Here is a 144,179-nt window from a genome sequence, read left to right as displayed (position 1 = left end):
GTTTGTATAATCTAGAGTTGTTTACCTTCATACGCACACTAAACAGTCTTCTTGGTTTCATGCTTGAGAAGTACTCTTACTCTTTTCAAGTCTATACAATTTTAATGTTTAATTTTATGGGATAGCTGACTCTACATTCAGTCACATCATATTCTTTTTCATATTTCTTTACTTGAAAATTACAGATCCCTTGAAAGTCTGACTTGGAGAGCTCTTAAAAATAACCTTCAAGAGCCTAACTCACTGCCATTGAGTCAATGCCAACTCATAGTGACCATAAGGGACCGAGTAGAACACTTCCTATGAGTTTTTCCAAGACTGTAACTCTTTATAGCAGTTGAAGGCCACATCTTTCTCCCACAGAGCAGCTGGTGGTTTTGAACTGCTGACCTTGTGGATTGTATCCTAATGCATAACCACTATGCCACCAGGTCTCCTTAGTCCACCAACTTTTATTTTAAAGGTAAATTGGGCTTGAAGGGTAAAAAACAAACCCGCCTACTCGATACACAGCTAATTCTGCAAAAGCATTACTAACAGCTGCTGTTTAATGGCGTTTGGTCTGTGCCATGAAACTCTTCTGCCCCGCTGCTACTCTCATTCTTCTGCCTTCTCTTTTATTCCCAAAGGACCTTCTAATAACCACCACCACCCAATTCTGCTAAATCTACTGCATCTTGCCCTAGGAAAGCCCAGTTCCCTCTTCACAGAGGAAGCCTCATCAGAAAGGCCTCCGACATCATTAAAGAAGCAGCGAAACCTCTTGGTGATGCTGTGAACGTCCCCACCTCAAATGGTTTTAAACTCAAATTGTTATATCCGACCTGAATTTTATTTTATTCCCACTCTCAAATAAACTGCCAACATTCCGTCCTTCTCACACTGGTCTAGCATTGGGTTGTCTTACCTGCTTGCTTTTCTCCAGATTCTTGGTCTCACTCCCCCAGTCATATGCCCGGAGTTCCCCAGAATTCACAGCCTAAAAGGGGCAGGAAAATTTCCAAGACATTCACATGTACCACTGGATTAGGGTGGCGTGGTGGTGGGAAAGCGCTGCTAAATCTGCACCCATGGGAGAAACAGAAACCCAATGGCAAAACTGCTAGTTCTGTTTACTGTTGGGGTAAACTTCTGGGCTGAAGTAACTCCAAGAAATTCATGTGGCTCTTCTACATAACCTCATAGATTAGAATGGGAACACACTCCTGGAATTGTGCATGGTCCTGGGAAAGTGTGGATCAAACCCAATCCAGTTCAGAATAGTTTCGTTTTTGGTGTTGAAATATCACACAGATGCATAAACACATCCAAAAATATAATAATAGAATAGGATTAGATTTAAACTGGGTCCGCATTTATGATTTCTAGATGTAATAGCCAGTATCCTTTAACTATTCTGTTTGAATTAAGATTCTCTCTCCCTCTTTCTCTCTCCCTCTCTTCTTCTTCTTCTTCTTCTTCTTTTTTTAACAAACTGGACATTAACCTACGAGTAGTTATGCTCCAGTTCTTCGCCCTCGGATCCACTCTTCTGTCGAGACCCCGTTAGGGAGAGTCTTTGAGATCATCTATAATGAGCATATCTAGGCTCAGTGCTTCTTCATATGCAATAGAGTTCGTGGCTTCCATGAGTGATAATCCATTTCTCTTGAAAGCATTTTGAATCCCTAACCTTAAATGAACTGCACATACTTCCAGTCAATTCATTTGGTTGGTAATCAGGTATTTCCTCATGCGATTCCAGGTGAAATTTGCAGCACAAAGGGCTCCTGTGAGAACCTCTTTGGGCAATTGTTGTAATTAATTTAAGTGCCACCTTAGCATTTTCAGTTACTACTTGACCTAGCTGCACAAAGGAGACTGTGGGCAAAAGTTCTTCTCAAGTTTCCGCTTTTTGTGGCTAGACACAGAAAAAAATGTCTTTCTCAGATCACCTGAATTCACACTTTTAAGATCCCAGTAAACTTGCTATTGGATAAAACACTTCCTTTCATCTCCTCAAAGTTTTCAGGGCTTGCGGTCAAATTTATAGTAGAAACAGCTTCTGTAGACTTGAATTTCCAATCAGAATAAATGTGGAAACTCCTGGCTGTCACAAGGGCATCTTTTTTGGAGTATTCCCTCTAAACCTGGACCAGGCCATGAACAAAATGTGTCTCCACATTTAACTCTTACCTGGCTCCAATGGAGGATATTCTGCACCGATGTTCCCGCAGGTGTATGGCCCACGTACACATTTGCTCGGCTCTGTAAGGAAGCATGGATAACTAGTGGGACTTAGATGGTCTCACAAGTTTTGCATCTAGTAGTCAAGACCCCAATTCACAGGGTGTCAGACAAGGAAATGGGGATGCCCATTTCATTAAGTGATCGGCAGTTACCTATGTGGTGTCTTCAATATTCCTTGACAACACTGTAATTTGAAAGCATCCATTCTTCCTCAGTTTTCCTTATTTTTTATCCATCCTTTACTTGCATAGGAGGTGAATGAAAATACCATGGCTTGAATAGGCTGCTCAAAGTGACATATTTGCTTTTTAACATGTCACAGAGGTCTTTTTCAGTAGATTTACCCAATGCCTTCATATTCTGATTTCTTGACGGTTGCTTCCGTGGACCTAGCACTAACTAAATATCCTAGACATGCCATCAAAATGTTTACATCATATACCAGAAGAGCCCAAGTAGAGGGAACCAGGGGGTCATAGAGGGCATTCCATTGACTCAAAGGCAAATAAAACAAACACCTGGTGTTGAGTGAACTCTGGTGCACCATGGCCCTATAGGACAACACAGAAGAACTCCACAGACCATTCAAGGCTGTGCATCTGGATGGACGTTGACACCTCATCTTCCTCCCCAGAATGACAGGGGAGTTTGAACTATAAACCTTAGGTTAACAGCCCCGCCCCATCTCCCCCTACTGCTACCAGGGATCTACCTCCCTTGACTCCCAAACTCCAAACTCACACCCACTTACCATGTTCATATTGTTGGAATTAAATCCACCCAAGAGTAGCATGAGATTGCTACAGATCTGGTCAATTATCACCTGGCCACAAAGGTAGATCACAAACTGTCTGAGAATCCTGTTCTGGTGTAGGAACTCTTTTTTGCCAAACAACCCCTGTAAAATATGACACGAAGCAATAGTCATTACATTATGGGCAAGAAAGAAGGGACTTGAACTCAAGAGTGTATGTTTTAGCAAAGTGGCCTGGAAGGCTCTTCATCACAGACAAGGTATCCAAGGAGTTGCATACCTTGATCATCATATCGGGCAGCAACAAAAATTTGGTTCCAGGGCTTTTGGCGTATTTGACAGTGGCTATTGGAGCTAGAGCAAAATACAATTTAATTTTCCGAGCCAGGTCTGGCATGGTGGAAAACGCAATGAAGCCTGCAAGAAGAGATGCACGTCAGCACGCACACGGCATGTCCTAGGGCGCTGAACATATTCTTTCCACTGTTGCGAAGGTGACACTATGTGTGGGTCATTGACAGGCATGAGGATTTCTCACGTTTTGGTGAAGGTTTCAGAGCACTTTAGACCCCATATGATGATTTCGACACAAATGATTCAGTGCCATCGTGTATATATGTTCTTTACCCTTTGTGAATATTCTCAATGTTTCTGATATTTACTTTTTTCCCCTTCCTCTAGGTTCCCTGTCCCCTTGCCTTTGCAACGTTATTTTTAAATAACTCTGGGTCAATCGGTTTCCTACTGCTGAGTTTTCTAAAGGCCCAGAGGACTCGTGGGTGATATTCTACATTTTGAGAGCAAATGTGTCCTGAGCTAACGGAGGCGAGTCATATGTGACTCTATCTTATGTCTTCTATGGAATTATAAACTCTGGAAGGGAGAAAAACAAGCAAATGATTCTGCATTCCTGAGGACACTTAGCATATTTGTTTCAAGCCATAGATTTTCCATAGATGGTCAATCCCTGAGCTGTTCCATTGAGGCACCACTTGCCTGTCCGTTTGTGGTGGTGATTTGTGTGTCCCTATGATGCTGGAAGCTATGTCATTGGTATTTCAAATACCTGTAAGGGTTTTCAAAGTGAACACCTTTCATAGGGTAACACACATTGTACAGGGTATATCTGCTGCTCTTTAAAGTTTTGAAAAGCGAGGTTACTTTGAGGACTAAGGACACCTGACCCATGCCATGGTGTTTTCAACTGCTTTATATGGACAGCGAAACACTAGCATACCATGACTTCTTTCTAGTTTCCCAGACGTTGGTGTCTCTGAAAGGAGACTGGTTCTTTCTCCGCTTTTTCCTCCAACGGTTTAAGTTGCCAGGCACAGGCAAAGGTCGGTGCAAAATGAACTGAACTGGTATGACTCTGCTCTCCAGCTGTGCCACCAGTAGCATGAGGTTGAAACTACTTTAAATGAAATGTTGGCACAATTCTAACCAGGCAAGAACTCAGTAGAGATGGTGAGGCCTGAGAACTTTAGGTAATGTCTCCCAGTAATAACTCTCTGTATGTGAAGAAGCACGTGCAGGTTCTCCATGAGTCACTACTGAACGAATCCTTGGCGTTTGCTCTCCTCCTTCCTCTCAAACTAGCAGTTAGCCTCGTCATTCACATTCTATGTCACAAAAAAGTGTGGAGTGTAGAGAAAGAAAGACAACAACAACTTCAGAGACCTCTGGATATTAGAGTAGGAGCATACATGACACTTAGCTTTCTTTCTAAGAAGGGCCTAGAATAAGTGAACAATACTGAAAAATAAGGAGTGGAAAGCATAAGAGTCAAACGCTTTCATTCGCCAGAGAACACCAAGAAAAACTGAGCCTATTGAGCGTATGTCCTGAGTCCTGGCCATGCTAGAGTTGATTCAGACTCAAAGAAAGCCTGTGTAGCTTTTCCAAGATTGCCAATCTGCACAAGAGCAGACAGCCTCATCTTTCTCCTACAGAGCAGCTAGTGACTTTGAACCACTGACCTTGCATTAGTAATCCGATGCTTATTCCCCAGCACCACTTGGGTTTCTAGCACAGCACAAGCCTCCCCCAACATAGTCTGTATTCTTATGACCCAAAGAGTCTTAAGAGGATAGGAACAGATCTGAGAGAAGCATGAGATTAGATGCACTAATCCCAGCAAGAACCATGAGTGATATATTCACATTTCTTCTGCGTATACAAACCTGCTTTCTTCTGAACCTACCCATGGTGGTGCCCTGTGAATAGCCAACATAAAAGATCTTTTCCTGGCCCGTTTTCTGCAAAATAAAGTTTATCACTGCAGGCAGGTCAAACCTAGCCATCTCATCATAACTACAAAGGGAAAAGACAAAGTTATACAAAACAATTATAACCAGAAACAAAACAATTATAATCAGAAACAGACAAAAGCAGAACAAGTGTTCATAAGCAAGTATTCAGTCCCAACAGCCAGGCTCTGTGTTCCTCAGCCTCTCAGGCTTGACTTGTTTTAAACCTGTGATGCTGGATGATGCCTCTACTATTACAGGCTGTCAGAAACTGGTGTTCTTTCCAGATATTCGAGAGGGATGGTCATGTTTAATTAACATTTACTAATGAAGGTGGCTTGATATGCTCTTCGAACAGCACAGTACAGTGCCGTTTATGTAGACGTGTTTGTATGAAAAATATTAAAGAATCTGCAGGGCCTCTTCTCTGTTGAAACGCGTAGATTGTTGTCAAGAGTTTATTTAAATAGAAATGAAAATCTTTCTGTAATAGCATGAGAGATGCTTTCGTCAACTCGATTAGCCCTAGGTTTGATAGTTTCCCTGTTTTCTTTAATGCCGTCCTGGTCTTATCTCCTTTCAGGACACTAGCCCTTGTCACCCGTCTGGTTTAAAGAATAATCCCACATAGCAGTCCCATGACGCCCACCGACAAGGCTACCGAGCTCCACACCCTTCTCTTCTTTCAGCCTTTGACCACGTCAGGGTGAAACGATCACTAATTACCCATCTCATCCTATTGGACAGACCCGACCTTCCCATGGGAAGCCAATCTTTCTCACAGCTTGTCCACTAGAAACACGAGCTAGTTACAACCACTGAAGTGTTTTCTTCGGTGTTGGATTAACCAGCTCATCTGTTGTGAAATATATATGACTCTGCCTCTCTTGCTTATTGAATAATCCACCCCTGTGTGCAACCCATGTGAAATTGTTCACTGTAGTGATGAGTCAATAAGCACATATAAGTCATGCTTACCTGTGGGTAATTTACCCCTAGGTTACATGCTAGGTTATTGAAGATCCAACCAAAGTAATTTATCCCAACACTAGAAACCACAATTCTGTACCCAATTCTACCAGAGACATCCATGTCCACCTCTACTCTCAGTATTTCCAGATACCTGAAAGCCCAGAACTCATCTTGGTCTATGGAGAGGGTCTTGTGTTTCCGAGACCAGGTGTTTCCCCGACTGTTCCCCATCCACACATCGTAACCAGCATCTGCCAGGATGAAGCCCAGGCTGTTGTTGGGTAGGTTGGAAATCCAGTTGCTCGCGTCTCCAAGCAGGCCATGCTGCAGTAACACCACAGGTCTGGAACCTGCGAAAGGAAGAATGTCAGCCAACTGTACTGGTCTCTATCTGACTCACTATCTGCTAATATGCGAGGACACTGGTGCCAGATAATGAACACTTGGTTCAACTCCTTGCTACTGATGTCCAGTTATGATCAAATAAATGGGTGCGATGGAGGAGGTAGTGCAATGCCTGGCATACAGAAAGAATGGATAAAGGTCATGTGCATTGCTGTTCATGAGTCTTGTCTAGATTTCTGTGAGGATGGATGGTCTTGAAAGCGCTCCAGGAGTAGGAAGGCAGGTGGCTAGACAGATGGATAGGTACAGATGAAGATGTAAGGTCAGAGAGTGGCTTCACAGGTACAGGTTTTGGAATAAATTGAGTCTGTGTTATGAGATGTCTTCTGCCTTCTAGAAGTGACTGATTTCGCAGGAGGGCTGTGAAAGCACAAGGTTAGCCTGGTAAGAAAGTAAAACTCCAGAAATGAAACTCTTCTGTCAGTAAGCTGATCCCAAATCACAGCAACCCTCTGGGACCGAGGACTAGAACTGCCCCTGTTGTTGCTGAGACCCAATCTTTAAGGGAGTAGAAAGCCTCATTGGTCTTGAGTGGAATGCCTGGCTGTTCGAACGGCTGACCTTGACATTGGCAGCCCAAGCACAGCTCACTATGCCACCAGGGCTCCTGGTAACAAGTAAGGAAGTCTTCAATTACTAAAGCCTGAAATAAAGCGGAACTCTATGAACTATTGTTGCGATTAGTGCTAACAGTGACATTCTGCGTTTTGGTCTCCGCATCAGAAAAGTAGGGTACAATTCCCGCTTGACAGGATTGGGATGCCCGGGCCTGAACGCGATATTGCTTCACCTGACCCATTGCACACTCTTTCCTGAGTGGCAGTTCTTGTTATTATTTTTATAAAGGTGTAGATCAACTCCTGAAACAAGCATGTATTTATTCCATGCCCTTATGGAGCACAGAGCTTTCTACAACAAACTCACCGAGATGTGGGCACTCTTTCTTTGCCGTGTCATCCCCGTCTGGGGAGAGAAACGTGTAGAACCCAGAGAGACATGGCTGAGCACAGGACTAGGAGAAAGGAAGGTGATCTTTGAGGTAAACCTGTTCGCCCTTAGGGAAGTGGTTCCATTGTGTCCTTGGGGACACAAGTCGGGTCTCTCCTCCTGTGGCATCCATGGAACTTTCCCGTGGCTGAGGTCAACCAGGCCTCGCTTCGCTGTATTTGTGCATTTGGTACACCGAGTGACAGAACGGGCAGTTTGCCTACATTTGAAAAAATCTCCCAGAGTATAGCTCACATTGAGGTTTTAGCCAACTGGTGCGCATTTAAGTGCTGCTCTTTAAAAAGTGATCCTTTCAGAGGATGGCCCAGATACTTTTTTTTTCTTGATGTGAAATAATGATTATTTAATACGGTAAGACAAAAACACTGTTATCAAACACTTATCGATAGTTTTCAGTGTTCTTGACTCGTTTCAGTACAAACTCGATCAGCCCTATGAATGGAGGGTAAACAAATCTCCCCGCCCCATTCATTGCAGGGCCACTTAACTCCCACTTGGAGAGTGCTGCGCGGGGGCTGCAGGAACAACGTCAGCCACTAGAGGGAGGTCGGCCCGCTCGGAGAAGGCTGGTTTTCTTGGACTTCAAACTCCAATGTCCCTTGTGAGAGTTCCTTTAAAGGATGCCAAGAATAGGCTCTGCCCACCAAGAGGGCTGCAAGTGAAGCCACGTTAGGAACTGCTCCAGACATTCGACGCTTGCACAGGGTTGCGCCTGGCCTGGAGAGGACGTGGCGCTGATGCCTTGTCTACCCCCCTGGGCCTCGTGGGGCTTAGTGACAAGGTCCCTGTGCTTCCATGCAAGGAATTTGTTTACGTAAAATCCACTGGTTCGTTCCACGTATTTTATTCGCTCCCACAATGTGCTAGAAGTCCATGCTCAGCTGCTAACCCAAAGATTGGAGCTTTGAGCCCGTCTGAGTCATCTTTGAAGAAAGGCCCAACAGTCTACTTGGAAACATCTCACGACAGAAAACCCCAGGGCCCACAGCTCGGATCTGACCCACAGGAGCTCAGCCTGAGTCAGACTCGGCTCTGCTGCACTGAAACGGAGTCCTAGGCGCTCGTAGGCACGGGGAGAGCAATACATGCCAAGTCCACTCGGTTTACATTCTAGTCTGAGAGAGTCAGACAAGAAACAAACACAGGGGTTGGCTTATGTCTGAGCCGTTAGCAAATATATGTGTATCATATCGGATGATGACAGATACTAGGAAGAGGAGTAAGCAGAGGAATACGTTAGAGCCCATAAGTAAGATATGAGACGGGTTGCTATTTTGAATAGGAATGTCAGGGAAGGATTCTCTTTAAAAGTAGGTTTGTGAGTCCCTAATAAAACGTTAAAAAAAAAGAGAGAGAGAGAAGAAGAAAATTTTAAGTAAATAATAGAAAGGTAGGTTCCAAAGAAGGGTTTGACCTGATGTGTTGCAAGATCAGTCTAAAGCAGATGTGGTAAATTCAACGAGGCCAAGGTGGAGATATGCCCAGACATGCACAGCTGGTGTAAACACAAGTATTGTTTTCCTAAAGCTGCACACATCGAGACGAAAGATACCTGAAGTTTCTTTTTCACCAAATCTCAATAGCATACATCTGCTTGTCACTTTCCTGTTGAGGACACGGGCTCGCGTGGCCGACAGAGCTGGACTGGGGTGCAGGCTTTGCCACATACTAGCACACACTTCCTGGGCAAGCTACTCTGTGAATGGCAATTGCTTCCTAGAGATAGAGTGGGTCTACAGATAAAGCATCCAGAACAACACCTGGTGTAGAGGACGGTCAGAATACACGTATTATATTGCATGTATGCATGACAGGTCATGTACTTGTATTTGCTGCTACAGCATTCAAGGAGTAGGGCATCAAAGTAGGAATGGAGGAGGAGGAGGGTCTTTTTTTGAACCTGCAATATATTAAAGTCAGCTGAAAATTTTATGACACAAAAATTGGGTCATGTGGATTAGGGAAGCATGTAGCAAAGATAAACAGCAACACGAAGCAAAACTTGAAGCGCCTCTTAACATTTTCTTAGTTAAAAGCTTACTCATTTCTGCCTTATTGCAAACCCTCAAGGTGCTCATTGGTCAGGGGTGGGCGCCAGAGGCCACCTTAGAATTTGCATCCTTCAAGCTAAGGGGCCGATACAGGCTGTTTAAGGGACCCAACCACTGGGCACCCTAGACTATCCATTTAGGAGGGATTTACACTAAGTGCTAGAAAGCGGAGGGCAAGGAATGGCTGTTTCCTAAAGGCCGTTTTGAGAAGCAAACACTTCCCAAATTGTTTATTTGAGATCATCTCTGGTGAGGTATGGGTGGCGGTAATGGGAATTATGGTGAAACTGTAGGCATTCCTTGGGCACATTATACTCAGAGCATCTACCTGCTCAAATCACAAAGAAATCACTGCGGTTAGGAAGACTGCCTGTTGGCACAATCTGCGGCGAACCGTACCTGCTTGCTTGAGGTGCATTAGACCTTGTGGAATTCTGTTGAGAGAAAGGATGTACCCGTCCTCCGTGGCCACTTCATACTCCTCACAGGGATAGCCTTGATGCTGGATGATTTCACTCTATGAGATAAACAGCACAATTTTCCCCAAGTTCACGTAGATGTGTAATTAGGTCCTCAATAATCCGAAAGTTAAAAAAAAAAAGAGCAGATTTCCTGATTCTATCGGAGACAAGAAATTCTTGCTTTCCCCTAATAAGTCATGTTATCTTAGAAAAATCACCCAGCTACTTCCATGCCTCAATTTCTTCCTCTTTATTATTGAACTTGGGCTCAGAAAGTGGGGCTCAGAGAGTAGGACATAGACCAACAGCATCAGTATCACTTGAGAACTTTTGAACAGTATCAGGCTCCAATCCAGAGCCATTGAATCAGGACTTCCAATAATGGGCCCAACAATCTGTGATCCAATAAGCTCTTTGGGGGGAATTCTGATGCACTCTCTGCAAATCCACTTGTCACAACACTGGCTCTAAAACCCGAGTGTGCACCTTTGATGGCGAAAAAACATACAGATTCCTAGCCCCATGTCAGGTGAGGGATCCGGTGGTTCTAACAGGCACTAGTAGGCATGATTTCAGCTAGTTTGACACCTGCCCCAGGTTATCTTGTCAGACGCTGTGGGCCATGCGTCCCTTGACTGTCCTTCTCGCCTGTGCCACAGGCACAAACACAATGTTTCTTCATAAACTGGGGTTCAGAGTTCCTTAGGGGATTTGAGAAGAATTATTAAAAAGGTCAATCATTTGGACATACACATATTTTCTTGCACAATTTAAGGGATTCTGATTCTTAGTGTCCACTTAGGAACCCACGATTTAAAAAAACCAAAAACAATTTATACAGCTGTAGCATGTAGAAACTTTTTTTTCTTCCAGAAATCATGAAGCTATAAAGATCTAGGTATTCTTACTGTTTCTGCTCACTGGCATCTGCCTCCCAGAGTAGGGAGCATCTATTTCTGTTGAGAACTGATGATGTAAAACGAATGATAGAGTGGAGAAGGTGGCATGTATATCTGCTTATTTTGCTATAGAATGCTCACTGCTATGGGATCATTTCTGACTCATAGTAACCCCATAGGACACAGCAACGTTGTCTCTTTGGGCTTCTGAGACTCTAAATCTTTAGGGACACAAACAGCCTCATCTTTCTTCTCTGGAACAACTGATGGGTTTGAATCACTGACCTTGTGGCTTGCAGCAGCAGCAGCAGCAGCTCACTGCATAGCCCATTAGGCCACGAGGGCTCCTTCATGGTAGAATGAAAGGCAACATATCATAGTAATTAAGAAAAAGTCATTGGAGTCTCACTGCTTGAGCTTTACTCCTGGCTGTAACATTATTATTTGAGCGAGCTGCATAAACTTGGGAACTTTAGTTAACCTAGCCTGGGGTTTCATGTAACCCTCTGTAAATTAGGAGTACTCATGGTTCGTAGGATCACTGCAAGGAATGTCAAAAGAGAACCCGTTTATACCGCTGTCTTTCCTGGTAACATCCCAGATCCAAACAACTGCTGCAGCCCCGGAGACAATTCTGACTCAAAGTCACCTTTTGGGTCTGAGTAGAACTGCTCCGCAGGGTTGGCAGCTGTTTTACCCACGGTGGTACCAAGGTGCCTTTCCCCCCTGCTAACTAGTAGGCACTAAATTAGTGTCCAATTAAATTATAATTAAAATCAGTTTACTAGGTCGTAAGAAGCATAATGTGTGTGTAAAACCACCGCACACATATTCTGGAGAGATTTGGGGACCTGTGCTTTCCCACTCTGAGGAGCCTCAGAATTACTTGGAGGATTTGTTCAAATGCAAAGTGCTTGGCCTCCATGTCTGCATTTCTGACTCAGTAGGTCTGGAGTCAGCCCCAGAATTTGCATTTCTATTACTTAGGTGATGCAGCTGTTGTCGGGGGCATCCTTTGAGAACCACTAGTACAGATTACTTAGAGAGATAATTGTGCAAACTATGAGGATAAAGGCCATCTGGCAAGCGTGTGCTAAGATGACGTAAAATTTTTCAGGTGAGGGATGACAGATGTGAGTGAATGAACAGCCAAGGAATTGAGACCAGGAGTGGGCCAGGAGCAAGGTTATCAAGGAAGGCATCTCAGTGGGAGAGTACGAGATGAACCTGGAGTGTTCAGTCAAACACAAACACACACACACACACACACACACACACACACACACACCTGTCACAGTCCAGTGATCCTTGGTTAAAAAAATACCTTTGTTGTCAAGTTATTCCAATTCCAAGCAAATGTATAGGATATAGTAGAACCTCCCATTGGTTCCCAAGGCTATTTAGCTACTGCCTTGAGTTTTAAGAAAAACAAACAAACAAAACATCAAGGACTCAAACCCACTTGCACGGAATTGATTCTGACTCATAGTGAACCTGGGCAGAATTTCTGAGGCTCTAATCTTAAAAAATTTTTTTTCAATAAATCATTTTATTGGGGACTCTTACAGCTCTTATAACAATCCATACATCAATTGTATCAAGCACAGTTGTACATATGTTGCCATCAACATTTCCAAAACATTTTCTTTCTACTTGAGCCCTGGGTATCAGCTCCTCCTTTTTCCCCCCTTCCTTCCCCCCCTCCCACCTCATGAACCCTTGATAATTTAAAATTTATTTTTATTTTCATATTTTACACCATCTGATGTCTCCCTTTCCCTCACATTTCTGATGTGAAACCTGGGGGGGGGCGGGTTGTCTGTTGATCATTGAGATTGGTCCCCCCTTTCCTACCTTCTCCCCCCATCTTCCTCTTATCCTCATGGTATTGCTACTCCCACTGCTGATTCTGAGGGGTTTATCCTGGATTATGTGTGTCAAGAGCTCTTCTCTGTACCAGTATACATGCCCTGGTCTAACCAGATTTGTAAGATAGAACTGGGGTCATGATAGTGGGGGGTGGGGTGGGGAGAAGCACTAAAGAACAAGAGGAATGTTGTGTGTTTTGTTGGTGCTATACTGCACCCTGACTGGCTTATCCCTTCCTGTGTCCCTTCTGTGGGGATGTGCAATTGTCTACAGATGGGCTGTGGGTCTCTTTTCTGACCCCCCTTATTCTCATCAAAATGGTTGTTTGTTTGTGTGCTTCTTCCATGTGGGTTTTTTTTGCTTCCCTGATAGATGGATGCTTGCTTATCTTCAAGCCTTCAAGACCCCAGATCATAGCCTCATCTTTATCCCTTGTAAATCTGGTGGGTTTGAACCACTGACTTTGTATTTAGCAGTTCAAGGTTTACCTGACAGGATGAAAAGCAAACAAACAAGAAATCCTCAGAGATGTAGGATGGGAACAAGAGCAACTTAGAAGGCACTGTGAGCATCGTGTCCACATGGCAGGTGGTTGGCCAGCTGAATGCTACACTGGACAAGATGGTTATAAAGGATGATAACCATCCCGAGCCTCTTGGTGTCAAGTCTATTCAATTTATAGAGGCCCGTAGGGTTTCTAAAGCTGCGGATCTTCCTGGAGCAGACTGCCACACCTTTCTCCACTAGAACAGCTGGTGGGTTGGAACAACTGACCTTTCAGTGAGCACCCGAGCACTTAACCACTGCACCACCTGGGCTCCCTATAACAGTAGGACATAAATTTATGGACATAAAAATATAAGCCATAAAGTATTCTGAACGGTATTGCTGGAGGTCTGAAAATTTATATAACCATTAAAAATAACTATTTTTAGGACAACTTATAACAATATGTTTTTAGAAAGTATTTAAATTTCAATACTATAATCCACCACTGGTTCATTGGTTAGTTGTCGGGTGGTGTTTACATGTTGCTGGAATTCTGAAAGCTATGACACTGGTATTTCAGGATCACTCATAGTGAACAGATTTCAGGGAAGTTCCCAGACTAAGACAGATTAGGAAGGAGGACCTGGTTATCTACTTTTGAAAAGATTTGGCTAGTATATGCCTTATGAGCACTGTCTGATATAGCACCAGAAGATTAACTCCTCAGGGTGGAAGGCCCTCAAAATACAAATGGGGAGCTCTGGCTCCTCAAATAGAGTTGACCTCAGCAACATGGAGGGAGGTCAGCGCTCAGCACCTACGGCTGCTGTTATGGCGTGACTCACGATGAGAAGGAACAGCTGCACACTTCTATTAATCATGTCAACGTGGAGCATGAATCTTAGTGTGAATCTAGGAAAATGGGAAGTAGTCAAAAATAAAGTGGAATACCTAAAGGTGAGTGAGTGGAAATGGACCAGTATGGTTCATTTTGAATAGGACAAATATGTGTGGTTCTCCATGTTGGAAATAACAGCTTGAAGAGGAATGGCCTTATATTTACCCTCAAGGAAAACATTTCAAAACCTATGCCAAAAAAACAAAGCTGTCAGTGAGAGGATAATATCCATACTCCTACCAGGAAGATTGTTACTAAGATAGTCATTCAAATTTACAAAACATCAATACCAAAGATGAAGAGGTGGACAAATTTTGCCAACTTCTGAAGTCTGAAATTGATCAAGTATGTAATGAAGATTGGAATTTAAACATTAGAAACAACAACAAAAAGGAGTAACTTGGAACTGGAAGTTATGGACTCTATTATAGTGACAACAAAAAATGCCAGTGATAACGTGGTAGACTTTTGCAAGACCAACAACCTATTCATTGGAAACATCTTTTTAAACAACCTAAATAGTGATATAAGGTGGTAAACAACACATATGTGGACCTTACTGTATAGAATACACACGAATCAAAACAGCTAAATGAGGATGCCTAGTGGGGTTTAATCAAGGACAACATAGCAGTGAGGAATTACTAAACCTGAATGAAGGCCAAACATGATGGTGGCACCAGAGGAAAGTAAAAGGAAATTAAGGTATGTACCAGGAAGCAAAGGATATTTATAGAGGTCTAAATATAGGCATGCACATATGTAAATATATTTATATATAACGAGAAGGGAATAGATCTATGTACTTATATCTATATGTTAAGAATTAAGGTTGCAGATGGATATTGGGCCTTGAATCAAGTGCTCCCTCAACACAAGAACATTTATTTCTAATAGTCCAGCATTCCCTGATGTTCACTTTCCTGACAATTGCTGAAGACAAAATGGGTACATAAGCAGATGTGGTGAAGAAAGCTGTTGGTGCTTGGCTATCAAAAGATATAGCATCAAGGGTCTTAAAAGGTTGAAGATAAACAAGTGGCCATGTAGCCCAGATGCAACAAAGCCCACATGGAAGAAGCACACCACCAGCCTGTGTGATCTTGAGGTGTCCACGAGATCAGGTATCAGGCATCTAAGACCTAGAACAAAATCATAGCCAATGTGAATGGGGGTGGGGGTGGGGTGGTCCACGGGGTAGAGACCCAAACCCCACTTGTAGACAATTGGACATCCATCACAGAAGGGTCACAAGGAAGAGATAAGCCAGTCAGGGGTTGGAATATTACTGATGAAACATACAACTTTCCTCTAGTTCTCTAATGCTTCCTTCCCTGCATTATCATGACCTCAATTCTACCTTACAAATCAGATTAGACCAGATCATGCACACTGCTACAGGTAAGAGGTCAAGACACAGCAAATCCAGGAGAGATAAGCCCCTCAGGGCCAACCATGGGAATAGAGATAAAAGGAGGATAAGGGGAAGGTGGGGGGATACAGGGGGAATCAACCACAAGGATCAACATATAACCCCCTCCCAGGGGAACAAACAACAGAAAGGCGGGTGAAGGGTGACAGAGGACAATGTAAGATATGAAAATAATAATCTATAACTTATCAAGGATTCAAAGGGAGGGGAGGTGGAGGAGGGAGGGGTAAAATGAGGAGCTGATATCAAGGGCTCGAGTAGAAAGAAACTGCTTTGAAAATGATGACGGCAGCATATGTACAAATGTCCTATGTATGGATTGTGATGGGAGATGTAAGAGTCTCCAATCAAAGTATTTAATAAACAAAATAAAACAAACCAGCTATATGTGTGGAAAGAGATGATGAAGAACTCAAAATTTTCCATGAGAACAAGACCAGGAACTGATGGCAGGATCGATCATCATTTGCTCAAATTAAAGCTGAAGAACAAAATTTTATGATAGCCAAAATATGACTTTGGTGTATTTCACTTAAATTTAGACACCATCTCAAGAATAGGTTTGAGGCATTGAACACTAGGGACTGATAACCAACCAGTTGTGATATGACATTCAGGATATCATAAATGAAAAGAGCAAATGGTAATTTAAAATGCAGGAAAGTTTCTCTACTTGCAAGTTTCAGAGCCGCTTCTGAGAATCATCTTGGCCTTTTATTTCTTGTCTTTTGAAATTTATTGCAGTATTATGTATGCAACATTTCCATCTATTTATCACTTTACCCTTACATTTTAACTCTTCCCAGTGTCCACCTGCTTCCATCATTTTTTGTCAAATTTTGTTGAATTTAATATTGCCTTCTTCTTTATTCACTCAGGTTCATACACGTTCATGCTCTAGCAATAAATTTTAACACCCATTTAAAAAGACAAGGAATCAAAGGCCAAAATGAATCTCAGAAGAGACTCTGCAACTTGCAAGTAGAGAAGGTAAAGCCATTGGAAGAAATGATGAAGTAAAACAGCTCAGGGTCGTTCCACGGATGGCTTGAGAAGACCAAAGACAGCATCATAATGTGCAAGGACTTGGAGCTAGAAAACCAAGAGGGAAGAATTCACTTGGCTCCTCTTACATTTCAAGAGCTTATTAAAACATTCAAATCTCAAGTTGCAATACTGAAGGATTCTCCAGGTAAGCTAGTCCATGACACAAGAAACATCAAAAGAAGATGGAAAGAATACATAGAGTTATTATACCAAAATGAATTGATTGATGTTCAGTCAATTCAGAATCTAACACATGGCCAAGGACCAATGGTTACGAAGGAAGAAGCTCAAGCTTCATTGAAGGCATTGGCAAAAATCAAAGCTCCAGATATCTATGGCTGCCCAAGATTTTTCAACTAAGAGATGCCAGACTGGGATGTTCGCTTGTCTAATCCAAGAAATTTGGAGAACAGTTACCTGGCTAACTGAATGGAAAGGGTCCACAGGAAAGGTGGTCCAACCGGCTGTGGAACTATTGAACGATATCCCTGATCTCACACAGATGTAAAATTTTGCTAAAAATTAAAAAAAATGTTCACCAGTATATGGACAGAGAACTCCCAGAAATGCAAGCTAACTTTCTAAGGGATTGTAGAAGGAGTTATGATATTATTATTGATGTCAGATAGATCTTGTCTGAAAGCAGAGAAGACCAAAACGATGTTTACTTGTGTTTTATGGCTTAAGCAACGCCTTTTGAATGAGTGGATCATAACAAGCTATGGATGGCATTTGGAAGAATGGGAATTCCAGAACTCTTAAATGTGTGTGGTGGAGAATGCAATCAAGAGACAGTCATTTGAAAGAGAGAAAGGGAACATTATGTGGTTTAAAATCAGGAAAAATATGTGTACCTTTTTACCATGCTCATTTGATCTGTATGCTGAGCAAATAATCCGAGAAGTGGGACTCTATAGAAACCTTGCTTGCTCAAGGACAAAAGGACTAATGTAAAGAAAACAAAATTATTCACAATTGGACCAATAGGTGACATCATGATAAATGGAGAAAACATCGAAGTTGTCAAGGATTTCTTTTTACTTGGATCCCCAATCAATGCTCATTTCATTACGAAATGAAAGAACATATTGCATTGGGAAATCAGTTGCAAAGGTTCTCTTTAAAGTAATAAAAAACAAAGATGTTATCTGTAGACGAGAGTGTACTTGGTCCAAGCCATGGCAAATCATCTCTTACAAGATGGGAAAGCTTGACAATGCATCAGGTAGATCCTTATGGTGTTGGCGAAGGGTACTGAATATCAAATGGACTGCCAGAGAAGCAAACACATTCTGACTGTAATAGGTACAGTGAGATGTCTTCTCACTTCCTTGGGGAATGCTATCAGGAGGAACACATCCTCGCTGGAGGACAGCATACTCGGTAAGGTGTGGGACCAGGGACGAAGGAACGTGGAACAAAATAGACGGACACAGTCTGAGAAGTGGATTCAAAGATAGCGGTGGTTGTCAGGGTGGTGCAGGATTGAGCAGTGTGCCATTGTGTCACCTTGGGTCACTCTGAGTCTGAACCTGTTCAATGTCTCCTAAAAGAGCAATAACCATTATATGTCCCAATCTTGTAACCTAATGAAGGCAAGGAATCAGAGATAGGCATAAAATCATCCTATCAGGATGGTTGGATTTGCATTATTTGCAACCGTACAAATTATTTTGGGGACTGGGTCAGTAAATCTTGGGGTGGATACTCTGATGCGCTACCTACATCCTCTTTCAATAAAGGACCAGTTGCATCTACTGTGAATGCTGTCCACAGAGTCCTGGGATGTTGTCTTGTTCTGGAATGGCTCCTTGACCCAGTGTGCCATAGGTAGTAACTGATCTGTGTGGTTTGAAAATCCTGGTCATGTAAACCCAGCTTGTGTCCAAGCCTAAGTTGTCCAACTCAGAAGGGCCATTGTAACTTGGAGCTCCTTGTGAGGGTACCAAGGCTGTTTTTGAGGGTGCGCTGTAACTTGGCTTCTCCCTTTGCCCACTGCAATGTATTTCCCCTGCTTTCCAACAGTTCTCCTTAATAGATGTTGCGCACATGAACTCTACCTCTGAATCTGCTTCTCAGAGAATTCAACCTGGGGCAATGTACGTACCCTGTGCCCACTTCCAAAGCAAGCAAAACAAACAAAGCAAACGCAAACACAAGCAAACACGATACGGGTTGTTCAAATGATATTATAGAAGATGATTTAATATCATGAGAAAATTTCATGATCTATATAATAAGTTGAAAAAATGCTAGGAATATTAAGACATTCTCCTTTTTGAAAAAGAAAATGAAAATAAGGATTTATTGGTTGATAAGAAGAAAGATATGAGGAACATCTGACAAGGTTATCAGCATTTCTGGGTGAAGCCTTGCCTGGTACAAGCAACTCAGCACTCAGGTGCTAACTGAAAGGTCGAAGACTTGAGTCCACTCAGCGGTGCCTTGGAATAATGACCTGGTGATCTACTTTCAAAGCAACCATGGGAAACCGTACAGAGAACAGTTCCACACTGGCACAGATGCGGTCACTATGCACGAGGCACCGCTGATAGCCTGGAGTTCTAGGTGCTGGATATATTGGTGATGGTTGACCTCTCGTTTTATAGCCATCTGCCTTTCCCCCCAGATTTTCCACAATGAACTTACATTACTTTTGTAATATAAGGTAAATGTCAATATTTAAAATCCACTAAACATGGCCTACTCTTGGCTCCTTAAAAATGGCATGTTTTCAGCTGCTCCAGAGTTATCTGCTGGTCTCTGCTTAGAAGACTCTTATTGAACCTTACAGTCTCACATCCATGTAATCCGTGCCCACCCAAATAAATAACTCTTATTCATGTTTGAGACTTTAGCTTTAACAAAGCCTTTCACCAGAAACAAATGCTTCCAAGATCTCTGTGTTAGATATTCCCATTTTATCTTCTTTTTTTTCTAACTTGTGTGAATAGTAATTAAGTGTCTATCTTTCTTATTGGAGGTTAAGTTCTATGAAGTCTGGGTCTAAGTATTCAGTTCTTACAGTAATGTCAGCATTTTGTAGCACATTAGGAATCTAGTAAGGTGCTCAAAGAATCTGGTTGCATGTGTTTAAGTAATTGGGTACTTACCTAAGTGCCCACATAACTCAGACCCACTAGGTGCACTGATGTAAAATGATATGGCAAAGCAAATGTGGTGAAGAAAGCGGATGGTGCCAAGCCATCAAAAGCTATAACGTCTGGAGTCTTAAAGTCTTGAAGACAAACAAGCGGCAACAAGACCATATGGAAGAAATGCACCCGCCTGTGAAATCATGTGGCTTTGTTGAGACTGGGTAACAGGCATCAGAAGACTCACAACAAATAAGCAAACAAGTTATATTGTTGAGAACGAGAGGGGTCAGAGCATAGACCCAAAGCCCATCTGCAGACAATGGGACATCCCCTCACAGAGGGGTCACAGGGAAGGAATGAGTCAATCAGGTGGAGTAAAGCACCAATGAAACACACAATATTCTTTGAGGCTTCCTCACCCCCCACTATCATGACCCCAGTACTGACTTTCACTGCAGGTTAGACTAGAGCATGTGCACAGGTACGATAAGACCTAAGGGCTCTGGAAACACGAAATCCAGGGACAGGAATGGGAATAGTGATACCAGAAGGGTAGGGAGAAGTGGGAAGAGGAGGGAAAGAAGGGGGAAACGATCCTAATAATTGACATGTAATCTCCACCACTCCCCTCCAGGGGGATGGATAACAGAAACCATGGGGTAAGGGAGACAGTGGTCAGTGTAAGATATGAAAATATTAATAATTTATCAAGAGGTTGTGGGGGGCAAGGGAGAAAAAACAGGAGTTGATACTAAGGGTTCAATAGAAAGTAAATGTCTAGAAAAGAATGATATGTACAAATATGCCTGATACTGTTGATGTATGGATTGTTATAAGAGTTGTAAGAGCCTCAATAAAATGATCTTTTATTAAAAAAACCCAACCAAATGAACAACAACAACAAAATGATATGGCAGTCTGCTTCTGTAAAGATTACAGCCATGGAAATCCACTGGGGCAGTTCTACTCTGTCCTTTATACGTTGCAGTAGGTGTTCATTAAAATTTGCTGGAAAAATACAGGCAAGACTATGGTTGACTCAGTATACAGAGTCAAGTCAATGCAGACTTTGAATTTTATTCTGTGTTGCTGACTCTACCCTAATAATTGTATAATGCCCCAGTTTACTTTTTCCCAGTCAGTATAGCTACTCAGTGGCAGAGCCCTATTCAGTTGTTTCAGCCTTAGGAATTCTGAAACTCCAGCAGAGTGGGGGTGCTGGGTACACCCAGTAGATGTGGCTCAGGAGATAGACTAGTTCTGCCTAGTCTATAGTATTCACTTCACTCATGAATCTAGGAGAATTTGTGTGGGATTTTCTCAGGGCCAGAGGGTGGATCTGATCTGTCCCAACCTGGTAATTATCTAAAACAAGCCATCAAAGACAATGATTAAAGTGGCTGAAAGAAGCTTCATATAGGTCAGAATATGTATCTGGAATATTCATATGGCTCACCAGAGTCATAAAACTCTTACAAGGAAGCTTCTGTAAAAAGGGCCCGTATAATGTCGGTTAAACTTTTCCCTTTCTGTGAGGTCTATGGAGCATGAATAAAACACACAACCATCTTACTCATCTTGAGGAAGAATTACCTCCTATTTACTGGGAAGGGTTTACAGGGTAATGGCTACAATTATGGACTTTGCATTCAGGCAGGTCTGTATTTAAATTGTAGCTCTACCTACACCAGCAGCATGGCCTAGTTTAAGTTGCTTAACTTCTTTAATTCTCAATCTCTTGGTTTGAAAAATGAAGATGATCATATTTACTGGATAAGGCAGTGTGCATGAAATCCCACGTACCAATCTATGGAATTCATCATTATAGTCTAGAATCTGAAAGTAAGTTCCTTTTCCCTAAATCTCTGAGAGACCTCAAGAGATGGCATAGTAATCATGCAATCACGAGCATCTCTCATCTAGGTCCCTTTATTGGTACTCCAAAGAGAGCTACCAGTCCAGGGGAGGGTGAAATGAGTCAATTGTCATGACTTCGGATGAAAGCAAACTGTAAGAAGTGATGACTGCCATCTCAGCCATAATGGAGAAAAAGGATAAAAACACAAACATAATACACACAATCATCAGGTTCTGGCCTTGACCCAACAGATCTCAATGGGTTCTCTGTTGATAGGAGGAAATGAAGAATTTATGGAAAAGTTAGGTTATGTTTGAGATGCAAAGGAATTAAGTTATATCTATTGAATTTGTGTCTACAGACCCCAGTTTAGCATCCTTTCCAGTATAATACACTATTTTTTTTTCACGAAACTAACATAAATCACCACAGTTTATAAACACAATATATAATGCAGATAACACAGAAAAGCACATATTAGCAAGTGAAGGCATTTACTTTCCCCAAAACATTGTGGAAAATCTCAACTTACGATGTTCATGAATGCTTCCGGGTCCGCAGCTTTAGTTGGCCTGTGTCCCGAGTTCACATTTCTTTGTAGCAAATGAGCCGCCAGAATCAGAAGCCACATCTCCATTCTGTGTGAAATAATCCATCCTCTTGAAAATATTTCTGGCATGGTTCAACATCTGCACCTAGTCCCTCCCTGGCAATATGGCCACGAACTGCAGTGAGAAGAAGTATCAAAAGAACCTTTCGTGCATTTTCCACCTGCAAGTCTTTTTGAACTTGGGAAGCAAATTGAGCAGTCGTAGTTGACAGGAGCAGGAGAACACCGAGCAGTCTGGAAGCATTGCACAGAGTGTCCCAATACATCTGGCTCCTCCTGCTCCTTCTGCATAACAGGAAGTCACCAGCCCTTCAGCTTCTAGGTGTGGAGACGTTTTCCTTGATGAGATCCAGAGCTGCAGTCATGTAATACAGTCCATGACTGTTTATTCCGCAGCTCCAAATGGTTGGAGCTATAGGTTGAAGCCTTTAGCTGTTATATTGTTGCCTTTTGATAGGTACCAAGATAAGGAATGTATAGAAAAGATGACACGTTTCTGTTGTCACATGCTGAGGCCTCAGAGATAACTGCCCTTACAGAGAAGGTCAATATTGTGGCAAGTACTTTTTATTTGAATAAACCCTGGCAGCCTAGTGGGTTATGTGTTGGGTTGCTAACTATAAGGTCAGTAGTTCAAGCCCAGGAGCTGCACAGTAGGAGAAAGATGGAGTTGCTCATTCCAGTAAACACTTACGCTCTCAGAAATCCCATTTAGGATCACGAGGAGTTGGAATCAACTTGATGGCCATGGATGGCTTCTATGTTTTTGTGATGCGTGAGATAATTAATCTTCTATGACTAAGATTATTTCTCTCTGGCTCAACAGTTCAACTAAACAAATTGAGCAAAAGTATTTTTTGCTCTTTTTTTAAAGTTTATTTTTTATTTTAATCCTGCTTGACAGTATTTTCTTGTGTTGTGCATGTTATTGCTATGAATTGGAACTGCCTGGGCAGCATCTAAAAGCCACCACCACCACCACCAGATCATTGTTGAGAAATTGATTTGATGACTCTCTGAGAATGGAATTGTCTTTAGCGCTAAGACAACAAGTTATTACCAAGTGATTTTCACAAACTGATCATTACAATTCAATTGACTTTGTGGAGATGTGAGAAATTTCTTGGACATAAAGCCAGTGGAGGCAGGGTAAACTTATGGTCATGATAAAGTAAGAATGTGTTAGAATTTATATAGAAAAACTATATAAAAGTTACATAGAAAAACTATAATTTAAAATACAATATGTCTCTATTCTTTATGTTAACTTTTCAAAGCTAATCTAAAAACAGCCATGCCCATTTCTAGGCTTGGATTGCGTTCTTAAAATAAGCAAAGCTGAAACTGGAATGGTAAGCCTTGTGAGAAAGTACCTGCCCACAGACTCAGCCTCACCCTCCCTGGGCTGGCTGAACTGGTGGGATGAGGCAACCCTGAGATTCTTATCAATGTTCCCAGCATTGTAGTTTGAGGCATGCCTAAGAAGACTGATTCTGACCTCATTAGAAACACCAGACAGAAACCTCTGCCTTCATTTTCCACAGAGCTCACTCTGCAGTTAGGCATAGAGAATAAAGGGGGAAAATCTATCTATATAAACATATACTGTGGGTTCCACTGTTAGCTGATATTTGAGCATTTTTAAGTGTTAGAGCCAAAGTCAAATGCATTTCATTCAGCACTTTAATTTTTGTAAGTGTGAAGTTGTGTTGAAGGACTTGTTCAGCATTACCTAACTAGGTGGTGACAAAGCTAGAACTAAAATTTAGATATTCATTTACTTCTTGATATTATCATTACATGGTTCAACAAATGAACATTCCAATGTACTCATTCCCATTCATGGATGAAACTACTATCAGAAAACAGGGATGTTAGTTTCTGTGAATTATTTTTAAAAAATACTCTCCTGGATTTCAGGGTGACATGGGATAGGGGGAGGTTGGGGAAAGGAAGTGGTGTTAACAAACCCAGAGACAAGAGAACAATAAGTGATCCAAAATCAGTGGTGAGGAGGGTGTAAGAGGCCTGGTATGGCTTGATCATGGGCGATGTAACCAAAAGGAACTGCTGAAACCCAAATGAAGGCTGAGCATGAAAGTGGGACAAGAGGAAAGTAAAAGGAAATAGAGAAAAAAAAACTAGGAGGTAAAGGGCATTTATAGAGGTCTAAATTCAGGCATGTACACATGTAAATATATTTATATATGATGATGGGGAAATGCTTTTTTTACATTTTATTAGGGGCTCATACAACTCTTATCACAATCCACACATATACATACATCAATTTTATAAAGCACATCCGTACATTCCCTGCCATAATCACTCTCAAAGCATCTGCTCTCCACTTAAGCCCTCTGCATCAGGTCCTCTTTTTTTCCCCTCCCTCCCTGCTCCCCCCTCCCCCATGTGCCCTTGATAATCCACAGATTGTTATTTTGTCATATCTTGCCCTATCCGGAGTCTCCCTTCCCCCCCTTCTCTGCCGTCCATCTCCCAGGGAGGAGGTCACATGTGGATCCTTTTAATCAGCTCCCCCTTTCCAACCCACTCACCCTCCACTCTCCCAGCCTTGCCCCTCACACCCCTGGTCCTGAAGGTATTGTCCACCCTGGATTCCCTGTGCCTCCAGCTCCCATATGCACCAGTGTACAACCTCTGCCCTATCCAGTCCTGCAAGGTAGAATTCGGATCATGGGGAAATGCATTTATGTGCATATATTTTAGATTTAGTATTAAGGTCACAGATGGACATTGGGCCTCTACTCAAGTACTCCCTCAATGCAGGAACACTTTGTTCTTTTAAACTGGCATTCTATGATGCTCACCTTCCCAACATGATCACTGAAGACAAAGCGTGTGCATAAGCAAATGTGGTGAAGAAAGCTGATGGTGTGCGGCTATCTAAAGATACAGTGTCTGGGGTCTTAAAGGCTTGAAGGTAAACAAGCAGCCATCTAGCTCAGAAGCAACAAAGCCCACATGGAAGAGGCACATCACTCTATGTGATCACAAGGTGCCAAAGGGATCAGGTATCAGGCATCAAAGAACAAAACAATCATATCATTGAAAATGAGGGGCAATGTGGAGTGGGGACCCAAAGCCCATGTGTAGACAACTGGACATCCCAGTAAAGAAGGGTTGCGGGGAGGAGACGAGCCAGTCAGGGTGTAGTGTAGCAATTATGAAACATACAACTTTCCTCTACTTCTTAAATGCTCTCCCCCACCCCCCTGCTGTCACTATCATAATCCCAATTCTGCCTTACAAATCCGACTAGACCAGATGATGTACACTGATACAGACAGGAACTGGAAACACAGGGACTCCAGGACAGATGAACCCTTCAGGATCAGTGGTGAGAGTGGCGATACTGGTTGGATAGAGGGACGTTGGGGTATAAAGGGGAAACCGATTACAAGGATCTACATATAACCTCCTCCCTGGAGGACAGACAACAGGCAAGTGGGTGAAGGGAGACATCAGTTGGTGTAAGACATTAAAAAATAATTATAAATTATCAAGGGTTCATGAGGGAGGGGAGAGTGGAGAGGGAGGGGAAAAATGAGGAGCTTTTCTCTAGTTCCTAAATGCTTTCTTCCCCCACCACTATCATGATCCCAATTCTACCTTACAAATCTGGCTAGACCAGAGGATGTACACTGGTACAGATAGGAACTGGAAACACAGGGAATGCAGGGCAGATGATCCCTTAAGGACCAGTGGTGAGAGGGGCGATACTGGGGGGGAGAAGGAAGGGTGGAGTGGAAAGGGGGAACCAGTTACAAGGATCTACATGTGACCTCCTCCCTAGGGGGATGGGCAACAGAAAAGTGGGTGAAGGGAGACTTTGGACAGTGCAAGATATGACAAAATAATAAATTTTAAATTATCAAGGGCTCATGAGGGAGGGGGCAACAGGAAGGGAGGGGGAAAATGAGGAACTGATGCCATGGGCTTAAGTGGAGAGCTAATGTTTTGAGAATGATGAGGGCAACGAATGTACAAATGTGCTTTACACAATGGACGGATGCTAATTCATGGTAAATTGTTTTCTATTTTTTCACCACCCCCAAGATTCTGCTTCTAGGCATAGTTGGCATCTGTTTCTCCTCCAATCCCACAGCCCTCTCAACAGAATCAAAGCCTCTTTATAAATTTACTATCCTTGATAAAGATGGGAAGATCGGTGGGGTGCTAAACTGCTAAATGGAGGGTCATGGCTTTGAAACCACCGTTTCTCAACAGGAGAAAGATCAAGCCACTTGCTTCCATGAAGATTTAAAGGCTTCTGGGATATTAAAAGCTTGCTTTAAAATAAGCAGCCCTGCGAGAGGTGTCAGATAAGACCACATGGAAGAAACACACCAACCTGTGTGTTCCAAGGAATGGAAACAATAAAATCCAAGACTAGAAGAGAGAATTATATAAGAACTTAAATTCTGCGCACCCAGTTCAAAGAAAGCTAGAGATAATAGAGGAAACCCGAAATCCATTTGGAGAGTCCTGTGCATAAAGTCTTCACTAAACTCCCTCCAACGTTTGCTTACACAAGTGAATAGGTTTCTTTAGACTGAGCGCATTGCAAAATAGATTGCTGCAGCTGTAGTTAGCTTTAAATTTGACCATTTACCCCTTCTTTTTTCTTTTGACTCGTTTTAAACTTGCTCTGGTTTTTATGAGGTAAGTCTATAGACTGTAAGTAGTTTACAGATCCTTAGGCTTACAACAGGCGAAGTTGGGGCAAAATGGGGAGCTAATGACAACGGGTACAAGAAGAAATAAAATTATTCAAAATTAATGTGGTAGTGATCATCCAAATCTATTTAGTATATTTAAAGCATTGAATTATATTGTGTAAGAAGCATATGCCAGTAAAATAGTTAATACAAAGATTTACAGGTTTGGACACCCCATTTAGGAGTTTGCTCTGTCCAGTAGGGTCATTATGAGTTGTGATCATTTGATGGCAATTTTTTTTTATTTACCATGAAGGAATATCCAGCAAGCAAGATAAACAGGGCTTATGCTTACTAATCTGTAGTGAACAGTTTCACATGTTTTTCAATTAACAAGTAAACATAACATGCTTATTGGATAATTCACTCTGGTGATTTTGGTAGTAGGATGACTCACTTATCTTCCTCAGCCTTTAGTGTCTGTGGCCTCCTTGGGTAAGAAGCGTTGTGCAGAGAAGACAGCATCCAATAGGGCTCTCGGATTCTTGAGTAAATTTATGAGTTCACAGCTGGCATTTTGGAAGCAGGTAATGTGACATCCTAAGCCCAGCTTAAAGAGCCACATTTTGAACCAATGTTAAATAGATAAAGTTCTTTCTATAGCAGATTGTTAACACCTTAGCAACTCTCAGCCCATGGAAATAGCACATGTATTATCAAGAGAGCTAGGAGACCTGAATGTCTCAAGGTGACCTTCATCATGGACTTACTTACCTTGAGAGGTTTCTGCTGAAACTTTTTAAAACTGTGTTTTAGCATCTCAAGTCATTGAAGAGAATTCAAAGTCTTCTGGTACTTTGAGAGAACGAAATGGGTCTCCCATAATGTTCATTATCTATAAATCATTTAAATATCAAATTATAGCTAGGCAACAGGCCAACTAGGAGTAAAGTTAAGGAAATATTTTTGAAGAAAAATAAATAGAAAAACCATGTGACTGTATCAAGTTATACAGTGTGGACAAACTCAAAATGGAAACTTCTGAAAAACAAAGATAAAGAAAGCAGAACAAAATAAATACGATAGAGGAAGAGGAAAGAAGAAACTTCTGTGAAAAATAACAAACAATATGTAACCTACAGGAAGGAAGGAGGGGAGAAACACCAAGGTCGACTTCAAAAGCATCCATCCTTTGTGCAGTGGGCCAAGTTAAGTCCCCCACAATGTTGTTTAGTGAATTCCTTTTACTTTTTGTTTAAATGATGACATGATGGGGAAATATAAATTTGACCTTGAAAATAGCAAACACATTAGGATTAACTATTTGGGCTTAAAAAACTTAACTAGTGGAACAATGGAAAGAAATTCTCCTTGTGGTATGCATGTATTGAAAGTATACCTATTTTCTTCCCATCTGGTTTTCGTCTCAGAACACACAGATGTTTATGCAGTTGTTCCCTAAGTTGGGTAATCTTTTGAGAAGCTAATGAAAACTCTGTTTTCTTTGAAAAATATGCATATGCACATCCACACAAAATTCACACTTCTGGGGAGCTGAGATAGTTAAAGTTTATTGCGCCAACCTGACTGATAAACACATGTGGGGTTAATTGAAGAGCAGTGAGATAAATGGCTTGGTGAGCCTCGCCTTTCTAGTTCTCAGGTCTCTTGCTTTGTGATGGTTGGACTTGGATGGAGCTGCCTTAGCTAGTTCCCTGCTTTAGCTGGCAAGGCTCACTTCCTGCAAGACATCCCTGAGAGAAGCCACATGGACCTACCCCGATGCAGCCCTCGGTGCTGGGGCAGCCGTGTGGAGACCCCTGCTAGTACTGAGATGCTTACATATTCACTGATTCAGCTTTCCTCCTGCCGTCAGCATCATTGAGTGTGTTTTGTGAGATGCAGGAGGACTTTGTGGATTGTTATTGGACATATGAGTTAATGTTGGACTTGTGGGTTTGAGCAGCATGGGGTTGGGATGTTTTCTTGAGGTGCACTTAACGTTTATATAAAATTCTCTCTTGTACATGAATTTCTATGGATTTGTTTCTCTAAAGTATCCAGACTAACACAAGGGCCCATCCATAGAACCCTTGGGCTCCAGGGACCTGACCAACCACGCAGTGAGAGATGCTGCTATACCAAGTTAAAGCTAAAATGAAAAGATGAATAAATCTTTTAATTTCATGCACATCATTTGACTTCTGCTACCAGCCCACAGATTGGTCATACTCAACTGGGGTGGGATCTATAACTTTAATATTCTTGGTGTGGTCTCATCACAAATATGCGGAGGCTTCCAAGAGTTTGTGGGAAAATATTCTATTCACTTAAAATTCTATTTTTTTAAATAATATTTTGCAGCCTCCTGGTTCTGTAAGTCAGAAACAACGTGATGAAAGAGAGGAAAAAGGTAGTTTTTCATGGTACGGCATGAGCATGATGGTTTCTCCATGCCTTCCTTTGCCCTTATATTTAACAGACTTTAAAGTTTTCCAGTCTGATGGATCAAATGACATCTGTTGTAGTTTTAATCTTGTTTTTTTCTGATTAATAAGTTATTATAGTGACATTTAAAATTTGCTTTTTCATTTTATTTATTTTTTATAGTACATCACCTTATAAAAGTATTAGGAAAAAAATAAAAAAGAATTGGGTAGCGTGGAAGCCAGGCACTAACCAACCCAAGGGGAAGGTATTGTTTATATCTCCACAGGGAAAGAGGGACCAGACTTCAACCCGGTTCTCCCACATGTGAATTCCACATACTGGCATGGAGTAGGGAATCAGTGGAGAGGTCTGAGGGGCTGGCTCCAATCCCAACTATGTGGACACCTGCCCCTCCCCCAGAAGAATTTCAGAAGACAGCACTGAATCTTCAGCTCAGGGAGAGGGACATGTCTGATCAGAGCACAGGGGAGCAAATGAAGGGGGAGGAAGAGAGAGTGGAGCATAGCCTGGCCTACCAAGCCTTCAGGACAATATTCCCACTCAGAGCAGCCAATCCACAGAGAAGGCCATATGGCCGGCCCCACTATGAGACATGACATCCCTCACTGACCCATAGCCCTACAGGGGACAACACACACTGTGGGAATTGTGCCCAATCTGATCCCACCACACCAAGACAAAACACTAAGGGCTTACAACAGAAAATTTAAACTACTAGAAAGTTGAGTTCCTTGATATTTTTACTTTTAGTTTCTGGGGTTTTTCATTTTTGGTAGTTCTTCCTTACCTCAAAATCATATAAAATACATCCAATAAAAGCAATTTAAAATATTTTAACAATTTCTCTGAAATTTCAACCCCTAGACCATTTGAAATTTCGGTTAAAGTATGGGTGACATTGAAGCTAAATTACTATTTTTTCTAAGTAGACATTGAATATGATCAGAATCACTTTCTTCACCTTTTTGGAGTCTATAGCTATTCATGTCATCCTACATTGTAAGAAAAACATGTAAGCCCCTCCAAAGAGGTCACATGATTTTTCCCCCCCAGCAATGGTTCTCAATTAGGTGTAGCATTTGCCTCCCAAAGCACTGTGGATAACATCAGGATAAATGTTTAATGGTGAGCTAGTCTGGATACTTTAGAGAAACAATTCCACAGAAACTCATGTATAAGAGAGAGTTTTATATAAAGGGTTAGTGCACCTCAAGAAGACATCCCAACCTAGTGCTGCCCAAGCCCACAAGTCCAACACTAACCCATATGTCCGACACCAATCCACAAAGTTCTCCTCCATCTTACGAAACACACGCAATGAAGCCGACTGCAGGAGGAAAGCTGAGTCAGTGAATGTGTAAGCACCCAGGGCTGCATCGGGTAGGTCCATTTGGCTTCTCCTCAGGGATGTCTTACAGGAAGTTAGCCTTGCCAGCTGAAGCAGGCAACCGGCTAAGGCAGATGCACCCTGTTCTGACCATTAGAAAGGAAGAGAGCGGAGAACTAGAAAGGCAGGTTCACCAAGCCATTCATCTCTCTGCCCTTCAATTAACCCCACAAGTGTTTATCGACCAGGTTGGCTCAATAAACTAACTACCTCAGATGGTGACTCCTGGAGGGATGCTCCTGGCATCTAATAATAAAGATCAGGGAGACTGATGAACATTTCACAATACAGAGTCACCTCCCACCCAAAGAATGAATGATCTGTCCCAAATGTCAAGAGTACTGAGGTGGAGCAATCTCTGCCTAGAGCTTTATAGTATGTGAATACAGACCCAAGGGAAACACACCAATTCATCAATATTAGCTCCTTGGGGTCGCCTTAACAGAATACCACAAATTGGGTAGCTTTAAAGTACAGAAATTTACCGTCTCACAGGTCTGGTGACTAGTAATCTGAATGGAGTATGTCAGCGTGACTTTGATCTCTCCAGAGGTGGTAGAAGAGCCTTTCATATGTCAACTTTTTTCATTGTCTGTCTCTGAACTAATGTGAACTCATTTCTATTCTCTACGACACTGAAGAATTATCTTCTCACAAACTCTAGAATAGATGGTTTAACCTCTTGGACAAATGAATCATCAAACTCATTTGGTGGATGGTAATAATTAAGATCACTTCCTAAACCTATGGAAACAGGCAGTCTATAGCTTAGAGGTCTAGGAATATGTATTTTTATCACACGAACCCCAATGGCTCTGCCTTTGAGAGCACACACATCCTGGCTGTAGAGACAGCTGCTCTAATATGCGGCAAATTGTGCCAACTTCACCCTTTCCCCTTTGGTTATGGATAGATTAAAAATGTGGCATTTACAGTGAAGCATATTCCTGGTTATTCATCAGCTTCAAAAGTGTGGTGAGATGGCGATTCATAATAACCAAGGCTTCTTTGTGGCTTTACAAATATAGGGATTTATGTGGATTGGATTGTGTCCTTCAGAAATATGTGATGTAAATTCTAACCTATGGTTATAATCCCTTTCGGGAATGGGCTGTTCTGTTAAAGAAGCAGGGCTAGTGCATGCGTATCTTGAGTAAGTCTCTTTTGGGGTATGACAGCGATGCAACACACAGCCAACACACAGAGATGTAACACACAGCCAAGGAGAGATGGGGGGAAGATAGACACCAGGACACATGGAGACCTCCAAGAAACCAGAAACATGCTGAAGAGACAAGGTCCTTTCTCCAGAGACGGCAGAGAGAGAAAACTTTTCCTTACAGCCTGTTCTCTGAAATCGGACGTTTAGCCTCCTCAACTCTGAGGATGGATTAAAGCCATCCATGTGTGGCATTTATGTTACAACAGTACTGGGTAACTAAAACAGGGAGAAACCATAGGGGTTGAAGCAAAGAATAGGCAAATTACTCATGTCTATGGCGGCTAATGATAGTTTATGTTGGTTCAGTTGTCCTTCATCTTAATGAGGATTTAAACAATAATTAAGCATCATAAAAGCAGCTTGCGTTTAAGCAACAAATGTAGCAAAACACAGAGAAGTAGAATGACATGGATTTCAGCTGCATGAGGCCAGGTAGAGAGTTCAGTGAATGCCACTTAGGAAAGGAGATATTTTGCGAATGCCTTGATGATAAACAAAATTTTCATTGGCTTATTGAGATGCTTAGTATCCAGGGTCACTCAACCCTAAAGGTAAAAGATATGAAGGGCCATGATGAGCCTGAGCTTCCAAAAGTCCACAGTAGCATAATAAAATTCTTAAGTATCTAGGGAAAGAACAGGTTGATGCCTTAAAGTCTTTATATCTTGGCACTTTCAATTTTTCTATGTTTCATAGATTCATTCTTAACATTGTGAAAATGTTTTCAAGAGTATAACAAGGAAGAAAAAATAGAAACGAGTTGACAAAATTGAATATGTGGTTGTAAACCCCAAAGGGAGATATTTGTAATGGAGAAACCTTATATATCAGATATATGTATTATATATGTGTATTATATATTAGATACATATTTATTCCCTGGTTGAGTATGTGTTGGTGAAAAGAGGATAAGGACAGAAATAAGTGTGTCTCTGCGGTCTCTTCTGGCCTTAGAGAGTTCATGATATCTATGTCCAACCAATGTGACTTTGAGCCAAAAGGAAAGATCAAGCTTCTTGTGTGCATTCCCCAAAAGAGAGTAGTAGGACATCAACATCCCTTGTGTCTCCAGTTTCCCCTGGTCCGAGGATCTACTCAGAACTTCTAAATGCTAGCCCAAGAGTTCAAGCTTCCAGGAGCAGAGGATGTGGACTTTTGATTGTGGGATATTAGGCTTACAACATTCTGAAAAGAGGAGGGTCTGAGGACCTTTACATCTGTTATAAATCAGCAGGCAAGGAAGTTTGAATGTGGAATTTAACACTGCTGGCAATTTATAAGTATATTTATGCAGATAAATAAACCCAAGCACACTCACATGTACATAGACTTGTTGCTATTCTGACTCACAGCTACCTTATGCACACTGGAAGGAAACCTGGCATGATCCTGTGTCACCTGGCCATCATTCTGTTTGATCCTGTTCTCACAGGCACTGTGTCAATCCTTCTCTTTGAGGGCCTTCCTCTTTTCTGATTCCCTTCTACTTTTCCAAGCATGATGTCCTTCTCCAGGGACTGATCTCTCCTGATATCATGTCCAAAGTACGTGAGACAAAGCCTTGTCCTCCTTGCATTCTGGATGTATTTCTTCCAAGAGAGACTTGTTTGATTCTTTGGGTCTTTGTGATAGCTAGGGTTTTGTGCCGACATCGCTCCCATAGGAACATGTGGGCGGAGTTTGGCCTGCCAATCAGGTCACAGCTTGATTGGAGGGCGATCGAATTAAATGGCTTTTTTTGAGGCTAGCCTCTTCTTTCTCCCTGGGGGTGGGCCACACGCTCTCTCCCCGCCTTCACCTTCCTGTTGAGGAGTCATGTTGAGGCTTGCGGCAGCCCTGGAGATGCATCTGATGCCACTGGATTCACAAGACTTTGCACCCACTGGCCTGTGAGCTTCATGCAGTTTGGATTATTGCTTGTGGCTGCATGAGTCTGAAGAGGAATTATGGACTAGTATCAGATTTATGGACTTGATTTGGACTTATATGGGATGTTTACTTTATATCCAAGTATTCCTGAAAAAAAAATCGCTTTCTTATACATATTAGGAGTGTTTCTAGATTTGTTTCTCTTGCCAACTCAACCTAACACAGCCATCCATGGTAATTTCAATATTCTTTAGCAGCATCATAATTCAAATGGATCACTTCTTCTTCAGTCGTCCTTATTCAGTGTTCAATGCCACATGCATATGAGCTGTGTCAGGAGAATCTTAATCCTCAAGGTAATATCCTTGCTTTTCAACACTTTAAAGAGGTCTTGTGCAGTAGATTGACCCAAGGCAATGCACCCTCTTCCATGAACTGCTTCCATGAGCATTGATTGTGGATCCAAGGAAGATGCAATTTTTGACAACTTCAATCTTTTCTCTATTTATCATGATGTTACTAATTGGTTCAGTTGTGAGGATTTCAATCTTCATTACAATAAGTTGTAGTCCACAAAGAAAGCTACAATCTTTGATTTTCATCAGGAAATGCGTAAGTCCTCCTTACTTTCAGGAAGCAAGGTTGTGTTATCTGCATATCACAGGCCAATTAGTAAGCCTTCCCCCAATCCTGTGCCATTCTTTTTCATATAATCCAGTTTCTCTGATTATTTTCTCAGCATACAGATTGAATAAGTATGATGAGAGGCTTGATTTTAAACCATGCAATATTTCCTTGATCTGTGCACAAAAATGCCTCGTGTTTCAAGTGTGGATCCTGGATGAGCAAAAATGAAATGCTGTGGGTTTTCCATTCTTCTCAAGCCTATCCAGAGCTTGTTATGATCCACAGCTGAATGCTCTGCTGGTCAGTTTGTCGTACGGTGGTGCTTTTTGTGTTGCTGTGAGGCTGGAATCTAAGTCACTGGTATTTCAAATGCCAGCAGGCTCATGTAGGAGTGGTTAATTTAAAAAGCCCAAAGAAACAAAAAACACAATAACTCACTGATATCAAGGCAATTCAGACTTCTAGTGACGCTATAGAAACACTTTGGGTTTCTGAGGCTGTAAATCTTGATGGGAGCAGAAAGCCTTAGCTTTCTCCTGCAGAGTAGCTGGTGGGTTTGGACTGCTGACCCTATATTTAGCGGTCCAATGTGTGTTGTACTATGGCCCCAGGACTCTTTGAGATTAGAAAATCAGGAATGGAAGAATAGTAGAATGGAAGAAGCACACCAGCCTGTGTGATCATGAGGTGCTGAAGGGATCAGTTATCAGGCATCAAAGAACAAAAAAAATCATATCATTATGTGCTCACTTTCCCAATAGGATTGCTGAAGACAAATGGGTACATAAGCAAATGTGGCGAAGAAAGGTGATGGTGCCTAGCTATCAAAAGATAGAGCGTCTGGGGTCTTAAAGGCTTGAAGGTAAACAAGCGGTCATCTAGCTCAGAAACAACAAAGCCCACATGGATGAAGCACACCAGCCTGTGTGATCACAAGGTGTCAAAGGGATCAGGTATTGAGCATCAAAGAACAAAAAATAATATCATTGTGAATGATGGGGAGTGCAAGCTGGGGACCCAAGATCCATCTGTAGGCAACTGGACATTCCCTTACAAAAGGGTCATGGGGAGGAGATGAACCAGTCAGTGTGGAGTGTAGCAACGATGAAACATACAACTTTCCTCTAGTTCCTAAATGCTTCCTACCCCTCTCCCCACCATCATGATCCCAATTCTACCTTACAAATATGGCTAGACCAGAGGATGGACATTGGTACATATAGGAACTGGAAACACAGGGAATCCAGGACAGATGAGCCCTTCAGGACCAGTGGTGAGAGTGGTGATACCAGGAGGCTGGAGGGAGGGTGGGGTAGAAAGGGGCAAGTAATTACAAGGGTCTACTTATAACCTCCTCCCTGGAGGTGGACAACAGAAAAGTGGATGAAGGGAGACATTGGACAGTGTAAGCTATGACAACATAATAATAATTTATAAATTATCAAGGACTCATGAGAGAAGGGAGAATGAGGGGGAGGGGGAAATATGAGGAGCTGATACCAAGGGCTCAAGCAGAAAGCAAATGTTTTGAGAATGATGAGGGCAATGATTGTACAAATGCGCTCGACATAATGGATGTATGTATGAATTGTAATAAGAGTTGTACGAGCCCCAAATAAAATGTTTTAAAAAGAAAAGATAATTAGGCAGATTAATAATTTAGAGGTTACCCCAAACCATTTCTTTGTTCTCAAACCTCTCTCTTCCTTTCATTGGGAGAAATATCTTCACTTGCTCATAAGGCCAAATGCTCTACTGATAACAAATGAACATATTTAACTCATTAGTGTGGGGATAGCACTGGCTTGGTTCTTCTGTGGTAAATCATATGCCCTTTCTAGGTTGTCATAAAATTCAGTTGTAACCAGATCAATCATTTTCAAACCAACACTCTTGAAGCCTCATTTCTGTAGAAGTCTGTTAATGAATCTGCAAACCTGAATCAAACTGTTTTTAGTTATCACGACTAATTACATTAACCTATGCAGTCACATTAACTAACATAATAGAAACAAATGAAAATTTATTATATCTTAACTCTAATTTAAGTATGTTTAAATAGATAATGTTGCTAAATGTGAAATTTTAGATATACACGTATCGAATTCGAAAAAATTAGCAACCTTATATTCATTACCTTGCGCTGGACCCTCAGACGAAAACTTGCTTTGCTTCTAGTATACTTGATGAGTCCTGAGGTTATAGTGGAATTTTAAAAAGAACAATTAAGATTTCAACTAGATCTGCATAGATTTTATGGTATCATATAGCCAAAAAAAATCAAGCAGCAAAGTGTACTGTACGGCCAACATAAGATGACTATCCCGCTGCTGCTTGTAACCCCATTTCTAATTTTGGGGAAGCTTCACCTGCATCACTTTACTTCAGACTGCGTGAGGGCTATACATGTGAATGCGATGACTCTGTGCTAGGCACATACTACTTACTGACTTTATAAGTATTGGGACCTTATGTAAGCTTTTTGTCTGAGAATATTTTTGCTGCTGAAATGAGTTAAAATCACTGGGCACGAGGGTGTGATGAGCGCTGAGTTGCTAACCTTAATGTCAGCAGTTTCAACCCACCAGCTGGTCCTCGGGAGACAGACGAGGTTGTCTTCACCTGTAAAGATTTACAGTCTCAGAAAGGGCATAGAGCAGTGGTTCTCAACCTGTGGGTCACGACCCCTGGTGGGTCTAATGACCCCTCCACAGGGGTCGCCCGATTCCTAAGAGTACCAAAATGGCAGCTTTGAAGTAGCAATGAAAATAATTTTATGGTTGGGGGGAGGGGGCCACCACAGTATGAGGAACTGTGTGAAAGGGTCGCGGCATTAGGGAGGTTGAGAACCACTGGTCTAGGAGGTCTCTATGTCTCAGAATCAACTTAGTAGCAGTGAGTTGCATTGGGACAAAATGGTTTCCATACTATACTCTGACATCCAGTTCCAAACCACTTTAAACACATAGAGAATATTCACTTCTATGGTCACCCTTGGGAATTTCGGAAAGTTTAATGTGGGCACAGAGAAATGGCAGGAAATTCATTTTAGTGCTTACAGCACTGGCAGGAGGTTAGATGTTGGTGACTAAGAACTTAGGGTTTGGGCAAGCCAGGCTATAAGAAGCACCACAAACCCTTGTGAGAGGAGAGGGGAATTGAATGATGGGCGAGGTTCCCGAAGACCCTAAAGTACTTAAAGCGTGTACTTTCATTTCCTCGATGGGGAGTGGACATGAGCATGGTGGCTTCCCTTGCTTTCATACTGCCCCGATGGCTCACGTGACCACATTTCTAGGAGGAAAGCATGCTGAGGCTAGGGAAGAATTGGCTCATGGGCTGCTTTATCGTTCTCATTTTACAGATGAGGCTGGTTAAGTCCAGCAAAGAGAGATGACTTGCTTAGATGTGGAAGATCAGCTTCAGCAGCACAGCGGCCATGGCAAGCAAGGAGTCAGAGAGAGTGGAAAGCAAATGAGTAGAGAGCATATGGGACTAGGTGTAGAGAGAGTTTTCTAATGCCTCACTAGTATTTTGGGGAAATCCTCAGTCACTCTTTCTCTTTAAGAGAAGCAAACAGTAACTCTGTATCCCGCTTCTTCCTATGAGTCCTGCATTTGGGACAAGGCCCTGACGTTCTCCTCTCCATTTCCAGGACCTACCAGTCACTAGTCTCACCCTGCCGCTCACGTCCACATAAATAATTGGTAGAGGCCTCTCAGAGTTTATTGGATTTTCTGGGATATGCTCAGCCCAGCTTTCCAAAAGGCCACATGTAGCTTATCTTCAACCACAGAAAACACACCAAACAAAGGAAGGTCAAAACAAGCACCCAGAATTCAAGAAGCAATCATGTCTAAAAGATCTTCCCTAAAGATAGAGAAGAGAAGGTTTTTTTTTTTGGGGGGGGTGTTGGTTTTTGTTTTAATCTCCTGTTTTTTCAAACCTGTGCTATGCCAAATGAAGTATGGAGCAAGCAGAGTTCAGAAAGGATGTAGCAGTCATTTTAAAATGATCACTTTAGAGGGGCAAACACAGGCATATGTAGGCTTGCTTTTGAGATCTGGAAATAATTGATCTAAAGCCACAGGCGACAACCTAGAAGGACAATGGAGAATGGTGGAGCCCCACTAATCTGGGCTTTATCTTCTAGCTCCACCTCTTACCAGCTGTGGACTCTTGGACAATATTTTGATTTTTTCAGTCTGTTTATCTTTAACTTGCTTATAATAATTGAACCTTCCTTGCAGCATCATTACAAAGCCTACATAAAATGTAGGTGTAAAGTACATACATAATTCTTGGTACATGAAAACACTCACTGTCATTGACTCAAGCCTGATCCCTTTAGAGGGTTCCCAAGATTGTAAATCTTTAGAAGATCAGGCAGCTTCATCTTTCTTCCACGGAGTGGCTGGTGGGTTTGAATAGAAGTCCTTGCTGTTAGCTGCCCAGCCACCAACCCACAGTGTCACCAGTCTGCCTTCATATCAGGAACATATTCTTTAATAAGCTGCCACTATAAATAGGTCTCTGCTGGACACACACAATTTGTACTTTATTACTAACATAAAGATTAGAATTTCAAACCTACCCAATGGTCTCTTGGAAAGAAGAGCCAGCCATCTCTTTCCATAAATACTAAACCAAGAAAAAACTAAGAGCTAGTGATATTCTGTAACACATTGTGTTGCCATGAATCATAATCAACTCAATGAGAAGAGCTTTCGGTTTGGTTATTGATTATTTATATTATTATTGGGATTGTTATCTATCGGTAGACTTGAGGTAGATATTTGAAATAAAGTTAGTTACTTGAAAGCCTACCTCATTTTTTCAGTTATATTTCTAAGGAGCCTGAAATGGGTACCATTTCTTTGGTAAACCAAGCTGTTTAGTAGCTACTGTGTGCTGGGCAATGCCAGCTCTCAGTATTCAGGCAAAACTGCCCTGTCTTTAGTGTGTGCTGCCCTATGGTCCGTTATATTTGCTAGCATACGTAGCAAAATAATCATTTGGAAGTTGACCTACGAATCTTTGTAGGCAGCCAAGAAGAATTGGCACTAAGGCTATATAGATTGATTGTCTATATTGATTAAATCCTAAAATCTATTCTTGGCTCTATGTATCAGCAACTTCGCTAATATTGGGAACGACTTTGAACAGACCTATGCTTTGCTGTAACGAGAATTGTCTAGTCTTTACACCCTTCCACAACAGGAAAACAATGAGAATAGAATGGTTTTAAAGTTACAGCTTTATGATTCTGGATATTAATTTATTTGTTCCTTTTATGAAATTCCTCCATCTTTTATGTCATCCTCGTGTACCTTAGAGACAGCCAAGCCAAGGCAAGGGTAGGCTCATTGTTTTGTTATCACAAGAAATGTAAGATAAAATGAAAGAGACTATTTTTATCTTTCTAAAAAGGGTACCATTTATTCGCCTCTATTTTATTTACTCAACTTTATAATGAACTGTTTTTTAAGAAAGATTTCTTTGTTAGGTGTAAATTATTACAACTCTGATAGGCAATTTGACAATGTGTATCAAGGCATTTAAATATTTTAAACTTAGAAGTAGGTTTTAGAAGCCATCAATGGTAGACAAAAAATATCTGTGTATAAAGAAAAAAAGAAAACTTGTGAACAAATTAAATACCTATATACATGAATGGTTACATGACCCAGAGTTCATCTTTATGACCAAATTCTTGCTCAGTTATCATAAGAATGTTACTGGTACATATTTTTGGTAATGAAAAGGTATTAATAATATATATTAAAGTGGTAAATGAAGGCTGAACATAGTAGTAAATAATTTTAAACTTATAAGCATGAACAGAAATGAAACCAAAGAAATATCTGTCAAAATATTAACTAAGTGTTTTTTAACAATTTATTAGGGGCTCATACAACTCTTATCACAGTTCATACATATACATACATCAATTGTATAAAGCACATCTGTACAGTCTTTGCCCTAATCATTTTTTTCTCCTCTTTTCTTTTTTTACATTATTTTAGGGACCCATACAACTCTTATCACAATCCATACATATACATACATCAATTGTATAAAGCACATCCATACATTCCCTGCCCCAATCATTCTCAAAGCATTTGCTCTCCACTTAAGCCCTTTGCATCAGGTCCTCTTTTTTTCCCCCTCCCTCCCCTTGTCCCCCTCCCCAAGTGTTTTTTTTCTGGATGTGAGAATATTGGTTGTCTATTATATCTTCTTTTGGCCCTTTTCCTATTTTCCAAAATGTTTCTATTTTGGAAACTAAATATTTTTGTAACTAAATAAAACACAATATATCTTTGAAAAATATCCCCAAGTCTATTTTAACCTCAGAGAAATGGATTGCAATTTAAAGGCAGCAGAACCATAGGCATGACTTACCTTAACAGAGAGTCCATTTGCTGTAGGAGGGTTGATTCAGGAAGTGTCTCCTTTGCTAGGATGCTGCAGTATAAAGAAAGGCCCAGGTAGTAAGGAAGCAGGGGACTGCCTACTCAGAGCTTCCCCTATAATCAGCCATCACCTTAGTAACCAGCTTCACTGCCTCAGGCCTAAATTCTTCTGAGGTTACTAATCTGTGGGCACCATTGTGCCTGCCAGCCCAATGGAGCTTTTCTGTAGGCTTTCTCCATGTGCAGAGTGCCACAGGGGTCGTCAAAGGTCTTAGGTGGTACGTGGACCTAGTATTGCATAATATTGAGTCACATAGTGTGAAAGCTACTCTCTGTGTCAGTTTCCTATTGCTGCTGTAACAAACTGCCACATATTTAGTGCCTCAAAGTCACTTAGATTTATTAACTTAGAATTCTGGAGATCAGAAGTCTAAAATCAAGGTTCATTTCTTCTGGAGAGCGGAGGGGAGAATCCTCTACTCTGTCTCCCTCGCTTCTAGAGGCCACGCGCAAGTGTTGGCTAGTCGCACATCTCTTCATCCTCTGGCTTCATGGTCACCTCTACTTTCTCTGACCCTAATCTAGGGTAAAACCTCTCTCAGGGGACTTCATTACATCTGTAAAGTTCCTTCTCCCATGTAAGATAACCAATTCATATGTTTCTGGGATACGGACATGAATATCTTTGCCCTGTGAGTCCGTTATTTAGCCTACCACAACCTCCTTATCGACTATTTTCAGCTTTCAGAATTCATCAGGGAGAAAGTCTAGCTTTGGTTGTAGTTTTTCTTTCTAGAACTTTCACATCTCTCTTTTAAAGTCAGAGTCCAATGAATAAAAAGAAAGTGATTCTAACATTCAAGTACACGGGCTACTCGTGGAGTCTATGATCAATATATGGTTTTTATTACTTCTTTTTTCATAGTTACCTTCAAGTCTTGAAACATGATATTTCCCCTACTGCTTACAGTGTCTTTTAAGAGGTGTCCTTGCTCCCATAGAGAGACTGTGATTTCGAACTCTTGACCTTGCAGTTAGCAGCCTAACACATCACCCACTGTACCACCAGGGCTAAGGGCTTCAAATATACTATAGCAAGGAGTACTCATAGTACTCAAGCAACAAGTTCTGAGTTTGTTATCTCTCTGTTACAAAGGTGTCAATGGTGTCAGAGGAGCCAAGATATTTGGCTAAGATCATATGACTTGTAAATAGCAGAGATTTGAGTCAAGTGCTTTTGGGTTATAATACTGGTAAAAATTCCCTGCTAGCACGTTGATCTGCCACCCAAGAAATCTTTTAAAGTGCTGAAGAGGAAGGATGCCACTTTGAGGACTAAGATGAGCCTGGCCAACTCATGTTGTTTTCAATCTCTTCTTAGGAAAGTGAAAGTTGGACAATGAATAAGGAAATACTGTAGAAGAATTGATACCCTTAAATTATGGTGTTGGTGAAGACTATTGAAAGCACCATGGACTGCCAGAAGAACAAATAAATACATCATGGAAGATGTGCAACCAGTATACTTCTGTTTTAGACAGGGATCTCTAGAGAAACAAAACCACAATGCTAATAATTTCATATATATATTTATACAGACAGATATATAACATACCAAATAAACAGTTAATCTAATTATAGAGCAGTACAAATAGCTCAGTCCAACTCACTCCTGTGAGAGAGTTGTGAGACACTGGCAGTCCTTCAAGTCTTGAGGACTGCCGGGTTGTCCTCTGTAGAGCAATTCAGGCTATCTGGCCACAGGCAGCAAACAGAAAGGCAGGTCATCAACAGTCTGCCAGATGACAGGGTCTAACAGTCCCCAGCTCAAGAGATGTAAATTCCAATGGTGTGGCAAAGCAAGTTTTGAAGGAACATCAAATTACAGTGACACAGTCCATGGGTTAGGTGTCCCATGGGTAGTGTAACTTGCAAATTGAGCCAAAGAACAAACAAGGCAGCCACACACTGGTCCAATGATCAAAGAGCAAGAGACAAAAAAGGCAAGGCTCACTGAGCTATTTATCTTTCCGCCCTTTAATTAATTCCACATGTGTTTGTTGGCCAATAAACTGACTACCTCAACCTCTTAGAAGGGAGTATGGTGAGACTTTATCTCACATGCTTTGGACATGTTATCAGGAGGGGCTGGGCCCTGGAAAAGGACATCAGACTTGGTAAATAAAGCAGGAGAGCAATGGAAATGAGAAAGACAGTCAATGAAATGGGTTTACCCTGAGGCTGTGACAATGGGCTCAAACACTGCAACAGTGGGAAGGATGGAGCAGGCAATGTTTTGTTCAGTTGTGCAAAAGGTCACTGTGAGTTGGATCCCACTTGATGGCACCTAACACCACCACACAGTGCACCTGGCTTGCCCACATGTGCTGCTTCTTACAGCCTGGAATGAGCTGAGCCCTGTTTAAGTGAGTCTTGCATTGTCCAGGTTCACTCTTGCATGTTCCATAGCTAGCTCCTTTCTAGTATGCATACAGTGTTGTCCAATAGATCTCTCTGTAATATTTTAAATAGTCTGTATGTGTGCTGCCCAATATAGTAGCCCCTAGCTATGAGTGACTACTGAGAAATTGACATGTGAATAGGCTGAGGGATTGAACTTTTCATTTTATGTTATCTCATATTATATAGTCATTTCATATTATATATTTGTCCATATATAATGAATGATGACTGTATCTTCCAGAGTATTATATAGAAAAGACTCATAAATATTTAGAACACACAAAGATTACTCAATGAAACTTGCTTATTATGTAGATGAGAAAACTGAAGTCTAGAAAGAGAAAATGATATGTTCAATGTAAAGCAAAACAAAAGAATCTTCCCACATAAACAACATAACTACCAAGCCTTGGTTTTAGACATCATGTGAGCTGATTCCCAATCCCACGTTTTTCCTACCTGGAAAATGTGGGAAGGATATGAACTAAGTTGAGGAATATAATTACAAGTCCATGATGGGAATGTAGTTGGTTTCCAAAAGTCACTCAGAAGGGACATGATTTCAACCTAGACTGAGCACATCTGAGTCATGCTTGAGCTGATAAAAATATTTATATCTTGTAGAGGAGCCTTTATGCTTTTAGATTAGCTAATGCCATGATTTTCTTTTTCATTTTATTCAGATGTATCTGGAAGAAATTATCAGAAAATAAGAGTATACTGATATTAATAATAATATTAAACTATTGTATTATATAATACTTAAAATACATATGTGTCTGTATATAGCTATGTTCATATACATATCTGTATCTATATCTGTATCTATATCTATATCTATATCTATATATCAATCCATCTCTATCTCTCACTATATATATGTATATCCACCCATGTACACTTATAGCTGATATGCATATAAATGTATGGGTAGGTAGATAGGAAGTTAGATAAATTCTGATATATATATACACACATACCACAATTGATGAAAAGAGAGATGTTAATTCCTTCATGTTTCATTTTGGAAACTGGATAGAATGAACAGGTGTGTATTGTATTCTTTTCTATATGGTTTTATAGATCTGAAATTTCTCATTACAAAAGGACAGCAGCATGGTAAAGGAAGATGGGTGATCTAAGGAAATTTTAAAACTGAAAACTAACCTTAAGTGGCTAAAAGTACTTGAGGCTATAAAGCACAGAATTGGATGGAATGACACTAGTGGTCCCCAGAACAAACTCAAGCAGGAGGCACATAAGTCAGAGGAAAAGGCAGAGAGGGAGCAACACGAGGAGAAGCTGAAAAACACCGAGGAAACAGCACATGGATGGATGAGTTTCCCAGACTCGATAAATTGAAGGACAAGAGCAAAGGAATAGACATAGCAATGTTCAAAGGCATGATGGAAGACAACATTTTGAATTGACCAAAAAACTGTAACTGCAGATTGAAAGGACTCACTGCAGCCAATATTACAGGAAAGGCCTTGGCATAGCTATGCTTGCTAAACTCACTGGCTTATAGAGATGAAACCAATCCACAGGGAAGCCATAATGTAAAAATGCAACAGGCTACCTACAACTGAACAAAAATGAAGTGGGATTAGACCTCTCCGTTATAGTGCTAAATTCTAGAAGTCAATGTAGAAACATCTCCAGAGGTTTTCACTAGGAAAGTATGTTGACCCAAGATGTTTTATTCTGTGTTAAGGTGGCAAAATTACATTATCAGATGCACAAAGGTTCAGACAATATTCAACATACTTTCTTTCCTCAAGGGGAAAAATTTAACCATATTAAATTAATTGTTTTAACAATGCAAAAAGTTGTTAAAAGAAAATAAATATAAATAACTCTGAAAGTATAGATATGCATTTCGCCAATTCCCCACCCCACCTCCCAAACCAGAAGAAACCATTTACTCTTGGCAACAGTTTTATAGTATTTGAAGTTTTAAAAATTTCTACCATACACATGCATTATTTTTATAAAATGAAAAAAGAACCAGTCAATACAAAATTCTCAGGTTCCATGTACACATATGATGAGTCTTAAGGAGGACATGGTGAGTAATTTTTCCTTTTCTCCGCCACCAAGCTAATTTGCTGGATTTTGTTTTGAATAATCAGGGTTTCTCCACCCAATGCAGTTGATGACGCATGCTATGACAAAGTCAAGGACGAGGTTCTCATTACTGATCTACTGTACAGAACCGGGGACTCTTCTTTTTCTGAAAATGACAGGGTCCGGAAGGTGAAACATGAAAGTGCGTATTTTGATGAAGCTGATCAAGGGCCCACAGTATTATGGATAAGTCATCTTTTTCACTCCAGTAACCAATTCATATACAAATTAAAATAGCACGAAATGGGCAGGACACACAGAAACAAGGAAGGTTTCGTTTTCTTCAAGAGTTCTCCCACAGGAGAGGGTTGGGACAATCGGGTTGGAAATGGAATGGAGGAAATAAAGAACCTTTCTGGAACCAGCTTTTATGCAAAGCTGATTATCCAAGATCCAGTTGTTTTTAAGTAGACTTATAAAATAGAAAATATTTATTGGTGTTTTCATTTAGACTATCAGATTTTTAAGGGTTACGCACTCTGGTATTCGGATGTTTCCATTTGGGTTGGCTTTGTGATGATAGAAGATGCCCATGATGATAGAATCTAATGATGAAGCTATATCCCTGCCACACCTTGGTACTGGGAAAGTATCTCATCATCTACCAAGGTTCAAATACCAGCATGCTGCTGCTTCTGCCTTACCCCATCACATCTTTAACTCGTAATAGAACTCTAAAATGTAACAAGATCAGAGAAGGCGTCAGCCCAGAGGATTCAGCTTTGAGTACACTAGTAATGAAGTTAGTGAATCTGAATGAAATGTTTTCGATTTTCAAGCCACCTTGATAAGCCCCCAAAAGTAAAAGGTGAAATCAAAACTGAGAAAAACCGCATATGCTGTTCCCTGGTTGGGTGGTTAAATGAACTGTGGTCTCTCCATATCATATATGATGAAGAAAAGGGACCAACTTGACAGGTAATCACGTGGATGAATCTCAAAGACATTTTCCTGAATTAACCAAACTAAACAAATTCATAACAGCGTAAAGCCACGTGCTCGTTTTACTGTACTTCCCGGCACCTTTGACATTTTGTGTTAACCCTGTGATGAGCCCATTTATCAGCGCCATTTTCCAACAGCCTGTGCTCACTTTGTGTTTGTGATACATTCGGGTCATTTCCACAGGGTGTCCAACTTTTTCATCATTGCACACTTAATTGACGGCAGGCTAGGGCAAACACCTTTTATATGTGCTGCAAAAGCAAAAAATGTGTGCGCCTGGTTTTTTGGAGATATTTAATTTATGCCGTGTCTGGGAGTGAACCTGCAATACCTCCAAGGTCTGCCCGTGTAGACAATATTGTTGTTGTTCGTTGTTATTGAGTTAAATCCAATTCCTAAACTATAATGAAAAAGAACACCAGAGAAGAGATGGGCTGTTTCCAGACATTAGGATCAAGAAGGGTTTGGGTGGATGGGAGGGTGTGCCATGGCTTTCACACATGGAAGATTTTAATGCCATTGGACAGTAGTCTGTCTTGTTTTATAAAGAAAGAGGAGGACATAGGTTGACATAGTAATCTGCCTACTGAAAACTGGCTCCTATAGGACTTATTTTACCTAGCTATTGCCCCCAAACTTATATATGCCCACAATGCTTATTATAACAGTTACATTTTAATTAGCCTTGTATCGTTTGATAGATATGATTTTAAATGATTGCTTGTGTAAAGCTATGTTGTATTCTTTGGAAAGGTTCAATGAAAGTCATTTTAAATGAGTCACTTGGTAAATAAAAATAATTGCTTCTCAAGTACTTTTAAATCTGTGAAAGCCACTAAAAAGTTAAAATGACGAATTAATCAGGAAAGAGCAATTATGTGGTATACAACCAGTCGATGTCTTTTTTAAGACTATGGTCCTATATACAAATATTAGTAACTAACCTTTAGCAGTTTTAAATGAAAGTAAGTGGTTGAAGGTCTATATGTATTTCCTTTTGTCGCTAATTACATCTTCATAGAAAGTAAAGGCCTCTTCTGGGTTCACACCATTCAGAAATGGATGGACTGACAGGTAAACTCTAGTCTCTTTTGAAGCAGCTAGTGTTTCACTCCACTATTTGACCTTTGTTCCAAAGTCTAGACTCAATTTCCTGCATGTTTTAGGGATGTAAAATTGTGCAAAAGATCAAAATATCCCAATGCCTCCTTGTTGGTTTTAAGTTAGACTTTCTGGAAACTGTGTTAAATATTGTCTGGCTACAAATATGGTAGTACACTTCTACTTCTGACTTTGTCTGATCAGTTCCATGAGCAGTGATTCCAAGGTTCAATTAGTAAGAGAAAAACAAGAGATTATTTTCAAGTTAATATGAATTTAACGGCTCAAGGATGAATTATTTACAATAGTAATTCAACTTACTGTAGTTGTTTTTAGTTTGATACCTTTATAGCTTGTAACCAAAAGACAAACCCCTGGACCACTTAAATTTTATGAGCTTTCCACTGCCCTCTTTTCTTCTGGGGCTTTGTTCACAGCTCGACGGCTAAATCACGGCTATTACTCTAGTCCTCCTTGCAGGGAAGCTACAGTCTGCAGTCACTCAAAATCTATTTCTAAAAGGCTGTCTCTAACCTAGTGTTCTGATGCTTACGTTGAATCTTTTGACAAATGGAATAAGAATAAGATATTACTTCCATGAAGCCACTGTTGGACGTTTGTCAGGATAGTACTTGAAACAGGAACGAAAAACGTCTTTAAACTATTCCTCAAATTTTATATTTATCAAAGAAAGCGGACTTATTTTGGATAAAAAACATGATTTCTCCTCATGGGTGGGGATTAGGTTCTGTGATTTCTGATCTGGACATTTCTTAGATAAAAAGGAGCACGCTTTTATAGTTCCTACTTCACATGCCACGATAATGGCCCCAATGTGCAGGGCAAGGAGAATGGAGGGCCACATCACTGCCAATTATTATTGTTCATAAAGTCTCTTCTCATAACTGAAAAGCATATATATTGCATTCAGGAATATTCCTTCATTAAGGCTATGATTTTACTGTACACCCGTTGACTGGCGTCAAGGCCCCAAATAAAATCGCAGTGGTTCCAATCTGGCAACAGCTTGAAGTAAATGAGGTTTCTGATTTGAGGGAGAATCCTGGACACATCCTTGGGTGTTACCAGCACATCTTGCCCACCGGCCCAAATAGCGGTCGGTACTTTCATGGCAGTTAAATCGTACAGCGGGGGACGGCTCTATGGAAGAGGAAAGAAAAGGCATACGTGAGCGGAAACACAACCACAGCAACAACCACAGTGAAACAAATAGAGAGGTTGCACAATGACCATCCTACTGACTGTGCCTCTCTTAGTCATTGTGGGAGATTGGAAGAAAAAATTGCAATAGTCCTTATCTCAAGAATCAAAATAGGAACAATGGGATGAATTAAAAGAAAAAACTACTGTTGGTGGGTAAACAGGGAGGAGCAACCTCCCATCAAGAAAAAAAACAAACCACCTAACAATACTTATCTAGGACCCAAGGGAAGAATGTGTTTGCTACTGTGTTCCTAACTGGACACTTTAGACCAAGGAGTTATCCAGCCCTGGATGACCGAGGCCATGTGATACAAAACGAATGGGACTGTGGACCTGATTCTTTTGCGATTCCCATCATCTGCCATAGGCCACAGGAGATGGTGGTAATGTGGAAACCCCTCTAAGTTAACTGGACTTTACCTGAAGCTCATCTATGGACCTTGGTCTTAAGGCTAAAACTCCTCAGTGTTTTAGAATCAGGTGACTGCAATCCCAAGATTATAGAACTGGTGATTATTGGACTCACACTTTTGCCTTGAGGGTACCCAGTGATTGGTGGCTGGAGATTATCATATACTTATTCTTTTAGCGCTCTCCTTGCTTTAATTAGGACATTTATTAATCTAGTAGGTATGGTTCTGGCATTGAGAATGAGTTTTGTTTATCATCAACCCCCATTGTTCATGTAAATAGTATCGAGTCACTTAAGAGTTTAATTTGAACAAGTCAAAAATTCGTGTATTGAGGACCATAGCCAGTCTGTAATATCTTTTCCTCACAGTGTTTTAAATTCTACACCATTGGTTAAATTAACAACATCATCAACAGAACTATCATATGCTCCAGGAGGGTGATTCCTGATGCTCTAACATAAAATAATAAGGATGTCTCTAAAGTGAACCAGGCATGTATCTAAATGGTAGAAATATGAGTGGATTTTGGTCTCACACATAATTTTAGCCCCAATATGACAACAATCAGCTCTTATTACATGGCCCTGATTGATGCTTGCCCTCATGAGATCGCCAAAGATATGAGTGCTCTGGTAAATTGTGGTGAAGAAACCAGATGGTGCCTGGTTCTTAGAAAGAATAACATCTAGGGTCTTAAAGGCTTGTCATTGAATAAGCAGGTATCTGAGTGAGGTGTCAGTTGGGTGGGCCCACATGGAAGAAATACATCAGACTGTGTGATATAAGGGTTGTGAATGATAGAATCCAAATTCAATGGACGGAATGGTATCAGAGTTCAGGTTTTCAGAAGGCTGTGGAAGACCATGGGAGCCCGAGATCCATTTGCAGGGCCCACACATGGATCAAGTCTTTAGTGAACGCTCTCTGACCACAGAGCAGGGATGTGAACAGCCTTGGTACCATGCACATTCGAGTATTTTGTTCTTGTTCAGAATTTATGTTTTTCTGTCCATGAAATCCGTGATGGGAAAAGCAATGGAGACGATGATTGCATTGATGGTTTCTTGAAGGGTCTGGTGGGGAAGGTCGGGGGAAGTCGGGCGCTGATGCGGATGGCTATAAGAGGGACGTCTATATTCTACAGTTGATTGTGGAGATCATTGTACAGTTCTTATTGATATGATATGTGAAATATAGCCCAATAAAATTGTTCAAATTTTTTAAAAGTACAGATCTAAATATGTCTACAAATTTTGGTGCATAAAGTTATAAGGGAAAAATACACTAAGGCTCAACTCTTTAAATGCTTTTGATTTCACGCAGAATTCAGATTTTCTCTGTTAGTATCAAGAACCTATTACAAGGATCTACATAAAACCTCCTCCCTTGGGGATGGACAACAGAAAAGTGGGTGAAGGGAGATGTCTGGCAGTGTAATGTATGATAATATAATAATTTATAAATTATCAAGAGTTCATAAGGGAGGGGGGAGCAGGGAAGGAGGGGAAAAAGAAAAATGAGGAGCTGATTCCAGGAGCCCAAGCGGAAAGTTAGTGTTTTGAGAATGATGAGGGCAACAAATGTATAAGTTTGCTTTACACGATTAATGTATGTATGGATTGTGATAAGAATTGTATGAGCCCCAATAAAATGATTAAAAATAAAAAAATAAATGAAAAGAGAAAAAAAAGAGTTATAATCTCAGAACCCCTAAAAATGAAGTGAATATAACTTTATTCTGTGCCAAGATTCTTATAAAACAATTTTTTTGTGTAGAGATTAAATTTGTGTAGAGATTAAAATTGTGTCAAAATTTGGGTAGAGATTAAAATTATGTTAAAATCCTCATTAACCTACGTTATCTTTTGAAAAGGATGTAAGCTCCAAAGCAAGCTAAAAACTTAAGTAAAAACAACATAATACTAAGAATATGGGAAGAAATACACCAAAATATTAATATACTTAGTTTGTCTCTAGCTAGTGGAATTATAGAGGATTTAATATCCTTTATATGTGCTTCTTTTGCTTCTGAATTTTTTGCAATGATTATGGATTAAAAGAGGGGAAAAGTAACAACTGAATAAAATTTAATTTAATTTTGAGAAATCCATGCCAGTAACACAAATCCCAAAGTAGGACTGTAGTTCCAAATGACTTCTTATAATAATGCTTCAAAACTACTATTCTTGGGCCATCTGGGCAGCTCACCTGGTTATAGTGATGCATGTTTTCATCTTCACTTCCCCAGTCATAAGCTCTGAATTCATCAGCTCGGTACATCTGAGTTGATAATTTTAAAAAAGAGAATAATCTGGTTACAAATCATAAACGTTAACAACAAAATTAATCTTCTGATTCACTATTGGCATTTGAACATGAGGTTCAACAGAGAAAGAGAAATAATGGTCTGTCTTGTTGGAAGTGAAAGCTGGGGGAAGCCAAGACATTTTCCAAACCAAAAAAATCCACTGCCATTGAGCTAATTCTGACTCCTTGGAACCCTGTAGGACAGCATTAAAACCCAAAACAATTTAAATGCACTGCCATCGAGTCAATGCAGCCTCAGAGCAACCACGTCGGACAGAAGAGAACTGCCCTTCCGGCTTTCCGGAACTGTTACTTTGTATGGGAGTAGAAAGTCCTGCCTTTCTCCTAAGGAGCTGCTGGTGGTTTCCGACTGCTGACCCTGATGTAATAGAATTGGTCTATAGGGTTTCTGAGACTGCAATTGAAAACACAAAAGAAAACAGCGGGCATCAATCTGGACTCACAGCAACCCTCTAGGGCAGAGTAGAACTGTTCCTGTGGGTTTTGAAGACCGTCAGTCTTTCCTGGAGCTGAAGGTCTCTCTTACTCCCAGGAGTGGTTCCAAAGGGCAGGGCTTGTGATGAACTCACCAGGTCACGTCTCACTACACTGCCAGAGCTCCTAGGGATGGTAATTGAGAGGAGTACAATTCCAAGTATTTCTCACTTTGTGGAAGCCTCAATTCTCCCCGGGCTTCCTCGGTTGCCCTCCTGTGTTAGCTTAGGATTTATTTTACAAGCTTGAGTTTATGTCACCTGTTTAGTTTCAATTCAACTCTGCATTTGAATTGTGGCATTCGAGAAGAATATTGAAGAACAAATAAATCTGGCTGGGAAGAAGTACAGCCAAAATGTATCTGAGAAGAGGATGGTGAGACACTATCTCATGCATTTTGGGCATGTTACCAGGAAAGATCAGTCTCAGGTAAGCTGAGGGCCAGTGAAAAAGAAGAAGGTCCACAATGAGATGGGTGGACACAGTGGCTGAAACAAAGGGCTCCAACATAGAAACAACTGTGCAGATGGCGAAAGGCCAGGCAGGGTCTTATTCTGGCGTCTGAGCCGGATGGGTGCCGTGGTTCTCTGCTGCATGAGTCCGATGATTTGGAGTTGACCCGCTGGCCCCTAACAACACACTTGCTCTAAAACCCAATGATTATTAGAACGAAAAGATGGTGACCAACAGAAAGACCAAAGCAGTGTCCAGTTTTCCTAGAGTCATCCTGCAAAAGGGCAAGTACTTTTTTGGGTATCTAATGAAAACTATGATTGGCATGATTTTCCACAACAAAGGCTCTACCTGTTTTATATGTAGCAGATTCTGTACTGACGATCCAGTGGGAGTATGTGATATATACACATCCAGTCGACTCTGATGAAAAAAACAAAAACAAAATATGTTAGGGAGAATGAGTCCTCAGCCAACATATATGATGCCTTTCAGGATCAGAGAACAAGGATACCAGGAATGAGACAATGAATTCTGAATTTTTGGAAATGACCGAGAAATGTGCCTTCATGTCAGATACTTGGATGCCTGTAAAACATGCCTTGCCAGACCTGTGGGAAGTTTTGATAACTTTGAAGTAGAGGCAACAACACTGAAAATCATGGAGAAACACAAGTAGGAAAGAAGCTGTGTGCATGTGCACATTTGTATACATGCCCACCCATGGCCGCAGACAAGTAGGTCAGTCTAATAGAACAGAAGAGCTAGATGTCAGGTCTACTCTGTCATTTAGAAGCTCTGTGATATTGAGAAATTTATTTAATATCTGAATTCCTATCATATTCGTCTGTTAAGTAAAGCATACTAAAATACTCAACATCATGTTACTCACTTGTCAGTCTCCTGTGAGGATAAAATAAAATATCTGGTAATAAAAACTAATGTCTAATAACTTCCAAATATACTGCACTTCAATTTTGGTAAACATTTTACAGAATTAAGATGTTAGAGACTCTAACATGCCCAATGCTGTGCAGGTGATTTAGACTCATAATGACCCAATAGGCTAGAGTAGAACTACCCCTTTGGTTCTTTTCTGGAGCAGAAATCTTTATCTGTTTTCTGAAAAGGGGCTGGTGGAGTCAAACTGCTGACCTTGCAGCTAGCAGCCAGCTTGTAACCCACCATCCCATGAGGGTTCCTAGAGACTTGTTAGAGTGATCACAATTCTAGAGTTCAACATACTGACTCTTCAAGGGACAGCATTAAAAATCATTGCTTAGGAGTAACAAGATTTTGAATAACAGGTATTCTTGGCTTTTAGTCTAATGCAAAAATAGGGTGGCCCTAAAAGTCAACAAACAGACCTTGAACTATTTATAGGCTTTTATTTTTTGGCATTTTTGTTGTTGTCGTTGTTTTGTTTTCATTTGTTGCTTTCTTTTGCCCTGCATTTTTGTGTGTATGCATATTATTATCTCTGCAGGCCTATCTAGATAAGATAGGCTGGATAAACAATCTGGAGGAGAAAACAATGGGACCAATGGTTATGGAGGGACATGGGAGAGGGGGAGGTGGGGGAAAAGAAATGGTGTTAACCAACCCAAGGACAAAGGAACAACAAATGATCCAAAATCAGTGGTAAGGAGGGTGTAAGAGGCCTGATAGGGATTTATCAAGGGCAATGTAAACGTGAGGAATTCTTGGAACCCAAATGCAGGCTGAGTGTGATAGTGGGACAAGAGGAAAGTAAAAGAAAATAAAGGAATGAACTAGGAGGCAAAGGGCATTTATAGAGGTCTAAATACAGGCATGTACATATGTAAATATATTTATATAGGATGATTAGAAAATAGATCTATGTGTATATATTTATAGGTTTAGTATTAAGACAGCAGATGGACATTGGGCCTCCACTCAAGTACTCCCTCAATGCAAGAACACTTGTTCTATTAAACTGGCATTCCATGATGCTCACCTTCCTGACAAGATCGCTGAAGACAAATGTATGCATAAGAAAGTGTCGTGAAGAAGGCTGATGGTGCCTGGCTATCGAGAGATATAGCATCTGGGGTCTTAAAGACTCAAAGGTAAACAAGGGGCCACCTAGCTCAGAAGCAACAAAGCCCACATGGAAGAAGCGCACTAGACTGTGTGATCACGAGGTATTGAAGGGATCAGATATCAGGCATCAAACAACAAAAAAATCATATCATTGTGAAGGAGGGGGAGTGCAAATTGGGGACCCAAAGCCCATCTGTAACCCATCTGTAGGCAACCCCCTTACAGAAGGGTCACAGGGAGTTGACAAGCCAGTCAGGGTGCAGTGTAGCAAGAAAGAAACATAGTATTTTCCTCTAGTTCTTAAATGCTCCCTCCTCCCTGCCCCCACTATTATTATCCCAATTCTACCTTACAAATCTGGCTAGACCAGAGGATGTTTACTAGTACAGATAGGAACTGGAAACAAAGGGAATCCAGGACAGATGATCCCTTCAGGATCGTTGGTCAGATGGTGATACCTGGACGGTGGAGGTAAGGTGGGATAGAAAGGGGATCCAATTACAAGGATCTACATATAACCTCCTCCCTGGGGGACAGACAACAGAAAAGTTGCTGAAGGGAGATATTGGGCAGTGTAAGATATAATAAAATAATAAAATTTATGAATTATCAAGGGTTCATGAGGAAGGGGGAGTGGGGTGGGGTGGGGGAAAATGAGGAGCTGATACCAAGGGTTCAAGTACATAGCAAATGTTTTTGAGAATGATGAGAGCAACAAATGTACAAATGTGCTTGACACACAATGGATGGATGTATGGATTGTGATAAGAATTGTATGAGTCCCCAATAAAATGATTTAAAAATGATAATTTAACAAAAAAAATAGAAATGGGTCAAGCTGGTGGAGAACTGTGCTCTTTGGTACTAGTTTCTAAGAGTATAAAATTTTTTAAAAGTGGACAGCCTTATCTGTCTCTTGAGAACAGCTGGTGGGTTTGAACTCCCAATCTCAATCCAATGACTAACTCACTGGTGCACCAGGACTCTATAGTCAACCACAGTGGTCTGCAAATTCAATCTCTTTTTCTTTTCCTCCCTCTTCTTTTCTTCTTTGTCTTCATGCTTTCTCTTCTTCTCTTCCTCCTTCTTTTAAAGTTCTAATGAATAGGAAACACAGCTGATGGAACAGGACTGGTGCATCTTCACAAAAATGTCATTCCTCCTCCTTCCCGTGTCTTCTAAGTAGCAAGTTTGATATGAAGTTAAAATTACCCACAAGGGAAAACACTCCTGAAATGATCCAATGCCTATGCATGCTTCTCTACTTTCCTAATGCACTCTATTAATAGTGTCCTCACACTCATGGTCCACTTAACACATGATTTAAATACAGAGAATCGCCGATAAAGGGTATACAAACTAGATGCATCTAAATGAATACAAGGAAAGCTAGGATGTTTTAATTATAAAAATATCTTGTTGTTATACGTACCATGTTCATATTTTTCTGGTTGGATCCAGCCCATAAAGACAAGAATTCACTACATATTACCCAGAGTATTTTATCACTGCAGATTTTTATAAAAGATTGTTTCTTTGATTTATCTTCTAAAAGTAGACCTTTAGTGCCAAACAGAGACTGTAAAACAAAGCAAAATAATACATATATTTATTTTTTCCAAAGAACTGTCTCCAGACTTCTTGACTGTATCCTTCACGTGAGACACACTTGCTACTTTGGTCAATGAGACCAAGTTATTCAGAAAACTTGACTATGGCTTTATCTGTAACCATGGAAGATCATCAATATTATTCACAGGAGACTAGAAAAAGGACCTTAACCCCAAATCACTTTCTCCTGGTAAAGCTCCCTGGTATTCTATCCAGTTAGAGATTACCAGCATTTGTTATCTATCGTTTATCAAAGAAGGTGAAATAATTTCTCCTACAGTCAGATATTACTTTGAACAAGAAAGGAAATATGATTTTCTCCTGCCCACCAACACATTGGTTGTACATTAATGTCCCCCAATAGATTGATCTCCTGCCATAAAGCAGAGAATGGTGCACCGGACAGAAAAAATTGATGATTTGTTGAAAGAACATGAGAAAGTAAGCTTGGATAGAAATATCTGGTGGAGGCCCTGGGGTTTCAGGGGCCACAGACATTTTGAAAATTTGGGAAAGGAGAATAGAAAGAAGAATTAAAGTGACAGGCTATTCAAGAGTTGGAAATACACAAGAACCAGAGATGCTCTTTGCTTTAGACCCGACCTATCCACATAGAAATCTACGTGCTTAAAGATAAGGGTGTCTTCCTCTGAATTTAACATATTAACTTGCTCAACTCTTCACAAATGCAGAACACATTAAGAATGAAAAAATGAACTGATGTCAATACATGTTGAATAGAGCTATTAACCACATAATTATTTGACTAAGCATCAAGGCAGACTTTGCATCCTACAATTGAAATCAACAAAGAGTGAAGAAAATCAAAGATACAGAGGAAAAAACTAGCCCAGAGGACTAATGAACCACGACAAACCCGCCTCCACAGTCTGGAGACCAGCAGAACTAGATGGCATCCAGCTACATCCTCTAACTGCTCTGATTGGGATGGCAAGGGAAAGTCCTGGATGGGGCAGGAGAAAAATGTGGACCACTACTCAGAATCATCAAAAGACCAGGATAACGGATCTGAAAGAAACTGGTGGAACTTTGACCTTTAAACATCCTTCAAGCCCTGGACCAAAACTCAACCCTGTGGCGCGATTTTCAGATCTTTAAGGTTGAACGGTCACTCCAAAGAGGCACACCATCCTTGGAATGTGCAAGCATATGACACCAAAAGAGCAGCCTGTGCCTAGGGACAAAGCTACATGGCAGGAAGGGACAGGAACGTAAGGCAAATGGAAGTGGTAAGCACAGGAAGGCACTGGGAAGAATGCAGTCACGGCACAAATAAAACGTATCTGCGAATTGTTGAATAGGAAACACATTTCCTCTGTAAACTTTTACCCAAAGCGCATTTTTTAAAAAGGGACTGGGTTTGGAAACTTTGTAACTGGCTTAGTAAATTAGTACAAGCTTCTATAGGTAAGCGGTGTATCTGCCGGATCCATCTAACAGTAAAATCAAGGGCATAAATGGTCATGCGTAATTCCAAGTGTCCATGTAGGCATTGTGAATCCACGGACTGGCCCAAATGCATGTTGCAAGAAAACTTGTGAATCGACCTCATATTGAAATAGATTACAGCTAATCGAAAAGTTCATAAGACATGGATGAATAAATTAAATTTATAATAAACTAAATGAATGAATAAATAATAAATCAAATAAATGAAAAATAAATCCCATGATATTTTAATTCGATTTTCTATATGCCTTTTGGATATCATATATTCAGTGCTGCTTTTGACTGAATATATTGAATGTAGTTGGCAGCTGTCAGCCGTAAGAAAAGAACACACACACACACATAACAACAACAACATCCACAGTCTGATTTCTATAGATTCCATCTAAATTTCCTATTTTTACTCCCTAAGACTTTCAAATAGCATATATACAAATATAGAATAGTAAAGATCTGTGACCAACAATAAATCCTCTGATAAAGTTTGGCAAAAAAGGAAGCTTACCTTGAATGCAGGATCTGGAAGTAGGAAAAAACTGGTAAAAAATCCTATGGGATACTTCAATGAGACTACAGGACCCAAGGCAAAATTAATTTTGATTCTTTGTTCCAGTTCAGGCATGGTGGAAAAGGCTATAAACCCTGAGAGAACCAGAGACAATCATGTCAGGTTAAAGATGCTTAGGCCACACTAACAGAAGAAGAATTTGGCTTTAGTATTTCTTTCTCTCCTTCTCCTGCAATGGTCTTGGGCTGGGTTGGGACACTTCGGAGCTACTCGGTGACGATGCCTTCAGAAATCTCTATTCCTATGTTCCCCTTGATTTTCTTGATGGAGCAACTAACCCTGGTGGAGGAAGTGGAGTAGCTGGTCGGGGAAAGACAAAACAGATGCTTCTAAAGCAGCTGCCACTGTGTGAACTGTGGACAATTTTGCTGCCTTGCAATCTAAGATGCCAGAATGAGTCCCAGGGCTTCTAAACACAAATGGTCTGCTCATGAGAAGAAAGACAATCATTCCTTTCTGAAGTTTCACCCAATTATTCATCCCAGTTCCTTTTTCACTCTCTCAGCTGTTTACCCAGCTTTCCAAGGTGGGAGCCTTGCCCAAGGACCGCTTGTCTCCTTTCACTGTGCTGTTACAGATTGCATTGCAACCACTGATAGCCTGGGATGAGGCTGAGGATGAGGCTTAAGCTGAGGATGAAGATGAAGATAGTGAGAGGGATAAGCACAATATAAGGAACAGTGTGGGGAGTTTCTGTGTAATTTGCTTCCCCATGCAACCTCATTCAGGTGTGTGTGTGTGTGTGTGTGTGTGTGTGTGCCACAGAAAGTCCTTGCTGAAATTCTTGTTGAGATATTGAAAAGATCTTGGCCAGAAAAAAAAATTAAAAAGAGCTGAAATACTTGATTGAGCTACTGTACAAAGATGCTAAGCTGGTTGTAGAGTGATGCTGCCCCCTAGAGGACATTTGGAAATGTGTGCAGATGAGTTTTTGGGGTGATCACATTGTCTGGAGTCCTCCATTGGTATATGCTAGGCTGGGGACACGGTTGCTAAATGTCCTATAGCTACCCAAAATACCAATGGCGTTTCCTAAATGAAGTGCAGAGCAGGGATGACAAAATTTTCTTTGCAGATCAGAAATAAGAGCCTATCTAAGTCCCTGTCATTTTTCCAGATCCAACCCAAGTCTGTCCTCCTCCATATAGTTTCTCCACATGTGCCAAGCACCCCTTTATTGAAGTCAGACTGTCCAGGTTTGGATCTGTGTTCTGCCTCATAGAAGATAAGGGAGCTTGTGCAACTCAATTTCTCTACACTTCTGTTTCCTTTTCTATAAACTGCGAAAATAATAATAGGAATGTTCTGAAGATTAGAGGGGAATATCGTTTCTGACGATAGTCTAAGAAATACAGTAAAGGACTCAGTAAGTGGGACTATTATAGTATAATTGCTTGACTATTACTAACATTTTGGGGTTTCCCATTCATCATTTGATTTATGCTTTTTGATATTTGCTGTTGTTTCCAATATATTAAGCTGCGAGAAGATAAACATAAAGCATCAATCAGGATCTGCTTGCTGTTAATAATGATGGTGATAACATGAATATCGTAAAACTATTGTCTCCTGCAGTTTTAATTTATTTTTTTAATGCAGGTTGAAATATTGCCTTCTACATGGCTCAGTTTCTTAAAATGGAAAACTTTTGTGAATGATTATTAGCACATTCAAATTTTCATTAGTACAAATTCCTTTAGGTTTTTAGTTGGAGGAAGATTGTTGATTCCTGTCCAAAAGATCTAGACAGTCTTTGCAAAAGTAGTGTTGCCTAGATCAGGGTCCTGAACTCTAAAAGAAATGCTGTACTCTACATTGTACGCACATACAATATCCATGATGTCCATCTTAAATCACTCAACCCACCGTAGCCTCCATGCCATGGGCCACCTATGTTCCGAGCATGTCTCAACAAGCACTGGACACAGGCCGAGCAGATAGTCACAAGGATGACTGTGACAACATGATAATCGCCTGATAGGAGGGTCAGCCCTCAGAAAGGGCAGCTTGCCTGCCTCAAAGGACTTCTGTATCTTTGGCTGAGAAGTAAATAGGGGCACTAATGACAAGGACAGACATCTCTCTGGAAGCCCTCCACTGCTGTTCTCCCAAACTCTGGTTCTCAAACTTTTCTGGGAACAAAATCGCCTGGACACATGACACAAAACATGCCATTCCATAAAGGGCCACGTGATTACTCTGGATTCTATTTAGAATTCAGAAATTTGGTTCATCAAAGTATGGAGCCTTGGTAGTGCTGTGGGATGCTTTAGGTTGCTAACCATAAGATTGGCAGTTCGAATCCATCAACCACTCTGAGGGACAAGAGTGAGGCTGTATGCTCCTGGAAAAAAATTCTAAAAATTTAAAAAATTATTAGAATAAACTTTTGTGTTCCAACCCACCAACATACCCAATTCTTTACAAAATATTACAAGAAGCGCCACCCTTTTTAGTAACAAACACTACAAGTGATTTGTATGGAAAGTGTGACTGAAGCATATTTACCACTTTTTAGGGATATTTCAAAGCATTTGGCTTTGCTTTTTAAGCTCTTAGGGGATCTAGAAAGGTACTTTTTTGGAACTATTTCTCTGGATTTTGGTCCTTACCATTCATGAGAAGTCGCATCATCATGAAAAATGTGGCATTGTAGCCGGAGACAGGGAAAGGTTTCCCCTATGTATTCACGGCCCCTTGGCACCCAGGTAGGGAGATCGCTCTACCTCGGGTATTAGAGCATCTACTCCACCAAAGACAGAGCAGTCGAGACACTGCAAATAGCACTAGCACTGCTTTAATCAATGGGCAACTCTTGCCGACTCCAATAGTGTTTGCCCTCGTAAACATACCTATGGTGGTGCCAAGTGAATGTCCAATGAAATACAACTTCTCCTGACCAGTTTTATTTACAATGAAGTCTATTATTCCTGGGAGATCATATTTGGCCATTTCATCAAAACTGCAAAAAAACAAAAACAAAAACAGGGGCTTATGAATACAACTATGCTTAAAATTCAGAGCACGTGCATTCTCCTTGACATTCAAAAACCTGGGCTCTATACTTAGTCCATGCGTGTTTAATGAGTTATTCAATTACATGGGCCTGAGCAGCCCTGAGTGGCCCTCTAAGAGAGACCTGGAAATCTACTCCCATGAAAATCCCGCCTAGAAAACTCTCTGAGGTAATTCTACTCTGTCATGTCGGGCTCCTATGAGTTGAAATTGGTTCAACCCAGTAACATATTTCAGCTCACATCCCTCAGTGGCACAAACACTAAGGAACACACTTTATGCTGTAATTGATGGGCTTTCCACGAGTTCGGAATGATTTGATGGCAGCCTAGGCACTCTGACGGTGGTGTCTGGTAAGCACCGGTTTGCTAACCACAAGTACCATGGTTCAAATACATCAGCCTCTATGCTGGTGTAAGATGAGGCTCTCTGCTTCCATAAAGATATACAGCCTTAGAAATGCTTTATAAGGTCACAATGTGATGGAATTTATTCAAGGGCAATTGTTTTTTATTTGTTGTTGTTGGTTTAACACTGTTTGACTTACCCACAGAATGTCAACAACCGGGACTTTTAATATCCAGCTTTGAAAATGGAGCAGCTTGTAAACCAGTTCTCCTATTTGCTGGCTGAGGAGTGTTCATAGAGTTCTTTCTCATGCAGTCCACCTAGCAGATTATTTGCTCAACCTACAAGCTGAACAATGTGGTTAAATGACCCAAGCCTGACATACACCTTTCCTGACTGTAAGTCACCTAGCAGCTCCTTGTCATGTGCAAAGGACTGCCTCTTGTTTGTGTTCTACATGGTAAGGTAAATAGTCTGCAATGGGAATGGAATGCGAAGGCTCACCACAGTTTGTTATGATCTATACCATTATATTATGAGTCAGATAGGTGACCAGAACTCATTCCATTTTTCTAATGATGTTTTTCTCTCTGGATTCAACCACGGTTTCTCTGCTTAAATACAGTGTTGACACAATATGTTCACAAAGTTGAATGTCTCCTCAGGAGAGAGAACTTGTCAAGGCATCCCTAGAATGAATATAAATTTTGTGAATAAAAAGACTATGCCCTGTGTATTATGGAATGTTCAGTGCCCAGAATAGTGAATATAGTAGATATAAAATAAATATGGATTGAATGAAAGCATGTTTTGGGCATAAACCATTCCTGGAGCTGTTTCTTCAGACAAGCTCTCGGCTAGACAGGACTGGGTGCTAAAGTCATCTTGTTAAAATGGCCAAATTTGCCTGTGGGAGAGTCAGAGGAAATCACAGTTTCTTATTCTTTCTTTCCTTAGAGATGTTAACAGAAACCATAAAGAGCACGCATATTGATCACACATTTTGATGAATTAGCATTAATACTATTTGTAAATGAATTGCCTTAAATGTTCCTCATGACATGTCTTAGAAATAATTTACCTAAATTCCCAGAATTTCTCTTCAGTCACTGAGAGTGTTTTGTGCCTTCTTGACCAAGTGTTCCCACGACTATTGCCCATCCATACGTCATAACCCGCATCTGCGAGGAGGAATCCAAGACTGCCATTGGCAAAATTCTCCAGCCATGCCGCGTTGTCTGTAAACAGGGCATGTTGCATGTACACGACTGGCCGAGGACCTGGAAGAGACGTGGGAGATGCAGAGAGAGTAATTTATGCAAATATAGCATAAGGAACAAAATGGAACCACACATGCCAAACCCACACACAAGGGATAAAAGGAAAACCAAAGAATAGGATCCACTCCTTTTCCTTGTCATCAGTGGTGCATATTATAATCTCTGCTCTGTACCCTGCTTGCTGGTTGGTGTTTGGTGCCACCAAGTCGATTTCAACTCATAGCAACCCTGTGTCCAACAGAATAACACGCTGCCCACTTGGGCACGGTCCTCACAATGGCTTTTATGTTTGAGTCCATTGCTGCAGCCACTGGGTCAACCATCTTGTTGAAAGGCTTCTTCTTTTTCAATGCCCTTTTCCTCGCCAAGCATGCTGTCCTTCTCCACAGAGCAGTCACGACTGACAACGTGTCCACAGTATAGAGGATGAAGTCTTGCCATCCTCCCTTCTAAGGAGAATTCTAGCGGTTCTTATTAAAGGTATTTGTTTGCTCTTCCAGAGTTCACAGTGATTCCAGTATTCTTCGCTACCACCACAGTTCAAAGGCATCCATTCGTCTTGGGTCTTCCTTATTCGCTGTCGGTAGAGTGATCTTGGGAAAGTTACTTACCTCCCTTAAGCTTCAGTTTCCATATCTGTAAATCGAGGCTTCTCAAAATAATAGCTACGTGTAGTTATTATAAGGAATTAATGAGATAAAGCAGATAGGCCATCCTGCAAAGCAGCAGATACAAAGTGAATACTCAAGAAACATAAGCTATATGATTTCATTTATATCTTATCTAGGGAGAAAAAGGAAGTGAGTGTTGATGGACATTAACTAGTTCCCTATGAAGTTTATCCATATTCCCCGGGAAGAGAATAGTCAGGAAGATGTACAGAATCAGGGTTGAAGGTTAGGGCATTATGATCTCAGGTTCTGAGTTAGGTTTCCTGGGTTTAAATTCTGGTTCCGTCCCTGGTCTGTGTCTTAAGGTCAGGCTACGTAATCTGTGGAACTTTAGTTTCTTCTTTGTAACTTGGTGACTTTAAATAGAACCTGCTCGGGACTGCTGAGAAGGTTCATTGTTTTATTTAATTTATTTAAAGCATTTCCATCTACTTATTTCCACCACTTGTCTGCCAGTTTGTCTGATAGCACAATCAAGAAGTAAAGCATTGCATTCATAGTCAGAAAAGACATTTCATGATCAACCTTGAAGTACAGTGCTGTCTGGGAGGGGATAATGCTTATGCATGTACAAGGAGAGCCAATGAATAAAACTAGCGTCCCTGTACAAGGATACCAGGCTCAGTAAAGTAGAGGGGCAGAGAGAAAGAGGAAGGCCCTCAGCCCGATGGACTGACACAGTGGCTGCTACAATGGGCTCATGCCTGGAAACAATCGTGAGGCTGATGCAGGATGAAGGGGTGTTTTGTTGTGTTGTGCTTGGAGGGCTGCTGTTGTCCAAATGGGCTTGATGCCATCTAACAACAATAGCAATATTACCAGATTTAGCATAAAACTACAAAAAGAAAAGAAAACAGCACCCCTTGCTCCCCTCCACCACCATCTCCGACCCCACCTAAACGTAGGCACTAACTCGTCAGTGCAAGAATGTCCTGCTATGTGACTCATAGTGTTTATTGTTTATGTGAACTTCAGATTGAACTGGCATTCCTTATGCTGTCTGGTCACCTTCTCCACACCTCACTCCTTTTTCTTCCTCCTGAAACGTCTAAGTAACAAAGAACTATCTGATGGGGAGGGGAGTTCTGGAACACTGGATCACTGTGAACTGTGGGCAGAGCAAACAAATACCTTTAAAAAGGGCAGCTAGAATGGGAAGCGTGGAAGAGGTTCGGGGTGCAGGTCCGTGATATGCTTGTGGGTGTAGCTTGCCATGGACTGGAGCTGACTCCACCTCAGGGTTCTCGGTCAAGTACTTGTCACCATTGAGTCTTTGCAGATATTTTGCATACTATTTCTCTCTTCTGAACCTTTTTGCTATTGCTTGTCACTTTTAAGAACTGTAGTACCCTACTGATGCATCGCTGGCTCTTTTACATTCTAGAATTCAGGTCTTCTTTAATTTCTTGTTCTTCCATTACGTAAAACATTTGCTCTTGAGAACAATGCAGATGTGACTAGTAAAGCTATCTTTCTTGGCCAAAGTTGTTTCACTCTCTTTGTTATCCCAAGGGAGTGGGGTGCTGTTGATTACAGTGGGAGGAGGGGGTTCTCTTGGATAACCCAACAAATGCACTTCCAGCAACAGGAAATCCTCTCTCTGGAATAACACAATGTTCCCTATGAGAAACCAGCAATTCATAATGAGCTCACAGAATGTAGGCTGAGCAAGCCTGACAGTAGCCAGCAAGATCTGGCTTGTCCTTTGTATTTTTAGGTTCATGCTTGTCATGGGTGAATTCAAAGGGAGGGAATGACTGCGCTTTCCTGTTAACCATTTAAAGCCCAATGCAATCTTTCGAATCCACCACTCCTCTGAATACAGCCAACAGTGAGTTTTGACCGTACCCAGTCCTCTTTCTCAGGAGAGGTGTATATTGTACCTGTGCTCCTAGTCTCTCTTCGCCCATGGGGAATTCTGTTCACGCTGAGGATGTACCCATCTTCAGTGATGACGTCATATTCCTCACTGGGGTAGCCATGGTAAGTGATGAGCTCACTCTGTCCAATAAAAATATAGGCTTTAGTGGGATATCTTTTGTAAAGGATATCAAAAGAAGAGAGAACATAGCATTGGTGTGCACTTATGGGGATGGATTGTTTGAAATCTGTAGCCCCACCCAAGCAACTGTGAAATTAATTTAGTACATATATTTTGGTGTACAAATTAAGTTGATCATTAGAAAATATCAACTGGTGCAAAATATATGTTAGTGGGTGGTGAAGAATTTCAGTATTGGCCCACTATTCTGACAATGGCAGATTCTCAACTAATTCATTTTTTGGGACCATTCTTAATTTAAAGGTAACAAAACCAGAGACCATCAAGAGGTACTCATATATAATTTCTAAATGGTTTAATATTCTTCAAATATATATACATTCACAACCTGGGATGATCTATACAAACACAGTTCTACTTTTTGTTATTAGGAAGTCCTATTTATGCTACCAAGAGAGCCGATCTACTTAGCTGGACTCTTGTTGTCGGTGGTGGTGCCTTTGGGTTAGTCCCAGCTATTAGTGATCCTGTGTACAACAAAAGCAATGCCTGATAGAGATGCTCTATTTTACCTGCTTTTCTATGAGAGTTTTTGTGGTACAACAAAAGCTGTCGATATTCTCACACCAATTAATCCTGCTTCATCTATTGTTCTTTGGAATTTTCCATGACTTACAATATTCATCCACACCTCAGGATTCACTTTGTTTTCCCAGTGAAAGGGTCTGCCAGCGTTTAAAGTCCCTGCGATCAAACAGGCTGTTGCCAAAAGCAGCCACATCCTGGGAATGGCTGAAATAAAACAAGCAATATTCACAAATCATTTTTTTCAATGTAAATTGATTAATGACATGTAAGCAGTGCCCTAATAACACTTGAGTAATATCCCGAGAAAGCTGGGAAAGTGAGTGAGTGAACTTGGAGAACTATTACAGGCAGTCCCTGGCCAACTCATGCTTGTCCTTTAATGTAATGCACCCTTCCCTTCACCTGAAACAATGGAACCAACCCCAACCCAAATGACCAACACCAAACCCACTAGTTCAAGTCTGATTCTGATTCACAGGGGCCTTCTAAGACTGAGCAGAACTGCCCCATAGGGTTGCCAAGGTTGTAACTCTGTACGGAAGCATACTGCCACATCTTTCCTCTGGAGAGCAGCGCCCACCTACCTTCTGGTTAGCAGCTGGGCTATGTAACTACCATGCCACCAGGGCTCCCATGAACCAATCCCTCCTTGTAACACATTCGCCATCATCTCCTGTTCACTTACTGCAAACAAGGCTTCAATCACTGAGAAGGCTAGCAGGCCTCTCCTGCACTAAATTACTGCTGGGGAGTTCATTCCAACTCAGAATGCCCGATAGGACTGAGTGGAATTGCCCTTGTGGCTTTCTGAGACTGTAGCTCTTCACAGGAGTAGAAACCCTCATTTTACTCCTGTGCAGCAGCTGGTTAGTAGCCCAATGCTTGAGCCATGATGTCCCCAGGACTAACTTGCTTTCAGTAAAGTAATGCTGAAGAAGAACCCCGTGTCCATTTGATGTACCCACAAATTGGATGTAAAGACATCCTTAGGAACAAATTTTGTTTGGAACCGGGAGACTGCCTGTGATAGATCTCTCAGGAATGATCTTGGCTTGGTATGTCTTTTAAAATAAAATAAATCTAGCCAGGGGACTTAAAATTTTATTTTTAGTCAAACATTTTCAATGGTTTTAAGATGCGGCTTACTGGTGAGTTGCCCAAACAAGCGTAGTCTGGGAGTTCACTCAGACTCATAGCTTCCCTTTATGGAGCTTTCACAGCCACGGGCTTGGAGCAGATAGCCCTCTCTTTCTCCCACCTCACAAAACCTAAAACTTCAGAGGAGAAATTTCCATATCAAAGCAAAATGCAAAGATGGAACCCTTTCCCAGCTTCAAACCAAACACTGACATCGAGCTGATTCCACCTCATAGCAACCCTGTTGGACAGAGTAGAAATGTCCGACGGGTTCCTGAGGCTGAAAAATCTTTCTGGGAGTCAAAGGCCTTGTCTTTTTCCCACAGAGCCGCTGGGGGTGGTCAACTGCTGACCTTTCAGGCAGCAGCTCAACTTGTAACCCAATGTGCCACCAGGTACCCCGTGAAACCAAACAGCTTCACCCAGCACACAATTTATAGCGATAGGACTATTTCTTTTGTTGGAAACCCACAGACATGTTTCCATTCCCCAGCGTGAGGATTTTTCCATCACCCCGCCTTACTCAGGTTTATAAACATGTCTCTTTAAATGTCGGCTGCCATGAGCACAAGGTAGTACGTGTGGCTCAGAAGTGCTGCACTCAACCGACCTCAAAGAGAGATCCAGCTTCACCGTGAACATGCTTTCTGACCTTGGGCAAGACATTTAATAGCGTTACCTCCTGGATTCCTTGCTAGTAAATTAGTATATAAGATAACCTACATGGTAAGGCCCTCGTCAGGATTAAGCAACATGGCATAAAACCCACAGCGCAGTGCCCCTTGGTCATATGTGCTTCTGCCGTTGCCCTCACTGTAAGGATGAGTCCGAGAACAGGATGACAAAACCTTTACTGCAACCAACTAATGGCTGCCAAGATTCAGCGTTTGCTTTTCAAACGAGATCACCTTCCATACATTTGTATGGTAGTTAGCTGCCAATCATTTTATATCTGTAATTGTTAAATAATTTTGCAATTTTTAAAAACAGTCATTAGCTATGGAATGCTTACCTTGTGCCGGGCACTGCTCTAAATACTTCACAGATTTTATTTAATGAATCTTGGTGGCATGATGGTAAAAATGCTCAGCTGCTAACCCACCAGCCACTCTTTGGAAGAAAGAGGGCTTCCATAAAGATTTACCATCTTGGAAACCCTGTTAAACCACATGGAAATACAATGAAGTAAGTACTATTACTCTCCTCGTTTTATCAATGAAAAAACAAAGGCGCAGAGAGATTTAAGACCTGCCCCTGGTTCCAGAGGCAGCAGGGGACAGAACCAGATCGAAAATTCAAGACAGACAACTTCACTGCAGAGCCTTGATACCTACTTGCCATTCCACTTGGCCTCCTAGTTGTGTTAAGTTTAAACCTTACCCTGTCAGTTGAGCTTCTTCTGCTCCCGAGGACTCATGGTTATTAAGAAGATAGGAACCTTTTGGTTTGGGCCTGAGGCTGAAGAATGACGTAGTGTTGCAGTGACTGTTAGCAGGTAGAGAGGAGAAACAGGAAGCTCCCAGAACGAGGAAGCGCTGGGCTGTGGCACCTACCCAGGGCGTCTTCCCCACACACCAGATACCAGGATGCACTCGTAAGTTGGGAAAGAATGAGCTCCATGCCATCAAATAACCAGTTTGACTGAATCCGTCATGTTTCAATGACCTGTCACTGCTGAAAGGCTCAGCAACAGTTTCAAAATAGTGATTCTAATGAGGAATGCTTTTAAATCAACTGAGAAGGCAAGCACTTCTGACACTCAGCTTTGGAACTTATGAGTTTGGAAACGAAATGATCCACACAACAAAGGGATTCACCCTCTGCCAATTTTGACAGCACCAACTATTTGACCACTGCTTAAGCAAAGTAGGAGCTCAGTAGTGCTGTCAGGTAAGCATTGGACTGCTAACTGCAAGGCCAGTGGTTCAAATCCTCCATCCACTCTAAGGAAGCAAGATGAGGCTATCTGCTCCCACACAGTTTGACACTCTCATTACCCCCAATGGAGTCTTCAGAGAGTAATGGAGAATACGAAGTTATTATTATTAATGTTGAAGTCTTGCCGTAGCTTCCTGTGAAATAGCATGAATGTAGTTCACCCTCTTAGATCTTTATCGATTATACCCTAGCTCAAATATCTACACCATATACTTCTCATATTTGTTTCACCGGATTAAGAGTTATCTGAATAATCTGGATAGTTCTTCCAACTTCCCATTGCTGATGCTCCTACAGAAATAAAGCTGTCTCAAAGAAATGAAGTAAATATTTCCACAGTGGGGTGTTTTTTTTCACTCTCCTTATGTGAAATGTCTAGTTTAGTAAATATTCTATGCATTGCAATGGATTAAAATAAAATAAATAGGAAGTTATTCTCCAGCCCCAGGCAATACAAATGGCAGCTTCCATTCTTTATGAGCTTAATTTCTCCTTGCACATTTCCATAACACTAGAGAGGGATGTTGGACAAAATGTAGTCTAAGCAAGAACTTATTAGAAGACCTGGGCTTTTCTGTTATCTTTAAGCAAGGATCAAATTTTTGCCTGAGAAAATTGTTGCCCACTTGAGTTTCAAGATGAAAATGCTCATTTGGGCATAGTGCACTGATTTTGGAGTCTAAATGTGTCAATAATTTTTATTTTCCTATAAGTATTCTAATTTACAACATTTGATATTGCAGAGTTTATTCTCACCACCCCCCCACCCCCGTTGGCTTGTTTCTCTCTACCCCAAGACTGCTTTTTCGTAACACATTACTTGGCATCAAAGGACTTACAATTATCTCTTGAAAGTAACTCAGTGTTGCAAGATTAAGCTGCAACCAATGAAATAGAAATCAATGCCAATTTTTTTAAAAGGAATAATTTGATGCATTAAGTCTTGAGGCAAATCATGTCCTGGAGTAAGACTTTGGGATGTGGAAATTGTCCTTTGCTCACAAGTTAATTTTGGTAATTCATTGTGAATGCTGAAAAGAAAACAGGGCCCAGTGGAGATGCTTGTGTGCATATGTGGAAATAATTTATTAGCACCTTTTAGCTTGAGGAAAGACACTTTTAAATTACATTTTGAAACTCCCTGTCCTTACCTCTTAAAGTAAGATTGACCATGCTCTCAATTTCTCTAAGGAACAATGCAGTTTTTGAGCTCGCCCTTTGGAGAGGAGTACGTTCTCTTTCAGCTCCACTACACTATATTCCTCTTCAAGCCAGGCAGTCCACATCGAAAAATGACAAATAAAAAGTTCCGTCTAATATAAATAAGAAGAATGTGCACTTATGACGTAAGCAGTACATATTTTCAAAAAGATGCCACAGGAAACTAATTGGACATACCCATTGCAATTCCAAATGCTCAAAGGGAAACATCACTTACATTTTAAAGAGAAGTTTTTATCAGAAGCTTTTGCGGGGAAGTGCTGGAGGCTGTCCACAGCAACATTCGCGTCCTGGCCTGGGAGGATCAGGACGATGTGAGCCGCAGAGGTCAGAGTTGTGAGAACAAGGTGAAGGACTTAATCTGGAGGAACATTTTAGCATCTCCTCTGATGATCAGGTTTATCTGCCTCACTGCTTGTATAATTCCCTCAATTTATGCATGGTGTGCTACAGAGGTCATTTTGCATTTGAATTCCTGTAGGAGGTATATTCAAATGAAGATTGTTCATGAAAAAAACAACAACTTGGAGGACTTAGCCAGAAATTCAAGTTGGATCTAGTTGTAGACACAGTCTTAACCAATTTCATCACAAAGTTGTGTGTGAAATATGTAAGGAAGTAACACTGGCTCTTTAAATGCAAGCTTTCAATTCTTTCCGGGGTTATTTGGGGTTTTTGGGGCGTTCAATATTTATCAAAGTACCTTTAAATCTCTTTGGCACCCCCAGAAAACAGGTAACTGGCAGATAGTAGGAGAGTATCGTGGTTAAGTTTCTTGGTTTCATCCCTCTGTTGAGAAAGTGAACAAACGAATGAATGGATCTAGAAATCTAGAGAATTAGCTTAGGTCCTGAGGAATAATGACAATTATGATGAACTAATTTAATGGTGTCTTACTTTGATAGGCTATCAGCTTGGCTGTAAAGTCTACTGAACTTCTATGCTTTTAAGTGTTTTCATGAATATTAAAACACATGTTTATAAGAAAATAATATCAAAATAAAAAAACAAAAGCTCACAGCTGAGTTGATATATAACCAATAGTATAATGAACGCAATGCATGTGACTAGTGGACCTGCATCTCTGTACTATCAGTCTTGTATCTTTATTTTTCTCCCTCAATTTTACAACTCAGGGGAACCCTCTAAGACCTGGTAGATTCTGACCCCTCACTGCCCCTATGAGATTCTGACATTCTTTACACAAGTAGAAAAGCCCTATCTTTTTCCCTCAGTATATGTCACAGTTTGACTAGGAAGGTTCCCAGTAAAATTTATAAGACTGAAGAAATTTACTAAAGAAAATTAATTTTAAAATTCATGATCTATTTTAAAATGAAATTTCAATAAGTACAACATAATTCCTACACTGGACTAATTATTGTCTTTCGGAGTATATGTTCTCACCCTCCACATATTTTTAAAAATCTTATAAATACATGATTAGTCATAATTTTTTATATCAGTAATCAGATTTTTAGGACACAAGTACCTTATTCATTTCTCTATACCAAAGCTGTCCAAAAGACATATAATTTGCACCATATATCTAGCTAATTGTAAGTGTAAAATGAGTAGCTACATTTTAAAAGCGCACAAACCACATGAAATATTTATTAATAGTGTATTTTTAAACAAATGCATAAAAATACTATCATTTCAGCATGCAGCCAATATTGTGGGGAGTTAGCTATGTTATGATCAATATTATTACCAATGCAATACATGTGACTGGCTGACCTGCATCTCTGTAGTCAGTTTTGTATTATTTTCTTCTCCCAAAATTTTATGACTGGAGTCTGATTTTCAGGAAGCACATGATCCAAATACACCACCTGTGTCATATGTTTAGCCTGATTTTAATATCTGTCCAAACTTTTTTCTCTCTCTCTGAATCATTAAACATGTTCTCTCAAGTTCTTGGCTTCTGGCTCCATCATGCAAATTTATTAGCCAGAAAAAAAGACCTTCGCTCAAAACTTTAGCCGCCATCCTTTACCAAAAGCACAATATCGTATTACATGTGGGCACAGTGTCAGTAAAACTGTCAAAAAGACGAGCACAATACCCACCAGTGTTTTCTACTTCACTAAATCTAGAAGAAAGACTCATTACATTATCTCCAATCCAATGAAAATGACAGGTTATGATTTAAAATGTTTTTATTTTATGTGCAATTTAATATTTCTGTACTAAAATGTTTGTGTCAGTGTTTCAAATCATTCATATCCTAGAGACCATCCTGGGTCCCCCTCGTTTTGAGAATGTTGGTGAAATAAAACAGCAATTATGCACCATATATAATCATCTGAGCTGCTTTATTGATAGCTTTGGGTTTGAGGTCACTGGAATAAAAACAAATTCATTGACTATCCGTAATGGAGGACTTAGACTCAAATCCCACTCCCGCCTTCCCTCACTGCCACAGAATTGATTCCCATGCATAGCAAACCGATGTGTATGAAGTAAGACCAGAGTACTCCTTAGAAGCAAGCATGGCAAGACTTGTTCTTACCTGCTTTGGACATATTGTCAGGAGAAAACCGTCCCTGGAAAGGGACATCATGTTTGGTAAGTGAAGGGGTAGTGACAAAGGAAGCTCCTCAATGAGATAGAGTGACACAGTGGCTGCACCCATGGGCTCAGGGAGAGGAACAATGGTGAGGATGGCACAGGACCGTGCAATGTTTCCTTCTGTGCCCATAGGGTGGCTCTGGGTCAGAGCAGAGTCAGTGGCACCTAACAACATAGCAACCCTATGGGACTAGAACTGGCCCCTGGGTGTCCAAGACTATAACTCTTTATGGGAGTAGAAAACCTTATGTTCCTCCCTCAGAGCAGACTGGTGGTCTTAAACTGCTGATCTTGTAGTTATCAGCCTACCTCATAAACACTGCATCTCCAGGGCTCCCTAGAATCGAACGTAGGATTAGAAAAGGCCTTGTCCAGGTCCAGTTTTGTGGTTCCAAATATCCAGATAACAGTCTTCGTCTCTCACTGGACCACTTTAACCTTCTCCCTAGATTTCCTGTGTCTCTGGAATTTAGTCTCCACATTGAAGCCTTTGGGATCATTTTAAATCACACATCTGATGGTGTTCTAATTACCTTTGATATAAAAACTCTTCCATGTTTCTTTGCATTCCACGTGGATGACTACGAAGACCTAAAAATCGGAATCTCCTTGCCTCCTTGAGGTCATTTTGCCCATTCTTTTTCAGACTCCTCTTTCATTTCTTCATGGTGTCTCACCCCTCCTGCCTGGTTTATTTCTCCCATCTCTACTGTCCAGAAGATGGAACAGATCTCAGGCAACCTTTCACTCCCTCAGTGAAGACACGTTACCCAGATGAGGGTGAATTTCTTTGGGGGTAGACCCATCAGAACTGTTCATTAGCTGAGTGAGAATTGTGCAACATCTTTTCAGTACTCTATGCATTCTACCTACGAGGAAATAATGTTTCTCTTAATCCTTTCCTTGTTTTGATGCCGCACTGGTTTGCCATTAAAAAATCATAACGTTATAGCATGGAGAAGAACACACACACACACGCACTGCTTTTTGTAAGCATTTATATTTAAGATGTAGATGGTAAATTCTGGAGAATTGATATCTTTGAGCAATTCTTTATCTCCAAACTTCAGTTATTTAATCTATGAAGCAGAGAAAAGAATTCGTACCCCCTCAGAAGATGCCATGAAGATTAAAGGTGATAATTCATGTGGCGTGCTTAGTGTATTTAGTTTAGAGAACGTCTCTGCAAACTTAACTTTGAAAGGATGCTTTTTGTTAAACCATGTACTCCCCCTGGCTTTTCATTCTATCCACATCAAACCACAGTTTAGTATTAGGGCTCCATGCATTTTAATTACAGGAAAAGAATGCATTTCTCTAACAAATAAACAAAAAGATAAGAGGGGCTACCCCCCAAAACCCAGAATTTAGTTCCAAAGCTATGTTTTAAAAATTTTTTTACAAAACAACCTTATCACCTTCAAAGTACTCTCCCTTACACTTAGTACATTTGTCAAATCTACAATTCCATTCTTGGAAATATTTTTTAAACTCATCTGTTTGGATGGCTGATAGCACCGCCCTCATTTTTCTTCACTGTCCTTTCATATTTGGGGGAACAAAAAGAAGTCACATGAAGTGAGGGCTGGTGAGGAAAGTGCATGGGGCAAGAGAGGCATGCTGTTTCTTGTCAAAAACTGACGCGCTGCGATGGCTGAATGAGCAGGCGCATCGTCATGGTGACAAAACATGTCCATCTGCCACAAATCGGGCCTTTTCTGTCACACACTGCTACACAATCTTTTCAGAACCTCTAAATAGAAATCTTGATTGACAGTCTGACCTGGTGGAATGTACTCCAAATGCACTACATGCCGATATTTTCTTCCTTTCTGGAAGATAATGGACGTCCAGAACAAGGTTTGTCATCAATCGACATTTCACCTTTTTTGAAATGAGAAAAACGCTCTTACCCTTGAGGTTTTCCCATAGCACTGTCCTTCTAGGCTATGTTCAACATCACAACAGTTTCTGCAGCATTTTTCCTGAGTGGGAAACAGACTTTCACAGCCACATGCTGTTGTGTTAAGTCAGCCACCACAAAAACTGAGGTTTGAGCAAAACTGCTTTTATGAAAAAATGTACTGTGATCAGAGAGAGCCTTCCCAGGTGATGCCACTGGGTGCACTAATTCAAAGAGAGATGCTGAGTGCTTTCCTAGTGTGTACTATGAAAGTTCCACCCAGCAGAGCTTTTTACCATTTGTTTTTTTTGGGGGGTTGGGGGGTGGGGGTGGGGTACCCCCTTGTACATTTTTATCTACAGTGATACTTTGGAATGGAAGGCTATCATTAAGCTATGGTTGGCTAGGCTCAAAAGCCTCTGCTATATTTCAATCGCATGACTAAGCATGTACACATGCAGCTGTTTCTGGGACACTGACAAAATGAGGTGTCTGGATAAGCCAGTCTGAAATGGCATAGTCACCAAAGAGGTTCCTCCCTATGAAGCCTCCTGGGCCCTGCCAGCCAATCTTCCCTGACAAGGCTCAGATTTCATTTAATGCCCTTTCATTCATGCCAATAGCCCTTTAATTTGTACCAAGAAATTTTTGAGGAATGAATCTTACCCAAAGGTATACTAATTACATATCTTAAAATTACCCTAATTTCTACAGGACCCAATCAAGTCCTTCATAATATAGAGGACACACCCAGGACACCATTCCACAACAGTTTATTGATCACTGACTCTGTGCTTAAATGATTGTGGATGGAATTATGAATGAGACAGACATAGGACCTGTCTTCAAGAACCCGATCTCCCACCCATGTTCTTTTGAAAATCAGATAGCCTTCAGATGATCTTTTCCTACATCTGCCTGTAGATATCCAATGCGTCTTTTAAAGTTTCCTCCTCTTTGATGCCATCTCTGACCCCTTACCTTAGGTACTTAGATTGAATATATCTTTTGCCTAACAGTATTGTCTATACACACACCATAATGTGACTTTTCAAGAGTAGATGATTATGTTCACAGCTACATGGTGACTTTGAGTGAATTTGGGAATTTGAACAACCAAGTAATTATTTGCTACTTAAGGTTGGAGACTCGGTGAATTATTTATGATGCTTATTTTCTTCATGTGTACAATGAGGATATTATTATTGAACTCACAAGCTACATATAAAGAAGGCCATCTGAGAGAATGTGGTCATAATGTGTCTTATATGGTACCTACCACATAGCAGGACCCAACACACACTTGGCATTCCCTCATTTTCTTAAGGCAGGGAAGATCCCAGGAAGGAGGGGAATGGAAAAAAATATAGGCACCAACTTGCCTCGGGGATTTGTTCCTCACACACTCACTGCCAACTGAGCTCATCCAGAGATGCTTCAGACTACAGACCTGGTGATCAACTCCCTCATATCAGCCAGTAGAGACTCTCTGGGCCACAGTCCTGTTTTCAAACATAAGGGCTTGCCAGGTGTTAGAGTCAACTCAATGGCAATATTTTTGGGTTTTGATCTTCTTCCCCCAAAGCAAAGGGCACAGCATCATGTAAAATATTAGAGATGATTTAATTTTTGTGTGAATAAATATAGGATAATTGATTGACAAGTGATACTGTGCTGGCAATATCACACTGTGAAAGGCAGGTCATTGGTTAAGCATCAAGGTTCAGTGTGTTGACTTCTGTAATGAGGTCAGTTTGGGATCATGCTCTGGCTCCACTATTCAGAAAGTCAGGGTCATTACAGAAATCCCATGAGAAATTGCATGGGGAGGGCTTAGCCTGGGGCCTAACAAATGCTAAGTGCTTACAAAAATAGGTTCTTTTTGTTACCATTGAGTTAGTTCCAACTCATAGCAACTTTATGCACAACAGAATGAAACACTGCCAAATCCAGTGATGTGCTCCCAATTGCTCTGAATCTTGAGCCCATTGATGACCTTGATGACCTTCCCCGCCTTCCCCGCCTTTGCTGCCCCCTCTACTTTACTAAACATGATGTGCATCACCAGGGACTGGTCTCTCCTGAAAACATGTCCAAAGTATGTAAGAAAAAGTCTCACCATCCTCATCTCTAAGGAATACTTTGACCATACTTCTCCCAAGACAAATCTGTTTTTGCAGTTCATGACACGTTCAATACCTTCTGCAGCACCTCAATTCAAATGCAACTGTTCTTCTTTGGTCTTCTTTATTCAATGCCTAACCTTCACATGCATATGAGGACATGGAAAATACTATGGTCTGGGACAGGCCCCACTCAAGGTAACATCCTTGCTTCTTTAACACTATAAAGAGGTCTTGTGCATCAGATGTATCGAATGCAACGAGTCTTTTGATTTTCTGACTGCTGCTTCCACGAGCATTGATTGTGGATCCAAGCAAGACAAAATCTTTGACGACCTCAATCTTTTCTCCATTTATCATGATGCTACCTATTGGTCCAGTTATGAGGATTTGGGATTTCTTTATATTGAGGTGTAATCCATAATGAAGGTTCCAATCCTTGATATTCCTCAGAAAGTACATCAAGTCCTCCCTTTCAGCAAGCAAGATGGTGTGATCTGCATATCACAGGTTGCTATTATGACTTCCTTCGATCCTGATGCCACATTGTTTTCTTCTTCATATAAATTGGCTTCTCTGATCCTTTACTCAGCATACAAAGTGAAGAAGTAGGATGTGAGGAAAACAACCCTGATGTATACCTTTCCAGGTTTTAACTCACTTGCTACTTCCTTGTTCATTTTGTACAACTACCTTTTCATCCAGGCACAAGTTATGACTAAGCAGTATGAAGTGTCCTGGAATTCCCATTCATCCCAAGCGTATCCATAGTTTGTGAGGGTCCATACAATTGAGCGCTTTGGCATAATAAACAAAATACAAGAATATATCTTTCTGGTATTCACTGCCTTCAGCCAAGTTCCATCTGACATTAGCAAAGAGATACTTTGTTCCAGGTCTTCTTCTGAATCCATTCTGACCCTCTGGCCACTCTCTGTTGCTGCAACCACTGTTGGATGATCTTCAGCAAAATTTTACTTGCATGTGATCTCAATGATATTGTTCTACAATTTGAGCATTCTGTTGGATCATCTTTCTTTGGGATGGGTGAAAATCTGGATCAATTCCAATCAATTGGCCAACTCTTCCAAAAATAGGTAGAAATTATTTGAGCTAATATTTTTAAAAGGTACAAATTATTTCTGCTAATTTTCTTAAGATAAAATGTACCTAAGTCTCAAGAGAGCGAGGAAGAAGTCTTGGATGATCTGGGTTTAGATGTCACTGGAGCTGCCTAGATCTGTTGACTGTACTTGATTCATATATAAATTAAGAATTCTATGTATCTATATGTGGCCAAAAATAAGCTGTTTATCTTTATATGGTGTTGCTGTTAGCTGTCATCACGTTGTCGTCATCTAGACTGAAATGAGGGCTGCTCCCGCATCATCTCATTGCTTGGTTGCAGATTGAGCTGATATGATCCAGAAGTTGAATGTTGGGTCTGCTGTCTTCTTACTCTATCTTAGTCAGGAAGTTTGCTGAAACCTGTTCAGCCTATAACAACATGCATACCTGCATTTTCAGAAGATTAGTGACTGTGTAAGGACCATTTTTGATCAGGGACTGAACACTTCTCTCTGGCACAGAAGATAAAGATTCTATTCTTTAACTACAATTAAAGCCCCCAAATCCAAATTCAATGCCACTGAGTCCATTCTGACTCATAGTGACAAGTAGAATTGCCTCTTTGGGTTTCCGAGACTTTAAATCTTTATGAGAGCAGACAGCCTTGTCTTTTTCCAGAGGAGATGCTGCTGGGTTTGAGACAAGGCAGGGGAGCCAAAGTAGAATCTCAGACCTGAAACAGGCTTAAGAATGGATCCCTCATGTGATAAGAGCTCAGAGGAGACTCCAGAATCAAAGTTTCTCTCTTTTAACAAACCTTTAGGCTATTTTACCCAGATAGTGCCTCAGAGACTGAGAACTGGTGGCTTCTTGTGGACCATATCTCATCCTTGGTATGACGTTCCCCAGAACCCCTTTCACCTTATATTATTTCTTGGAACACAGCATTTTGTGCCCAAGTCCCAGAAATCCCACTCACCCTAGGTTCCCTTAAAAAGCCTTGGCATGGTCTGACCCGCACACATGGGGGCAAATCAAGTGGGGAGTGCAACAGACCAGTGATGGGAGCGAAGCCGCGAACTCCCCAAAGTATCCAGATCATAGATATCTGACTTGGGGTCAGCTCTTGGCACCTCATCTGAACTGGTTGGGGATTGCTCATAAGGGGCCCACACTGAATGTCTAAAGGTATAACTGGGGGAGGGGGCACTAAACAGCCCCATCCCTGACTGCAGGAATAGCAATGGGGATGTTTAGGATGCTCGCCTTTTGGACATGAATGCTGAAGTCTAAAGGAGTGTATGAGTTGTCAGGTAAGCGGGACCCGGGATATGCAACTCTGGGTGAAAGGGGGACTGGACTGATAGTTTATAACATGTCCTTCGCCTTGTGTAACGGCGAGATCTTCATCTGCCCCATGTCAGGATCCCTGCTAATCTGTGACTAACTGTATATGACTTTTATTTTATTTTGGGTGTTTATCAATCTCACAGAGACAGAGACTGGACCATTGGTTCCTGTGGGGCATGGGAAGGGAGGAGGGGGTAGATGAGTCATGAGCCAAAAATGACGGGTACAGAGAAACAGTAAATTTCTAAAATTGATGGTGAGGAGGATGTAGCTTTTCTGGTTTGATATGATCAATCAAATTGTACCTGAGAAAAGTTACTGAGAGGTGAATACATAATAGTGTATACATAATATAGGGGCAGGAGGAAAGAAAAAGGAAAAGTGAAAAGAAGAAAAAAATAATATAACTATATGTGTATTTTAAAATATATGTATATATATATATATGCAAATGCAACAAGGAAGCAAGTGGACATTGAACCTCTACTTAAATCTTATTTCGGTATAAGAATGGTTTATTCTAATAATGTGGCATTGTATGATACTCATCTTCCTGAAATGATTGTTGAAGATAAAATGGGTGCATAAACAAATATATTAGACAGGGTTCTCTAGAGTTATAAAACCAGATTGTTGATAGTTATATATATATATTTATTTATAAAGACATATATATAACACAAGAAATGAAATGTTAAATTATATACAGATAGATATATAATACAAGAAATCAAAAGTTAAATTATAAAGCAGTACAAATGACTCAGTGCAACTCACTCCCATGAGAGAGTTGTGTGACACTAGCAATCCTTCAAGTCTTGAGAGAGACTCTGTAGAGAGATTCCTCTGTAGAGAGAGAGAGCTAGGCTATCCAGCACAAGCAGCAAACAGCAAGGCAGGTCACCAACTGTCCCCAGTTTCAGAGGTGTAAATTTCAATCGTGTGGTCTTAAAGGGACACACTCCCCAGGCTAGGCATCCCACAGGGAGTGTACCTTTTCAATTGAGGCACATAACAAGCAAGGCAGCCGCACACTGGCCCAATGATTAAAGAGCGAGAGACAAGAAAGGCGAGGCTCATCGAGTCATTCATTTCCCCACCCCTCAATTAATCCCACTTGTGTTTACTGGCCAGGCTGGCACAATAAACTTTCTCAGCAAATGTGAAGAAAATTGATTGTGCCCGAATGTTAAAAGATATAGCATCTAGGGTCTTAAAGGATTGTGGTTAAACAAGTGGCCATCTAGCAGGAAAGTAACGAGTCCCACATGGAAGAAGCACACCAGCCTCTGTGATCATACGGTGTTGAGGGGGAGAGGTATCAGAAGTTTAAAAACAAGCAACTAAATCAATGTGAAGGGGTGTGGATGTGGTAGAGACCCCAAACTCACCTGTAAGATAATTGGACAGTCCCTCATAGAAGGGCCACCTCGAAGGAATGATAAAACCAGGGTGCAGTATGGCACTGATGAACGACATAACTGTCCTATAGTTCTCTGATATTTCCTCCTCTTACTATTATGATTTTTATTTGTTTTTCCTCATTAAGCATGTTTGATTTGCATATGTTCATCTGTATATTTAAGATCATTCCATACATGAAAGTCAAGATAGAGAACCCTTCAGAAACAGTGACAGGACTAATGGTTTCCCTGCATGTCCAGGAAGGGGAGGGGAGGAAGTAATGGGAGCTGATAGCGTTGATACTGTATAACCCCACTTGATTAGTTTGAACAACAGAATAGTACATGAATAAATACATAGGATTGTGTAAAATATGGCCAAAATTATAGGGGAAAAAAGACGAATAAAAGTTCCTGAGGGGTATGATAGTGAAGGGAGGGGACAAAAGGGAGCTGCTATAAAGGAGCTCCAAAAAAGAAAATATTTTGAAACTGATTTGGTAGCAATTGTATAATATTACTTGATGTGGTTGAATGGTAGAATGGTATGCTATCTGTAAGAGCTCCCAACAAAACGATTAAAAAAAACCAACCCTTGTCATACAAATGCACATGGTGAAGCTACTGTACTGGTTACATGGCATCCTTTCTCCCAGAAGTCTCTAATATAATTCTGCAGAATTTCCTCTGTGTCTGACCAGAATAAATCTCTCGGTAAGACAGAACTCTACATCCCGTAAGAGTTTCAAACAGTGACCTGGGTAGCAGCTCGATGCTTAGCCCACTCGGCCATGAGGGTTTGCTGAACTTTTACTAGTTGTTGTTCTTGTTGTTAGGTGTCCTCAAGTACATTTTGGCCTCCTGCACAACAGGATGAAATACTCCCCAGTCCTGTACTGCCCTCACGATTGCTCTTTTGTTTGAACCCAGTGTAGTAGCCACTGTGTCCATCCATCCATCCATCCATCAAGGGCCTCCCTGTTTTTCACCGCCCCTCCACTTAACCAAGCATAATGTCCTTCTCCAGGGACGGGTCTCTCCTGAGGACATGCCCAGCCTTGCCACTGAGGCACATTCTTGCTGTGCTTCTTCCAAGTCAGATCTGTTTGTTCTGTATTTTGATCACTCCATGGTAATTTCAATATTCTTCCCCAGCACCATAGTTTAAATGAATTGATTGTTCTTCAGTCTTTTTTACTCCGAGTCCAGCTCCCACATGCATGTGAGGCCATGGAAAATACCATAGCTTGGGCCAGGTGCACCTTAATCCTCAAAGTAACATCCTTGCTTTTCAGCACTTTAAAGTGATCTTGTGAGGCAGATTTACCCAATAGAACGTGTTTGATCTCCTAACTGTTGCTTCTCTGAGCAGTGTTTGCGTATCTAAGTGAGATGAAATGCTTGGCAACTCCCATCTTATCTCTATTTACTATGATGTTCCTTATTGGTCCAGTTGTGAGGATTTTTGTTTGCTTTATATTGAGTTATAATCCTTACTGAAAGCTGCAATTCTTGATCTTCATTAGAAAGTGCTTCCAGTCCTCCTCGCTTTCAGCAAGCAAGATTGTGTTATCTGCATATCACTGTTGGTTCATAAGCCTTCCTTCGATCATGATGCCATAGTCTTCTTCATATATGCCAGCTTCTCTGATTATTTGCTCAGCAAGAAGATTGAATACATATGGTGTGAGGCTACAACCCTGATGCATGCCTTTCCATGTTTTAAACGACTTAGTATGTCCTTGTTCTATTTGAAACAACTGCCTTTTGATTCATGTACAAGTTCCGCATGAGCACTATGAAGTATTCTGGACTTCCCATTCTTCTCAAGGCTATCCACAGTTTGTCAGGATACACACAGTTGAATATTTCGGCATAGTTAATGAGATACAAGTAATATCTTTCTTGTGTTTTCTGTTTTCAGCCAAGATACATCTGACCTCAGCAAAGGCATCACTTGTTTCAAGCCCTCTTCTGTATCCAGGCTGAACCCCTGGCAGTTCCCCATTAATGTGCTTCTGCAATCATCGTTGGATGATTTTCAGCAAAATTTTACTCACTGGTTATATCAGTGATATTTCCCCATAATTTGTGCATTCTGATAAATCACTTTTCTTTGGAATGTGTACAAATATGGGCCACTTCTGGTCAGTTGTCCAAGTAGCTGTCTTGTTAAAATCTTGACATAGATGAGAAAGTCCTTCTAGTGTTCCATCAGCTTGTCAAAATATTTCAGTTGGCATTCCATCAATTCCTGGAGCATTATTTTAGGATAATGCTTTCAATACCGGTTAGATTTTTCCTTCAGCATGGTTGGTTCCTGTTCATATGCTATCTATTTATATGATTGAATGTCGACTTGCTCTTTTTGGTACAGTGACTGTGTATTTTTTCCTTCTTCTTTTGATGGTTCTTATATTATTCAGTATTTTGTCAAAATCTTTAAATATTACAAGTTGAGGGTTGAATTTTTTCTTGAATTCTTTCCACTTCAGATGTGCTGATTGTGTTCTTTCTCTTTGATTTTCTAACTAAAGGTGTTTGCACATTTCATAATAACACTTCACTTTGTCTTCTCAAGCTGCCCATGAAAATTTCTTTTCAGCTCTTTTGCTTTGTCATTTCTTCTATTTGCCTTAGCTACTCTGTCATTAAAAGCAAGGTTCCAAGTCTTTTCTGGCAGCCACTTCGCTTTTTAATTTCTTTCCTGTCTAATTTTAACGACCTTTTGGTTTCTTCGTCTGTGGAGTTTTGGGTGTCATTTAGCTCATCAGATCTTCTTGTCATTAGTGTTTAATGGATCAAATTTGTTTTTGAGATGTTCTCAACATTTTAATGGTATATATTCAAGGCCATATTTTGGCTCTCATTGACTTCTTTTAATTTTCTTCAGCTTCACTTGAATTTACACATGAGCGATTGATGGTCTGCTCTACAGTCACCTCTGGCCTCATTAATATTGAACTTCTCTATCATTTCTTTCCACAGATGTCACTAATTTGATTTCTGTGTATTACATCTGGAGAAGTCCATGTGTATAGTCACTTTTATCATTGTTGAAAAATTTATTTGCCTTAACAAGTTGTTGGTTTTGCAAAATTCTATCATGTGATCTCCAGCTTTGTTTCTATCAGCAAAGACCATATTTTCCAACTACCACTCCTTCATCTTTTTTTTCCAAATTTGCATTCCAATTATCAATAATTTTCAATGAATTTTATTACATATTTGATTAATTTCAGACTGAAGAACTCAATAGCATTCCTCAGTTTCTGCATCAATATTTTAGCATTTGTGCATAAATTTGTATTATAATCCTATCAAAGACAGAATCGTACTTTAAGATAGCTCTTGAAATGTCCATTTTTCCGGTGAAAGCAATGCCATTTCTCTTCATTATGTTGTTCCCAGTCTGAAGACAATATAATTTTCTGATTCACAAAGGCCAATACCTGTCCATTTCAGCTAACACATAGAATATTGATCTTTATGCCTTCCTTTTCAATGACTTCAATTTTCCTAGATTCTTACTTCATATATCCTAAGTTCTGATCATTGATGAATGCTTGAAGCTGTTTCTTCTCATTTGGAGTAGAGTCCCATGAGCGAATGAAGATGCCGAAGGTTTACATCCACAGGCTTTGTTTAGCCCATCAGCATCATGACGGTCAATTCTACTTTGACCAGGCAGCGCTTTCTCAGCCATATTTTTAGTACCTTCCAATGTGAGGGGCTCACATTTTGACATGATCTCTGACAATGTTTTGCTTCTATTCGTGAGATTGTCAGCAACTGATGTTTCAGCGCTATCCATACGGTTTTCACTGCTTTCTCAGAAGCGGATTGTCAGTTCCTTCTTTTCGCTATGTTCCTAGTCTGGGAACTCTGCTGAAAACTGGTCACTTTGATGACCCTGCTGGTATTTAAAATACCTGTGACACAGCTTCCAGCATCACGACAACCCATGAGCCATCACAGCATAACAAGCTGACAGACAAGTGGTGCTGATAGCACTTAATAGATAATAACTAGTGTTGTTCCTTAACTATCTAGCTAGGAAAGGCCTCTAGTGGTGTAGTGAGCTATGAATTGAGCTGCTATTTATAAGGTCAACAGTTTGAATCTACCATAACATCTGTACGAAAGAGTTGAAGCTGTCTGCTCGCCTAAAAATTTAAAGTCTCAGAAATCCAAAGCGGCAAGTCTACTCTGTCCTACATGGTCACTGTGAGTTGAAATGACTCAATGGCAGTGAGTTTTTGAAGATGTAGCTCTGAGTCAGAGGCGACTCAATGGTAGTTGGATCTATGTAACAAACATTGTGCTAAATTCTTTAGATCAGTTATCTAACAATAAACTAGGTATAGATGGTATAGATGAGATATCTAAATTCAGATTAGAGAGGTTTAATAATTTGCCTTAAGCCAACCCACTGCTAATGCACTGATTCTGACTCATAGCATCAGAGTGACCCTGTATAGGGGTTTTGAGGGTGTAATTACTTAAAGGAACAAAGAGCCTCATTTTTCCCTCAAGTAGTGCCGGGGGGGTTTGAACCACTAACATTGGGTTATCAGTTAAATGCTTACTTGAAAGATAGTTAAATAATATAGCTGGGAAAATTAACCTACTTCAGGATCATGTTTAAGCACTATGCTATACAGATGTACTTTAACACACACCTGTGATGTGCGTTGGGCATGTTTTCAGGAGAGACCAGGCCCTGAGAAGGACATTATGCTTGGTAAAGTAGAAGGGCAGTGAAAAAGAAGAAGGCTCTCAACAAGATGCCTTGGCACACTGACTGCAACAATGGGCTCAAGCATAAGAACAATTATGGGGATGGAGCAAGACAGGGTCACTATGAGTCAGCACTGACTTGGTGGTACCTAATAACACCAAACAGCTGTGACCCTGGAATCTTCAAATGGCATTTTTTCAGAAAAAGAAATTGCTAAAATAAATGATAAACATCTTTCCAAGCCATGCAGCTAGTAAATTGTAGGGATGCTTATGGAACTCCTGTTCAATGACAACACAGGAATTTGTTCTTTGTCAACCATAAACCAAACCAAACTCAATGTCATTGCGTTGATTCTGACTCACAGTGGCCTTACAACACTGCCCCTGTGCTTTTTCAAGATTATAACTCATCACGAGAGTAGAAAGCCTTCTCTTTCTCCCATGGAGTGGCTTGTAGATTCAAACCGCTGACTTTGCTCTTAACAGCCCAACCTGTAACCCCCTAAGCCTCCGGGGTTCTTATCAACCAACCACACTGTCTCTCCAAACTGCCTCTCAACCAATGAAAGCGAAATGTTATTAAGCCTGTGAAGAAGTCATTTGAAACGAGCACACACTGCTGAAGTAATAGAGCATTTGTTATGATAATCTTTATAACTATAGGTAGAACCCAAGGTTGAAAGCAGAATTCCAGAGCACAGCATAATTGTTCTAAGCCAAATATATCCATCCAATAGCATACTGCTGAATAAGGCACAAACAGTTGGGACAAACATTGAAAGTACTGTCCAAACCTCGGCAATTTCCTTGAGCCCTAGATACTTCTCCAGTAATAAAGGGCAGACCTTCTTTCAGAGGAGTTACGTGGGGTGGGGTCAAGTGAGCTGCTCACCTTTAGGTGTTGTGACGACTGAAAAGCTATTGCAACACACCTGTACAGAAAATTCAGTCAGATGGTGACCAACGATGGCAGCAGGGTTGGCCCTGTTCTCTGCCATCCTTGTTTTGACTCAGAACCTGAGGATCCTGTTTTCATACCCATGTGTACTGCCATTCCTCCTGGTCTTGCCCATGTCATTGCCTACCCTTCCTATGAGATCAACCACTCCCTCTCTAGCTCTTGTGACATTGATTTTGTTTAGTTTCTCAGTCCACTTTAAAAGTGCCTTACGTTCTGGCCTTCCTCCTTGTACAGTTTTCCAATAATGACCTAACAGTTGTGTATTCTGAGTTTCCCTGCCAAGGGGAATTTAACACATTGGAATTCATATAAGTTTGTGTTCAACACCCAGGTTTGTGGCTGATTCTTAAATATTTGACCTGGGTTAGTATTGTATGATAGGATAAGCATAGACTTATATCACAGAGATGTGGGCAGGACTAAATGAGTTAGCCATATCTCTGGCACATAAACATGCTGAATGATGCGAGTTATTTTTATTATTATACTTTGTGGGTTAAAATTCCCTACCAAATTCAATATACATAATAAGGAAAAGAACCATGGGTTGCATTTGTTTTATCCCATGATTCCAGGCTCTAGCATAACAAGTATAGAGTAAATACAAAAGCAGTTTCTAATTAAGTGCTTGTAACTTTAAAGAGGTGTTAGGGATTTGGTCTGGCCCCTGCCATACTACCTGAATCAAATCCAGGGGTACATATGGTAGCCAACTGAAAAGGAGTGGGGGTAGGGGAAGGGAAAGAAAGGGGAAAAAAAGAGATGTGTGATAGGGGAATAGAGCACTGACCCACCTAAGGGGAGGGTATTTTTTTTGTGTCGCCAAAGAGAAAAAGGGACTAGATTTAAATCCTGTGTTCCAGGATGCGAATGCAATTTGTGGGCATGGAGAGGGGAGCCAGTGGAGTGGCGTGAAGGCTTTGTCCCAATACCAGGTACGTGGACAACCACCCTCCCCCAAGAAGAATTTACTTTTGAGGACGGCACTGAAACTGCAGCTAGGTGAGAGGGACATGTCTGATCAACCCACACGGGAGCAAATGAAGGGGGAGGAAGAGAGAGTGGAGCACATCCTGGCCCACCAGACTTGAAAGACCATATCCCCACTCTGAGCAGTCAATGCACACAGTGGACCCTATGGCTGATCCCACTATGAGACACCACATCATTCGCTGACCCATGGCCCTATGCGGGACAACACTGGCCCAGTCTGACCCCACTACACGGAGGCAAAACACTAAAGGCCTGCGACATAGCAATGGGGGGAGCAGAGCAGGGAGCTCCCGAGGTAGTGCAAAGGATAGACTTTAGGGCCAGAGCATGGCACTCCATCGGACTTGACGAGAGGACACTCCTAGAGGTCAAAAATCAGACCTTGATCTATTTACAGCTTTTTCTTTTTAAAATTAAAAAAAATTCTTTTTAAAATTAACTTATTCTTCTCTGGGTCATTGGTTTTCTTTTTTATTGTCATCATTGTGTTCTCTTTTGTCGCTTTGTCTTGTTATGCCTTGTTTTTTGTGCATATTATTATCTTTGCAGCTCTATCTAGATAAGATGGGCTGGATGAACAGTCTGGAGGAGAAAACAATGGGACTAGTGGTTCTGGGGGGACATGGAGAAGGAGAGGCAGGGGAAAGGAGGTGATGCTGACCAACCCAGGGACAGGGGAGCAATAAGTGATCCAAAATTAGTGGCAAGGAGGGTGTGAGAGGCCTGGTAGGGATTCAGCAAGGGCAAAGTAACAGAGAGAAATTACTGAAACCCAAATGAAGGCGAAGCATTACAGTGGGACAAGAGAAAAGTAAAAGGAAATAGAAGAAAGAACTAGGAGGCAAAGAGCATTTATACAGGTCTAAATACGGGCATGTCCATATGTAAACATATTTATATAGGATGGTGGGGAAATAGATCTATGTACATATATTTATAGTTTTAGTATTATGGCAGCAGATGGACATTGGACCTCCACTCAAGTACTTACTCAATGCAAGAACACTTAGTTCTATTAAATTGGTGTTTTATGATGCGTACCTTCCAGACATGATCACTGAAGACAACTGTATGCATAAGCAAATATGGTGAAGAAAGCTGATGGTGCCCAGCTATCAAAAGATATAGCATCTGGGATCTTAGAGGCTTATAGGTATGCATCCATCTAGCTCAGAAGCAACAAAGCCCTCATGGAAGATGTACACCAGCCTCTGTGACCACGAGGTGTCAAAGGGATCATGTATCAGGCATCAAAGAACAAAAATCATATCATTGTAAATGAGGGTGGGTGCAGAGTGGAGACCCAAAGCCCAACTGGATACCCCCTTACAGAAGGGTCGTGGGGAGGAGACGAGCCAGTCAGGGTGCAGGGTATCAACCACGAAATTACAACTTTCTGCTAGTTCTTAAATGCTTCCCCCAGCCCAATATCATGATCCTAATTCTGCCTTGGAAATCTGGCTAGACCAAAGGATGCACATTAGTACAGATAGGAATAGGAAACAGGAAATCCAAGACAGATGAACCCTCTCAGGACCAGTGGTGAGAGTGGCAATACCTGGAGGGTGGAGGGAAGGTGGGTTAGAAAGGGGGAACTGATTATAAGGATCTATATATAACCTCCTCCCTGGGGGATGGACAACAGAAAAGTAGGTGAAGGGAGACGTCAGTGTAAGGTATGACAGAAAAATAATTTATAAATGATCAAGGGTTTATGCAAGAGGGGGAGTGGGGAGAGAGGGGAAAATGAGGAGCTGGTATCAAGGGCTCAAGTAGAAAGAAAACATTTTGAGAATGATGATGTCAACAAATCTACAAATGTGATTGAAACAATGGATGTATGTATGGATTGTAATAAGAATTATATGAGCCCTCAATAAAATGGTTTGACAAAAAGAGGTGTTAGGGAATTGCTTTGACTGAATTACAGAAGAAAGCTATTTCTTAGGTGATATTCAATATCCCAAATTCTGTTTATATTCATAATATATCAGACATTTTATTCTCTGCAACTATTTAATCATGTGCTTGGGGGAAATGCTATTTTAACTTGTGTGTGTCCCAGAATTCATTAATAGGTAGGCTTGAGCAATTAAAAAAATATTGTTTATATACTTTTTTCTTTCAAATCATTTTATTAGGAACTAACCCACACATCATACCATTACATAGTTCAATCATATCAAGCAGTATTGTAAAATCAGTTTCAAAATATTTTCTTCCTTCTTGTACTCCTTGATATTGGTTCCCCATTACACAGCCAACCCCCTGCTGTAACCCCCAAGGATCCTTATTCTAATTATTGTCTCTGTACATTTATCCATCCTGAGTTTCATATACTGAGAAACATAGACAAATTTATAACTAAGGGTCAAGAAAGCTACCAACAATGACAAAATTCAACAGAGATAAACACCAATATGAAAAAAACCCACAGAAATTATTAAAAACCAGATCAAGCACAAAGTGTTTCAAAAGGGAGATCAGATGACACAAGGTTTTAAACATTCAAATGAGAGTTATCATTTTATTCTACTACTGTCATCTCTACAATACTCTGATCACCGGATTATTTCCATCCCTCAATTATGATCGGAGAAGGCTTATTCCCCGTGTGGAAATGGCAAATGCATGTTGGGCTTCCATTGTCATCCATAACCAAAATACCAAATGCATTGCCGTGGAGTCAGTGCTGACTCACAGTGACCCCTGTGGGTTTCTGCAACTGTAACTGCTTACAGGAACAGAAAATCCGAGGAGCTGCTGGTGGTTTCAAACAGTGGAGGATTCAGATCACCGCCCAGTGTGTGACTACTATACCACAAGGGCTCCTCCTGTTATGTAGAGTCTTTTGCATACCAGAATCTCACAACATTAACTTTGATACCATTCCCTCCTTTGTATTTGAATAATATAATTCACAATCCTTGGATCACAATCCTTGTATTCACAATCCTTGGATCACACAGGCTTCTTCTATGTGGGCTTAGTTGATGACTCACTTAGATGGCTGCTTGAAGGCCCCAGATGCTGTCCTTCCTGATAGCCAGGCACCATCTAATCTCTTCACCACACTTTGGGATTGCACCCATATCTTCACTGTGTCCTTCATGGGGGCGAGTATTGACCAGGTGAGCAAATGCTTAAATACCACTAACATGTCCTAAATTCATTCTGAAAATGTGGTGGACCTCAGCACAGCGGTCAAAAGAACAGAGCCTCTCAAGTCCTCGCTTTCAGTTACCATCAAACCAACTTCAACTTATGGTAACCGCGTCTGTTAAAATTAAAATGGCATTTCATAGTCTTCAAGGCTGTAAACTGTTGGAAGCAGATCACTACGCCTGTCTTCTGAGGTGAGTTTGAACCACATTTGGCAGGGTAGTCAAGCGCTACATGGTGTGCACGCCCCGGCATTCTTATGGAGCTCGTAAGCAAAGTGGAGGTGGGTCAGGATAATAGTAATAACTGACTAAGGGGCCCTGATGGTGCAATTGTTAGGAGCTTGTCCGCTAATTGGAAGGTAGGTGGTTTGAACCCACCAGCCATTCGAAGGGAGAACATATCCGGCGATTTGCTCCTGGGAAGATTTACAGGCTTGGAAACTGCAGGAGAGCAGCTTTACTCCACACTGTCAGCTCACTATGATTCAGAATTGACTCAGCAGCAGTTTGGGTTTGGTTTGGGTTTAGTTTTTTGCTATTGCTGGTGACAAATGAGCACAGATTTCACACTCTAAAATGATACACATTTGTTAGCTCACTATTTTTTTATGAGTCAGGAGTTGAGACAAGGCTTAGCTGGGTTAGGATCCTTCAAGGGTTAATATGCTGCGTTCTTAGCTGGAGGCTCAAGTAGGAAAGAACCAGCTTCCAAGATCACTCGGAAATAAGGCAGTATTTATATATTCTTATAATTTTATTACGAAGGGCCAGACGACTTGCTGGCTGTTAACTAGAAGTCACCCTCAGTTCCTTGAAGCAGTTTATGGAGAAATGGGCTTCTTCAACATGGCTCTCAACCACATTAATCAATCAAAGAGAAACTCTTTTTATATCTTATATAAGATCATGTCAGTGTGCTGTGACATCCCATCACCTTTGCTACAGCATAATAAGGAAATGACAGTCCATCACTTTTGTCAATTCTATTAGTTTGAAGCAAGCCACATGTCCCAATCATGGTCAAAGGGAGAAAGAGATTACACAAATAGCTGAGAATCTTTGAGCTCACCTTAGATAATTTAATCAATCAAGGAATATTTAATTAGTCAGTTACCCTTATGTATTCAATTTTGCAAATATTGTTCCATCAAGCTAATTATATCTTGGTAAACTTCCTGTGGTGCATCTTTTCCAAGGTAAAAATCCACATGATTGTAGTGGGGAATCAACTTGTAATAAATACAGTTGGAAATATTAGGGAGTAAATTTGCAACGTCTTTGGGATCAGCCACAATGTCTTGTCCACCATGCCACACTGCTGTCGGGACTTCCATCTTACTAACATCGTATACAGGCGGTGTGTGCTAAATGCAATTGGAGAGAAAGAAAATAATCTTTATAGGAAACCACACTAAAGAAATAATATTAGCTTTCAACTTCTAAGCAAACTCTTTAAAAATATATACTATTAAAGTGCTACAAAGAATCAAAATCAACCATGTGTGACATAAGAACAGCTATTTATAGTTATGTCACTGACTTGAATTTGAGACGGAATCAGAAAAGATTCTAGAGCAAAGAGGTGCCTTATTTTCCTGGGGACCATCTTTCTAGTAGTGTTTTTACTAGCTGTGTCCTAGTCCAAACTTCTGGTATTATTAATCTCACTTGGAAATAAGCCTCTGGCTTTTTAGGCATACATAGTAGATTTTCAGTATTGTCTTGTTGTTTTTTTCTTAATGATTCACTTTCCCCCTCAAATCTCAAGTAAAATCTCAAGTAAAAGAGCCAAACCTGAACCTAAATTACATAGAGTTAAAGTTAACATCGATGACCCAACGCTCATCCAAGCAAACATCTGAGTCTTAAAAAGTTTGTCCTAAAGCAGTTAGAAACTCTTTCCGGGGCAAAGGTTACTAATAAGAGGATTAAGTACTACTTTGACTTAGTATTTATGTGTGTTGTGTGTACACATCGCCATAACAACTAGGAGACAAAATTTAGGCGTTTCACAGCCATTGAAGTAAAACATTGTGATTGTTGCAGGTAAGGTGCCACTAAAAATTATCCGTCAACACTTTTAAAAGAATAAAGATTTTAAAATTCCCCAAACTCTACAGCCTTGGTTTGAGGAAAGTACTTATCTTTATACGTACTTGAATAGTTTGATTTATGTCTGTCAGCAAAAAGTCAAAAATCATTGGATTTGCCTCTGCACTGTAGACAAAACCACGGTAATAATATGTATTATCTTTTAGCATATAATTTTTTCAGTAACTTTTCAGTTTATGTAAAGAATATTTTGCCATACCTTTCTCTAGGTAATGCCACTGCTTCTTTCGCTAATTATTTTTTGAGTCTATTTTTAGCAATTCATATATTTTTGTTGTTGTTTAATGGAAAGTAAATGGCATACCAGCTAATGAAGAAGGCAACATTCATTTTGCGATAGATGGATAAAAAGTGTGAAGATATGGTTTAGAAACAAAAAATGTGGTCTTAAGTCCTGAGACATTCTGTCTTTTGAGAAGTAATTGGTACACAGTAAAAGGAGGACATACTTTAAGTCTACAAAATCTGAGGTCATATCATGACTCTTTAGTAGCCAAAAGGGCTGGCAACTTAATCTTACTTCTTTGAGCCTCCGGGGGGAGGGGGGGGAAGCAAAATAATAATATTTTGAAGAATCAGAAATAATAATTGGGCATGTGATAAGATTCCAATAAGCAGTATGTGATGTGCATAAAAATCTACACAGTGAATAAGCCATAGTAGGTACTGGTTTTAATAGTTCATTTGCAGTATATAACTGGTGGTTAGTAATACTCTACTGTACCTGGTTAAAGTGCTTCATGTTCTGGTTTGGGCTTCCCCAATCAAAAGCTTGGAACTGGCCAGAATTAACAGCCTAATGTAAAAAGAAAACAATATAAACATTTACATGATATAAGAAAACAGTACATTTAAAGAGAATAAGCAAGAAAATAGAGACTTGGCCTATCTCTCACTATTTGACACGTGAGTTAAAATTAAATTAATTAAATAAAATCAAATTCTTATTCAATTAAAATTAAATTAAAATTACATTGGTTCAAAACTAGAAATGTTTAAAAATCTGAACTAACCTATGGAATTGACTTAATGGTTTAAAGAGGTAAACTTTGACTCTTCCCTGTGCCACTGTAATGTATTTTGAGGCAGGGACACTTCAAATGCTTAATGAGAAATTTTAGAAATAATTTTAGTCACAAATGATTTTTAAATAGTTTAGATCCAAGAATTCCTTTAAAAATCTGGAGGCACCAGGGACACATTTCCTACACTTGAATGATGACTGCTATTACTACAAAACAGCTTTCCCTCTTCATAGCCTCATCAGGAACTCTGGGGCAGTGTTCCCCAAAGCCAGACCATCGAATCAGTCGCGGTAAGTCGATTTCAACCCACGATGACCCAAATGTGTTCCGAGCAGCCTGTGCAGCACAGGGTTATCAATAGCCGACTTTCCAGTAGATCCCTGGGCCTTTTTTTCAATGTGCTTCTGGGTGGGCTTGGCCCTCCAACGTGTTGGTTAGCCGTCGGAGAGCTTTGTGTACCCTCAGGAGGCTAACTATAGGGGATTCTTATTATTTTCCTTCTTAATAAGCTGATTTATTACAATTAAAGAAAATATTTATTTTCAAAGCTTCCATTGTCCTGTCTTTGAGCTTCTAAGGATGCTATCTGCCCATTGTCTGCTGAGCCCAAACACCAAGTCTTTAGGACACTAGGCAAAACCACACATTAAATTTTGTTTTCAGCTTTCAGATATTGAACTACAACATTAACGCGTCTACCCCATCACTCTCACATTGACTCTCTGCTGGCCCAATGGTACAGCGCTTGGCTATTAGCCCAAATGTTGGCAATTTCAACCTACCTGCTGCTTCCTGGGAGGAAGCTATGGTGATTTGCTTTGGTAATGACTGCCACGTTGGAACTATGATGAGGCCATTCTAATCCAGCGGCTCTTCTGTGGGTTGCGACCCCTTTTGGGGTCGAATGACCCTTTCACAGGGGTCGCCCAATTCGTAACAGTAGCAACATTACAGTTATGAAGTAGCAAAGACAATAATTTTATGGTTGGGGGGGTCACCACCACATGAGGAACTAGATTAAAGGGTCGCAGCATTAGGAAGGTTGAGAACCACTGTTCTAATCTGTCCTAGGGTCACTCTGAAATGTCATCTGTCTTGGGTTTTATTTTTCTTCTATTTGTCATTCATGGAGAATTCAGGAAGTAGATGATTTTCACATTTGCATTAAGCTTTTTATTAAATCATTCCTAGAGTACTCTAAAGGGTATTTTCTTAGCTTGACGGATGTGTTTGTTTTTGCTTTCCTCCCTCACTTACTGATATGATCTCAATTTGTAGTTAAACATGATTTCTACCATGATTTACAGTTATGAAGGCAGTGTGGACTGCTACTGGAATTCTACAGATTTTCAGCAATGGAACACAGAATGCTGTAGGAAAGAGCTTAAGCTCTAACTTCAAACAGAAGTAGGCTTGAATTTAAGCTTAATTTAATTTATGATCCAGAGCAATCAGAGAAATATTACTCTCATTCTCACTTCAGAAATGAAGGAATTGAATTAATTAAATAAAATGAGAATAATAGCAATATTTATCTCACTGGTAGGAAAAATATATCGATAAACCATAGTGTCTCAACAGCTAGCTCTTTTTAAATAAATATTGCCACCATCATCTTCAAGCTTGCTTTAGCTGTTTCCGAAACTAAAGATCAGTCTATACTCCCAACCTATTTTTATACTGAAATTCACTGTCAACGGATAAGAGTTCTCTTGAAGAGAAATCAACCAGGAAGAGTGTGACGGATTGGCTCCAGCATTTGTAGATATGGATATCAGTGCCTTTACTGAAAAAAAAAAGTTAGATGGAATAAAATCACATATATATAAACATGAAGAAGAATATATAGTGTTTAATAAATGTCAGTTGATAGTGTAAACCTATGAGGCTGCGCTAATTAAAAGATTTATCTATCTCTCCACCAGAAGGAGGACCTATGTACTGAACATCTCTCTTCATAAAGGTGTTTGAAGGCTGAAATCTTTAGAATTATTCAAAGTATGTAAGAAATATTCAACTAGTGTTTCATGTTGTACTTGTTTCAGGGTAGAGAGATTTTTTTCTTTAAAATCTATAGAAGAGATTCTCAAATTTAAAGAGGAAACAAACATATTAGGTTATAACTGAAACTAAATTATTAGAGATCCCAATTATAGTAAATGACTGTGTAACCCTCTGTCTACACACACACACACACACACACCCCTCAGAAAACCAAAGTACCATCATTGAATGTGACTTATTTCTGAGTTTGTTAATTATTGTAAAATAAGGACAAACATGAGATATAAAACTACTTAAGTCCCTCATCAACACTTAATTTTCTTTGAATAAAGTTTGATTTTTCACACTGCAAAATGTTCCATATTCCAGTTCAGTAAAACGTACTTCTGGAACACTCATTGCCATCGAGTTGTTGCCGACGCACAGTTACCCGACAGGACAGGGGAGAACTCCCCTTTAGGGTTTCTAGGACGTAACTTTTTATGGGAGCAGAAAGCCCGGCTTTCTCCCGCGCTGCACCTTGGGATTTCAAACTGCTGACCTCGAGTGCAGCCCCACGCATGACCACCATGGAACCAGGCGCCCGTCCTTATGGGATTGTGTGCTGCAAGTTCTGTGAGCACTGAAAAGTTCCCCTCAAAGGAAATACAAGCTATTCTTTTTTTTAAAACATTTTATTAGGGGCTCATACAACTCTTATCACAATCCATACATATACATACATCAATTGTATAAAGCACATCTGTACATTCTCTGCTCTAATTATTTTCAAAACATTTGCTCTCCACCTAAGCCCTTTGCAACAGGTCCTCTTTTTTCCCCTTTCCTCCCCACTCCCCCTCCCTCATGAGCCCTTGATAATTTATAGATTATTATTTTGTCATATCTTGCCCCATCTGAAGTCTCTCTTTACCCCCTTCTCTGCTGTCTGTCTCCCAGGGAGGAGGTCACATGTAGATCCTTATAATCTGTTGCCCCCCTCCAACCCACTCACCCTCTACTCTCCCAGCATCGCCCCTCTCACCCCTGGTCTTAAACGTATCATCCACCCTGGATTCCCTGTGCCTCCAGCTTCTATATGCACCAGTGTACATCCTCTGCTCTATCCAGTCCTGTAAGGTAGAATTCGGATCATGGTAGTTGGAGGGAGGAAGCATCCAGGATCTGGGGGAAAGCTGTATTCTTCATCGGTACTACATCACACCCTGACTGACTCATCTCCTCCCCTAAACCCTTCTGTGAGGGGATCTCCAGTGGCTGACAAATGGGCTTTGGGTCTCCACTCTGCACTTCCCACTTCATTCACTATGGTATTATTATTATTTCTTTTGGATGATGCCTTATGCCTGGTTGTTTGGAGTAATTTAAAAACGAGAACATACGTAAGCAGAATCTCTTGGGACCAGAGTGAAAGCCCAGACTTTGAGGACATGGCAAATAGAAGTAATGAATGCTTGACTAACAGAAAAGTTGGAGATTGGCGTTGACTCAGGGTCACCCCAGCGATCTGCTTCTGAGAAAGCTACCATTGAGAGCTCTATAGAGCACTTTCTACTCCGACACATGTGGTGTCCAGGAGTCCAAATCATCTCAACAACAATTAGTTTTGTTCTTCGTAAGAATTAGAACCTATGTCCCAATGACAGGGAGCCCTTGCAGCTTAAGGAGTTGTACTGATTCCAGAAACATCCAACCAACAGTAGAAGGTGTCTGTACAGCCCTGGTGCAAGCGCTTTCAGGATACAGCTGCAGGGTGGCACCTGTCAACAGGCACAGGAAGTACATACCTGAGACCAGTGCAGCATGTTCTGAACAGATGTTCCCATGATGCTCTGTGCCAAATAAACATCTAAGCGACTCTGCAAAACAAAGAGATTATGCCTCACCTGCAGATCAGGAGTGAACGTGTGAGTTTAAATATTCTAAAAAGTAGAAAGCAACATGCTTTCTCAATTCATATTAACTAAACAAAAGAATGGTCTACTTTCAGGAATTTTTCTCCTCATCTGGTTCTATTCTTTTTTCTGGATAGTGTTTCCATAGAGCTCACAGAGGGCTTTCTAGAAGCATAAGATAATAAATATGTTTTTCTCTTCTAGCTCACTTGAAACAGGTCTATGAATACAGAGACATCAATGTAAAAGATCAGTGTCCTGTCTGGAGAGAAATCAGGAACCCCTCCTTCACCATAGGGTGCATTCAGAGGCATTCAGAGAACATTCTTGGTGACAAACATTGAGAACAGATATGTAATCTTTCTGATAAAGAATGTGGTAAATTATCTATGGACTCTGTGGATAAGACATAGCCATGCAGAATGTTAACCTTCATTACAAATTAGTCTTCTTTCCAATAAATCAGAACTGATTCTTGTATATTTCAAGTTGTCTTATATATGGTCACATGAGAGGTCTTCAAAAAGTCTGTGAAAAAAAAGCAATTAAAAGAAAATGGAATTTTCCATGAACTACCCTAAGCTTCATCATGTATGTGTGATTATTTATATATGGGTTATTTCCCACCAACGTTAGCATAAGTAATGTCTTAGAGCTTTAAATATATATATAACTACCAATGAGCCATCTATACCTACTGAATCTGTTTCTAGAGCTGAATTCTGGGCTTTTGTGTTTTATGTTTTTTCTTTTCAAAATTTGACACATGCTATTCCTGCCCCGATTATAAAGCCCTCAAGGGGCTAAAATATTATATAGTCTAGTATTCAAAGGTAGAACAAAAGTCAATCTCATTACATAAATGTTCAACCCATGCTCAGCTGAAACACAATGAATGCTCAAAGGCAAAATTTTATGAAGTCTCACTTTAGGACACTCAAGTCATACTAATAATTTACTTAAAGATTATCTTTGTGTGTGTGCATGCTTAAAGATGTTTTATACTTAGTCTGCTCATCTATGTGCCAGCATGATATGCTCCCATTTAAGCAACATGTCTAGCATCTGTCCACTTGTATCATCATGGCATGCACATTACTTTGATGCTAGAAACGATGCCACCAGTATTTCAAATGCTAATAGGGTCACCCACGATAGACCAGTTTCAGCAGGGCTTCCTGACAAAGCCAGGCCAGAAAGGAAGATATGGGAATTCTAATCCTAATAAACAAATTGACCAGGGCAAACCTTATTAATAGTAGCAGAATATTGTTGGATACAGTGTTGGACGATGAGCACCTCAGATTGGTATGAACTCAAAATACAACTCTTCTCAAAGTAGAGTCAACTCAACAATGTGGATAGTGTAAAGCTTCTCTGGCCTTCATTTGCTGATGTGGCATGATTCAAAAGGAGAAGAAACAGCTGATAGGCATCTGTAAATAATCACGATGTGGAATGTATGCTGCATATATGGGAAAATAGGAGGTGGTCAAGAATAAAACGGAATGTTGGGGAAAGCTATCGTAGGCATTAATGAGCTAAAATGAACTACGATTGCTCATTTTGAATTCCACAATCTTATGTCTATTTCGACAGGAATGACAATTATTGGAGGAATGGCATTACATTCCTTGTCACGGAGAACATCTCAAGATCTAACCTAAAGTATAATGCTGACAGTGATAGAATAATAATCATATACCTACAATGAGGACCAGATATTACAACAGTTACTTAAATTTATCACCAAGCACTAATTCCAATGATGGAAAAACAAAAGGTTTTACCAACTTCTTCAGTCTGATATTAATTAAGCATGCGGTCAAGATACAGTGATGATTACCGGTGACTAGGATGCAAAAATTGGGAACAAAGAAGGATCCGGAGTTGGCAAATTACGACCTTATGATAGAAATAACAGGGGAGATTTCATGATACGATTTCTTTCAAAGTCAACAACAACAACCTATTCGATGAAAATACCTTTTTTCTACAACATGGATAACTGTACAAAAGGATATCAACAGATGGAATAAACAGGAATCAAATTGACTAAATTTCTGGAAAGAAATGATGGATAAAGCTCAACATCATCAAAGCGAACAATGTCAGGGACCAAAGGACTGCTCATATGAAAAGTTCAAGTTGGAGCTGAAGTTAAGGAAAACAAGCCCATATGACCTTGAGTATACCTGAATTAAAACCATGTCAAGATTAGATTTGAGGCGCTGGGCAGTAAAGACTGAAGGCCATAAAAACTGTGGATGACACTAAGGACTTCAGAGAGGAAGAAGGATCATTAACCAGACAGGGATGAAAAGGACGAAAATGAATGTCTGAAGATTCTGAAACTTACTCTTGAATTTTGAGTAACTGAAGAACACGAAAAAGCGATGGAATAAAATGTTTAAGCAGAGTGTTTCAAATATCGGCTCAAAAAGATAAAGCATCAGAATGAATACGCTCAGCATTTCTCAAGATGAAAGAACTGAATAAATAACGCAGCTTCAAGTGGAAATATTATAGCATTTTATAAGCTAAAGATTGGCCCAAGAGGCATCCAAAGAAGATGGAAGGAATAGAATATTAATCACTGTGCAAAAAAATTGATGTTCAACCATTTCAGGAGATAGCATATGATCAAGAAATGATCATATAGAAAGAATAGGTTTAAATTAACTGAAGATCTTCCAGATAAAACAATACTTCAGGAATTGAGTGATCATCAACGGAACTGTTTCAACAAACAAATGCAATATATACACTTGTCATGTGTCTATGAAAGGCACTTGTAAAACAGCTTCCTGGTCAGCCAACTAGAAGAGATCAATATTTATGCTCATTCAAATGATAGACAATCCAACAGAATGCATGTTGTTTAATAAGATTGGTAGAATAGGAAACAAGTGAAATTTGCTGATAATATTAAAAATTGTTACAGTGGTACATCCAAATATGAACTGCCAGAAATTCAAGATAGAGAAGATAAGAAATTAGAGCTATCATTGCTGATGTCAGATAAGTCTTGGCTGAAAGCACATGGTACCAGAAATATGTGTGCCATACTTTAGTGACTAAGCAAAGGCATTCTACAATGTGGATCACAATGTGGATACCGTTGCAAAAACTTGGAATTCTGGAACATTTCATTGTACTCATCCAGTATAAGAGGACGCTGCTGTCTGGTTTAAAATCAGATAAGGTGTGTGGCATGTTCTATCCTCCCATCACACTTATTCAATCTGTATAGTGAGCAAATAATTAAATTAACTGGATTCTATGTAGAAGAATGTGCCCTTAGAATTAGAGGAAGACTCATTCACAACTTACAATAGGCATATGACACAACTGTACTTGGTTGAAGTGAGTAGGATTTCAAGAACTTACTGATGAAGCTGAAATACTGCAGGTTTCCACTTGAATTGTACTTTGACATAACGGAAACAGAAATTCTCACAAGCAGATCAGTAAGCCACATCATGATAAATGGAGATAACATCGAAGTTGCCAAAGATTTTATTTTACTTGCACCCAAAATCAATACCCAGGAGAGAAACAGTCAAGAAATCAAATGACATTGAATTGGACAAATGCATAAAAACCTCTTTAAAATGTGAAAAATTAAAGATGTCACCTTTAGGACTTTGGGTTTCCTGACCCAAACTGAGGTATATGTGATAGCCTCATTTGCATACAATAGCTTCACAGTGAATAAGGAAGGGTGAAGAAGAATTGATACATGGAAATGATTTTGTTGACCAAGAATACTGACATTTTGGAAGAAGTATGGTTCAGAATGCTCCTTAGAAAATTGGGTGGTGAGACTTCATCTCATATACTTTGGACATGTTATCAGTAGAAATAATACCTTGAAGAAGGATATCATACTTGAGAAAGTCGAGGATCCATGCAAAAGATGAAGATCTTTGTGATAGTTAAGTTTTTGTGTCAACTTGAGTGAACGAGGGTTCTCAGTGGTTTGTCAGTTAAGATGCTTGTCATCCATCTTGCTAAGATCTTATATAATGTTATCATCTTCATGATCAAATCTACACTGCGAAGCCAATCAATTGCAAGGAAATTTCCTTCTGGTGTAACCTGCTTCCAATATAGGTAGAAGCTTTAGAAAAGCTTACTTTTTGCTTGGTCTGGATACTGCGCCTGGCTCATTCTGTGACATTCAGTGTTTAGACTTGAGACAAGGCCTGTTCTATTGCCTACTGATCCTTAGTGTTATCTGCAGCCTACTATCGCATCTGCTGTTCTTGAATTCCTTTGTCTTCACAGTCAGAGTCCTGTCATTTGACTTGCTGATCTTGAGTTCATCGGCCTCTGCAGGTATGTGAATCAAGACAAGTCACCAGTCTGAGAGCTGACCCAATGACTTTGAACTTGACTTTTTGTACAATCTTTTGAGCCCTATACACAAGAGAAAACTCTCTGCAGATATGCATATATAAGCTTCACTCATTTTGTTGCTTTTGAAAACCCACCTGATTGACAGTGGCTTCAACAATGGGCCTAACATAGTAGAGCAATGATTCTGCTTATGTTTGCAGGATTAGGCTATATTACATTCTACTGTACATTGCTCATGGTGAGTTGGCAATGTCTCATCAGCACCACGCAGGAAAAATAACAAATGGCACGTGAGAATAGGTTCCCTAGTAAACAGACAATGAGTGTGAAAAAGCAGTGTTTATGGAATGCTTACACTAAAAACATTTTACTAATTTTCTTTGATAACAAGGACAATGTTATCAGTGTGTATGTCAGTGGAAAGTATGCAGGTTTTAGGCAGTAATACTGAGATAGATGGAGACTAACTTTACCACTCTCTCATTCTGGATTCAAACATCTCTCCTCCCTAATTGGGGAGCAGAGAGGAAGATTCTTTCTGTCCCTTTACCACTATTTGAAGTCAGCTTTTAGTAATTTAGGAAGGAAATGATTACACTTATGTTAGATATAATTTGAAAAGAATCTCAGCAGACATCCCAGGATGCATTTTTACAATAAATCTGTAGATATCTTTGGAAAGACCAACTTTTACCCAATTGAATTAAAAGATCAAGTGGTTCACAAAAATCACTATTTTCATATCATCTGGGGAAATGCGAAATTGATTAAAAAATTAAAATGCCTGATTGTGGTCTCAGAGTCTTCAGTAGATCTGGGATAAGGCTCAAGTAAAGCGAGGCGCGCTTTATAATGATAGCCCTAATCTAAATGAACGGCTTTTCCATGGTGACATCTTTGTCATCAACAATAGGTTGTGAGGATTTTGAGTACCAACGCATTTTCCTTAAGTCCTCCTACTGAAGAAGGTGGTCTCTCAGCCCTGTTTGGATGTCATGAAAATGCTGACTCTCCAGGAGAGAATAAGGAAAATGTAAAAGGTGTTTTGCATGCAGTCTGGAAGGATTCTAATCACCTGTGGGCAACAAAACAATTGATTTCTCCGCCCCCAATACTTACACATACCATGTTTAGGTTTTTTGGATCAAATCCACTTAGAGTAAATATGAAGCGGCTACACATACGGTGGAACAGCTTCTGGCTGCAAACCTTGGTGGCGATGAATTGGTTGAAAAGTGTATGAGGAGAGAATACTTTGTCACCAAAGAGCGTCTGCAAGATCAATAAAAAACACGATCAAATTTCATAGTATTGGATAGTAAGAATAAAGAATGAGTGGTAATTAAGACAGGGCTGGATAAAATCAGACATCTTTTCAGTATTGGCCAATTCACTTACTTTTGTCTCTTCTCTAAGCACTTTTAATTGGGATGTTTCTAATAGTGCCCTGAAAAAAAATCAGTGCCCATAGGAAAGTGGTAAGGTTTTGGAGCCAGGCATTCCTGATTTTGATTCTAGACTCCAGGTTAAAAAAACAAACAAACAAACAAACAAAAGCAACCCAGGTAAATATTATTATAAACTGAACAGGTATGAGAAGGTGAATGGGATGATACCAATGAATATATTGATATAGATAAGGTTATAGATATATCCATAGATATATATGATTCAGAAGATAAAGCTAAGTATAGATATCAATATAGATATGTAGGTGACAGTATATTTCTACATATGTATTTCACCATGAGTTAGAATTGATTTTATGGCAGTGAATTTAGTTGTTGAATTTTTTGTAACTGTATCCATGTAAAGTAGAGCCTGCAGATGGTAAAGTTGTGAAATATTAACACCTTGAAGGAATGAATTACTGTGCCTGGGGTTTCAGGATTATAATCTTGGGGAACATCAAAGTCAATTGCATAACAAAGCTACAAAGATGTGTTCTACAACCTACATTAGTGAGTAGTTATGGATCTTAAAAGCTTGTGAGCCATCAGCAAACATGTAGCTAGTCCAATGGGCTACTGGACTGTGTGAATCTCAGACCCTACAAGCTTGATACCAAAAGAACTCCCACATCAGCCACTCTGAAAAAGATCACAATAGGAGGTCCTGGATAGAGTGAGTGGCGAATATGGAGGAACATTCAAAAGCATAAACGACCCTGCAAGGTTATTGGTCAGATAGATACTGGTGGAATCCCTGAAATGGTAGCCCTTTGTCATCCTTCCAATCTGGAACTGAACTGAACTCCAATGTTCTGCCAAACTATAGAGAAGTCTATAAGGGGAATAGTAACATTAATAAGGTATTTACACCATAGACCAATCAACCATTTAAGATCCAAATGGCATAATATACCCCAGGACAAATCATAACAATTAGAAAAGAATAAGGAACATAAACAGAAAACATGGGAAAGAAGTGTGATAAATGATGTTATATTGAGGGGATTACAACAAAAAAAGATGGAACGAAATGTGTATGGATTGTTAAATGCAAAAATAATTACCTACTCTGTAAACATTTGCCCACTTAATAAAAAATTCCTTAGAAGTAGCTTAATCTTCATTAGCCTGAAAATTTTCAACTATTAAATGGGAAAGTTAATATCTCTTAGCAGGATTGTTGTGAAAAATAATACATCGTGTTTATAATGCACAAAACACACTTTCTAGCACTTTGTAAATATGGCAAAAAGATGAGCAATTATTATAATTAATGATTGATTACAGAATTAATGAGGTTTCTTCCATAGCCTATCAATAAACTTAATTATTTATTTAACTTAAATAAATAAGTCTCTGCTGGAATTTCAGACAATGTTGAAAACATAGGAATCCTTAAAGTCAAAACATAAATTAGTATATAATCTCTGTATATATAAGTTCAATTTTGCTTCATTCCATAATAATTAATTTTATAAGGTTAACATCACTTGAACTAGATACGAAAGAGAAAAAATATTGTTTAAGTCTTAAAACTTTTCAAAGTATGAATTTACAATAAAGCTCACTTTTTCTCCAGAGCCTTTTATTAACTGCCAATTACAGTGTAAACATTAATAATTAGAATAATTAGTGCCTATTGTTAATGTTTGTTCATTCTTAAATCAGGAAAGGTGTGTGACAGGGTTGTATTTTTTTCATCATATTTATTCAATCTGTATGCTGAGCAAAAAATCAGAAGAAAAATGCAGTATGAAGAAAAATGCAGGATCAGGATTGGCAGAAGGCTTATTAACAACCAGCAATATGCAGATAACACAATCTTGTTTGCTTACAGTGAGGAGGATTTGAAGCATTTGCTGATGAAGATCAAGGATTTCAGCCTTCAGTCTGGACTACAACTTGATGTAAAGAAAACCAAAATCCTCACAACTGGACCAAACGGTAGCATCAGGAGAAAGGGAGAAAAGGTTGAAGTTGTCAAAGATATTATCTTGCTTGAATCCACGATTAATGCTCATGGAAGCAGCAGTCAAGAGATCAAAAAGCTTTGGATTAGGCAAATCTGCTGCAGAAGACCTCATTAGAGGATTGGGAAGCAAGGATGTTACTTTGAGAACTAAGGTGCACCTGACTCCAGCCATGGTATTTTCGATTGCCTCCTATGCATGTGAAAGTTAGACACTGAGTAACGAAGACACATGAAGAAAAAAATCTGTATTTGGATTGTGGTAGTGGAGAAGAGTATTAAAGTACCATGGACTGATAAAAGGACAAATCTATCTGTCTTGAAAAAGTACGGTCAGCGTGCTCCGTAAAGGCAAGGATGGCAAGACTGTCTTACATACTTTGAACATGTTGTCGGGAGAGACCAGTCCCTGGAGAAGGACATCATTTTTGTAGCGGGGCAGCGAAAAAGAGGAAGGTCTTCAAGAAGATGGATCGACAGAGTGGCTGCAACAATGACTCAGCATAGGAACAATTATGAAGATGGCTCAGTTTAGGGCAGTGCTTTGTTCTGTTGTGAATAAGGTCACTATAGATCAGAACTAACTCATGGTACTTAAAAAGCAACAACATCATTAATGCACCAATGTAGTACAACATCTTACACTATGTTTGGTTGACTAGATCCTATAAATACCTACTGGATATACTTTATAGGATCCTGAATTTGTAAAAGAAATGGTTACTATGCATGTTCAAAGGTAATCTTTATATAATGAAATATTTGTCATTACATGGAATAATAATGGAATATGTAATATTCAGAGATGTCCTATTCACCTGTTGTGAGAAAGATAGAGAGAAGTTGAAAGATGAGAGAGACAAAAGAGATTATATTCCTCCAGTTTAAATATTCATTCTCAGTTATTTAAATAATCTAGTTTTCTCTCATTTTTCTCTATTTGGATAAGGTATTTCAAACCATCATCTAATTATTTTTGGTTTACTCATCATTTTATGAAGATCATGTGGACACCTGGACAACATACGGATTCGTTGACTCAGTAACCAAGTTGCAGAAGGTGCCAGAGTAGTGCAAGCAGCTGTGCTTGTTCGCTAATCGGAGTTTGCATTTCAAATCCCCTTGCAATACCATGTAAACAAGGCTTGGCAATTTTCCTCCAGGAGTATTGTAGCCAAGAAGGCACCGTGTGGAGCAGTTCTCCTCGGTGTCACATGAGGTTGCTATGAATTGTAATCTACTGGATGACAATGGGTTTGTCAGATTGGTCAGCTATCAGCTTGTACAGAGAATCTGGGACCAAGTCTATTGTCTATGGCTTGGCAAGTTGGCAGACCGAAAACCTGTGAAGTGGCAAATTGAGCATCGAGGGTGCATTGAATGATGGGAGAGTGTGTTCTGTGAAAATGACATCAACAACAATATCTGACAATTATTCATGGTTTACAGTATACAAGGCCTGGCCCAGTCTCGTTTAATCTCCATAGCACATCTCAGAGGTAGGGGCGTTATTATACCATGCCAGAGATGAAGAAAATGTTTCACGGAGATCTTAATATCTTGTTCAAATTAACCCAGCTACCAAATCACACAACTGGGACTCATATTCATTTCATAAGGCTCCGCATTGGGATCCCAGACGCTGCATTGTATGAACCAAACCATGGAGTGGATTTAGACTCGCAGCCTCTGAAAAGCTCAGGATGCCTGAAAAGTGGAACTTCCTTGAGTCAACATGCAGTTCTGTCATCAAGTCGGTGCTAGCGTGAGTGCACTGAAGAGATGACAGCAGAAAACTGCTTCTAGACTCTGATAGATGAAGACAGGATGATAGCAAATATTGTGAACGCCCTCATTATTGCTGGCAATACTATCAGTAAATATGAGAACCTATTATCTTCGGCAATTTGTAAAGTGTCACTCCTCTCAGCTTCTTAACTCTTAAATCCAATAAGATTACAACTAGTTTTAGTTACTCTGTTAGTCTGGGTAGACTAGAGAAACAAATGTATGGAGACACTCATATGTATACAAGGGAGAGGTTTATATACAAGAGCAATTGAACATTGAGAAAGCATCCCAGCCCAGTCCAGTCCAAGTTCTTAAATCCGATATTAGCCCATATGTCTGACACCAATCTATAAAGTTCTCTTCAGACTCACGAAGCACATGCAATGAGGCCGAATGCAGGACGATCACAGGCCAGTGGGTAGAAAGTCTTTGGATCCAGAGGCATTGTAAGCATCTCATCACTGGCAGGAGTCTGTCTCTACGTGGCTTCTCCCACTTCAGAGGTCTGGTTGCACCAGGGTAGGTCCATGTTGCTTCTCCAACTTGGGGCACTACCGTAGTTCCCTGTGTCTTGTCAGCTGCAATGTCTCCCAGCGAGTGGCACAGAGAGAGAGAGAGAGAGAGGTGTCTCCTGCCTCCAAGGAGAAAATCCCAGATTTTCCAGAATCCTCAGGAGAAGGGCATGCCCACACAGAGTCCTCATTGGCTATGATCTGATTGACAAGCTAGATTCCACCCCTACACTCTTAATCCTCAAATGGATAAACGATTATATATCTACCACAGTTACTATAGAATTAAACATGGGATGTCACATACCTTAATCATTTTGCTGGAAAAAGATGTTAATCTTTTTAGGGGACTTTGGGTGTATTTCACTGTGACGACTGGAGCCAAAGCAAAAAATATCTTGATCTTTTTAGCCAGCTCCGGATTTGTAGAGAATGCTATGAACGCTGAAAGGGAAGAAGGCCGTAACTACTTCATAGATTAAAAATATTTCATTTTTAATTGTAAAAGTAAAAGTAGCGAGTTTCAATAATAACAAACAACTCAAAAACTAAAGAAAGAAAAGAAAGAGCAAAAATAAATGTACACGTTTGTAAAGAAAGGTTTTCTGGATATTCCAAGAATGGCATTGACTAATTCAGACTAAAGTGAATTTCCTAACCCTGTGGAGTGGAGGTCTACATGTAGAGAGTGTTGTGGAGACAATTCAAACAATTGTGGAGCATGTCTTGATAAACTCCAATCACCAGTCTAGCCTGATGACAGGCTTTGATATGAGACAATCTTGGCTTGGGCTACTATCTTGGCTTCCCACTCAAGGGAGCTTTATGAAAACTTGGCAATTTATCTTCTCTATAGACCTTTAACCTCAACCTGTAAATCTGGATAATAAAACCCTTATAGGATTCCTGTGATGAGTAAATGATAAAGAGAAGTAAAAGTAAAAACCACAAAAAAAATTAACAAGCTACTGAACCATCACTGCTAGAAAGTTTTCCTAAAGTAAGCCATTTACAAATTAGGGGTACAATGGTCTCAAATGTTCATGGTCTCCAATGAGAAAATGCATACAGAATGTCTAGTGCAGGGAAGGAATACCTGTATTAGGATTTATTTTACACTGGAAACGTAGTTACAATAAAGCTACAGAATAGAGGCTGGAAAAATGCTGTTGGTTTTGTAGGAGAGCCCTCCAGCTCTAAAGAGAACAGTCATGGGGAGGGAAGAGCCTCCGAGCATGGCCAACATTCCCCAGCCTCATCTTGCCTCACCTAATGGTCCCCTGCCAACCAAAATCACACCGATTACTGTATTGAATCACTGAGCCAGATAATGTTCTGCCTTCTTTGGGGCGCCTCCCTCTAATGGGAGGATGTATCTCTTCTTAGAATCTACTCCAGGATCTGGCAGTGGGGTATACAAAGAAGTAAGTGGATTATTGGATCTATCAACCTCTGTATTTGGTGCTGAGGAGAAATCCCTATTTTCAGTTTTGTTTGTACAAAGCCCCTAAACTAGAGACACACAAAGAGAAGAAATCCTGCCTCCTACATGACTTGGAAGTGGACTTGACACGTCTCAGGTCAAATGTTTCCTAAATATACCTATGGTTGTGCCTTGGGAGTGGCCCACGTAGAAGAGCTGCTTCTGTCCAGTTTTCTCTGTGATGAAATCGACTGTGGCTGGAAGGTCATAGTTAGCCATTTCATCCAAACTGCCAACAAGGAGGAACAACAGTATTAGAAAAACCATATTATTGTTAAAAGCAAACCAGTTGCCCCTGAATATAGTCCAACCCCTGGTGACCCTGTGGTAGAGCAGAGCTGCCCTCCAGGGGCTTTCATAGGTTGTGACCTTTGGAAAGCAGACCGCAGGTTTGCCTTCCAAAGCACTTCTGAGTGGGTTTCAACCACCAATCAGGAGTCAAGCGCTTAAGCATTTGTGCTATCCAGGTTCTTTATTTCACTGTTAGAGCTGCAGTATTTAGACACATTTGTAGATACTTTTCTGATATTAATAAAATTAGAATATAAATATCCAAAGAAGAATTGATGCATTTGAATGCCCCTTACAAGCAAGGATGGTGAGACCTCATCTGACATACTTTGGACATGTTATCAGGAGAGACCAGTCCCTGGAGAAGGACATCATGCTTGGTAAAACAGGGGGCCATGAAAAAGAGGAAAGCCCTGGACAAGCTGGATTGGCACAGTGGCTGCAACAATGGACTGAAAAGGAAAGAGCAGTTGTGAGGACGGGGCAGGCCAGGGAGCGTTTTGTTGTGTTGTGCATAGCGTCACAATGAGTCAGAACCAACGTGTTGGCATCTAGCAGCAATAGTTGACTTTTCGTTTTCACCCCACACACTCCATTAGAGGTGAAATTCTAAAGCACTTGGTTTACAGAAGACTGCTTGACACTGGGAACTTTCATGCCATTTTCAGCCTTGTTATACATTCAGCTTCTGCTTGAATTATTTCTGACCACTAAACACCAATGTGGCAGCTGCTTTGCCCCAAGGAAGGGCATGCTTGAAAGTAGATTACGTGTAACAGCCTTAGCCAACTCGGTGATGGGGCATTCTTGCCCTTGGGAGACCTGGCTGGATGTGTCCTTCATGGAAATTGGAGTACAAAGGCTACACGTTGTGAGTCATATCACAATTATCTAGTAGCCAGGTTGTGGAAGAGCCCCAAAGCCAATCCTATAAACGTTTATAATGAGCAATTGTATATATATATTGCAATTACAGTTGTTTCCCAGCATTGACAAGGATGAATTGATTTACCAACAGGCATAGCTTTGTTGTTACTTCCTTTGTTTTGCGTCTTCTATTAATTTACTGCATGGCCTTGAACCCTCTGGCTGCTTTAATGGCCTCCATCATGCAGATAAAATGTTTTCGTCTTGTTTTGGGATTCATTAAGACTTGATTAAAAGGTCTCTATAAAATAGATTTGAACTTGGAACTTGTTTTTCTCTTACACACACACACACACACACACAGGGCTGAAAACGGACAGTGATGTAAAAAGAAAGTTACGTGTCTGTGCAGAAAGATGTGCTTTCTTTGTTTCTCTCTCCTAGATTTCACTCAGCGCATTGGACAGAAAAGGAAAACTCAGAGAGTTTTCACATAGGTAAATGAGCAAGGCACCTACTTTACCCCTTACTGGGCATCTCCTTACCTGAATGCCCAGTATTCATGTGATTGGGGTGACAACGTCAAGTGTTTCCGAGACCAGGTGTTTCCCCGGCTGTTCCCCATCCATACATCATAACCAAAATCTGCCAGAAGGAAGGCCAAGCTACTGTTGGGCAGGTTGCAAACCCATTCGCTGGCAGATGCCAGTAAGCCATGCTGCAAATACACAACAGGTCTGGGAGCTGCAAAACACATGCAACAAGAATTTCATGTCTCCATTTCCACATTGTCTACAGGAAGATTATCTTTCCTGACTTCCTGTCATATGGAAAAAGGTTTAGAGGTGAAATTTGGTGCCAGGCCAACCTCTTGTCCATTCCCTTCTGGAAGTTATTTATCTTCTCTATGTGTTATTTTTCCATTTTAAAATTATTTAAGTACCATAGCAACCTCTATGTACCTCAGTTATCCCTTATCCACGTAATGGGGATCCTTTGGCCCTTACCCATGTGGTGAGGATACAGCAAAGGCTATCTCACAGTATAATTCCAAAACATAAATGCAAATCGAAACACTTAAAAGACTGTATAGCACAATAGTTATCAGCTCTCTCAAGATCATAGTTTACATTAATAACATGTTATATCTCAAGAAGCCCCTGAGAACAAAGTTTAAATAATGAAATTTTAACGGTTGAAAAACAATAATAAAATATCCTTTGTTGAATGTTTACTGAATACCAAACACTAGATTTTACATACAGTGCTTCCTGAAGACAATTTGTAAGAAAGTAACAAACAAGCAAAGGTTTTGAATAGAAATTTCGGTTTCCACTCAAATTTGACTTTGTTAGTTTCACTTGAAAACTGGATTCCCAATCCAGAATAGAGCCATCTGAGTTTTAAAGAGAGAGAGAGAGAGAGAGAGAGAGAGAGAGAGAGAGAGAGAGAGAGAGAGAGAGAGAGAGAGAAAAGCAAACAAGGAAACTGGGAACTGGTATAGAAAACAGAAAGTTGGGCAGAGGAAACAAGGCATGTCCTCCATGCTAAATACGGTTTCTGCAGGCTGCGTTGTTATCTCAGGACTCTCTCTTCCTCTCATGCCACTGTGGGACCTAGAAGGGCTGCCCGAGACTGCTTAGGCTACACTGGCTCTCAGAGAGTCCTCAGCCATCTGGAATCAAGGAACTCACTGACTATGTCCATTTATCCACTTTTTGGAGAAAATGGAAAGAATAGATGTTACTAACTCTGCCAAACTTAATATAATGAAATGGCAATCAGAACCCATAATCTCTCTCTGATCTGGGCTTCGGGTAACTTCTCATCTTAGAGACAATTTTCTACCCATTTTGGCAGCTCTCCACTAGAAATGAGAAGAGATGAGTTTGGAGAAACAAAATCCTCATGAATAATTACAAAGGTAATGAAGTTATTTTGAGAAGTGATTGGCTCTATAAAACCAGCAATACAGCTATACAGTTTCTTTCTCTGAAACTCTAGATTTTATCTTTACATAATTAACTCACTTGATACAGTATCCCAAAAAGGGGGGAGGGAACTAAAAACGAAGAGAAGAACAAAGACATCTCTCTCTGAACAAAAATTATCTTCCTGCTACCAAGACATTTAGACATGTCTGCTTTAGGCTATAATCATTTCCTAGCGTAACTAAACAACTCCTACCTGTTCTACTTGAACATCCTCTTCCATGAGGAATTCTATAAATTCCCAGGATATAACCATCTTTTGTCACGACATCATACTGTTCTGTAGGGTAGCCCCAGTAGGAAATAATCTGGCTCTGAAAAGAGAAAAGGAAAAACAAAACAAAACACACTTAATGTTGTAAGTGTTGTGACCTCTTAATTTTTACATATGGTTGGCAATGTATATAATTATAAATTGCAACATACTGTGTATCTGCTTATGAATGGGAACAGCATATGGAGGGGAAAATTAAGATGATCTGAGGAGGGTTCTGAGAAGGAACTCTAGGCAAGACATGGATAAAGGAGGAGGGGACTACCTGTTGATCTGGGATTAATATTAATTTGTCCTCATGGACCTACTACAAACAAAACACTTATGCTCATTGAAAGACTTCACTAAAAGAGTAAGAAGAGAGGCCACAGACTGGGAAAGGATATTTAATAATGACATAATAGACAAAGGACTAATTATTAAAATTTACAGAACTTTACAAGTTTACAACAAGAAAAAAACTTATAGCCCTCTGTGAAGGAGGGCAAGGCACTGGAACAGACAATTCACAAAGAATGACATTTGAATGGCTAATAAACACATGAGGAAATATTCTCGGTCATTAGCCATCAGGAAATGCAAGTCAAACAACCATGAGAAATTTCCTAATGCCCATAACTGTAGCCCTTTAAAACAATAACAACAGAACAGATGTTGGAGACTGGTGAGATATGAACTCCTCTCCACTGCTGGTGGACTTGTAAATATGTGCAGTCACTGTAGTGGGCGATTCAGCAATAACTGAAACAGCGGGACTACATAGGTAGTAAGCCTCTGAAGAACTGCCCTCATCTAAAATTGAAGGATGGGAGGAGACGGTCACTAAACAGAGTGCTTGGGAAAGAGGCATATAGAAGAGTAAAGGCATAACTCTGACGTGAACACATAATTTTGACAGTAGATCTTCCCTATGATGCAGGCTGGACCTGATCTGGTTTCCAAAATTTTCTGTGGTTTTGGTTTGTATTCTCTTATTTGGTTTTTGTTTGTTCATAGTAGAGTATATATGGGAGGTGTTATATCAATGGAGGTCACCCTCTTGAAGCTGTGTGATATGCGTTTCTGTCTTTTGGTACATGGACCTCAGGACTGAATAGGGAGAGCAAGAAGAATAAGGAGTTTGAGGAAGGGAGTATAGTGATGGTGGTGACATAAAAGGGAGATGGTGTCACAGAGTCCATGTAGAAAAAGATTGTTTGGAAACTGATTGTGGTAACAATTGTTCTTGACATGATTGAAATATGGAAGGACATGATATATGTATTGAATACCAAATAATAAAAAATACAGTAGGTGAAAAAAATAAAATAATTGTCCACCCATTTTGTAAAAACTCAAAATGTTTTTACAATAACAGTCTATGGTCATCTAATGAGGAGAACCACTAGGATGGTGCAGTGTCCGGTGGTTAATAATAAATGAGCTGATACAACCCTAGACATGACAGGAGGTGGGGGAAGCAGTCTCCAGAACAGGAAGGAGAAGGTCAAGTTGAAAGGATCTCATTGAACTGTGCTAACTGATTCTATGGAGAGGTGCAGTCCCCTAAAACTGATCACACATGGAAGAAATTAGGGCAATGAAGAGCCTGAACCCATTCCCCTTGCTCAGGCTTTCCATTGGCTGACACAGGTTGACTTAACCATTATAGATGGCACTTTTGGGCAGACAGAGGGATATAAGAGTTAAATAATTGATCCAGAGGGATAAACAGAAGAAGATACCCCGTCACAAAAGAGATTAACTAGGGTTCCTTTTCAGTGGTTCAGAACTACTGTTTTATTGATCCTTAAAATAGAATTAGGCCTTTTGAAATAGAATTGTACCTATTTTACAGATGAGTAAATGAAAGTTGAGGAAAATTCATGATCTGTCAAGATTATACACTAGAAGGAACTGAAAAATTGGACTAATGCCAAAGTAAGGCAAGATGATGCTTTCACCCAGGATTTGCACACATAATTCATGTATGCATCACGGGGCAGCATAATGCAGTGTGTAAGAACCTAGAATCATGTCGGGACTGGCCCAGACTGACCCTGTGATACTGAGGCAAACCACTAAAAGCATGCGACAGAGCAATCATGGGAGCAGAACAGGGAGCCCCTGAGGGGGTACAAAGGACAGACTCTGGGGCCAAAACAGGGTACCCCATTGACCTGACTGAAGGATACGCCTAGAGATAAAAAATTAGACCATGATCTACTTATAAGTTTTTCTTTCTTTTTAAGTTTTTTCTTTCAATTAATTTATTCTTCTGTGAGTAATTGGTTTCCTTTTTAGTTGTCATCGCTGTGTTCTCACTTATCGCCTATCTTGCTATGGCTTGATTTTTTTTGGTGCATATTATTATCTCTGCAGATCTATCTAGATAAGATAGACTGAATAGTCTGGAAGAGAAAACAACAGGACCAATGATTCCAGGGGGACACAGGAGTGGGGGAAGTGGGGGTAAGGAGGTGGTGCTGACCAACTCAGGGACAGGGGAGCAACACGTGATCCAAAATCAGTGGCAAGGAGGGTGTGAGAGGCCTGGTAGGGATTCCACAAGGGCAAGGTAACCGAGAGAAATTACTGACACCCAAATGAAGGCTGAGCATGATAGTGGGGTAAGAGGAAAAGTAAAAGGAAAGAGAGGAAAGAACTAGGTGATAAAGGGTATTTACAGAGGTCTAAAAATTGGAATGTACATATGTAAATATATTTATATAAGAGTGTGGGGAAACAGATCTAAAAGCACTTGCTCAAAGCAAGAACACATTGTTCTATTAAATTGGCATTCCAGGATGCACACCTTCCCAACACGATTGCTGTAGAAAAATGTGTGCATAAGCAAATGTTGTGAAGAAAGCTGATGATGGCCGGCTATCAAAAGAGATAGCATCTGGGATCTTAAAGGCACAAAGATAAGCAAGCGACCATCTAGCTGAGAAGCATCAAAGCCCCCATGGAAGAAGCACACCAGCCTGTCTGACCACGAGGTGTAGAAGGGACCAGTTATCAGACATCAAAGAACTAACAATCGTATCAGTGGGTACCCACCTTCTTGATCAATGAAGACAAACGTGTGCATAAGCAAATGTGGTGAAGAACGCTGATGGTGCCCGGCTATCAAAAGATAGAGCATCTGGGGTCTTGGAGGTCCAAAGATAAACAAGTGGCCATCTAGTTCAGAAGCAACAAAGCCCTCGTGGAAGAAGCACACAAGCCTATGTGCCCATGAGCTGTCAAAAGGATCAGGTATCAAGCATCAAGGAACAAAAAATCATATCATTGTAAATGTGGGTGAGTGCAGAGTGGAGACTCAAAGCCCATCGGTAGCCAGCTGGACACCCCCTTACTGAAGGGTTGTGGGGAGGAGATGAGGCAGTCAGGGTGCAGGGTAGCAACAATGAAACAAATAATGTTCCTCTAGTTCTTAAATGCTTCCTCCTCCCGACCATCATGATCCCAATTCTACCTTACAAATCTGGCTACACCGGAGGATGTACATTGGTACAGATAACACAGGGAATGCAGGACAGATGTCTCCTTCAGGATCAGTGGTGCGAGTAGCGATGCCTGGAGGGTGGAGGGAATGTGGGATAGAAAGCGGGAACTGATAACAAGAATCTATGTATAGCCTCCTCCCTGGGGGAGGGACAGCAGAGAAGAGGGTGGGGGGAGACGTCGGATATTGTAACATATGACAAAATAATAATAATTTATGAATTATGAAGGGTAAATGAGGTAGGGGGAGTGGGGAGGGAGGGGAAAATTAGCAGCCAATATTAAGGGCTCAAGTAGAGGCAAATGTTTTAAGAATAGTGATGGCAACACATGTACATATGTGCTTGACACAATGGATGGATATATGGATTGTGATAAGAATTGTATGAGTCCCCAATAAAATGATTTTTTTAAAAAGAACCTAGACTCTGGAGACTGACTGTATATCACTGGGTTCTAATTTATCTACTTATTAGTTATGTAACTGGAGTTCTATTTCATTTCAGTCAACTGAAATGTATATCATAATTTTATTGATGTTCAGATTTGCTGTAAAGTAAGTTCGCAGAACAGTGTCTGCCACAAAATAAGGACTTTGTAAATGTGTGTTATTCTTCTTGTCTTAAAGAAAGACTGAGAACTAAGAAGTACTCAGAACATGGAGGAAAATGATATGTTTATACACGGGAAGAAGAGGACAATTTGGATTTGTGACATATGTATGTTCATGGAGTGAAAGTTCAACCAGGTGGCCAGCAGTTACAGGTACTTGTGAATATTTGGGTGGAGAAACACAAAGAAACAATAAAACACTTTGATATTCACATTTTCTTAAAGTTCTAGTACTTGGACAGATTTGAATGTAGGCAATGCCTTCAATATTGAGTAGTGTATACACAAATAGGAACCCTGTGGGTAGATGCTAGGAGGAGCACTTTGGGGTCAGCCCATTAAAATGTAGCTTCTAGTGCATACCGGTTATTGTGTTTTCAGCACTATCCTTTTGTCACATCTGGTATGAATGTTTGCTTAAGTTAAGATATGTCTGGTTATGTTAACTTAGCAATAGAAAGCAATAGAAACCAATGAGGATGTATGAAAACAAATAAGCAGGCTGGTGTAACTCTCAACATCACAGAAATAGCTCTATTTAAAAAAATCTTAAGAAGGACCCAAGACTTCTCTGAAAAAATAATCGCTATAAACTCATGGCTTTCTCTGCAGGAGACCACCATTAAAGGGCAGCCCAAAGCATCAGGAATGAGACTATTGCTGCTCTAAGTTCAGGTAGGTTGTTGAACTCTTAGATTCAGTTACCCATGCAAGGAACAGTGGAGGAAACACACACTAGGTCCCTGGAGGGCTAGTTTAAAATTATGCCAGCTTATGAGATTTTATGTTAGAGGAGGGTGGAGGGTTGATAGGAATTAACTTAGGTTAGGGGAAGATATTAATTTATATGACAGAAAATAAAAATCAAAGGGGACGGTAGGGCAAGCTATTGACGGGTTGAGAAGTAGTTTAAGCTATTGGATTAAATCGATCATTTGACATGCAAATCCCCACCGAATTCACAAATTGGTAAAAAATAAAGTAAAAGTGCACCTCCCTGCAGATGTAGATCATCTCTAGAGACTCCACTAGACCATGTTTGTACTGTAATGAGAAAGATCATCATCCCTGTGACCTGCATCCACACTAGAAATATGTTTTCTTGGTACGCTCTTCCATGCTGACCTTTCAGAACTACTATTTGGGCCAATTCAGCTAATGAGGTTGTTGGTAATGGAGTCCTGGTGACCCACACATTTAAGCACTCAACTGCTAACAAAGGGTTGGTGGTCTTAGCCCCTCCGTGACGCCACAGGAGAAAGGCCTGGATTTCTATAAACATTGCACCCAAGCATGGTCTTGTATAGAATGGGAGAAAATGGGAACCAAAACTCAGAACCACATGCACAATAAAAGACCTGGCCTTTTTTTTTTAAACTGGTCATATAGAGACTGGTAGAGCCCCCAAACTATGACACTTAAGAACTTACTCCCATGGCTCTCATTTTCAGTCAAACAGTACGGAGACCTGGAAGAGGAATGATAACACTATGGAGGCATGCAAGTCTTAGAATAATCAATCATTCCGGAGTAGAAGGCCAGCATTTACCTGAGGACAAAGTTACGAAAGATAAAAGAAGTGGAAGAATGGAAATCGAGAACACAGAGGAGTGCGATAAATGGCCTTCCAGTCGGAGGACTCCAGTGAATGACACACATGTGTGTGGATTGTTGAAGGGAAAACTGATCATCTGTAAATCATCACCCAATGCACAGCAAAAAGTTTTAAAAAGAGGATAATGAGTTAACAGTGTCTTCTCTTAATGTATTTTTCCTCAGTAAATGACTTACAATATTCATATTAGCTTCAGGATTTGTGATGCTTATTTTCTTACTATAACCACATGAAGATCCAAGAAGAAGCATCCAGCATGCTGCTGCTAAAAGCTGCCACATTTGGAGTCTGCCTGGAGAAGGAAATATTAACATATTTATCATCAAAGAGAAATTCCACAACGTAAAACAAAAAAAAGTACTAGGTGTTCGCTCTGGGAAACCTAACCTTTCTGAGCTTCATGTTCCTCTACTTCTATGAACAACAATGTAGAGAACATTTGCACCTACTTCTTAGGGTTGCACTAATGCCTAAGTAAAGCTGTAAAGTTCTTAGAATAATGCCTGGTTAAAGAAAGCACTAACTAAATGTCAACCATCAGCATTGCATTTATCCTGTTATCTTTAGTAACAGGCATTGATGAAGAAAGCAGAAAGTGTTCACCCAGTGTTGTTTGGAAAATTGGCTAGCTAGTTGCAAAATAATGATTGTCTGAAAAATAATTACATTGTCCACATCATATTTTACATCAAAAGTGGCATTTTGGACTAAGTGTTGGGCTGCTAACTTCAAGGTGGGTGGTTCAAACCCATAAGTCACTCCTCAGGAGAAAGATGAGGCTGTCCATCCTGCAAAGCTTTGCAGTCTCAGAAATGCTAAGGAGCAATTACATTCTGCCCTAAAGGGACATGATGAGCCAGAACCAACTCCGTGGAAGTAGGTTTGAGCTCAGGCTTGGTCGGGTATGGCATGGAGACAGGGTGATGCAGGGGACGGAGTGTTGATGGTTCCCTGTAAGGTCAGTGGTTAAATACTACCAGGTACTCCATAGTAAAAAGACAAGGCTGCCTGTGCCTGGAAATATTTCGTCTTAGAAACCCAAGGAGTAGTTATATTCTGTCTATTATGAATTGCAATAGATGAATGGCAATGAGTTTGGTTTGGGGAAAGAGGTCCCATTCAGTACCAGCTGAGTAGTTTGCAACCATGGTGACCCCCGATTTATCCAAGTAGAACTGTGCTCCATGGGATTTTCAGTAGTTGATGTTTACAAGCAGATCCCTGTGTCTTTCTCCCAACGTGCCTCTGGATGGCCTCAAACCTCCAACCTTTCACTTAGATAAGCACCACCCAGAGACTCCTAAGTAAGATCCAAAGAACACTTGTATCATTGTCACCATAAAAAATAATAGTCTTGAACTCCACTGCAGCATAATTAAATGAGAATATCTGGTATGAGGGGGCTAGGATCTGCATATTAAGTCATCTTTCCAAATAACTCATGTGCATTCCAAAACTGGAAACATAAAAAGACTAACTGGACTCATTGACTTTATTTGTTCCTATATTTTCCATTCTCATTTTTGTCTATGTGGGACCTATCATGGGGGTCCCTATAAACTCAAATAAATGAATAGATGCAGAAGTAAATTAGTAAATCAATTAATCTCAATGAATATGCCAAACTAACTATTTTCCTATTACAGCTTTCTTGCCCAGTTCTACTTGACCCTGTCTCACTGGTCTTTTTTGGCAGCAGACTTTGAGAGTTTAATGTCCTTGATTTAGGACTGTGGCTTATGTAAACATAGTAGGGATTTTTAAAAATCAATTTGTTTTTCAAGGCATTTACATTTAAAATGCCATATACATATTGCTGGCCTCTGGCTGCTGGCCTAGTGTTTATGCATTGGGCTGCAAGCCACAGAGTCCACCATTCTCCTCTCCGGAGACTGGTCTTTCTATTCCCATAAAGACTCACTCTTAGAAAATTACAGGCAGTTCTACCCTGTCCTATAGGGTCATTTTGAGTCAGGATTGACTTGAAGACAGTGAGGGTTTATTTTTGTTTGTTTGTTTTCCAGAAACACAATGACTAGCAGGCAAATCAAGGGTCCTTGAATTAGAACAGGTTCAGTACTTCTGAACCAGGTATGCTAGAGGGTCAGGTAGACTTGTGTAGGGAAGGAAAGGATAGTAGCATATCTGCTGCTTGTAAGAAAAGCTGAAGTGCTGGCCTCAAGGGACTGGTACCAACGCACTAGTGATGACAGGTGGTCTTTCACAACTATGACAATGTGCTCCTTCGGTTGCCTTCGTTTAGCTCATCGGTGTAATGGATCTCACGCGGTAGAGTGGGTCACGCACCCATGCAAGGAGTGGCAGGTCAAAGTGAACAACCTTTCTTCAGCATCTCTCATCAGGGGTGTGTGTTTACATGTGGTACCATTTCTGAGCCTCCACTTTATTAATTCCGATTATTAGGTAAACCTGCATGATTCAAGCGCCTCTTCTTAACAAACCGAAAAGCCGATTTGGACTCTGAATCTTTGTGGGACATACATGCTATGTGTTAAAAGCTCATGTACAAAATAGTAATACACTCCGACAATATCACTTTGAGTCTCAGTATATTCCTGCAATCAGGAGCCTGCTTAATTTTGTTGAGTCTACTTTCCAATGCCCTTTTGCCTACAGAAGCCCAGTGTTTGAATAACGCAAGTTAAACATTCTCAGGACCCAAAGTTTCCAAGGACAAATTTGGAAAATGTTACTTTTATACTAGTTTCAATTTATGACCTCTATAACAAAAGTACCTATTGAGTAGGGAAAATTAAGAAAACGCAAAGTGACAAAGAATTGAAATGTATCTTTGAAAATTTGTTTGCAGGCACCTGCTCTCCATGAGTACACACATCTCCCTAAATTTGATTTGAAAAGGTTAATATTGGGAATGCAACAACTTGTCAAACACTTCTCAATTACTCAGTAATTCTCTAAGAATTTGAATTCACTTAAAATTCTCTAAGAGTTATTTACTGTCTTTCTCTATTAATTGTCTCCCAACTATTTTATTATGATCCTCGGTCACACAGAGGTGAAATGCATAGGTCAGTAGTTCAAATCCACTGGTGACTCTACAGGAGAACTACATGACACAGCCTGCTTCTGTAAAGAGTCCTCTTTATTAAGTGATATCAGTAGTTGAAGTATTCTGCTAGTCAAAATATTGAACTATAATTGCCTCATGGTAAATGGCAACTGGGTTGGATAACTATATATTTCAAGTAGGGAAATATATACCTTCCCAAATATATTGTCCCATTGTACTTTGGGTTTCATAGTGAGTTTTATATAATTTACCTAAGGGTTCTTCTAAAGTGAAAAATTCTCCAAGTATTAATAGACTTTAGAAACTTTGGTCACAATGTAATGTATTAGGTATCTACAATAAGCTAGCCATTATGTCTCAACAGAAATTTTAACTTAGTAGATTCAAATATAGAATTCTTATCAGTGAAGTCATTGAAAATGTCATATGTCCCAGAAATAGGAAACAGCTTCACATATACAAGTTCCCTGGCAATTACATCAAAGGCATAATACAAAGATGATATGAATATATATAATAAAATGATTGAGGAAGGATGGTCTCACAGCTTAAGAGAGAAATAACCATTGGAATGGTAATTATATCTTATATCCAAAGGAAGCTAATTTCAACATTACTAAGAGAGATCATGAGAGCACTTCAGAATGTTTGAGGAAAGATTCCATTATCTATTGATCCCAGTTTTCCAACAACTTTTTGAAGGCCCTTTGCATAATCATAACTTCATTAGTGATGTCATACATTTTTGTTTCCTATTTTCTTGCTTTATGATTTGTCAACGTTGGACTGCTAATGGCAAGGTTGATGGTTGACAACCACCACTACTCCTCAGGAGAAAGATGAGACCCTGTTCCCGAAGATTTGTAGTCTTGGAAATTCTGTACAGAGTCCTTATGAGTCCGAAGCAACTCAATGGCAGAGGGTTTGATTTTGGTTTTGTTAGTGCTATCTGTATGATTATAGTTTGGCTAAACAAAAAACTAAAAGAGTACTTTTTATCTCCTTTCCATATTCTCCAAAGAGAAAGAAACAGAAAAGAAAACAAGTTTAAGAAAGAAAGAATTAAGTATTGTGACCTGTGCTGTTGTTTTGTTTTTAACATTCTGTCTTAATTGGATATGTCTGAGGAGTTTTTGAAAGTGATCTATGTTCGTTTGCTGGCAAACATGTCTACTAGGGAGCACCCAGTAGACACAAACAAGGTTGAATGGAGTCATGTATTTCTATATATTTTCCAGTGAAACATTAGCAGAAAGTGTAATAGCAATTATTCATTCAGTTTGTTTTTACACTGCCAATCTAAAATTGTACATGATCATTTCTCAACTCTGCTCTACATATGGAGAGTGGTTTATTCTCTTCTCTATCACATTGCAGAATTAGAAGAGACGATAGAAGTAATGAAAAAAAACGTAAGAAGAGTTGGAAACCAGAAGGCCTTTCTAACTTGTAGGTTAGGCCTTTCCGTCCTTTCCTGTGGTGACTCAAGGAGCTGCAGTTATATGCTCCACGCAGCCTGTCTCCTAGGATTGGGAGACTCCAAAGACTAGTGCTAAAAAAGGGGGCCTCTAAATTATGAAGACTTAACTGCAATAATATAAGAACGCATATATATTCTTTATAGAAAGATTTAAGAACAGAATTTTAATGAAGTTAAAACTATACCCAATTACTTTTTGGGGGGGGTGGAGTGGTAGGTTATTCCTTGAAATACAAGCTCTGAAATATAAAATAGAGAAATTACAGAAACATCTTGTGTTAATATCCAAATACTTAGCACAGGTGTTGTGCTGGCACTATTATAATATTGCTATTCCTAAAATGGGTGTACTTTAATAACAGTAGATTATTCCAGATAGAATGCTAAAAAATATTAGATGATGTTAAAAGAAGGTAGGAAAAGGTTAGTTTTTATAAAGGACAGACAAAAGGACAAAAAATTACATTAAAAATAAATTACATTAAATGCTAATGAACAAAATACTACAATTATAATGCAGATTGAGAGATTAGATAAAAACAAGACCCAGTAAGATGCTTTCAGAAGGAGCCACATCTTAAATATCAAGGTAAATAGGCATAAAGAAGAAGAAATTTTTATAAGATATACCATGTAAGCAGTAAACTTTAAAACCCTGGCATAAGCAGATTGACTTTAGAAAAAATAGGATCTCAGACAAGGGATTACAGGGATAGTGAGATTTCATGTCTATTCATCAGGAAGATAAAGCATCCTAAACTTATAGACATTTAATAGTAGTACTTCAGAATACCCAAAGGAAACAGGATAACAGAAACAAAAGGAATCCAATTTCATAATTGGAGATTTCAAACTCTCAGTAATTGATAGAAAATGAGGCCAAAACTTTTCAAGAATGTAGAAGAGCAGTAAATTCTAGTAACCAAATATAATTGATATCTGTGGAGAACTTCTAAAAATCTCATAGATAACTATAATAAAATTAAAAGGAAATTAAGAAAATATGTGCAACCAAGTGATAATAAAAATATTATCATTGTTGGAATACAGCTAAAATAGTGCTCAGCAAGATTGTTGGAATTAGGAAAGATAAAGCTTTATAATTAATTACCAGCATTCCACATTAATTAGAAAGAAAAAAAATGAAACCAAAACAAGCAGGAGGGGAGAGAAGTAATAACGATAAGCACAAAAAAGAAAACAAAACAAAAACTTAAAGAAATAGAATATTAGATAAAATTAACAGAGCCAAAAGTAGTTTCTTTGGAAATGTTAATGATACTGGCAAACAAGTACAAAGACTAATCAGGGGGAAAACAGAACACTGCATTGTACCAACATCAGATAGTATTCTGTAAATACCATAAAAGATATATGCAATAAATGAAGAGGATATCATGAAAACATAATGCCAACAAATACTATCTACTAGATTGGAGAATAACGAATTGTTTGAGAACACAATAAAATAAACTGATTCAAGAAGAACGAAGATCTGAGTAACTCTATCGCTGTTAACAAAAGTGAGTTTGACCTGCAGCCATGAATTTAAGTCTGTCCTTCCGAGAGAATGCCCCCCCCCCAAATGTTGGACTTTCATTATGACCCTTGGCTTTGGGTGTTGGTTAATGAAAGGGGACCCAGAACCAGTATATATTTACTCTCTTAATGTCCTCCATGCATTAATATGAAATAGATTCATCTGATAGGTTAGGATCTGGCCTTCAATGAAATATCACAAGAAAATTTCCCTGAGCACCAACCCCCATGGTCAATGTTAACAGAGCTCAATCACTTAAGAATTCAATCTGCACAAAGCCACAACTCATGGATTGTGGTTCTCAGCTGGACTAGACTTGCATAGTCTCCTTTCCCTAACAGTATCTTAAATTCTAGTCCATTGGATAAAATATTGATGTTATCAATAGACTCAACTTATACCCCAGGAAGATGGTAATAATAAGATTTCCAAAGTAAACTAGAGGCATACATAACCCAAGGACAAGCAGACGGCTTCTTCCCCCCTCCCCCCACTCCACTTGATTCTAGCTTCAATCTAAGAACCCATTTTTATGGCATGGCCATGCTGGATACTCCCCTTCAATACTGATCACTGAAGATAGAGGTGCTAAAGTAAAGTGCGGTGAAGCAAGCAGATGGTGTCAGTTGTCTATTGGAATAATGTCTGGGGTCTTCAAAGCTTGTATTGAAACAAGAAGACATCTAAGTGAGTCGTCAAATAAGTCCACATGGAAGAAGCACACCAGCCTGTGTGATCCAAGGACAACAAAATCCAGATATGATGAAGGGAAAAGTAACAGAGCTTCCATTGTGGACACTGAAATCGGAGAAGGCTATGGAGGATGGTAAGAGCCCAAAATCCACGTGCAGAGTACCGATTTGGATAAAGCCTCTGGAGGATCCCCTCTGGCCACAGTCAGACAGCTTTACCATCAGATCGAGATAATTGCACATTTTATTATGGTGGGTGGAACTATGGGATAATATCATCTGGGTCAGTTGACCTCCTTCATGACCCATCTTGAATCTGTTCTAGGTTTAAAATGTTGTCGCTTGTTCCAAGATAAATTTCTCCCTTGCTTATTTTAATATTGCCAGTGGTCTCTTCTTTCCCTCTGTTTTATTGTGATTTTGTTTCTTATTGTTTCTGTTTTGTCTCCCAGTTTATGAAGCACAGAAAGAGAGGATGCGTAGAGACAGTAACTGATTTAATAGCTTAGCAAGGGTTGTGGAGAGGTTGAGGGGAGTTGATTGTGATGATGTCTGTGAGGATGTACCCTCCCAAAAAAACTGGAATTTATTCTCAAAGCCATGTATTTAAAAAAATTTTTTAACAAAACAACCTTATCACCTTCAAATTACTCTCCATTACACTTAATACATTGGTCAAATCTGCAATTCCATTCTTGGAAACATTTCTCAAACTCATCTATTTGGATGGCAAACAGCATCTCCTCTGTGTTTTTTAATTCCTTCACCTCTTCTACATCCGTAAACCGCTGTCCTTTCATGTTCTTCTTCATTCGCAGAAACAAAAAGAAGTCGCATGGAGCAAGGTCAGGTGAGTAAGGTGTGTGGAGCAAGAAAGGAATGATGTTTTTTCGCCAAAGCTGACACACTGAGAGGGCTGCCTGAGTAGCTGCATTGTCCTGATGGGAAAACCAGTCCCTCATCTGCCGCAAACAGGCTTATTTTGTTACACATTGTTATGCAATCTTTTCAGAACCTCTCAATGGAAAGCTTGATAAACAGTCTGAACTGGTGGAATGAACTCAAAATGCACTACAAGTTGACATTTTCTTTCATTCAGGAAGATGACAGACGTCCAGAATGAGGTTTGTCATCAATGGACATTTCACCTTTTTTGAAATGAGAAATCTACTCGTACACTTGAGCTTTTCCCATAGCACCGTCCTTGTAAGCTGTGTTCAATGTCTTAACAGTTTCTGTAGCAATATTCCTCAAGCAGAAAACAAAATTTCACAGCAGTTTTCCTAAAACCAATCACCACATAAACTGAGGTTCAAGCAAAACTGCTTTTATGAAAAAATTCACTGTGGCCAGAGAGACCTTTCCCAGGTGACACCACTGAGTGTACTAATTCAGAGTGATTTGCTGACTGCTTGCCAAGTGCGAAAAGTGCCTAGCATGAAATCTCTGCTCTGCCCAGTGAAATTCTGGGTTTCTTTGGGTCTCCCCTTGTATACCACTGTTTTTAAAAGGGACTGAAATGTGGAAGTATATATTATGTGAATTTTTGTATTAACAAAACTATTGGGGAGAAACGATGAGCTTATTTTCACAATTATTTCCACAGACATATACAAAATCCTCAGGTTCAAAAGGTTTCCGTGGTCATTTCTATTTATTATTTAGGCAAGAAATTGAAACAAAACCCTTTCAGGAATAGAAAAAAAAATCCCAACTCCTTATATTAAACAATTAAACCATGTTACATATAAAAGGTGAAGACTGTAAGAAAAGAGAAATGTAGACTAACAGTATTCACTATTTTAAAATAATTATCAAGATGCTAAGAATAATTTGTAATAAAGAATAAAGTGATTAAAAGTCAAGAATGTTTTCTTAAATATATTCAATAGTATTATGGAAACTCTAGCCATTGCAATAGTAAAGAAAACAAATAAAAGATATCAATATTAAAAAGGAGGAAGTAAATTTTCTTTATTTGTAGAAAATATTATTTATATTGAAAACTCTAAGGTATCTATAAAAACATCACTAATATTAATAAATTTTGCAAGGCTTTAGTATATAAGACTAGGAGTAAGATAAATCAATTGTATCTAATATCAACTGTAAAATCAAATCAAATAAAAACAATCACTCCCAATAAGGTGAATCAACACAAAGCATATCAGTTTAAATAAAACAAATAGGAACAGGTTCTTTACAGCAAAGCTCACAATTATATCTAAATAAAAGTAAAGATGATCTAAATAATTGGAGATCTATATATGCCATGTTTACTGATCAGATAACTCAGTATTATTAAGATGTACAAGCTTCCTAAATTGCTTCACTACATGTGTTCTCTCCTGAAAGGGATTTTGCCTTCCAGGGGCCATTTGAGAGTGTGCAGCCACTTTTGTTGTCACTCTGAAGAAAGTTTTACTGACAGGTGGTGAGTGGAAGCCAGGGATGGTTGGAAACATTCTATACTGCACCAGACAGCTCCCAGCAATAAAGAATTTCTGGCACCAAAGGTCAATAGTGTGGATGTTGAAAAGCCCTGTTCTATAGATCCAGTGAAATCACAGTGAAAATCACAGTGACCTCCACCTCCTCTTCCTCCTTTTCCTCCTTCTTTTCCTCCTCCTTCTCCCTCAAGCCTAAACAGATAATCGTATTCTAAACTGACTTGCCAAAACAAATTTGCGAAAGAAGAACAAAACTGGAGGAATTGCATTGCCTGATTTCAAGATTTACTATAACTGTGATCAAGACTACGTGGCCTTATTATAAGGCATACATATGTAGTTTAATGGAACACAATGATTAGTCCAAAAATAATATACATATATATACATGACCAATTGATTTTTGACAAGACTCCTATGGGTATTCATTGAAAAAGAATTATGTTTTCAATACATTTTGCTGGAATTCTGTGTAGATAGAAAAAAATCACTCTTAGCCTTTAATTCAAACTATTCAACAAAGTTAAATTAAATTAAGGGTGAATCATGAAAGTGAAAACTACAAAATATCTGGAACATAATAGAGAAAATCTTATCTTAGGATATAAATCTATCTATCTTAGGACATAAAAAGCAATTGAAATGTAAGAGAAAAGAACCACAATGACTTACTAATTTTCTGTTTATTCCTCAGCATGGTACATAGTAGTGGGGATTCCATATATATATAAAGCAAAAAAATGTACTTCATAAAAAGTAAAAATCTGTATTGTTCAAGAGAATTGTACGAGCCCCCAATAAAATGATTTTTTAAAAGAAAGTAAATGCTTAGAAAATGATGATGCCAACCTATGTACAAATATGCTTGATACAATTGATGTATAGAATGTTATACGAGCTGTAAGAGCCCCCAATAGAATGATTTAAGAAAAAGAGAGAGATAGCCTTAGAAAAAGCAAGTTATAGAGTTAGAGAAAGTATTTGTAAAACAAATATCCGAAAAATAAATTTTACCTGGAATGAAAAATGATCTCATAATTTCATAAGGACAGGTAGTAGAGTGGTTACTCCTTGGGCTTTTAACCTCAAGGTCGGCAGTTTGACCCTATCAGCCACTCTGCGGGAGAAAGGCAAGGCTTTCTCTGATAAAGAGTTACAGACTCATCAAGTCACAGGGCCAGGTCTACTCTACCTTATAGTATCTCTGAGTCAGAGTTGAGTGGTTAACTTTGAAGGAAGATAGTAGTCAATGTTACAAAGACACAAAGCCTCAAACAAACACTTGACAAAAAAAGATATATGAATGACTCATAAGTACTGAGAAGCTGTTCATGTCATTAGTCATCAAGGCAAATTAAACTGCAACAAGACAACTCCACGCCCACTCTAATAGCTCAGATCTAAAAGAGCAAGTATTGGCAAGGAAATTGAGCAACTGGGACGTCACCTTCTTGGTGGAAGTATTAAAATGGAACAATTACTAAGTAAAACAGTTTAGCAGTGTCATATAGAGCTAAACATGCAACTGCCACATGACTCGATGTTTTAATTCTTAGATATTTACCAAAGAAAGGAAAGAGTTGGGTTTACAAAAGAGAGTTGTAACCTAATATTCATTTTACCTTTATTCTTAATTTCTCACCACCATCGAGTTGATTCTAATTACCTAAATTCAGCATTTGCTAAATGTGTATTCATAAGAAGCTGGGTCAACAGATGGTATCTATCCAAACAAAGAAATTCAATAATAAAAATAAACAAACTACTAATATATGATATATGATAATAATAACGTATGTATATATCACATGGTTTGGTCTCCTAAAATTTTATTTTGAACAGTCAGACACATATGAGTATGCTTAGTATTATATTTATATAATATTTTAGAGACACCAATGTAGAAAACCAAGGCTTCTTGGGGCTAATGCTGGGTTGGTTATATGTGTTGGGCTGCTAATTACAAAGTCAGCAATTTGATACTACCAGCTGGTCCTCAGGAGAAAGGTGACGCTTTATACTCCCATAAATATTTACCTTCTTGGAAACCCACAGGGTTAATTTTACCCTGTCCTATAGGATCTATTTGAGTTGGAATTGACTGAATGGCGGTAAGTTTGTTTGTTTGGGGCTTTGAGGTTTATGATGGGACTATGCATAGAGAGACGTGAAAGAATTTTCTTCACATGAGAAAAATGTTCAATGCCAAGATTGATCTTGTGGTAGTTGGACAAGATTTTTGTTGTTGTTGTTAACATTATTTTATCAGTACACCTATGATGTACAGCTTATTTTAATATGCAAATTAAGCTCAATAAAGTCCATTGAAAAGTAAGAGAAGGAACCTCAATGACTCAGGAGGCTTCCTCTTTTCCTGTTTATTCCTCAGCGTGATTAGTAGCCCTGGGGATCCCTCAGCTTTTTGTTAAAAGCAAAACAACAAAAGATGCCGAGGGTCCTCAGCTGTACCCCAGAGGTTCTGATTATACAGTAAATGTCAAATTTAAGAGTTGGATTTTTAACAACTATTTCCCAAGTAATGGCTAATGTAGATCATTTGAAGTCACATTTTGAGAAACACAGATCTCTAAAATGATTTAATTCCCATTTCTCTGCTTTTGTCTTTGTTTCCAGGGGTAAATCCAGCCGAAATCTCCTTAACATCAATCTTTCTTGCCTGGCTGAGTTCTTTTGAGTCATTCTCTGAGAGCTCATTGACCTTTGTTCTTGACTTTCTTGGTAATGAATCGGAAGGTGACATCACCACTCATCAGAACAGCTTGCTATTTTTTCATTTGCACTGTCTCTTGAATTAGATAACAAACTCTGTGCCATATCCATTCTCCATAGATGTATCAGTGATAAAGATGTGCATCTTCTGTACAAAGCTCTCTGTTATCCCAAACACAGATTTAAGTTCATGAGAAGTGCTTCAGACGAAAGGCATAAGGATCTACTTGCTAAAATACAGCCATTGACAAATCTACGGAGCAAGGTCCTGTTCTGAAGCAGACAGAGTTGCAGTGAGACAGAGGCGTGACTCTACGGGGATTTTTGGAAGATGGAAAGAGTGAGATAGACATTTAGATGATCAGCTTCTGATTCAGATATTTGTTGAAATTTAGTTTTATTGTTAGATAACAAAAATCTTGGCACCTTGCTTTTAATTTCACCTCTCAATCCTGCTCAAAAGGCAGATTTCTAAGCTTGTTTTCTAACTCGGCATATACTGTAAGGTCAGTAATTCCAGACCACCAGATGCTCTATGGGAGAAAGATGGGGATTTCTACTCCCATAAAAATTTACAGAGGCAGTTTTATCCCGTCCTATATGGTTGCTATGAGTCTCTATCAATCATTTCTATGGCAATGAGTTTAATTTGTATTTTTTTTGAGTTGTTGATGGCACTGGATTTGTTCCTAGGTGGTTTGACCCATGATTCTACAGACACAATCAATATTCTATACCATGTCTCCGCTGTGGCAGGGGAAATATTATTTCATCTTTTTAAATGACTTCCAGCATAACAATTCGTGGACTTTCCAGTAGCTGAAAACTAATCTTAAATGTTAGTAGCTAAAAAATGTATTGAAAAGAAGCTTATCATCCCTCCAGCCTCCTCCTTCCTGACCCTCTAGTGAAAATCAGAAAGAAATTATTGACAAGTATGCAGTGGAATCTCCCCATCTTCAAGTTTATCTCTCTCACACACAAGCTCTTTATCTTTCTCCCTTTGTCTCTCAAAGAGTAGCAGGAAGAAACATATCAATATTTATAAACAAAGACTTCCAGATAACACTCTTCTCTCTGAAGAAAACAGCACACGGAAAAACTGGTGTTATATACGCCCAAAGAAATGATAACTGGGTTGAGCAGGTGTGATGTGCTGATGAAAAGAGGAAAACAGGTGCATCTCAGATGACTTAGAGTGGAATCTGGACAAATGGGCGTGACACTAGATATATTGTAAACACCTTATCTACTCATTATTCATTGGAATTTAGGCCATGAGCCTTTGTCAAGTAATAGGGACACGATTTGGGCTGGCTGAAGAAATGTGTGAATGGTAATCAGATCCATGGTAGCAAAGATTTATAGCTGTTTTATTGCTGATTTTAGCTCTTTCTAGATTAAAATAATCATAAAATATATCAGTCTTCTCATGTATAGTCAGCGGCCTCAAATGTGATTTTGATGGAGAGAATTCAAAGTATTTGTTTCGCTCTCCAATAATTTACTGAGCTGGAAGCTGCAGTTGCTCTCGCGACCTTGAATGATGTGCATGTAGCTTCCTGCATCGCTATTTTTTTCTCCCCCCCCCCTTCTTCATTGCTATTTTTAAAAACCGAGGGAGTACTGTATTAGCAGCCAGGTTGACTGGAATATGATAGAAATTAATTGAATTAGAAACAGTATTAAAAGATCAATCTCAAAATTGTAAAATACAGTTGACATAACTTCATTCTTCAAAATAAAAATCCTCCACAAAGGATAAATAAAAAGGAAATGAATGCTCCTGATAAGGGACATTTAGGGGTCACAGTTCAAACCAACCCAGAGGCACCTTAGAAGATAGGACTGAAAATCTGCTCCTGAAAGTCCACAGCTTTGAAAGCCCTGAAGTGTACTTTTACTCCGCACATACGAAGTTGCAAGTAGTTGGAATAGTTTGTATGACAACTAACAACAACAATCATAATGAAAACACCCACCAACACACATTTTGGTGCCCCCAGTGTTTGACTTCTTTCTGGGTATATTTGACCTACTGATTCAAAAAATGGTACCACTTCTTCCCATCAGTTTCAGTTTTGAGATACAGAACATATTCCATATACCACTTTTCACTCTGTTTGCCCATAAAACATATAACAGATATTTTAATGTAGCATTAGCTAGCCTAAAATAAAAGTATATGCTAGCTGTGTTTAAAGTATTTTGCATTTACTAAATATTTAGGTCAAGTTGTACTTCTCATAGTGTCCTTTGATCCAAAGCTATATTTGAACAGTGCAAAAAACCATGAAATTAGAATTTTCCCCAAGTTTTATTTCACCTTTATTAGCAACAGAATAGCAGGCAGTTCCAAGTTTCTCGCTCAAGGAGGCCAGAAATAAGAGTCACTGTAGAACAAATAAGGAGCCTTGATGACTTAGCGGGTTATGTGTTTGACTACTAACCACAAGCTCCGCTATTCGAGCCCACCAGCCACTCTGCAAGAGAAAGACGAGAATTTCTGCTCCCAAAAAGATTCAGAGTCTCAGAGGAGAAGGTCCACTTTGTCTTGATGAGTCATAATTAACTGATCAGTAGTTAGGTTGGTGTAATAAATAGAGATTCAAATCTTCTGAAAGTTTGTCAGAGTTCAAACTCTTATTAAAATCCAAATGTTCCAGTCTTGTTAGAAGATGGCACAACTTCTTCACTTGTGCACAGAAACTCTAAAGAAGGGTTAGAATTTTTCTTAAAAAGAACTTGAAATCAACTGCACCTCCAAAACATTTAACATGACTTATCTTTTGGCTTCTTATATATTGAAATGTATTCTGAAATGTTTACTACATAATTTGAAGAAGAAAAATTTAGATTAAGATACTTATGAAAATTGCTATGAAGTCTTATATTTAGACATTCTAAATTACCCTCACACCTTTCATATGTGTGGCTTTCGATGTTCTTTTTTCTTTTTCACTCTTCTCAAGCTGTGTTCTGGCTTTGCAGTATCCAACTTGTAGTCTCTGTATATATCGTACAGCCTCCCACACCAAAAAGAAAAATATACTGCAATGAGAAGACAGAGAAGAACTGCCCCTTTGGGTTACCAAGCCTTTAAATAAATTTAAGCCTACAGAGAGACTAGTGGGTTTGAACCACTGACCTTATGGCTGGTAGCACAATACCTAAACAACTAGCCACCATGGGTGCATTCACAGTTTTCCTTGGAGGTTCCTTAATACCTAATTCTTTTTTCAAATATTTCTTACCCTTTTGTCTAATCCTATAATTTGTGGGTCTAAATTCTTCTCGTACTAAAAGTAGAAGGATAAATTAATAAATTAGTACAATTTAATAGCTGAAAACATAGTAGAATATCCTGTCTAAGAAACTAGATTTGATGTTGTCTAACCAATGCAATTTTTTGAAACAGTGTCCCAAATGACCTCACGAATAGTCCTAAAACACAAAATTTTGTTGTTGTTGTTGTTGTTGGCCTGTGTAATGAATAGTAAATATTGAATATTCTCCCTTCAGGAGAGACACTGGTGTGTTGTTCTTAGATGCCATCAAATCACTTCCAACTCAACCAACCTTCTGTACAACAGGAAAAAACACTTCCTTGTCTTTTGCTATCCTCACAATTGTTGTTATGTCTATGTAGTTACAGCCATTGTGCCAATCCACCTCCTTGAGAGTTTATCTCTTCTTTGCTGATACTCTACTCTTCCTCTTATTTACTGATACCAAACATAATGCATGACGTCCTTTTCTAGGAACCAGTCCCTCCAGATAACATGTTTAAAGCACATGAGATGAAGTCTTGCCATCCTCTCTTCCAAGGAGCATTATGAATTTACTTCTTCCTAGAAAATCTTATTTGTTCTCTGGCAGTTCTTGGCACTTTCAGTATTCTTGGTCAGACCCATAATTCTATATGTTGATTCCTCTTCACTCTCTTCCTTATTCTATGTCCAACGTTCACACATGCATATGAAGCAATTGAAAATATAATGGCATGAGTCAGGTGCATCTTAGCCCTTAAAGTGACATTCTAGTTTGTCAACACTTTGTTCAAAAGAATTGTCCAATACAATATGACATTTGATTTCTTTATTGCTGCTTCTATGAGCATTGATAATGGATCTAAGAACAATGAAATCCATGCCAATTTCAATCTTTTCTCCATTTATCATGATGTTATCTATTGGTCTATTTGTGAGGGTTTTAGCTTTCTTTACATTGACTTCCACACTGAAGGTTGCAGTTCTTGGTCTTCATGTCTTCATTAGGATGTTTCAGGCCATCCTAGCTGTCAGCTATGTCAACTGTATAATGCAACTTGTTAATAAGCCTGCCTCCAATCCTAATGTCACACTCATCTTCATATAGTCCAGCTTCTCTGATTATCTACTCAGTATACAGATTGAATAAGTATAATGAAGGGATATAACTCTGATGCACACTTTCCTTATTTTAAACTATGCAGTATTCCCTTGTTCAGTACAAATGACTGCCTCTTGGTTCATGTAATTTCCCCATTGGCACAATGAAGTGTTCCAGAATTCCCATTCTTTGAAATTCTCTCTATAATTGGTGTGATTCAGCATGTCAAATGCCTTAGTTCATCAGTGAAAACAGAAGTCTTTGGCAAGACAGATTTGCATGGTGACTACATTGATAAGATAAATTATAAGGAGGTCAAAGAACCAAGTAGTGTTTTATTCTTTTGTACATAGGGTCACACCTGCATTTCATCAAAATGCTTTTAGAAGAAGCAGAGGGAAGTTATACACACAAAAGAGGAGACCAGGGAAGGCTGCGGTAGAAAGTGTTGTGATATGCCTACAGCAAAGAAATGCAGGCAGCCACCAGCATATATGAGGTAAGGAACATGGCTCTGCAAACACATTGATTTGAACCCAGATAAACTGATATTGAAATTCTTGTCTTTCAAATTCTGAGAAAATACATTTTTGCATTTTAAATCAGCAAGGTTCAATATGTAGAGTAACACTAAGATCCTTTGAGCAAGTGTCATTAGGTAATGTGTGATCTATGGCTTCAGAGAAAAACTGAGTGGTTTATGAAAACATGGTTTCTCCGTACTACATTGATTAACATATTGGGAAAATTGATAATGAATTGTGTCTCATCTTATCAATAAACAATATTAATCACTAAATGCAAGAATAAAAAGGAAGAACTCATTTATGTTTTAAGGGTTATATTACTAAAACACAATTATTTTTCAAAAGTTGATATAGGTTTTACTGAAAACGCACTAGCCCCTCTGGCTGACTGGTAAGAATTTAAACTTAATTTTTAATTTTTGTTCCTACATTTTCTATAAGTCCCAGACAAGTTCAAGGGTTGGAAAGCATATCGGCTCTGGATTTAGGAACTTTTACTTTCAAGAGTTAATAATTATTCATCAAATTTTAAAAAATTTATGAGTGATTTACTAATATTTACAGTGTAAATTTTACTGTGAATCCCTTAAAAGTTAAAAGAGAGTCAAGATGGCATCCAGGTATAATTACCCACCCAGTGCTCCTGTTCTTAGATCAGAAAATTAAGAGGTCAGTATCCCAATGTTGGGAGATTGGGTGCAAAAAATAGGTTCAGTGTACTAGGGTCTGGTTCAAACCTCCCCCTGTGATATTTGCCCATGGAGCTATTTGAGAACTCGTTGAAACCTCTAAGCTCACTGCATATGCCCTTGGGCTCCACTTATCCTGCCACTCCTTCCTGCACCCAAGATCTGTGACCCACAGGGTGCAGTAATTTCCCCAGGCTGCTGTCTGAAGATGGTCATAATCCCAGGTGCAAGGAGAGCCTCTGAGCACTAGCCACAAGAACTCACACCAGAGTTCTCCCCTCTGCTATCCCCCCTGTCCCTGCTTTATCAGACTTTGCATCTCCTCTCCCCAGCCAGGAACAGAATGATTACATTGGTTATCCTATTCCCCTTATCCCCAGCTCCCCAACTGCCAGGGTGAGTAATGATAGATAATTAGTCACTAATTTTCAGCAATTGAAGAACCCATGAATATTTACCTGTGACATAGCTTTGAAAGAGAGAGCCAGGAGTGATACAGGAGTGCAGCCCAGAGAGAAATCTGATCCAATCAGCCCCAAACCCACTTGGTTAATCTGTTTCCCCTTCCCTGGGGGACAGCATGGCACAGCCTCAATAAAAGGGCACCCCACTCATTATAAAAAGAGAGGGAAAAAATGTTTTTTTGACTCTTTCAATTCCAGAATGAGTTCCTTTTGTGTAATTTTGAATGTAAACCACAAGAAACCTGACCTACTAGCATATCATTAACAAAACAAGACAGGGAGAACTCTAATCCCTATAACACAGTTTAGGATTTTAAAACAAAACATGGAAAATCCAACAGGTGCTGAAAGCCACAACCCAAGCTAAAAGCTGGCTCTTCCGGTCAGGGATCCACAGTATTTAAAAGACTGCAGATTGTAGCCAAACAGTTCAGACCTGGCCTGTGCCCACGCTTCAGGGCCGCCCCAGCCAAGTGTCATTCTTATAGTAGCTGGCCTCAACCCACCCTCTGAGGTCCCCAATAACCACTGGTCACTGAGTCACCATGGCACCTTGCCTACATTGGAGTCCTATCCCCCACCAGAGTGGGCCACAGGTAGTCCCTGAAGCCATTCTAACCAGTCAACGAGAAAAAGAGCTCAGGGCCTCCCAGTCTAACGGGAATATGGTGCCCAATTCTTTCAAAACGAAACCTAGACAGCAACATACCTCAACACCCTCAAAAAGAAAACAAGGGAATCAAAACGCAAACGTGGAGGAAGTCCTAAACTTAATGGTCGTCATAGAAGAAACAGACATTGATCAGCAACAAAAATAAATCTTAAGTATACTGCTTGGAGTAATAAAGGATATGACAGAAACAATGCAGAATAAGGACACAATGATAAAGGAGATGGAGTTCACAAAAGAGGGGATGAAGTTCACACAACAAAGGGAAATGCACAAGGTAACCGAAACAAATCACAAGGTAACAGAGCTCACCAACAGACTAGAAGAAGCAAAAAAAATGGTACCAAGGATCTTGAGGACAATCAGGCAGACTTCAACGAATGGGAAAGACAGTCAAACAAGATAATCAAATAGATGGAGGAAAGCCTGAGAATAATGCAGATACTATAAAGAAGAACAATATTTAAATAATTGGTCTTCCAGAAGAAGACACAATGAAGAAGTTAACAGTAAATTAGTGAGGGAATTCCTGGAAGCAGACTTCCCCACCTTAATCAATGAAAATTAGACATTCACATAGAAAGTAAAGAGGAAATCAAATAGACCAAAAGTCAGGCTGAACTCACCAAGGAACATAATAGTTAAATTACCCGACTTTGAGGAAAAAGAGAAAAATTTAAGAGCCTCAAGAGAAAAAGAGGCAGTCACATACAATGGAGCTCAGACTAATGAGTAGATACCATGAAAAGAAGGAGAAAATGGCATAACATCTTCCAAAAATTGAAAGAAAATAATGCCAATGCATGAATCCTCTATCCTGTCAAACTATCTATTAAGATAGATAGTAAGGTAAAATTCATCCAGGACAAGGAAAAACTCAAAGAATATGCCATAAGATACCCAGTACTGGGGGGAATATCCTTGCTGATACACTGTGGTCAGAAGACCAACATCCACCAAGCACAAGCAGGAGATTGCCATATAGCACAACTCCATCCAGAAATCAACGCACTAAACATAACTACTGAGATAACATTTCCTTAGCGGGAAAACAAGGCAAGAATGAAGCCCTTACCTCACACACACACATAAACATAGCACACTGATATGAAAGAATATAGGAAAACACCCAACACAAAAGGTACAAAATGACAACAATGAGCCCACAGATGGTGGTAATAACGCTGAATGTCAATGGACTGAACTCGTCCATTAAAAGACAAAGGTTAAAAGACTAGTTCAGAAAACATAACCCATCAATCTGTAGCCTGCAAGAAACATGGCTTAAGCTTGCAGACAAAAAAAATAGACTAAGAATAAAAGGCTGACAGAAAATATACCAGGCAAATGGCGATTAAAAAAAAAAGCAGGGGTTGTGATCATAATCTCCAATAAAATTGACCTCCATGTGCAAATCATAACAAGAGACAAGGATGGGCACTCTATAATGCTCAAAGGATCAGTAGACTAGGAACCAGTAGGCACAATAAATATATAAATGTCTAAGGAGAGACCCACAAAATATATCAAACTATTCAAACGATGATAAAAGAAATCACAGACTCAACAATTAAGTAGGTGAACTTAATACACCACTATCAGGTAAAGATAAATCAGGATGAAAGAAGCTCAGCAATAAGGCTACATAAATAAACACTACAATTAGGTGATAGACATTTATAGAGCTCTCAAACCAATGCAAAAGATTCACATTCTTTTCAAGTACACATGGCTCATTTTTTAAAAAAATAGACCACATGTTGGGATAAAAGTTGAGCCTGGGTGTATTAGGCAGGGTTTTCTAGATAAACAAAGCCAGGACACTTATGAAAAAAAAATAGATAGAGAGATTTATACATCACAAAGGAATATAACAGCTAATTAGTCCACACAGCAGTACAGAGGGCTCAGGTCAACTCACTTCCATCAAACAGTTATTATACTGGAAGTCCTTTAACTCACAAGGGCTACCTGGTCCAAGGTTAAGGAAGCAAATAATTGAGTCTTCCCTCAGAAAATGCAGGTACAGTCACAGGCAGCAAACAGCAGGGCAGGTAACCAATAGTAAGCAGCTCAGGAGCTTATTGAAGCAGGCCTATGGGATATCAAACTCAGGCAATAAAAACTGACAGGATCCACCAGCCTCAAGCTCAAGCGATGTACACACCAGTAGTGTGGGGAAGCAGGTCTCTAAGGAGCCTCAAGCTCTAGCAACACGATCCACAGGTTGGCTTGTCCCATGGGTAGTGTAGCTTACAAATTGAGGCAGAGAACTAGCTAAAGCAGTTAGCTAAAGCAACTGCACCCTGGTTTGTTCATCAGAGAGCAAGAATAGGTGGGACAGACCATGCAAAGAGATTTATCTCTTTGCTCTCCAATCAAGCTGCAACCTGACTAATCCCACATATTCCTATTGGCCACGTTGGCACAAACCTATCCATTACACTGAGTAAATTCAAACACATGGAGATAACGTACACACCCCTCTTGGATCACCACATCATCAAGTTGTAGATGAACAAAAGGATGACTAGAAAACCAAGGGCAAATAATTGGAGTATGAACAACAATCTTCTGATGCATGAATAGGTACTAACCCAGACTAGAGAAGAAATTTGGAAGCTTCTAGAAACTAATGAGAATGACAATACAATGTCCAAGACTTATGGGATACAGCAAAAGCAGTTAAAGGTGTATGCTTGATAGTGATTAATGCATATATGAAAAAGGAAGACAAATACTTGGAAAAATAATCCATCCCTAGATTATCTCACATAGAGATCAAAAACGTCAACAGACCCATAGCAAATGCAGAAATAGGTATGGTTACCAAGAAACTACCAACAAAAAAACTGCCAGACCACACAACTTCACAGGAGAATTTCACCAAGCAGCCAGGGAAGAACTGACATTGATTCTAAACAAATTATTTCAAGGCATAGAAAAATATGTCAAACTCTCAAATACATTCTATGAAGCCAGTATAACTTTGATACCCAAACAAGGCAAGGATCCCACAGGAAGCAAGAACTACAGAATGATGTCTCTAATGAACACAGATGCAAAAATTCTTAACAAAATGTTGGCCAATAGAATACACAAGTATATGAGACATATCATCCATCATGACCAGGTAGAATTCGTTCCAGAAATACAGGGATGGTTCAACATCCAAACGTCCATAATTATTATTTGCCACATCAAAAAGAAAAAGGAGAAGAATCACATGATAATATCAATAGATACAGAAAAGGCATTTGACAACATGCAACACGCATTCCTAATTATGGAAGGAAAATTCCTCAAGTTAATACAAGCTATTTACAAAAAACCAACAGCCAACATCATAGTCAACAGAGTAAAGACGAAAATGATCCCACTGAAAAAGGGGACCAGAAAAGGATGACCCTTGTCCCAACTTCTATTCAACATCATACTGGAGGTCCTAGCTAACAACATAAGGCAGAGGAAGGACATTAAAGGAATCCGTCTGGGAGAGGAGGAGGTGAAACTATCGCTATTTTCAGAAGACATGATTCTATACACTGAAAATCCCAAAAGCTCCTAAACAGTTCTGGCAGTGGTAGAGGAATATAGGAGAGTGGCAGGATACAAGATCAACAAACAGAAGGCTATTGGTTTTATATAAACATCAGAGAAGACAGCAGAAGAGGAGATCAAGCAGGCAGTACCCTTCACAATAGCCTAGAACAAATTGAAATATCTAGGGATATATTTTATAGCTAACCAAAAAACAAAAGACTTATACAAGTAAAACTACAGAACCCTACTATAGGAAACCAACAGCGACCTCCACAAATGGAAGAATATCTCATGCTCGTGGATCAGAAGACTCAATATAGCAAAGATGTCAATCTTACCTAAGGCACTATATAAGTGTAACGCTATCCTGATTCAAATACCAACAACCTTCCTCAAAGAATTGGAAAAACTCACCACTAACTTCATATGGAGAGGGAAGAAACCCAAAATTAGCAAAGAACTCCTCAAGACAGACAAAGTCAGAGGGCTTGCCTTATCTGACTTTAACACTTACTATCTAGTCAAAGTGGTGAAAACAGCATGGTATGGAATAATGAAAGATACTCTGACCAATGGAAAAGAAAAGAAATAAAACCATCAGAACATAGACAACATATTTTCAACAAGGCCCTCAAAAGCATTAAGTGGGAATTGGATGCCCTCTTTAACAAGTATTGCTGGGAAAAAATGGATATCCACCAAAATGGATCTCAGACCTAGAAGTAAAACCACAAACTATCAGGACCATCAATGAAGGAATCAGGACAAACCTAAGAACCTTTGAGCAGGGAATACATAGGTTATCTGTAATAGAGAAGGGGACACACACAGATGAAGATGAAATTGATAAGTGGGATATACTATGGATAAAACATCTGTATGTATCAACTTCACCAAGAGAGTAACAAGAGAACCCACAGATTGGGAGAGGATTTTTAGCAATGACACAACAGACAAAGGGTTTATTACCAAAATCCACAATACCCTCCTAGCCTGCAAAAAGAAAAAAACAAACAGTTAATCCCTTGAGGAAGTGAGCAACAGACCTGAATGAAGTTTCACTAGGGAGGAGACCCGAATGGCCAATATATATATGAAAAGATGATTCTGTTCATTAGACATCAGAGGAATGCACTTTAAAACAACTATGAGATAACACCCTTGAGGATAGCCAAGAGAAAAAATCAGAAAGCAGTAAATGTTGGAGGGGATGTGGTAAGACAGGAACTCTCTTCCACTGCTGGTGGTCAAGTAGACACATATAACCTCTACAGAAAGCTATTTCACAATATTTAAAGTAAATCGAAATTGAGTTACCTTACAACCCAGCAATCCCTTTACTGGGCATATACCCAGAAGGAGTAAGAAATAAACCACAACCAGTTGTTTGTGCTCCAATGTATATTGCATGCAATTCACAATCACAAAGAATTGGAAACAATGTAAATTTCCATCAATAGAGAGTGGATTAGGAAACTCTGGCACATACAATGGAGTCCTATGCATCACTAAAAGCACTGATGATCACATGAAACACATCATATCATGGGAGGAGTTGGAAGAAATGATGCTAAGCAAAGTTAGCCAATCACAATAGGACTAGAACAACATAAGTCCACTGAAGTAAGTATAATCAGCACAGCAGGCATAGAAGAAAAGCAATTTATCTCACATTTTACAGGTTGCGATACAGGCTATCAGGCGGGGGCAGTTCAAACCCAAGAATGTACGTGTCATTCCAAAACAAAGAAGGGGAAATGGGAGGGTCCACGAGAAAGAATGGGGAAAAAAGAAGAGGAAGACGATGGCACTGGGGGAGCAGGGCTGGTTCTAATCAGAGCCAAACTGATTCTCCCTCCCCTGCCCCTCAAGAAGTATGTGCAACAAAGGACAACAGTAAACCTACAGGTTGGGAGAAGGGCCAGCCTGCCATGCCACACAGAAGCAAACCAAGAAAGAAAAATAGGGAGTGAGGGACTAGACGCCATACTGGCCCACCAAGCCCTGAGAACAATGTCCCTGCACAGAGCAGCTAAGGCACAGAGGACTGTAGGGCTGACAACAATTGGGGACATGCTGTCCCTTTGGTGGAGCATACCACAACAGAGGACCATACTGGGGACACACAGTAGAGAGTGAGTCTGGTCTGACACCCCGCCCCCCGAACACACACACACACACACACACACACACACACACACAAATTGGCAATGGGAGAAAAGCCAAGCCACAAAGCCCCGGAGGAGCTCCCAAAATAGACCAGGCTAGAAGGGGGCAGTTCCCGGAAGCCCCCAGGACCTTTGGAGACATAGTCATATAGGTCAGTGGACAGACCTGGAATTATGTATGGTTATCATTTTGAGTTATTTTTCCTCTTTGTATTAAAGCTTCTGTCTTCTTTTTGTTTTGTTTCTGTTGTTATTATTTTGCCTACTTATGTAAGATAGTCATGGAATGCAAGCCCAAGGAGAAAGCAACAGGACCTACAGTTCCAGAGGAACTTGGTTGGATGAGGAAGTGGAGGAAGGGAGCAGTGAGCAAAAAATGTCATAAACAGGGGAACAATGAGGGATTTAAAATCAACAATGATGAGGATGTAGAGATCAATTCACTATACCATTTGATACATTTTATAATTTTAGCCTGTCAATATTTACTATAAATTATGAAGTTCATTCTTTGCAATTATTTAAAGTTATTCAAAAAATTATATGTAAACTTAGAAGTATGGAAAAATACAGAATTGGCAAAGGGCATTTGTTGATTTGAAGCAAAATTATTTTTAAGCGAGTATTACATATATTATGACATCATTTAAAATAAAGTCCAAATAAACAAACAGAAAAGTGTATCATCTTGAAAATACAGGAAGAATTACTCTTAAATGATAATGATTATATTTGGATACTAGACATGACTTTTTTTCTCTTCTATTAGCTCATTTGTTGGCTGTATATAACTTTTTAATTTTTATTTACCTCAACAAATTACTTAAGCCATTTAGAATTTTATCCTAATATAATTAATTCATATGCATACATTATGTGCAAAATTTATCTTGATAATTTCTGTGAGTTTTTAAGAGGTATTGTATACATACTGTGATATTTCTATCTTGTATTAACTTTTTCTGCAGTTTCATAGCAGAAAAACATTTTTTTTCCTCATTGTTTTGACATTTGGGCCGTGATAAAAAAATAAGTTGGATGTCAAATAATTTATGGGAATTTTGCTTTTTTTTAATTCTACTTTTCCACAGAATTTTTGAAGCCTCTTAACATTTTCCACAGGTCTTGCTTGAATATAGTATTTATCAATTAGCAAGTTTTTTGGCACCTACCACATTTCCAGTTTCCTCCTTTTGCCTGATGTTCTCAACATAAAACAGATTGTAGTGTTTACCAAAATTTAGTTTATGTCTTGCACCTACCCTGTTGTCCTTTATACAAATATTCTCAAAGTCTTCCTCAAGAACCATGATTTGCATGGTTACATAACTATTAAGAATAAAGTGAATCAGAA

The 144,179-nt window shown here is 39.8% G+C and overlaps 3 protein-coding genes across 5 annotated transcripts in view; all 3 read right to left on the bottom strand.

Annotated features, from left to right (window-relative positions):
• LIPM (lipase family member M) overlaps positions 1-22,398 on the bottom strand; it is a 25,198-nt gene extending 2,800 nt beyond the window's left edge. The window contains exons 1-8 of the mRNA XM_075533439.1: positions 22,252-22,398; positions 10,068-10,185; positions 6,356-6,554; positions 5,187-5,296; positions 3,264-3,400; positions 2,981-3,127; positions 2,176-2,247; positions 908-979 (exon numbers count right to left, since the gene is read on the bottom strand). Coding sequence (XP_075389554.1) covers positions 908-979; positions 2,176-2,247; positions 2,981-3,127; positions 3,264-3,400; positions 5,187-5,296; positions 6,356-6,554; positions 10,068-10,185; positions 22,252-22,398 — 1,002 coding nt within the window. The remainder of the gene's footprint in view (positions 1-907; positions 980-2,175; positions 2,248-2,980; positions 3,128-3,263; positions 3,401-5,186; positions 5,297-6,355; positions 6,555-10,067; positions 10,186-22,251) is intronic.
• A 26,148-nt stretch (positions 22,399-48,546) lies between these two features.
• Positions 48,547-66,321, bottom strand: LIPN (lipase family member N). The gene is made up of 9 exons (XM_075533574.1): positions 66,217-66,321; positions 65,422-65,539; positions 62,669-62,867; positions 61,077-61,186; positions 58,162-58,298; positions 56,008-56,154; positions 52,863-52,934; positions 51,465-51,536; positions 48,547-48,780 (listed from the first exon to the last, which is right to left on the bottom strand). Exons 1-9 carry the CDS (start codon positions 66,319-66,321, stop codon positions 48,547-48,549), a joined length of 1,194 nt encoding a protein of 397 aa, XP_075389689.1.
• A 25,509-nt stretch (positions 66,322-91,830) lies between these two features.
• Positions 91,831-118,730, bottom strand: LIPK (lipase family member K). 3 transcript variants are annotated; one of them, XM_075533761.1, is made up of 9 exons: positions 118,622-118,730; positions 112,656-112,808; positions 111,014-111,212; positions 109,430-109,539; positions 108,135-108,271; positions 103,230-103,376; positions 97,635-97,706; positions 93,543-93,614; positions 91,831-92,070 (listed from the first exon to the last, which is right to left on the bottom strand). In XM_075533761.1, exons 1-9 carry the CDS (start codon positions 118,728-118,730, stop codon positions 91,831-91,833), a joined length of 1,239 nt encoding a protein of 412 aa, XP_075389876.1. The 3 variants fall into 3 exon arrangements, with proteins under 3 accessions (XP_075389876.1, XP_075389877.1, XP_075389878.1); XM_075533762.1 differs by having other exon boundaries at positions 112,656-112,773; positions 118,626-118,730; XM_075533763.1 differs by having other exon boundaries at positions 111,014-111,113; positions 112,656-112,773; positions 118,626-118,730.
• Between the last annotated feature and the right edge of the window lie 25,449 nt (positions 118,731-144,179).

The sequence above is a fragment of the Tenrec ecaudatus genome, chromosome 16, assembly GCF_050624435.1.
Source record: "Tenrec ecaudatus isolate mTenEca1 chromosome 16, mTenEca1.hap1, whole genome shotgun sequence".
Classification (NCBI taxonomy): Eukaryota; Metazoa; Chordata; class Mammalia; order Afrosoricida; family Tenrecidae; genus Tenrec; species Tenrec ecaudatus.
This window is presented reverse-complemented; position numbering and strand designations above follow the sequence as displayed.

Excerpts from the sequence above, each read along its gene's own strand:
- LIPN (XM_075533574.1), bottom strand. The coding sequence starts at position 66,321 with ATGTGGCTGCTTTTGGCAACAGCCTGTTTGATCGCAGGGACTTTAAAC. Across the intron at positions 56,155-58,161 it reads TTCCAGATCCTGCATTCAAG|TCTCTGTTTGGCACTAAAGG; the intron begins GTAAGCTTCCTT and ends TTTGTTTTACAG. Across the intron at positions 52,935-56,007 it reads ACCAGAAAAATATGAACATG|AGTCGACTGGATGTGTATAT; the intron begins GTACGTATAACA and ends TTTTTTCATCAG.
- LIPK (XM_075533761.1), bottom strand. The coding sequence starts at position 118,730 with ATGTGGCAGCTTTTAGCAGCAGCATGCTGGATGCTTCTTCTTGGATCT. Across the intron at positions 109,540-111,013 it reads CATGAATACTGGGCATTCAG|TTTGGATGAAATGGCTAACT; the intron begins GTAAGGAGATGC and ends CCTTGTTGGCAG. Across the intron at positions 97,707-103,229 it reads ATCCAAAAAACCTAAACATG|AGTCGCTTAGATGTTTATTT; the intron begins GTATGTGTAAGT and ends TTTGTTTTGCAG.